At 46.3% G+C, this 144,179-nt stretch overlaps 3 protein-coding genes across 7 annotated transcripts; 1 reads left to right on the forward strand and 2 right to left on the reverse strand.

Moving 5' to 3' along the window:
• Positions 1-1,675: 1,675 nt before the first annotated feature.
• CGN (cingulin) lies at positions 1,676-61,743 on the reverse strand. Its single transcript, XM_074981202.1, has 21 exons — positions 61,730-61,743; positions 43,170-44,408; positions 42,232-42,335; positions 40,572-40,641; positions 38,038-38,136; positions 37,302-37,453; positions 36,739-36,880; positions 35,810-36,022; positions 34,174-34,322; positions 33,167-33,308; positions 31,884-32,096; positions 31,112-31,318; positions 29,758-30,015; positions 26,258-26,428; positions 24,219-24,380; positions 21,722-21,811; positions 18,081-18,164; positions 12,245-12,363; positions 9,088-9,196; positions 7,095-7,258; positions 1,676-6,340 (listed from the first exon to the last, which is right to left on the reverse strand). Exons 2-21 carry the CDS (start codon positions 44,379-44,381, stop codon positions 6,199-6,201), a joined length of 4,002 nt encoding a protein of 1,333 aa, XP_074837303.1. The 5' UTR covers positions 44,382-44,408; positions 61,730-61,743; the 3' UTR covers positions 1,676-6,198.
• Positions 61,744-75,233: 13,490 nt separating this feature from the next.
• PSMB4 (proteasome 20S subunit beta 4) lies at positions 75,234-81,365 on the forward strand. Its single transcript, XM_074980670.1, has 7 exons — positions 75,234-75,392; positions 76,365-76,571; positions 78,279-78,425; positions 79,412-79,493; positions 79,688-79,804; positions 80,587-80,675; positions 81,208-81,365. The coding sequence occupies exons 1-7, from the start codon at positions 75,247-75,249 to the stop codon at positions 81,218-81,220; spliced, it is 801 nt and encodes a 266-aa protein (XP_074836771.1). The 5' UTR covers positions 75,234-75,246; the 3' UTR covers positions 81,221-81,365.
• Positions 81,366-85,013: 3,648 nt separating this feature from the next.
• POGZ (pogo transposable element derived with ZNF domain) lies at positions 85,014-143,890 on the reverse strand. Of its 5 annotated transcripts, none has more exons than XM_074980832.1 (20): positions 143,694-143,890; positions 128,936-129,060; positions 127,034-127,192; positions 112,946-112,993; positions 109,826-110,001; positions 105,796-105,904; positions 105,143-105,322; positions 104,088-104,300; positions 102,662-102,771; positions 101,876-102,210; positions 99,785-99,939; positions 97,922-98,022; positions 96,816-96,962; positions 95,576-95,710; positions 95,092-95,264; positions 94,315-94,455; positions 93,265-93,324; positions 89,840-89,952; positions 88,885-88,909; positions 85,014-88,773 (listed from the first exon to the last, which is right to left on the reverse strand). In XM_074980832.1, exons 2-20 carry the CDS (start codon positions 129,057-129,059, stop codon positions 87,204-87,206), a joined length of 4,074 nt encoding a protein of 1,357 aa, XP_074836933.1. In that variant the 5' UTR covers position 129,060; positions 143,694-143,890; the 3' UTR covers positions 85,014-87,203. The 5 variants fall into 5 exon arrangements, with proteins under 5 accessions (XP_074836933.1, XP_074836931.1, XP_074836934.1 ...); XM_074980830.1 differs by having other exon boundaries at positions 105,029-105,322; XM_074980833.1 differs by lacking the exon at positions 127,034-127,192 and having other exon boundaries at positions 105,029-105,322.
• Positions 143,891-144,179: the final 289 nt, after the last annotated feature.

Genomic DNA, 144,179 nt, shown 5'->3' on the forward strand with positions numbered 1-144,179 from the left:
ACTTCAAGAGGTCATCAAGTCCAGCCCCTGCCCAAAGCAGGATCAACCCCTACTAAATCATCCCAGCCAGGGCTTTTTCAAGCTGTGGCTTAAAAACCTCTAGGGATGAAGATTCCACCACCTCTCTAAATAATGCATCCCAGTGCTTCACCTTCCTCCTAGGGACGTGTTTGGTTACTGATGGAATATAACAGCAAGGAATTTATCCATTACCTGTGTGCAGTTCAGATAAGTTTGTTTCCCCAGTTACAGGCCCCATTTAGCTTTGTAAGTGACAAGTCCCTGCTGTAAGTCCTCTAGCGTCAGGGCAGTTACACCAGGGACCACCTGGCCTGTGCATGTTTAATTGGAGCTCAATACTACACCACGACAAACACCTGCCACCCAGATCAGCTCAGTAAATTAGCACTTGGCAACCTCCATAATAAGCGCTAGCAACAAATCTCCAGCAGGGAGAGTGAAGTGGTACGCAAGTAGCCAGCTTCCCGACTAGTGCTGGACAAATAGCACAGGGAAAATAATTTTCCCTCTTGCTGGTTAGACACACCCGCAATTGCTCACACCAAGATATGGAGTGACTCTTCGTGCTGCTGCCACTCTACCTCCTGCAACCTTTCACTCTGGCATCAGCGGCTCAAGGGAAGAAAATGAGCCACCTGCATCAGTCATGTCTAAAGGGGGCACTCGTACATGGCCCCAACATTCTGCAGTGCTCTATGAACATCCCCTCCGAACAGTGAAAGAACACACAGAGGCCATCTCAAAGCATCCAAACCATCAATGCACGTCACGTTCTTGTGACCCCAATCCTATTGGGACATGTTAAGTGTTTGCAGAATCTGTCATAATAGGTAAGGGATAGGGGTCTGGGAAGGCAATACAGTGTGTGTGTGGGGGGTTCCTTGCTGATCTACAGATGTTTCTTCCCTTCCTTGCTTGAGGCCTGGAAAAAACAAGCAGTTGCACCAAGACTGCAATTCAAATGCATCTTTTGTTAATAGCTTCTGTCTGCATTTTCTTGCTTGAGTCTCACTCGCTCTGTAAGAATACTTTCAGGGTCACGTCCTCTGCAACCTGCTGATTCATCAAGTATGTAATGTAGAAAAGCGCTGATGTAACTGAAAATCCTGTAAACAGAAGTGGGTAAAATAATATTCATCACCTGCCTATTAATATTCATTGTATGGGAGCCAACATTCCTAAACAAGGGCTTCACAGAAGTAGAGACAGATGTGTGAATTTACATCCCAAGATGGATAAAGGTCTCACTGCTCATTTGAAACAGGGTGTTGGGAGTCCGAAGCAGAACAAGTATTGGGAATACTCCACTACCCCATCCTCAACCGAGTTTCCTGTCCTGTAACAGAATCCTGGTTCCTCGCCAGCAAGGTCTTGAGGGGGTCACAGCTTTACAGGAGAATTTTCACCTGGCTTCAGTACAAGACTTTTGAAAATGACTTCTCTTCAAGTCACTTTACATGAACTGTTTTCGTATTGATGCTGGAAGATGGGGGTCCTTGTGCTCCGTTGTTTGGTCAACTCAAGATTGTCAATTGTGTTTGGTCTATCTGTGCAGTGCCAAGTGCCCACTGCTCTCAGTCCACGACTGGGGTTGCCAGCACAATAACAAACAGAAATAAATAAATGATACAGAGGAAACTGCAATGCAATTAGCTTCAGTGTGGATAAACTTTTAATTTAAAAATAGAAATTCAAGAGCATATGCAAGAGAAACACAAAGAGTTACATAAGAATCATATCATCTCTCTCAGATGCTGCCAAACAAGCCATCAGACTTTGCAGGGGCACGCAATGGCACAAGAACTAATTCCAGAGTGGGGGTGCTGAGCTGCACCCCACTCCTTACCTCTGTCTGCACCTCTCGCCACCCCTTGAAGTGAGGACCTCGCAAGTGGGGCCAGCAGCCAGTCACCTGCATGTGGGACTTGGCAATGGGGCCTGCAGCTGAGGGGGGCCTGGGGCTGGCAGCCAATACCCTTTACATGGGAATGGCAGCTGAGCAGGATCCAGGGTTGGGAGTGGTGACAGCGGGTGGAGCACAGCAGGGCTGGCGGCTGGTCGCTGGGCAGCAGGGGCATGTGAGCTGGACGCCGAAAAATGTGGGCAGTACGACTACTTCCCAGGCCTATGGGGGCATGAAAGCCACTCTGCAGCCATTGCTATTAGTGTTGGACTTGAATCAAAACTTCCCCTCCCTCATTTCAAATTCCTAATGCATCCAGCAAGTTATCCATGCAGATCTCAGCCAGGATCTCTGCCCCAGTCCAGCCACTGGTGGAGAGTGCCCCTACAGTAGGCTGATCCCAGCATGTTTCTTCGGCGGACGTGCCAGCAGCCTGCATCGCCATTGCTGCTGCCAGAGGACAAAGCCTGCGGCCCAAAGGAAAATTCCTACAGCCTGGCAGCATATTAACCTCCATTTGTTGTCCACGGAGCTGGAGGGAACCTGGCCCCTCTCAGCCTTCACCATCCAGCCCAGAAGATGGGGAGACAATGCCGCAGGTGCTGGAGGTTCCCCATGCACCTGGCACATGACAGACTGTGTAATTCGGCTGTGCGTTTACAGCAGAGGGAGAAAGAAAATTCCAGCACGTGGAAGGTCCCAGCCTCAGGTCACCCACTCCAACCAACCACGCCTGCAGCTCAGGCGCTGTAGTAAATGTCGGTGGGTTCCCAAGGGGCTCACAGAAGGCCTGGCTCCCATTAGGCTCCTGCAGCAGGAGCCATGTTAGAGACCATTCCTCCCACACTGGGAAGACCCTCTTCATGCTCCATGAGCCTCATCAAGGTCTGTTTCCAGGGAGCCCCCTCACTTCCTTACTTTGATGGCTGGTGGGGGAAGGGAACTTTAAATTCCATCCCATTCTCCCACCCTGGCCACCTCCCTTCTGAAGATGCTGCTTCACTGATCCGCATGCCCATAACACGGCAGAGTTGGTTTCTGCGCCCAAACCCTGATGAGGCGTCTGTGGGGACTTCCCTTGGATTCAGACTGACAAGCCCTTGGGAAACATTGTTGGCTAGCTCCCTCTCTGCAGGCTGCTCTGGAGCAGGTGGGTTCAGAGAAGAAGCAAAGCCAGATGCAGGAGGCAGAGAAAACAGGACAGTCCTCAAAAAAGTGCTCTCTGGTTAGAGGAACTTTCACGCCAGCAAAGCCTTTGCAAGGCGTATGTTCCTACGGCCAGATCAGATTCAAGCCATCCTCAACACAGCCACCGCCACCCTCTTCTGGGGATAGTAGGATGGGCACTGTTGGGCGGTTGCGGGGGGCGGGGGGGGAATTTCTGCAGCAGGGTAATTATAAAAAAACCGCACAAGTGCCCAGTGAAGAGTTCCCAACTAAAACCCAAAGAGACTCAACCCATCATGATCCAATGTAAAAACCCAGCTGCTGGAAAGCAGAGGGGTGGGGAGGGTCCGTTGCTAGTGCAGACGTGCTCTGGTCTATCAACGGCAACAGCCTCCTTCACACCAGCCAAGGATCTGGCCTTCAAATCATAAGTCAACACCCTCAGCAGTGATGGTCTCTAAGAAAATCTTGGCCTTCCTGGGCAGATTCCTCCTCTCCCCAGCCTCCCAAGGCAGAGACAAAGCTGACTGGGATACATTGAGGAACTAAAGGGGTCTCTGAACCAGCGGTTGGGCTACAGCTGGCTTGCTGATGACCTGAGATGCATCCTGCAGAATTTTTCTTCTGGGTTTTTTTTGGGAGGGATCATTGCCAGGCTGGCCTGGAAATGCTGGCATCTAACACATTCTAGAACTAGACTGGCGGCTTTGGGAATTCCCAGTTAGAGGCAGCTACTTCCAACAGCTTATGAAAGACTCATGTTGGCTCCCTCAGGCATGACTAGCCCACTGCCATGGAGAAGACCTCAGAAGACTTGCTGCTCCCGTGGCATTTCACTAGCTACCTTGGCCATAGCTACAGCTGTTCAAACCAAGCACTAGGACCAATCCCAAAGCATGTCTTGTGTATTAGCCTCATCTGTGTGGCAAAGGGGAAGTGCCCTAGTACAGCAAGACAAGCAAAGCAGGGTGCAGACAAGGGCCTGGTGGGAGCAGAGGGGCAGGGAAGCTAAAATCATGCAAGGGACAATAATGGTTACATTTCAGCACTGAGGACTCAGACCAGGCTCCAGGCTGTATTCTTCCCCACTCCAGTTGTCTGAAGCAGGGAGGCGTGCGTGCGTGTACACGCAGCTAGATTATTTTAAAAAGCAGAGACATGGTTAAAATGGTCTCCCCAGCTAGAATTTCACTGGAGTAAGTTGTTGTCATCTTCCCCCTAGACAGATCATCCAGGCACATTAAGGCACAACGGTCAAGGACCAACTTACCAGTTGGTCCGAAACCCCCTGAGCTGGTAAAGTTTAAAAGGTAACAGAGGGAGACAGAGGTGTTAGCAGCTCAGCTTGCAACAGATGTAGTGGATTCCGCCCCTCCCCCTCCAAATAAATCAGCACTTTATGAACAGGTGCAAATTCTGCTGCAGATGAGGCTCAAAGCAGGTCCCCGTTCAAGGACACACAGGTCTCCTGTTTAACCACCCACAGTCAAGGCTATCCAAGCATTGTTCTTTCCCCTCTGACCAGCTCTGCTGCAACTCTGAGTGAAGCAGGAGCAGGTTTTAGGGCTACAAAGCTCAGAGGTGAACTTGGCTGCTTGTCCCATCAAAGCCGGTACAGCTCCTGCTTTTCCACTAACATCTGCTTCTTCCTTAAGCATGTGTGCTGCCCGCCACAGGGGGCTGCTTTCCTAGGCTGGTTCATGAGCAGAAGCCAGAAATTGCTGACAAGGAGTAAGATAAAAAGGAGGCTCCAGCTGGCAGATCCCAGCTGTTAACTCTATTGCAGACAGCCTTGAAGGCTGATGCCCCTTTATACAGGGCACGAAGGCCACAAGGCAGCTGAGCCCCAGATGGAGCCCTGGGGTTACACCTCGTGCTGTGACCAATTGCTTGGCTCAGACCGAGGTGGAGGCAAGCTCTCGGTCTCAAAGTGATCGTGTGGTTCAGCTATTCCAAAACCTATCACTTCTTTTGCTACAGGCCAGCTGTGATGGGCATTAGTGTAATGGCTGACAGCTGGGGACTGGATGGAGACCCACCACTTCCTCTCACAGAGGTCAGGAACCCCTGAGATCAGGATTAACCTGGGTGATCTCAAACCTTTCCTTTCCTCTCCTCTAACTCTGCAGGATTGTGGCTGTGTATCGCCCCAGACCCAACTGTGCCTTGGTCTCCACGCCCAGACCAGGGCCAAGGGAAGGGGCCCTGGAGTCTATTGCACAAGCACATAACGCTAGTCATTGGGCCAGGCTGAGGTTCCCCTTTCCCATCATTATGGGCTCAGAGACCCATCTTTCACAGCAGCAACGCGCTCACCGTGAATGAGGAGAGCAGCAGCACGCTGGGCACACGGATTGATAGGCTGGCCGAGAACAGCGTTCTTAAGTGGTGAGGAAATGGAAGGTGTCAACAAAAGTCCTGGAAAAAGCAGTTGCCGTTGTCCCAAGGACTCCGAGCGGGTTTCTAGAAATGTTAAGAAGGATTCTCAGAGCAGATCAAAGATTCCCCCCACACAAAAGCCATCTCCTCAGACGCTGGTGGCTGCCTGTAGCCTACTGCAGTTCCCCTGCTGGTGGAGAAAAGCCAACACCTGCTGAGGCCAAAGAGACAGGTTTGTCTCTGGTTTACGGCCCACAGAGCAGCATCCTGCCCTATTGCACATTTCCACACCCCTCCCATACACACCCAAACAATTGGTTAAGATATGAAACACCTGGAATTTAAGCAACATCCTGAGAATCACTGAGAGAAAGAACAGATTAAGTAGAATTTTCTGTGGTGCTTCACCCCACATTCCGCCCATCCAGTAACTGCAGCGGAAAACATTCCTTCACATTGTCGTCAATTCTTCCGCTGCCGGCTCCTCTCCAGTTCAGCTGTAATGGCTGCTTTTCCCAGATGGACACGCACCTCAGCAGAGTCCAATCCAAGGACTGCTGGGCACTGGGACATGGTTTTTCCTCTGAAAAGTGACTGGAGCGTCAGGAGTTGGGGGAGCTCCCCTGTGGAATGATGCCCTGCAGGGTCTCTCAGAGAACCTGCATGGGTCTGGCCGTGGTAGAGAGGACGGTTTCTGGGAGCCAGTTAATGTCTCACACAGACACCTGCTAGCACGAGCTGGTCTGCAGATTCCCTTCCGTCAGTAGCGAGGCGATGGAGGATGGGCCGTAGGTGCTGTCGAACTCCTCGTCTGAGCTCAAGTGGTCGTCGTTCAGGGAGGACTCTGCTGCCGAGCGAGTGGCCTTGCGCCTGGGGCAGGGAAAAGAACGAGTTCATACCTGTGCAGTGGAACAGCTGTGCTTATCCGACTTGGGATTCGGCCCCAGGCAGCTGTTTTCCTGCTTTAAAGCAGAGCCCCCCCCCGCCCCCCAACTGCCCAGAGCTGGGATCCTGAGGGTGCCTGCTGAGGCGGCTTTGACACCCTACACACTGTATTAGGAGCAGCAGCAGCAGCAGCAAGAAGAAAATGTGAAAGTCCCAACTACGAACAGTTACAAGCCTGCTGAGTGGAACTCTCCAGGAGCTTGGGACAGGTCCACGCCCAGCCTTGGTTTGGCCCTCAGCAGGACTGGGATGTTCCATTAGCCCTGCCCAACGCTGGGGCCTTGGCTGGAGCATGGCTTGGGTTGGGTTGCAGGCATGCTGCTGCTCTGTGCCCAGGAGGGTGCTTAGCCCAGATTTCTGGCAAATTTCCCTTGGTGTGTCCAGCATAGAAACATGCGTAGCTCCAGGGCTGGGCCGGGGAAGAGGCAGCCTGCCATGATCTCTCAAGGGGGAGTTTTCCACCACCACACCACCACTGGGAGGTGAGCTTGGGCTTCAGCTGGCAGCAGAGAGAGTCTGGCACAGAGCAAAGACACAGAGTGGAGGACAGAGACACAGTGCTCCAGGAGCCGTGGCTCTGGAAGGACCATTGGACACAGGGCTAAGGGGGTGGGGAGATTCTCCAGTGCACAGCTGGGAGACTATGACCAATACCTCCCCTCCCCCACACTCTGCCTACCAGGCCTCCTTCTCCAGGGTCTTGATGCGATTCTGCAGCTGCTCGTTGAGCTCGTGCTGCTCCTCCAGCTCCCTCTGAGCTTTCTTCCTGGCGCTCTCCAGGCGCTCGATCTCCTCCTCAGCCTCGTCCATCTGGCGCTTGAGCGCCTTGACGCGTAGGCTCAGCTGTGCGGGGCAGAGCAACGGGGACGGGGGAAGGGACAGGGCATGTTGGTTTACGGTGGTGGCAGGTGGTGCCAGACCTGGACACCCATGCGGTGCCGGAGGGACTCAAGGCTCCCTCCCATCTCTCTCTCCCCCTGCCCCAGGACAGCAAGAGCCATTCATTCAGTCACCACAGTGCCCTGGGGCTGAAAGAGCCCAGAGCAAACCAAGCAAGGACTGTGCTCAGCTCTGGCTTGACAGCCTGGATGGCAGCTCCAGGATGCTGCGGGGCTGGGACTGGCAAAAGAATCTAGAGATGCTACAACTCCCAGGGCACATTCCAGGGTTCCTAGCGCTGCAGTAAGCCAAGCCGCTCTTAGACTCCGCCGCAGTGAATTATGGGAGCACTTGTCTGGCTTTCTGAGCATGGGAGGGGAAGGTTGTGAAGGCACTGGAGAACTAGTCAGCACCATGAAGTACAGTCTGCATCAAGTGGAACCTGAGCCCTCACCCACAGCCCCAGCCAGGCCGGCCTGCCCGGGTGTAAGGAAATAAACTTGGGTAGATGTGGACTGGGGCAACTGGCCAAGAGCCCAGGCAAATCTCCTAGAGGGTTAAGAAGCAACAGGCCATGACAGGAGGGAAGGTTTTTTCTTAAGAGATTGGAGTAAGCAGTTGAGGTGAGACAAGGAGGAGGGGAAATAAAGATGCGCAGATAATGATCCAAGTTTACTAAATTTTTTGCTACACTACATAGAATCACAGAACACTAGACTTGGAAAGGACCTTGAAAAAATGTCATCAGATCCAGTCCCCTACCCTCACAGCAGGAGCAGATGATACCTCAGCACCATAGACAGAGATTATGTTATAATCCTGTGGGCTGTGGGAAGTCAGGTGCAATTAGGACTCTCTCTACCAGGAGTCCAAGTAGACAAGACAATCGATTCCCAAGAGGGACTGGACACAGGCTGGTGCCAGTACGTTATGTGCAGAGGCCTCGGGCTGTGGGATGCCACCTGAGATACTACAATTGGGCAGGTTAGTTAGGCAGCAAGAGGAATGTTTGCTCCCCCGGGGCTTTGTTTTCAGTGAATCACAGGGAGGTGGGGTGAATAGAACCCCACAGAGCTGCCTCAACACCAAGAGAGCAGTGCAAGAAGGTGAGAGGAGGGCAGAGAACAGAACAGGGGAGGGAGGGACAGTGACAGAGCGTAGTTAGGTGAGAGGGAGCACTGACAGAACAGGGAGCTGAAGGCTTGTGAGATGGACCTGGCGGATTCTAAAAAGGGACCATTTTGCAGGGGGTTTTCCATTCAAACCCTGGCCCCAATGCTCTCTTTAAGGACACAAGAGGCAAAGGCAGTGAAGTATGTGGGTGTAAATCAGGAGGGGGGAAGGTCTGAGGTGGCGGCAGCTGGAGCAGGGACAGCTCTTGCACCAAGAGGAGAAAAGAGCCAAGTGAAGGAGAGACCGGAGAGGTGTGGGAGAGGAGCGGAGACCAGATCCCTGGGTTGGCCCACTGGTACCCTGGTTGGACTGGTCTATAGGAGAGGTCTGGCCCCAACGAGAGCCAAATTCAAAGCCACTGCCTTAGCTGATGTTCTAGGGATTGAGTGATTCGTGAGCAGGCTAGGAGCAGCTGTGTGAAGGGAGAGAGCGAGTGATCTCGCTGGCTGCACAGAGCTGACTTGGCTGAGGTTTCCCCATTTCTCTGCCAAGCGGGTGCCAGCGGCTGCGGAAGACACTTAAACGTTTAAATGAATAATAATTGGGTAACAGACTGCAAGAACAGAGCAGAGGGCTGGGAGCGAAGCCCAGTCAGAGACAGCTGGCCTTCTGCTACACACCTGGTCCTTCTGGTCATTCACGTGCTGCCTTTCGTCGTCGATCTGGATGGTCAACTCCTTCACCTTCCGTTCCAGTTTGCGGTTCGAGGACACCAGGACGCTCTTCTCCCTGAAACCACATTGGAGGCAGAGCTCAGCGGCTGCTCCACTCAGACATGCATGCGATCTCCAGCTGGTTACCTTCTGCTGTACCTCAGACACCCCTACTGGAGTTCCCAGTCTAATAGGGACAGTGGGGTCAATAGCCACCACCACAGGCCCCGGGGCAAGATGGGAGGGGGGGCCCCCCACAAACATGGGGGGGCAGTCAGCCCTCAGCACCACTGGAATAGTGGAGTCCCACCCCCAGCCACACAGAGTGGCACAGCAGCAGCACTTCAAAAGGGGCCCAGAGCTCCAGACGCTGCCACTGCCAAGGCAGCATCAGCAGCCACAGCCCCAGGCCCCTTTGAAATGCCAGGCCCTGGGGCAACTACCTCCCTCTCCCAGCTTGAATATGGAAGAGAGACAGGCACAATCACCAGCAATGTTCCCTTAGTTTTTCCCATCCGTGTCATTCTGTTATGTGCACTGCCAGTAGAAACACAGGCTGCCAGCTGTGGGTGCTTTGCTAATCAGCTGGGCAGCACCTGAATCTCTCCTAGGGGGCCCACTGAGTGCACAGCTTACAGAGCACTGATCACCACCACTTTTCCCAGATAAAAGGCCCAGAGAGGCTACAGCTCACACTAGACATCAGAGGCAGAGGTGGGATTTGAACCCACAGCTTCCAGGCACCTGTGTGGCACCTTAGCCCCACGGGCTTCCCCGGATAAGCTGCCTCCCATAGGATTCTTCTCAAGAAAAATTACGACAGTGCACGAGGATTTAGTTGTGGTGCAAGGTGGCAGGTTGGCAGGCCTGGAAACAGACACCCTGTTTATTCACGGCACGGGGACAGCCCCAAGGCGGAGTGCGCCAGGCACACTTCCCCCAGCTGTTGCGAACAAGATTAGGCGGCAGGTGGCTTATGCAATGCAGCACGCTCGCGACTGGGCTATGTCAAGCCAGTTGAGCTCTCAAGGCTGAGGTGGTGATGCCCAGCTGGGCTGGGGGAAGCCGAGAGGCTTTTTGTGCTGTTTTGTACACCAGCCATCAGAGCCACTTTCTCTAGAGGAGGTGCTATCCACTCCTCCAGCATTTGACCCCGGAACGGGGTGACCAACCCGCAGCTCTTGAGCTGCATGCAGCTCTGTGCTCAATGAAATGCAGCTCTGAGCCAGGTGCCTGGACTGCACATGTGCCCCACTGCCTGGAGGGAGAAGCCCATGGCCATGGCATCTCCAGGGAGACCCAGGTAAGGGAGGGATGGGGGAAGAAAGTCTGGTCCTGGGGGAGGGGAAGCATTGAGCCATGCACGTTCTATCTATAGATATAAAACATATAACATGTGGCTCTTTGCACTCTATCTACAGATATTTTGGCTCTTAGCCTCTACCTAGTTGGCCACCCCTGCCCCAGACAGACAATGAGCCAGTCCAGCCCCATGAGCTTCACTGATGAGGAAAGCCTATTTCTAGTCTAGGATGGGTACTCTTCACCCCTCCTAAAGGCAGTGTCTATAGGCACATCTTCATTAAAGGTGCATTGTGGGGTTTATATTAAACCCAATTAAACTGGTACCAAGAGGACACTCAGATTTCAGTTAATTTACATTTAAAATAAAAATACAAACTTGGCTGCCGGGGGAGAGGCCCTCTAGCTGAAACCAGGGCGTACATATGAGGGCTGGAAACGTTTACCTCAAATACATTTAAAGAGCTGGCGTTAACTGAGCATGACACCCCAGCATAGCTGGTTTTCTTTTCGGGGTTCTTTTGAGCCTAACCACAGCTGCTCCTGGCTGCCAAGGGCCCTGTAACCAGGCTGTCTGTACAGCTGTTTATTCTGCCTTGTGCTGCCGGGTAGCTCAAACCCGGCCAGACACACAGCAGGTGAGATACGGCCCCTCTCCTGCCAGTGAGGAGAAAAGCTGTGGAGTCGACCTGGCAGACAGGTTCCCACTGTCAGTCAGTTCCAGCCCACCCCGCTTGGTCCCATAACCCCCTGCCAGTGAAAGGGTTAAATGCACACACTCTCCTGCCACTTCACAGAAGAATACACTCAACACTTGTGCAAAACCTGACCTCTACCGAAAGCAGCAGTGGTGAAATGAAGCCTCGGTATGTGCCAGGGAAGCAGCTCAGGAAGGAAGTCCATTCTGGACAGGAGCGTGGTGAGAGAAACAGGACTGAGCAGTGGAGGAGACAGAGGATTCTGGACATGAAGGTCTGGGGACCAGCACCAGGACTACTGAATGAATCCCCTTCCTTAGGCTGCATAACAAGATCATGGGCCAAAAGGGGCTTCCAGCTCATGAACTCCCTTGAGACCCCGGCTCGTGCAGAGAGCCTTGAGCTTTCCAGTTAGCACATAGGGTCGGGGGTAAACTTTCCTACACACCATTACCAGTGCTGCCACATGCAGCAGGCTTGTGTGTGCCTCAGTTTCCTTCATCCAAAGCTGCCCCGTCCATAGGAGGACTGCCCCGAACCATCCAGCTTCTTGGAGGGTACAAGGGCCAGCAGCAGCACCCCTAGCTTGGCTCTGTTCTGTGGGTTCCCAGTGTCACTCGGGAGAAGAGGAGTTGAGGGCATTGGGTAAGGAGCAGAGCAGGGATGGGAAGGGGCTGGGCACTGGGTCAGGAAGATGCGGCCTGGGGGATAAGGTGGAGGGGGTAGTGTCTCCCTCCCCCCGCCAGGATGGTGCTGCTCCCGTCTATGAATTGCAGGTAGTGACTTCCTCCATCTCTGCGCAGAGGGGCTGAGATGCTTATATTGGTTTAAAACACACACAACTTTCCAGTGTACACCAGGACAGTCGGGTACGAATTTTTATGGATGCGGCGATACTGATGCAACCCCCAGCACAGACAGACACAGCGATGCGAGTATAAGAGGTGCCATATACCAGCATAGTTTAGCTGCGATAGACGCAACTCCCACTGGGCCAGGGGGAGGGTGGGAGAGGTTGCTAGAGCAGCAGCCGGGGTGTTTAGACAAGGGCTCACCCTGGAGCCCTTTTTGTGATCTTCTGCCAGACTGGGCCAAGCCCAATTCCTGGTTTCCACATATTTTACCTCTCTTCTGCCTGCAGCTTGTCCTGCAGTTCCTGAATCTGCGACTCCAGCTGGGACAGACTGGCACTGGGTTTCTGCACGCCTTCTGAGCTGGCCAGTCGGCTTTTCAGGTCTTTATTCTGCGGGGAAAGTTACACCTGGTTAGTCACCCAACAGCCAGGAGCAGAGTGAGAAAATTGGCGTTGTAAACAGAGAAGGACCTGGAGTGTTATGTAAACATCAGCAGGGAGTCACGCTCTGCAAAATCCTTTTTGCAAATAGAAATCTTAACAGTTATATAAGGGCCATTATCAGAGAGGCAGCTGTGTTAGTCTGTAGCTTCGAGAACAACAAGAAGTTTTCCTGCATTAAAAGGCTGCCAATGAAGTGTCGTTTAAAATGGTGTGCAGAACTATGGTGCTAAAAAGCAGGGGCAGACAGTTCTCCTGCTCTGCAAAGCCGATGCTGTCAGAACATGCTGGCTGGGGATCACAGGGCTGTAGCTACACTGTGCCACCCAATGCTCCAAGACAACCAGCATGAAAAAAGAACCCCGTGCACCTCCCATGGAATGCAGCAGACAGGCCCACATTCCTGTATGGATACAGGGTTAACAGCAAGCCACAGATTACTGACAGGGGCACAAGCCCATGCAGAATTCAGATGTTCATGAACAGCAGTGTCCCCCTGCAAGCCGAGCACTTGGACAGCCACCCAGGAGAGATTCAGGTGCTGCCCAGCTGATTAGCAGGCACCCACCGGGGGTAGCACACGTTATTGGCGATGCACATCCACACATGCTTTGGTGGACATTAAATTTATTCTGCCCATAGATGGAAAAAATTAAGAGGGAACATTGATGACCAGAGTATTTAATAGCTTCCTTAGCCCAAGAGCCAAGATTGCCAGCTTCACCTCCTTCCCAAAGAGCTCCTCTACCCAGTTCCACATGAAGGGACAGCAGAGACAAACACCCACATTAAACATGCCTCTTAACTGGCAGAATACAGGAAACAGAAAGGGCTGAAAACTTTAGAAGAATGAAATCGATGGACCCTCGTGACTCTTTGCAACAACTTACATCAGCCGTTGAAGCCAAGTGTTGTTTTGTCCTTGTTAATTATATGCAGGGAACAAGAACAGCTTGAAGGATTTGTTTCTCTAAACCAGCACACACTTGTGTTACAGAATACTCTGCAACACAAGTCTAGGCATGCTGCTGCTACTACATGTTCACAGCAGCCCAGGCTGCAGTTTGGCCCATGTTTCCCCCCGGCTTTGGGAAGCTAGAGTTCCCCTACCAGTTAAGGAGCATCAAGGGGGGAAAAGACGACTGTCTAGGAGGCATGAGGAACCACCTGAAGTCATTACAGACCCATCTTAACTGGCAGGTTTGTCTGAAGCATTGGCCAAGGGCTGCCTTCTGGCTCAGATCTGAAGCTGAGCTAGTTTGGGTCCGCACAGAACAGCTACATTCAGACCCTGAAGATGTGGGCCTCAGGTCTGTTTCGCCCAGAACCACTGCTGATTGTACCACCAAGACAGGGGGAGACTCTGTGCCACAACCCCCAGCCCCAGGAGCGCAAGGAAGGAAGAACAGGGTGAGAGCAGAGATCTCTGCCATCCACCTAGCCTATGCTGGTACTTGGGATCCCCTTGTCGCCCAGGGTGCAGTTTTAACTCTGGAAGAGACAGTCACCAGCCCCTCCTGTCCCCCTCCACCCCCGCCCCAACTCTAGGGCTGTGGGAAGCTGTGTCCCGGCCTCCCCACACAGAGCTTCAAGAGTGTCCTGTGGGCTGCAGACAAACCCTCTTGCCCCAAGCCCTCCCTCTCCACCGTCAGGAACAGCTCTTGGCAGCAAGGTCAGCATTCTGGGACGGGCAAGACCTGCCTCTTGTCCTGCAGTAGCTTAGGCCCTTCCCTCTCCTGGGAGGGCAAAGGGCAGTCGTCTGCCCATGAAGTTCACTCCTTATATCCATGAACCAGCCAGGAGACATGAGCCTATTGCCTGCACTGCACCCTGCAACAAGCACTGGCTATGCCCTCAATCACCAGGCTAAGAACAAATCCAGAATGATTAAAGCTAGGGCCTTTTGCAAGGAGCTCTGGCTCCAAGCCAAGCTACCCAGATGCCCTGGGTCACAGCCACAGGGCAGGCAGGGGTTGTGGGGATGACAGTGCTGGACGCTGGCAGGTATTCTCAGAGGTAAGGGTTACAATAGTTGCTCCCCAGTAGCCTGGCACAGCACCAGCTGGTAATACCTCCATGCCACACAAAATTCTGCTTAGGGTACGCATGCTGCAGGTGGGAATCAAGTGTCCTAGGCTGGGCCGACAGACTCAAACCATCTCTGCTTGAGCTAGTCCCATACAAACCAGCGTGGACATTGCTGGTCTGGCTGACCCCTGGGCTCAGGCGCAGGTGGGCAGCACCTGGACTGCTGCAGCACCCAGGATGCTATTTGTAGCATGTTAGCTTAAGTAGAACAAGCAGGAGAAGTTTCCGTCAGTGCAGGGTGGAGCTTCCTGTCTGACTGGTGGCCTTTCTGGCAGCAAGGACATACCTAGCCTGGCTCTGCTCCAGCGTCCAGCTAGGGGCATTGGTTCTGAACATGGGCCCTCGAGAGTTCCATTCATTGGCTGTCTCAGATCTGTACCTCTGCTTTGCCATCTGCAACTTCTCACACTGCTCTCACCAACAGCCCTTCCCTGTCACCTAGCGATCCCTCTTTGCCTTGTAAAAGCCAGGTCGAGCCCAGGGTTCTCGGCCTCCCAAGGCATGCCGCTAACCTCTCTCCCCTGTGGGCAGAGGGAGGGTTACAGGAGTTCCATGGGATTAGGGAAAATAAATAAATAAAAATAAAATACACACCCATTAAGAGATCCCCGAACAAGGTGCAACAATGCCTGGGGTGTCGAGATGGGTGTGTGCAATAAACTGAAAATTAAGAGTGAGGATTAAAGTGAAGAGACACCCCTTATTATCCCAGCAACCGCTGGAAGGACTGCACAGCCAAGGGACAGGAGGCGGCATGATGCCACCAGAAGAGGCCTTGAGGATCTCTGCCTGTCCCTGCTCAGAGAGGAGGTTAAACACTTCAGCCATTGACAGCATTTTGCAATCCATATTTCAGAAGTCTCTCCACCCCCCTGAAACACCAAACAGGGCCCACTGGAGCAGAGGCTGTGCTGCATCTGGCAGAAATCTCACAGTCACACTCTGGGATGCAGATGAAGGAGGGGGATGACAGGGACACAGACTCTTCTGTGCATAGAGGGGCTGGGAACAAAGCCGTGCACAACAGGATTGTGACTGCAAGGCCAGAAGGGAGCAGCGTGATCACAGTCTGACCTCCTGGGTAATTCGGGCCAGAGAACTGCCCCAAAGCAATCTCAAGAGCAGATTCTGTCACAAGGACATCCAGTCCCGACTCAGTCACCAGCAGTGGAGAATCCACTGTCAGCAAAATTGTTCCCGTGGCAGATGACCCACCTGCTTAAAATGCACGTGTTATTTCAAGTCTGAATTTGTCTCATGTCAACTTCCAGCTATTGGATTGCGTTAGGTCTCTCTCTGCTGGACTGAAAGGCCAACTGTTAAACCTTGTTCCCCATGTGGGAATTTGGACCTGGTCTACACGAGGGATCAAAGTCGATCCCAGATACGCAGTTCTAACCACACCATCTGTGGAGCTAGATTCAACTTATCAGGATCGACTTTCTTCCCTGGTGCAGATCAAGCATCTTTTGGACTCACACCTACGTCCTTTACTGTATGCGTCAGCCTGAAGTACCAGGGTCAACAGCCAAGCACAGAGCGCATGACTTTGCCACGTCTTCACACACACGACAAAAATCAATCCATGGAAGCTGGATCACAGCATGCCAACACCCCCGTAAGTATAAACCTACCCTTCAGGCCAGAGCCGGCCCAGCAGGGCCCAGCCAGCGGGTGGGGCTCAAGGCAGCATGCTGATACAAGCCTGGCTGGTAAGCAAAGGCAGCTGCTGAAATTATTTGGGGCCTGGAGCCCTGAAGGCACAGACCCCAAGGCACCCACCTTCCCCCTCTTGCCCAAAGGCCACACCTGACTTAAACTACACTAGTCACTCTTTAACCCTCCCTTCGGTAAGTTTCATATATTGAAATCTGTGTCTGTTGCTGCCAGACAGGTGTTCTAATCCTTTGTTTGCACAACTCTTTGCTGAGCCCTCTCCAATTTATCAGTTTTTCCCCCCCAACTGCAGGCACCAGAACAAGACCAAGGATTTCAGCAAGAGTTGGACCAGTTCTGAATACTAAACAGTCAATAATTTCCCTGCTCCTACCAGAGATTCCCCTGTTTACACAGCCTAGCAGCACATTACCCCCTCAGCAACAGCTTCCCACAGGGAGCTCACATTCACCATGACCCTTAAATTTGTTTCAGCATCATAGAATCCTAGGGATGGGAGAGATCTCAGAAGGTCATCAAGTCCAACCCCTGCCCAAAGCAGGATCACCCCCAACTACACCATCCCAGCCAGAACTTTGTCAAGCCAGGTCTTAAAAACCTCTAGGGATGGAGATTCAATGACCTCTGTAGGAAACACATGCCAGTGCTTCACCACCCTCCTGGTGCAATAACTTTTCCCTAATCTCCAACCTACATCTCCCCCTTTGTATCTCAAGACCATTGCTCCTTGTTCTGCCATCCGTCGCTACTGAGACCAGCCTCTCTCCATCCTCTTTAGAGCCTCCTATCAGGAACTTGAAGTCTGCTGTCAAATCACCCCTCATTAGTGCTTCCCAGGCAGATGACATGGAGGGCAGAGAAGGATGAAACAGAACAAGCAGCATTTAGCAGGAGTCCTGGCTAGCGCCAGATGGGCACTCTTTGGGAGGCGTCACTGCAGCGGCAGGTTTGGAGGAGGTGACGACTTTATGAAGGGCAAGAAGAGGAGAGGGTGGCATGGCTGAAAGCACAATGGGGTATAATATTCACGTTGCTTTTCCATGCAAGTGTGGAATAATTTCATGTGCACTGAGGCATGTGTGGATGTGCAGCACAAGTAGGAAAAAAAGGCACCCGGCTGCGTGTGCTCTGCTAATCTGTTGGGCAGCATTTGAATCCCTCCCAAGTGGCTGCACAAGCGTGCGGCTTATAGAGGGCACTGGGTGGGGGGCAGACATTTGTCGATAAAGACAAAACAAGCAGGACCAGTAGAGTCCCTCTTGTGTAAACTAACTAGGATTGTGGTGAGCTCAGACAGACACTCAGGTTGTGGGAAGTAGCAACGGGACACACCCACTGGACCAGGTGACCCTGTTTTGGGTGGGCGACAGGCTGTAGCACCGTCTCTCCAGATTAGCTTTAAAACTCCCAAGCAAAGGAGGCCTTTCACCCCTCTCCTTAGGGACCCTTCTACTGTCAGAAAAGTCTTGCGGTTTGGAAGAGCAATGAGAAGCCCTGTGGCATTTTACAGACTAACAGATTTACTGGAGGATAAGCTTTCATGGGCAAAGACCCACTGTCATCTGATGAAGTGAGTCTCTCTTTGCCCATGAAAGTTTATGTTCCCACAAATTGGTTAGTCTATAATGGGCCCCAGGACTTCTCACTGTTTTTCCGAATACAGACTAACATGGCTACCCCTCTGATACAGTTAAGAAGATTTTCCAGGGTCAGAGCAAGATGATCAACCAAGTCACCAGGGCATGCTGGTTTAAACGCATTTTCTAGGCTAAACACTTGGGCAAACGGGCAGACCTGCCACCCTTTGATGTCTCTGCAAGAAGCCACAAGAGCACCCATCAGCTTCCCTCGCCCGCAGTAGCAGGGCCCCAGCCAAATCCCGCATCTGGTCACAGCCGTACCTGCCTCTCCAGGGAGATCTTGTCACACTCCAGGTCCTGCCGGCTGGAGCGTTCCTGCAGCAGTTCTGCACGCAGCTGGTCAATCTGGAGGAAGAAAGGTTGGTGTTGTTTAGACTTATTTCTGGCCAGACAGGCGCGTCTGCTTTCACAGAGGGGCGGTTCTCTCCCTGGTTGATGGCTGATTCCTGAGGCCCTTCATGGCTACAGCCAGAGGGAGAGCAGGCATGCTTGCGTTCCAGTCTTGGCTATTATACGTGCCCCGAGCCCCTTCCCCATTATGCCCGATTTCCCCCTCTGTGGCCTGCCTTTCCTGCAGAGGGCTGTAAGATTCAAGGCAGCACTGCATTTCAAGAGGGCGCATACATGCCCAAAGTCAAACAGATGCTGGGCACAATGACCATTTTTGGGGATATCAAAGTCTTCGGGGCCTAACTCTCAGCTGAGCACACCTCGCTGGTGACTGATGGAGTTGCACCAGTGGCATTCAGGAGCGCAACACTCTGGCCCATAAAATGTGGCTCATGTGACAGGCAGGCACTGGTTTTCCATTACATTAACGGGAGTTCAGCGGGAGCTGAAAAAAACCAAACATTGTGCCAAAAGATTCCAGTTCTCCGTATAACAGCCTGGGGGGGTGCCCTTACCCAGGACCAGGGTCTCTCGTTCAGCACCCAGCACAGGGTTCAGTCTAAACAGGTGGGCTGAACAGCTGTCAGGCCTGTCACACCTGCTCTAGATCAGCCAGTAGGCCATGACCTGAGACACACCAAACCCCTATCCAAAGGCCAACCCTACTAGGTCTCTATCCGAGATTTGCCGATAACTTGGGAGGCAAGATAAGACCATCCCGGCTCATGCGCTCTTATGGGACCAAGCGCTCCAGGGCTGGCAGCAGGGCAAGAAATCTTTCGCAGCTTCCAGCAGGGACGGAACAAAGGAGCACTAAGAGGGGAAACAGTTCTCAGCTGCAGTTCACTGTCTGCAGCTGGTGGGAGCAGACACCTGCACATGTTGCTCCTCTGCTGCAACAGCTGGGTTCAGTGAATCAGACAACGCCATACCCAGGGACCAGGAAGAAACACTTGGACAGCCGGGCACAGCCCAGCTTGAGATCATGGCTTAGCAAAGTCCCCGATTCTGGTTAATTGCGTATGCAACACTGTGCAGAGGCAGCAGCCCTGGGCAAGATTAGATCATTGTTTACTCAGCAGCCAGATTGTTTCTATTTTGTGAACATCAGCCAAGGTCAGGGGCTAGGAATGCTGTCAGCCTCCTGCCAGAACCACCCTTCCCTTTGCCAGGCAGGGCTGGGTGCAGATCGGTCTGGAGAGCAGACCCAAGGGACATTTCAAGTAGCGCGAGTCAAGACCAGGGCAGGATGTCCACACTCCAGCTGGGAGGTTCTGATTCCATTGGCACTCTACAAGCTATTGTATGGATGCTGCGGGCACCCTAGCCTCTGGCTCTGAGCGTGGGCAGCTGACCTGAACCTCTGCCGAGTGCCTCGTGCGGCGGCTGCTAGTTTAAATGCAATGGCCATGCTCCGCTAGCTGTCCTTACTGTAGCGCTAAGGCCCCCGAAAAGTCTGTCCGGAGAAGTTACACTCTTACTACTACTGGGCACGCAGAGATTTTTTTCTGAAGACAGTGACCTTTGAGGCATTAGCTGTGCACTTCTCGCATCTTTTGCTTATACATCTGCCTGCGCCTACTAATTGATGTGGCCACACCCACCTCATTGCTTCAGCTTTAACTGAGGTTGGCCTTTGGATCAATTTGCTGGATTGGGGCCCTCTGCGGGAGACAGAATTCCCATGCAGCCATAGGACTCACTTATTATTTGAGCTACAGTTGTGCCTAGGACTCCTAATCAGGGGCCAGAGATCCTATGGTGCTAGGCACTGTATGAATACAGAAGAAAGGAGTCCCTGCCCCGAAGAGTTTATAATCCAGGTATAGTCATTTCTGTACCTCACTTTCCCAGTTCTGAAAGAATAAGCCACCCAGAGGAGCAGATTTTAAAGCCAGAAGGGATTGTTATGATCTAGTCCAACATTGCACATGAACGGCAGCCAGAAAAGCGAATTTCTGCGCCCTGTGGACAACTAGTGTCTGAGCGAGAGCAGATCTTTGAGAAGGAGACGGCCAGTTTTGGTGTAAATTGCACATGAGGGAGAATTTAGGGCCATTGAACAACAGCTACTACATCTGAATAAACTTTGGCTGCCTAGAGAGTACACACTTAGCCCAGTCTCCAAGAAGTACCCAGTTTAACTCAAGAGCAGACAGTTCCCAAATGCCTTTTTTTTTTTGCAGTCTCTCCATAGACGGCTGATGGCTTAGCAGGACGGAATAGCTGGACTGGAATTGACAACTGGCATTCAGATGGCATGTGCCGGCAACTTGGGAACAGACAAAATAATAATGGACTATCAACAAATATGGATCCTTCAAAGCACTTCCAGGTCTGGCTCTAGTAAGTTAATACAGGCTGAACCTCTCTTATCTGGCACCCTTGAGACCGGACCTGAGCAGATAAGAGACTATTCAGGACAGTTTAGATGTAAATACAGACATATTCCCCACCTGCTACCAGTTTTGCAGATCAAGGAAAGGTAAAACAGGCAGGGGAAGGGATTTGCTCAAGGTTGCCCGGTAGATTCAGTCACAGAACTAGGAAATAAGATCCAGGATTCCAGATACCTGGCTAACAGATCATGGTGTCCGAACAGAAACACAGTGCAAACCTAATGGCACCTGTTGGCTACAGAGATCACTCCTGTACATGAGGGAAGTTCTGCTTTTACTGTCCCTCAAGGAAGCAATGGACACTACAGAGCATCAACTTCATTCACTCCCCCACATGATGCAGGGCGACAGATTGGAGGAGAGAACCAAGACCCAGAGAGCCACTGGCAAGTCTGTCAACAGCAAAGTGCATCTGGGATGCGGTCATGCTAGCATCAGCAAGGCTAAGGCTGCCCTCTACCCCCAGCAGGATCCATGCTGCATTAAATGCTAGCTTGGAAAGAAATGCTGAGTGATTAGAAACGAGGCTCAGCACCACAGGGTTCTGTTGAGTTGCAGAAACACCAGTGCTCTTGGCTAAGACCCCACTTTTGGGCCTCAGTTTCCCCACTTGTAAAGGGAGGGGTTTAAGTATTGTTTCATAATTGTGGCAGCAGTGAGATGCTGCAGGCACATCCCAGGACCAATGTTCCCTCGAATTTTCTCCACTGATGGGCGGAATAAATTTTTTTACATGCACCAAGGCATGTGTGGATGGGCATGACCAACGGTAACACATGCTGCCAGATGCAGGCACTCTGCTAATCAGCTTGGCTGCTGCCCAAGTGCTCAGCTTACAGGGAACACTGTCCAGGAGCCCATTATTACAGGTGATGTACAGACACAGAACAAGGTAGATGTCCCCAGTCCATAGAGCTTGCAATGCAGGACACAGATTCGCAGGGTCCATATTCCCCCCTGCACCCCCAACTCCCTTTCTGCTCTCCTTTCCTAGCACCTGGGGACCTCAGTCTTTCCCCCCATAGCAGGGATTCTGTGCATCCCCATATCACAGATTTCCATTAACCCACTGGATGAAGCTGGGCCATGGTTTGGTTTTCAAGTCCTCCTTACCTGGTCTCTGCTACGGTTAACCCGATCCGCGAGCATCTCCACTGTGTTCCTCTCCTCATCCAGTTCCACCTCGAGGCGCCTGGATTTCTCCTGTGAGCAGAGCCCATGTTAGTCCAGCTTTGGATTCTCTCTGTGTGTGGGTGGGGGGGTGGGGGAGGACCACTCCAAGCCCCATCCTTGGAACAGGCACAGGGCTATTCACATTGAGCTTTGTGGCATTCCCGGGCCCTATGGGCTGCTGCACACTAAGGGCTTGTCTACACCACAGATTTATTCCAGAATAGTTTATTCTGCAGTTGTTATTCCAAAATAAGATATTCTGGAATGCATCCACACTACAGGGAAACCCCAAAATAAGCAACACTTATGACAAAAGAGTGCAACCCCCCCCCCCACACTAGAGCTTATTTTGGATTAGAGCCCCTGCAAGCACATAAATAGACACTACCAACCAATGTTTTAGGTCTACACAGCAGTGTTATTTTGGAATATCTTTTTGAAATACCCCAATTTCCGTTCTATAGAGCCCCTATTCTGAAGTATTTACTTTGGAATAGGTGCTATTTTTCATGGGGAAAAAAAATACATGCTATTTTGAAATAGCAATTTTTCTGTGTAGATGCTTGCAAAGTTATTTTTGGAACAGCAGCTGTTATTCCAAAAATAACTTTGCTCCACTGGCTTAGAAAGCCACGATCACTAGCTGCCCCAAGTCTGAGGATGCTGGTCTCTGCTGTGTTCCATACAGCAAAACGCCATTTGATTTTTCTAAGACCGCTTTGGGTTGGATGTGCCAGGGGAGCTCCTTACTGGCAAGTGAGACTCAGATTTGATCCAAAGGATTTAAATTTTACTGTGAGGTTAGTTGCGGGTCACTACAGACCTGCATGAAGAGTCCCAAGCTTGCTGTTGGCGTTCAGATCAAAACAGCTGCTTTATAAATCCACAAGTAAAGAACCCTGGAAACCAAACAAGTCTCCGCCATGAACTATTATATGGCAATGCTGGGAAGAGCTGAAACCGAAATTGGTTACTTGGCAATTAAAAACAAGAAGTCCTGTGGTACCATATAGACTAACATATTTTGGTGCACAAGCTTTTGTGGGCAAAAGACTCCTGCATCAGATAAAGTGGGTTTTTGCCCATGAAAGCTTATGCTCCAAAATATCTGTTAGTCTATAAGGTACCGCAGGACTTTGTTTCTGAAGGTCCAGACTCACTCAGCTCCCCCTGATACTTGGCAAATAAAAGGGCAGGTTTACAAAAAGTCAGGTTTCCAAGTGAAGGAGAGACCGAGGGCAACTCTGCCCTCTGCCGGTTGAGGCAGGCTTTGGAGCTAGCAGCAGCAGATGCTCTCCTGGATCGCGGGCATGTTTAACTGCAAGACATGGGTGAAACACTGGGGAGAATTCCTCTCACCTCTTCCTCAAAAACAGAGTCATCCTCCTCCTCCTCGTTTCTAGCCTAGCATCTCCCAGTGTCTGGCTTCATGCCAACTTGTCTTGTCCTGATAGAGATGGACCAGCTGGCCACCCTTAAAACACTTACTGGTCATGTTTAATCTAACTTAGAGTGTTAGGTTCGCTTATTAAGCAACTGCCTTCAACAGCATGAAGCCTGGGGCTGCTGCATGGAAGTTTGAGTATTGTTCTTCAGTACCTATCCTGAGCCTCACAGCTGAGGGTGTGGAGCTGAAAAAGAGTCCTTCTTAAAAACAGGGTAACACGTGGGCTCTATTGCCTCTTCCCATAGCAGTCATGAAAACATGAGAGCAGGCTCATGTCACAAAAGGCACCCCCCCCCCCCAACATGCAGTTAGTTTGGGCTAAGAAAAGGCCATGATAATTAGGTTTGAATGCCAAGGCTCTTTCCACCCTATTGCCCGAGAAGCTCAGCAGTCTGATAAGGGAACTGCTATGTGCATGTGTTGGAGGACAGCAGGCCGTGAGCTTACAGGTACTCTTTGGGAGAACGATTTTTTCCAGCACCTGCACAGCTGTAGCACCATAGCAGGCCAGTCCAGAGGCCTGTACTCAGAGGGACGCTGTCAGACCCCACCCACTGCATACTCATGGATGAGACTATGGGTCTATGTTGTCATTCAGCCCCACCCTCCAAATCCACCATTACCAGGGCTGCAAACATGAGAGGCCACAGTAGTGCCAAGGTATCAGGGCAGTCTAGACACACTGTTGAAGGAGCTAGTTGCTGGTTTGCTGTCATGCCTGTTTAGCAGCAGAACAGAGACCACCACTAGGGCCCGTGTGCAGGGATTCAGTGCCACTAGATGTTCTGGAGGAAGACAGCATGGACAGGATCACTGCAAAGCCAGCAGAGATGGGGACTTGGTCATAGACTCTTCACTAAAGAACAAGGATGAGCTCCCTCACGACCACTGACTGCTACTGTCTCCCTGGTGGGACCCTCACCCTGCCTGCAGTTCAGTAAGAGTGCCAGCAACTTCAAAGCAGCCCCAGGTCACAGAGAGCAAACGAACCTCCAGCGCTTTGACCTGCCGAGAGCGATCGTCCTGAGAGCGTTTCTTGGATTCCATCTCCTGTTCCACGTTCTGTAGGCGCTGAGCCAGCACCTCCTTATCCAACAGGGCGCTGTCCCGCTCCGCCTGGCTGTCCTGCAGGGATTGCTTCAGGCGCGTGATCTGCGGAGAGGGAGGGCAGAGGAGCTACAGTACTACCCCAGGGTCATTCCCCCCTCGCCAGCATGCAGAAAGCTGCAGGTCTCCCCAGCGACTACACAGGCTGGTTCATTGGTGCAGCAGCAGAGGATCATGGGACATAGACGCTGGGCCAGACAGGACTAGTGTAGGTCAGAAATGGAACGTGCTCAGGGCTGCCACAGAGGAGGAGGAAGCAGCCACCCCAGGCCCCAGTGATTTAGAAGAGCCTGTATGCCAGGCCACCACTGTGGCATCAGCAGTGGCCAGAGCTACAGGCCCTTTACAATTACACCCAAAGCCCCGTGCGTCATGGAGGGCTGGGTGTGGGAGGCTAACTCCCCAGGCCCACCCCTTCTGATGGCTCAGAGCTAAGCCCCACCCCCTACATCTTGCCTAGGGCACAGAGAAGCCTGGTACATGCTGGACTGGTACCAACGCTGAAATGACCCACCCAGCAACCTCTGGGCGATACCATCCAGATGATGCTTGCAGAGCTAGCTGGCCCTGCAAACAGCCATGGACAACCTGCTTTGGTTGGAGGAATGGGAGAAGGATGGACAGCTGCCTCCTTTTCTGCATCACGTGGTGAGTGCTCCCTCCTTTCCCTCCCCAGCCCAGCAGGTGCTGGTCTAAGAACACATTGGTCTCCCAGGCATAGTACCATCCATGTGCTCTCTGCAATACTAGGGAGCCCTAGTGGAGAATGCCCAGCTCCATCCCCAGGGTGAGAGATTTGGGAGGGGCCAGGCATGACCAAGCTGCAGAGTTCAGAGTGTAAGAGGGTCTCCTCACAGCAGCCAGCCTGCAGGAGGGGATGGGAATGGCTCCAGGCTCAGAACACCCACCTCCCCAAAGGAAATGCACCTCACCCAGCACTGCTGCCTGCCAGTGCCCTAGGCCTGGCCCACAGCAGCCGACACTGCCGCACAGCTTAGCCACAACAGAGCTTCCCTATTTGCACAGAGGGTTCCCAGCAGCTGGATTTGGAGTAGCTGGGCAGAGGTCTGCAGTCCTGCAAGCTCTCCGTCTCACTCCACCCACGCATGCTGGGGCCCAGCACCAGTCTCGCTGAGTCCACAGGCAGTCCAGGTTTTTGGCCTCTGGCAGGTTGGGATGCTGCAGTTTTACTTGGAAGCTGAAAGTTACTCCAGCTTTGATCTGTCCAGTCTGTGCTCCAAGAGGGGAGCAGCTAACCACCAAGCTATGCAGAGATGCTAGTACCTGTCACTCCACCTAGCCCAGGAGGGCCAACCCAGCTCCAGGGGGGGACAGTCTCCACTTCACTCTCCTGTCCAGTGATGCAGGGACGGATTAACAAAGAGGCAGAAGATTCTTTCTGGGCTCACACAAAAGAATCACTAAGTTCTGCCTGCAAGATCTTTATCGCTGGCCACGTGACAGCCGGAGAGCACCCAGCCCGACTCTAGCACTTGCTGTTACAGGCACTCAACCCTTTAGCAGTCTGCGGAGCAGATCTGAACTGCGGCTGCTAGCCCAGATCTGAACTGGGCTCGGATGCCTGTGAACCGAGCTGACTGCTATGACAACACAGCCTGTCTCAGGTAGATGTACTAGCACAGCCACTTCTGCTGGAATTAGGAACAAGGGGGATCTTGTGTCTAGAGCTCTGCTGGCTGCTGCTCTTACGTCCTAAGGGGGCTACACTTGCTTCTGATCAGGGCCTGGGCTGAGCAGGCCCTTTTCCCGAGGCAGAGAAGCGACAGGACCTGGCAACACAGGGAATTTAGAAGTGGATGAGGGATGTCTGTCTCTTCCCAGCTCTGCTGATTCCCAGCCAACACATTGTAGGCACCCCTCCCTGAGGCGAGCCCGGCAAACCATTGAGAGCGGCAGCCTACCTCGTCCTGCAGCCGGCCCACGGTGACCTGCATCTTCTCCACCTCCCCACTGCAGTCTTTGGCCCGCTTCTGGGAATCGGCGAGCTCCTTCCGCGACTTTTCCTTGTATTCCTCCAGCTGCGACTGCAGCACAGCCAGGGAACGGTGCGACTCCTGGGCCATCTGGTCCAGCTAAGGCAGAGGGGATGGAGTACTTAGGAACCCAGTTAGTGTCCATAGCCAAGCATCCCACCCCCAGGTCACACACAGGGATTAATGATGCTATTGAAGACAAATGGGGACTCCACCTAAATTCAATGGGAGCGAGGGAAGGGAACTCCACTAGGTTTCAAACCACCCTGAAGAGGAAGAGAAGGGCGGGGGGGCGGGGGGAAAAAAAAGGGTGTCCCTGCATTCCTGGGTGGCGGGCTTGAATTTCCCCTTCTTCTCCCAGCTGTTTGGCTTGCAGGACAGCGCTCAGGCTGCTAGGAACGGCATTGATGTCCAATGACAATATGCAAAGCTGAGGCTTAGTGCACAGAAATGTCCATTAAATGCAGCTGGCTAAGCCAGCAAGGGCAGCATTAAAGCCCTTGCAGGACACTCAACAGGGCAGCTTTGATTTAAACTGTACCTATCACTGGGCTCTTTCATGCACCGGAGCTCATCTCCAGGGAGTTTCATTGGCAAGTCTGGTAAGAGCCAGATCACTGCAGGATGAGTCACCCTAGATACCAGAGGTCACCCTACAACTCCCACATCTTCTAGTGCCTGGGATCATAGACACTGACTCTGTGGGTTCTCCAGGGCTGGAGCACCCTGCGGGGGCGGGGGGAAGAAGGTGCTCAGCACCCACTGCGGGGCTCTGCCCACCAGCTCCTCCCACCCCCTCAGTGCTCCACCAATAAATCAGCTGCAGTGCTGGGTGAGGGAGAGAGGGTGAAACTGGAGCAGGGGGTCAAGCACCGGGGAGGGGGGGAGATATCAGCAAGTCGGTGCCTGTGCCATCCCAGGACATTGCACACCCTGGGGTCTCTTGTGAGCCTGGCAGACAGTGGGTTTTCTGGGAAGAGATGTTTTAAAAAGAGGGTAAGAGAAAAGCTTATCTGTGCCACTACCCTCCCTGGCTGAGTGGCTCAGCGCCTTCTGGAGAGTTGTATTTCAGAGACAGTTCTTCAGGGCAGCTCCAGTTACTCCTCCAGGCAAGCTCAAAATGCCAACCCACCACAGCAGAACCCTCATGCCCTCCAGCCAGTTGGCCAGCAGATTGCAGGGGAACATTTTTAAGAGCGGGAGTGCTGAAACTTCCCCTTACCCTTTCCTTGCCCCGCCAGCTGACACTGTCAGCCAGGTCCCCCAGTATGGGACACTAGCAGCAGCACTCACAGGAGGCAGCTAGGATCCTGGGTGCTTGGCTGGAAGTCCAGAGTGGCTGCAGCACCCTTCTTCCCCACACATATGATTGGACCTGCAGAATCCCAGCCAAGCAAGCCTTGGTAACAGGCAGAGCAGGCAGTCACCAGACACTGCCATGATCTGCTGGTCTCTGGCAGTCCAGCACTGGGCTACTAATAACCTTGCTGGAAGAGCTGGCTGGTCACTGGTACAGCAACAGAGATGGTTTCACTACTACACAAGCATCTCTCCTAAGAGGGATCACCTGCTTTTCAGCTGGCTCCCCACAGTTATTGCACCTCACTGTGCTATCTAGAACACACACACTAGAAACTCTTACAAGGGACCAAGGGCAGCTGGGTTATAGGAATTTCTGTGGTGCCCAGAACACCCAGAGCCCACGCCCCTAAGGCTCTGGAGGGAGTTTGGGTGGGGGAGAGGGTCTGGGGAGCAGGCTCAGGGATGGAGTGAGAGGCGCAGGGTTTGGGCTGCGGAAGGGAGCCAGGGTGCAGGGGAGGGCAGGGGTTGTGGTGCTTACCTGGCCCCCTCCCCCTCTGACAGCTGCTCCTAGGCTGGTGGGTGGTGAGGGGTTTGGGGTGTCTCCACACACTGCTACCCACAGGCACCATCCACAAAGCTGCCTACTGGCCACAGGGACACTCAGGGCAGTGACAGCATGTGGAGACACCCAGGCAACCAAGGGCTTCAGGGACATGTGGCAGCCGCATGGAGGAAGCAGCAGGAAGCTCCCCTAGCCCCACCACCCTGCCAGTGACGGTGCCAGGATCCCCTGGCCCCTTTTAAAAAAAATATCACTTGGAGGGGCAGCAGGCAGGGTTAGTGGAGAGGCCTGGCCCTGAACTTTGCTGGATTATTCCTGGGGCTTGGGCACCATGGGGCCTTAGGACTCCCCACCCCTGCAAGGGAGGCTTGATGGCCTAGTGGACAGAGTACTGGACTGGGCCAGGCCTCAGAAAACCTAATTCCATTCCTCACTTTGCCCCAGCCCAGTTAATTCCCTGCTGTGTGCCTCTCTCTGTCTCTGGTGAAGGGACAGCGGTACCAACCTCCTAGTGATCAGCGAGTCGCAAAGATAAAAGCCAGGGACTGGTCAGTGCTAAAAAAACCTTTTCCATCTCTGAAAGCTCTTTGCAGTCACTGGGCTCCTACTGGCTCTGATCAGGGCCCAGCTGGGGCAGGCACATGCCACCATTGGAGGAGCTGAGGAAACAGTGGCTCACAAGAGATGGAGAAGAACGCCTCAGAAGTGAACAGCAGAGCGTGTAGCACTGCTGCCTGGCAATGCCTCCGCGCTGCCGTGTATCAGTAGTGCCGAAGCTAAGTGTTTCCTTCTGAGACCCGTCTCATCCTATAGCTAAAGAAACCCCCTTGAGGCAGGAGTTTGCATTCCCACCAAGGGACGGGTGGGCTTCTGCTAGCACCCAAAATTAAAAAGAAAAGCTAAATCCTGCCCTAGCCAGAGGCGGCAGAAGAGGATGCAGAAAAAGGATTCCCATGTGGGTGCTTTGATAAAGGGCTCCCAGACAGAGCAGGAGAAAAAATAAAAAAATTAAAAAAAAACAAAATTAAGCTGCTTGCTGCACTAGCTAGAATGGGGTCAGAGGGAGTTTGCAGGACAGGTCCTTTGCCTTGGAGGGAGAAGTGAGGCTTCTCCTAAGCCACCTCCCAGCTTGTCAGTACAGCCCAGCTAGGACACAGCCCCCTAATCAGTTGGCAACACCAGCTGACAGCCAGCGAATCAAGCCCAATGTGTGCTTACGGGCCTCTTCCCCTGCCAGCCAGCAGGACGCATGCTGGGGTGGAATGGAACAGCTTACAAATCTGAAATTCTAATGCTGATGCTACACAGCCATGGCCCATTTCCAAGCAGGTTGCTGGACAGGTCAGAATCCCAATGCTGTGTAACAAGACACATGGGTATCTCCTCTGGTTGGCCACAAATTCCACCCACCTGTGTGAGCTTCTCAGGACTCAGTCTCTGTGGCATGTGAGCATTTATGTCCCAGCATGCAGTGCAGTAACTCAATCCAAGCAGCCCTGGGACATCACAGGCTGCATCTTCCCCTCCCCGCCCCCTTTAAGAGAGTGACAGGAGCCTCACAAACCTCTCTGGTCAGCTTCTCTGTGGTCTTATCCAGCAGTCGCTTTTGCTCCTCCAGCTCGCTCTTCGTCTTCCTCAGCTGCTCCTTTTGCTTCATCTCCTCCTGGCGAGAGGTGGTCAGCTCCTGGTGCTCCTGAGACAGCCGACTGAGACTCCGCTGGGCCTCTTCCAGGCGGCTCTCCAGAGACCTCTTGGCCATCAGCAGTTCCTGCTCCTGCTCTGCAGCCTCCTCCAAGGATTCCTCTTTCTGTCTGCGATCAGCCTGGAAGGGGAGGAGCTCTCAGGAACACAAAGCAACCAGGGAATCTAGGAGTGAGGCGATCTGAACAGGGCACAGAGAGTACTGGGCTGGGATTCAGGAGATGGGACCTCAGGATGACCTTAGAAGAGCCCCATTTCCCCCATCCACGTGGGCTGTCAGCTCACCACAGCCTGGTCTACTGCATCAGGTTGACAAGCTGCCTTAGGTCAGTGGGCACAACAGTCTTCCTCCCACGGACGCAAGTGCTCTACTACACCGATAGAGTCACTCCACCTCCACAAACGGTGCAGGGCTTACGCTGGTGGAACCTGCAGGACACTGCTGCCCTCAGTACGTTCCTTACATCAACTGACCGTCATTCTTGTCAACTTCATGACTCAGAGCTGCTTACCAGCCAGGCTGCTGTCTGGTCTCCCCTCTGGGCCCAGGCTGCACTCCCCAACTCCCTACACCCTGCCAGGAACAGGGCTGCTGGCTGGACACCAGCTGCAGCTCTCCCTGCTGGGAGCCTGGCTGCCAGCCCCACCATGACTCTCCACTCCTTGCCAGGAACAGAGCAGCTGACAGGACACTCAGCCCCTCATGTTGCCCCCTAATGTTGGTCAAAGAGCCCCTGGTGAGGGCAGGCTCCTCTGACAGAGGAAGGGCACTGTGGACACAAACCATGCCAGCAATTGCTGAATCAGAGGAGTAGCTTGTTAGTCAGTATCCACAAAAACAAGGAGTCCTGTGGCACCTTACAGGCTAAACAGATTTTTCTGGACCATAAGCTTTCGTGAGCAAAGACCCACTTCGTCAGATGCACGAGGCACGTGTGATGCATGCGACATGCATCTGACAAAGTGGGTCTTTGCTCACGAAAGCTTATGCTCCAAAAAACTGGTTTAGTCTATAAGGTGCCACAGTAATTGCTGTGAAGACCATAACAGGACCTAATGTAGGCTGACAACCTATAGCTTAGACATGCCCAGGCCACTGACTGTCTATGTCTATGCAGCACCTGGCACTAACGTGGCCTACAAGAGGGAAATGCTAGGCAGGAAGCTGGGGAAGGAGCCAGGTCTGTGTGCAGGGCAGTGCTACAGCCCTTCCGTACCTCTAGCTTGGCGATCTTCTCCCGGAGCCTAGCCTCAGAGCCCTCCCAGTTCTCTGAGAAGTGCCTGTACTCCTTGATCTGCATCTCCAGGCCCAGGATTTTCCTCCTCAAGTCATCATTCTCCTCCTGTGTTTCCCACAGAGTGGACTCCACGGCCTTCCTCATCTGCTCCGTGGCCTCCTTCTCGTTCTCCACAGCCACTTTCACCTGTGCTCCAGGCAAGAGACATGCACTGGTGAGCCCAGTGCCAGATGGCAAGCCCGGGACCACATCCACTGGAGTTTAGGAGGCCGGCTCTCACAGGAGCTAGTCTCCAAAGTCTTCTGCCCAGTGGAGGGCAGATGGACTCCCATGTGTAGCTCCTTGAACAGAGGGTGCTCCTTCCACTGGGGCATCCCCAGAAGTGGCTCATGCACAGCAAGCAGCCGTCTCAGAGGGTCAGTGGGCGGTGGCTGGGAAATGGAGCTGCGAGGGGATGGAGGCAGCTGGATGTGCCAAGGGCGGGGTGGTGCAAGGGGCACAGGGGGCTCAGAGGTTTGCTGCTGTAATGGTGGTAAAGGGCAGGTTTCATGGGAGGGTGCAGCAATGAAAGCTGTGCAGAAGGCGCCCCCAGATCAGTGGCCTGGGTACAGGCCTATGCCCCACCTCCTGAGCTGCTCACTGGGGCCCGTAACCCAGGTTTGCAGTCTTTAGCACACCCAGCTTGAGAGCAGGCAGGGATGGGCATGCCTCTGGGGTCCTATGCTTTAGAGGGTCTGAGCTGGGCTCTTGCCTTGGTAGCTTCGTCGCAGTCCTTTCTAAGCTGCTGCAGGTTCTTCTGGAACTGCTGCTTCAGCTGCTCTACCTCCGCCTCATGGCTGGCCACTTCCTGCTGGAGTGCCCCCTTCAGGGCAGCCAGCTCCCGCTCCCTCTGGCGGACCAGCTCCTCCTGGGTCTGCTTCTCTGAAGCCAGCTCCCTCAGCTCCTCTTGGGCCTGGTGCAGCTCCTGCGGGGAGGAGGAGGAGGAGGAGGAGGAAGAAGAGAGTCACTGGCAGGCTTCAAAGAGCACCAAGCACACAAGCCAAGCTCTGAGAGCCCAGGCTGTGCTCACAAGACAGCCAGTGAGATAAACAAAGTGAACTGGACTCCCAGAGAGGCTGAGGCACTGAGCATGGCGGTGGTCCTGGTAGAGCCAGTGGGTTGTTGTAACCAGGCCTGGGCAGGAAGTGGCCTGGTTAAAAAAAAGCCACTATTCCCATTTGGGACAGGAAGTCAAAGCCAAGAATTCTCACAAAGGGAAGAAGAGCGATTTGACAAAACAAAGCAGCACAAAATGTAGCACTTTAAAAGCTAACAGTGATTTATTTGGTGGTGAGCTTTCCTGGGACAGGCCCACTAACATGGCTACCTCTGTTACTGTTCAAGAGTGATCTGAGCTCAGGTCAGGGAATATTTCATTCCAGTCGTGACCTCTCTCTAAGGTTGTTTAGAATCAGCGAGGTGACCGTTCAGAACAAAGCTGCCTCAGGAGGTCCTGCTTCAATATTTCTCAGATCAAGAATTTGGTTGTCTAGAAAAGTAGCCAAACAACAAGGGGTGCAGAAGGAGAATTAAAAAACCACCAGCCTTGACTCTGTTCTCCAGGAGTCAGGAAAGTTGTTGTGGGGGTGTTTTGATAAAAACCATCGATCTACAGAGATCCATCTTGAGAGGTCAAGTCCAGGTCCTACTGTGAGGGACTTTTAAAAAGAAGTCTAACCTGCCCCTGACAGGCCCCTTCAAGGGCTGAGCTCACAACCCTGGGTTTACAAGGCCAGCGTGCTAACCACTGAGGTATCTCCTCCTGCCACAGGGAGTTACATTAGGTTCATTGAAAAGTTTCCCAACCTTCTCTAACCATAACCCCTGGGTCCTGGGAAGCAGAGAGTGGTGGGACAAGTTCTAGACACATGCTTGCCCTGCACTCTGTCAGGGGTTGCACCTTGGGCCCCCCCCGTGCCAGTGGGGATCAAGAGTTCCAGCCCCCAACTTTCCAGTGGTTCCCACTTCCTCCTGACCACACCCAGCTCATCGCACCTTCTTCAGGGCCTCCACCTGGCCAGCATCCACCGCACTGTTCCGGACCTGGTCCACTTCTGCCCGCATGGCCGAGAACCGCTCCTGCAGCTCCCGCAACTCCTCCTCGAACTCCTCCCGCTCCAGTTTCACCTGCAGGAGCCTGCATGCAGGAAGAGAAGTGCCCAGTGGGCTCCCCATTGCTCCATGGGAAAAGCATGGGGAGTCTGACCCTGGGGGAGGCTGGGCTGAGTGGGAAGCAAGACTACAAAGGTTCCAGGCCCCGCTCCTGGTAGATGCAGGTGGCTAGCAGCCCACCCCCTGCACACCACCCAAGTTGGGGCTAGGGGGCCTCCTCACCCATGCCACCCCCATCCCTTCTCGGGTAATGCTGTGACATGACACCATGCGCCTTCTTGCGGGGCTCTACACCAGCAGTATCATCAAGTCCAGGCCTGGCCACCACCTGCACTTTGGCTTAGAATCATAGGGTTGGAAGAAACCTCAGGCAGTCATCAGGTCCAACCCCTTGCCCAAAGCGGGGCCAATCGCAGCCAGGACTTAATCTTCGGGATGGAGATTTCACCACCTCTCTCGGTAACCCATTCCAGCACTCCCCCTCCCTCCTAGTGAAATAGTATTTCCTAATCCTACCCCTCTCCCTTTGCAATTTGAGACCATCGTGCCTTGTTCCGTCACCAGAGAACAGCCTCACTGGGCCGCCTCTCTGCACAGCCATCCCCGCCCCCGGAACCGCCTTTCAGATAGTTGCAGGCTGCTATCAAATCCCCCCTCAACTCTTCTTTGCTGCCTTGATTCTCCTTGGAAGGACACCTCACAGTCACGTCGAGGGACATATCCCACCAATTATCTAAGATTTACAGGAAAAACATTGGGATAAAATCAAAGCAGCCAAACCCTTTAGTGCCACTCTAGCCAGGGGCCGGGGGTGGGGGGGGAGGGTGTGGGAGAGGAAGTCAGCTTTAACTAATAGCACACAGGTCACAGCTGCAGCAGGGAGAACTCACTCCTGCTTGGTGCTGCGCAGTTCCTCCTTGTTTTTCTGGAACATCTCCCTCCAGTGGCTTGTCTCTTCATTACTTTCTTCCAGCTCCTTCTGGAGGCTCCTCACTATGGAGTTGATTTTCTGCCTCTCAGTCTCTAGACTGGCTTGGTCCTAGAGACAGGAACAAAAGCAGTTGATCATTTGCCATTGGGTTGATCCATTTACTGCTAGCAGGCGGGGGAAAGTTATGCCTTGGTAGAAACCTCCGCAAAATTTACATGGGGCTCCCTCCTGCTTTGTGAGCAACAAGGAGTCTTGTGGCACCTTATAGACTAACATATTGTGGAGCATAAGCTTTCATGGGCAAAGACCCACTTCCTCAGATACATGAGTAGGGGGGTGGCTTTAGAAGGGTATTTAAAGAGTGGGGTCCCAGTAAGAGGGAGGGCCAGAGCTGACAAGGTCTATTCAACAAGGTCGAAGTGGCCCAGTATCAAGAGTCCTGAAACCAAAAAAGTCCAATGGGAGAGAAATCTGAGCTGCAAATTATTTGCAAAATTTGACTCCATTAACCATGGATTAAAACAGAGACTGGGAATGGCTCGCAGCTTACCAAAGGCAGTTTCTCTGCTCTGGGTGCAAATATCTCCCCATTAGACTCTGACAAAGGCTCACATCCCCTGGCTGATCTGACTTGTTTTTTCCTCTTTTGATAAGTACTGTTGATACCGGGCCATTTCCACCTTGCTAGCTCTGGCCCTCCCTCTTACTGGGACCCCACTCTTTAAATACCCTTCTGAAACCACCCCACAACTCATGCATCTGATAAAGCAGGTCTTTGCCCACGAAAGCTTATGCTCCAAAATACCTGTTTGTCTTTAAGGTGCCACAAGACTTCTTGTTCTTGAAGGTACAGACTAACACTGCTACCTCTCTGATACTTCCCGCTTTGTGCGTTCTCAGTGGATGTTTCCAATGCACACCCTGCCCAGAGTCTGTCTTTGGTTACACAAGGGTCTTCTCTGAAGTCTAGGGAGCCCCTCCCATGTGATACAGCAAAATTCAGCACCACAGAGACACAGCTGAGCCATCGCTTAAGTGATTAGAACACCCACATGTAGTGCTTAGTCAACTGATTCAGAAGTTCTGTGCTGGGGGAGAAGGTGCCCCTTTAACCTGGGGTCTCACAGCGCTTCAGAACACCAACCAAGGCATTGGCTGAGACGTTGCACTAGTTTACAGGTAGGTTGTGATCTCCTATAGACCAATTTTTGTTAAATCGGTGTGGAAGACTGGGGAGGACACTTGTTTTGGTTAGCTGTGGAAAGGACAAGTAAACCAGGTTCTGGCCACAGCGAGCAGCCACACATCTCTTTTGATTGGTTAGAAAGAGCTTTAAGAGAGACCACCTGAAGTTAGAACCAGTGCGTCCTTCTGGTCTATCCCAAGGCCTCACTATCACTGAAGAGGGACCTGCCCACACCACCTCTCCATGACAGCTTAGGACAGGAAGTGAAGGTTATAACCCACGGAAAGATTTGGAGGGAGGGAATTTAAGGTGGCAGGCTACTGTTATGGTTTTCTAAGTGCAGCCTGGCATCTCCTACCACATGCCAGCATTGCCACATCACCCTTCCACTTCACATGCCCGTGACTACCTGAGACACGTCCTCCATGTTTCGCCTCAGCTGGTCCATGTTGTGCTGGTACTGCTGCGTCACCCTCTCCAGCTCCTTGTCGTGATTTGCCACCTCCTCCTTCAGGGCTCCTTTCAGTGCCGTCAGCTCCCGCTCCCGCAGCCGCAGATGTTCTTCTTGCTTCTGCTTGGCACTCAGGACCTCCTCCAGCTCCTCTCGGATTTCCAGAAGCTCCTGAAAAAAAAAGAGCGGAACAGACACTCACTGCCTGAAGCTACGTTATTCACTTCTAGAAGCACTGGAGGGGGCAGCCTTGGCCAGTGGCTAGAGCACTGGACTAGGAATCCATACACACCACCACCAGCGGCCTACTGTGTGCCTCAGTTTCCCCTTCTGTACAGCAGGGATAATGAGACTGACTTCCAGTAGGGAAGACCGCTAAGATTGGAGGTTGGTCCTCTAAGTTGGACATCTCTCCTCTGCAACATCTGTGGTCTTGCATACCCATTGGTGCTCCGGGGCTGGAGCACTTGCATGGAAAAGCTAGGGCCCCACCCCCCAAGCTCAGCAGCTACCACCGCAGTTTCTGGGGTGTCACAAACTGTGGTGTTAAGGGGAAGAGGCAGGGTGTCCAGAGTGTGGGGCTGTCCTCCAGCTTCCCCCTCCAAGTGCCTCCCCACTCACTCAATGATGGTCTCTCTGCTGCTACTGCTACTGGAGTCGAGCTCCCCTAACAGGCACTGACCTTCCCTGGTCCAGGACTGGTCAGGCTTGGAGGGTGCTGGACTAGGGAGGTACAGCCTTGTAGTTTGAATGCTGACTCAGGCCAGCTTCCCACATGCCGTAATTGAGTGCAGTGCTGATGGCTGCAATCATTTACCCTGGCAAGAACCAGGCCCATGGTGCAGTCAGCAGCCAAGATGCGAGATCAGGTGGCACAAGTTACTTACCTTCAGGAGTTCCTCTCTGTCTGTAGAGTCCCCTGAGGCTTTCCGCAGCCTGTCCAGCTCCTCCTGCATCCCCATGAGCTGCTCCTCCACATCCTCCAGTTTGTCCTCCGTCTGTTCTCTGGCGGCTTTCACTTCTGTCAGCCTAGAGGAGACAGTACGAGCCTCTTCAAAGCCAGCCTCAGAGCAGCCAGGTACAATTCTAGCCCAGAACGTGTCTTACTGGTAGCCCTCCCTGGAAGTCCAGGTGGCCTAGTGGGTAAGGTTGTGAATTCGAAGTCACCCACCAGACTACAAATTCCAGCTTTGGCCTGTGGGACCATGGCAAGTCACTCCATCTTTGCTGAGCCCCAGTTTGCCAGTGGTACAATCAGGATTATACCTCAAGCAGGGGCTGAGAGCCCTCAAGGCAGTTAGGACATGTCTGTGCCTCAGTTTCTTTATCTATAAAATGGGGGTGCCCACAGCCTTACTCAGGGGGTGCAAGGATTCTTTAAGGACAGGGCACATGGGGATGGTTTTCTGCCAGACCCTCATAGCCCACATCTGCCAGAAACGGTTCCTACTCTTGCAAGCGGCTTTGCAGCTCCTGGGTCTTCTTCTCCAAGGTTCCCTTGAGGAGCCTGCACTCATTCTGTGCCTCCTCCAGCCGGCTCTCCAGGCTCCGAGTGGCACCACTCCTGGGATGCTCCCGTGCCTGCTCTGCTTTCTGGCGAAGCTGGGAGAGGGGAAGAAGAGACCGTCATTGGCCGAGGAAGAGGCTAGGACGTAGAGATACAGCCTCCTGCTAGCAACGCAGAATGCTGGTTCTTGAGGCATCCCACAGACAGACCCCGTCAGCCTGTTCACCAGAAGTGGGTCAGCCAATTGGCCGAGGGGCTGGCCCTAAAGCGATTAAACATCTTGCCCCTAATGCGGGGAGCGATGGGGGTACAAAGGGAATGAGTTTGGGCAGAGAACTGCCTAGCGGTAAGCAAGCAAGGACAGAATTCTCCCCCCACAACCCACAAGCAGCCCTACAGCTGATGTTCTAGTCTAGGTGTAGGAGGTGACCCCGACACAGTACCACTGCCAGGGGACCAATGTAATTGCAGAGTCACTAGCCAAGTCCCAGCCTCGCCCTCAAGCCTCTCCATCCCCCATGCTAGGACGGATGGAGACAGCAGAGAGCGCAGGCCCCCCTGCAGCCCAACCCTGCCGAAGGATGGCAGCTCTGCAGGGCTGGCAGCCTTCTACCACCATCTTGGCACAAGGCAGGAGGTTACTGGCCAATACCCAGTTGGTCAGAATCACTGGTGTCACCTTTGTCTCTTCATCTAGTTTCTGCTGCAGTTCCTCCACCCTCCTCTTCAGTTCACTGTTCTGGGACACAGCTGCCCTTGCGTCGTCAGGAGACACTGCCTGTCAAACAAACAGAGCCCCATCTTCAAACACATGCACCCTGGAGACGCTGCCCCAAGGCAATTATTGGAGAGGAAGGGCAGTCTTGGGGTTAAGATGCTGACTGGGCCAGGTTCAAGTTCGAATCCCAGCTCCACCCAAGTCAGGTCCCCAAAAGGGAGTTGAAAGCCGTGTTCTCTGTAAGCTGCATGCATGTGCGGCCACTCAGGAGAGGTCCAAATGCTGTCCGGCTGATTAGCAAACTGCTCACAGCCAGGTTGTGTTTCACCTGGTGGCGCACATCTGCATATGCTTCAGTGTACAAAAAGTTATTTTGCACTCGGATGGAAAAAGTTAGAGGGAACATGGGTAAGGATCCTTCCTTTTGCCAATACGCGTTTCCCTTCAAGGACCATGTGTCTATAGAGCACCTAGCAGAACAGGGACTGCAGTAATACTGACTGAGCCCCCTTGCCTTATATCTACGTACTTTTGCAGTGCTCCATCATTGCAGAAAGCAGGCTCCTCACAATCTTAATGTATTGATCCTCACAAATTCTCCTGTAAGACAGGCCAGGGCCATGATCCCCACTGTACATGGGGGGAAACTGAGGCACAGAGCAACAAAAGGACTTGCCCAAGGGTATGTTCACAGAATATAACAGAGCCAGGTATGGAACCCAGATTCTCTGAGTGCTAATCCTGCGTTTGCCATCCTCCTCCTTCAACACTCAAGTGGTACAGGGCACCTATTGTAAAACTTCCTTTAAAGGTAAGGCAGAAAAGTGGATGTCACAGTCTCAGCGGCAATTCTGTTTTAACCTGACACCGGCGAGTTGCCTTGTAATGCCAACATCAAAAGAGAATCACTCCTGCCAGGCGTATGCTGGGCCTCAAGCAGGGGGCTCTGAAATGCCAGATTTAACAAAGAACGCTGTCATTTCAGGCAAGTGCTGAGCACAGCAGGCAGCAGCCAGTGCCAGACAAGTCAGGGATAATGGTGGAGTTGGCAAAATGTGTTCTTAAAGTCTGACTGAACACCCCTCTTCCCCCACGAAGTTAATGTCTCCAACAACATCAGAGGAGATTCCTGAAAGGAAGCTCTGTGGCTTTCATATCCAGATCATTCTAGGCGTTTGAAGAGTCTTTTCTATCTGCTGCCCTGGAAAAAAAATGACCTTTACAAAATGAAAAAAACCCCACAATTTCAGGCCCAGAGGAGCATCCACAGGAGAGAGATTGGGATAATCTAATCTAAAGCATACACATTGCAGAACCCAAGCCCCAAAACTAACTCTCTTTCTTGCTTTAAAGTGCACAAGGCTGGAGTCCAGGAAGGATAAAAGCATTGAGCCCTACAGTGGCAAAGTGCATGTCAGATCACTGACTTGTCAAAGCTGGAATCCAACCTCAACTAGGACCAGCCGCTGATGGCTTAAGGGAAAGTGAAAAGCCCATAATGCATGTGACCACACTGCCTACAACAGAAGGAAAACATCCTTCCTGTGGGCTGCACGAAGGTATCCTTAGACTGCAATTTCACCAGGTCTGCTCGGAAATGGGCGTTCCGTCAGCAGGATGTGCTGATCTATGAGAAGGGCTAAAAGACAACCAGCTGCCCCCTGTGGAAGGCCCTTTCCTGCCACAGATGTGCACCACTGTGATGAAGGAGCTTAACAGACACCCAGTAATGCTGGTGTGGGGTCAGGAGAAGAGAGCAACTGGGAGGCAGCCAGAACGTGCACACTGCAGATGCGAGTTTGCAGCTCAGGGCTGAATGCCTAGGCTAGCTTTGCCAAGAGCAGGTCTACATTAGGCCCGAAAGTAGAGCCTAGATACGCAATTCCCACTATGGCAATTGAGGAGCTGGACTCGACCCCTCTACGATCAACTTATCTGGCCATCCTCGCTGAGGGGAGGTCAATAGGAGAAACTCTCCCACCTTACTCCTTTACTCCTCAGGAGAATGAGGAGTACAGGGGTTGACTGTCGACCCCCAGTAATTTGCCTTCTTGCCTTCCAGTAGGGACACAAAACTGAAACCCCGGAGTATTGACCCTGACCAGGTCGGTCTGCCAACAAGTTCAGATGTACCCCGAGTTAGTGCACAGAAAAGAGCCCCAGCAATACAAGCGACCCTGAGAACTGCCCACTGTGAAACACTAGCCTCTCGGTGCCCACGCTGGCTTGGCATGCTGCCTTTGTGGTGTCCCAACTTGATCTGAGCTAGTGGGTGCACGTCACCCTGAGCCGAGAATTCCACTCGGAGATGGAACCCAGACGTAGCCTGCGAGGGCAGTCATCCTGGCCTCTCAATACCATCCTGGCTTGATAATGCAGGGTGAAAAATTCACCCTTCTGCCAAGAACCAGGTGCCACTGAAGCATTGGAGGGCTTTGGAACTGGACTCTTGGCAAATTAAGGGGAGGCCAGTACAGAAACGTCCTGGAACTTACAGCGAGAGCTTGGAGTTTCTCAACCACCAGGTTGGTTTTTCTCTTCAGAGAGCTTTCACTTTCTTTGCTCCTGAAACATTAAAACAAGGAAGTCTGTCAGGTGAAGAGGGTAATGGCCATGGCTTGGGAGGTCTGTGTGAGTGGGTGGGGGGAAAGGAAAAAAAAAAAAAAAAGCGAAGCAATACGAAATGGCATTCACCTATGACTCTGGAGACTTAGGGATGAGTCCCTGCTCTGCTGCAGGCTTCCTATGTGACCTTGGGCAAGTCACTTAACATTTCAGTTTCCCCAGCAGTACGAGGGGGATACCTGTACCGCATTGCCTCAAGGGAAGAAGAGGGATGAAATATGTTAAAGATCACCAAGTGCTCAGAAGCTTTGGTATTGGGGCCAGGTAATTACTCAGATACACACTTCTGTCTGGATTTTATTAAACCTATCTGAGGCAAGTTAGAAGAAAGTTATATGCAGCTCTCTCTGCAGTTTGAGGCCCATAAGGTATCAGTGGAAAGTAAAAGGGATAAGTCCCTCTTTACAAGAGGCCACTGGAGTAAAATTCTGAAAGTGTCTCAGTCAAGCATCCCCAGGTCAGGGAAGCAGGAAGGAGAGAAGTCGTCTTTAACCAACAGCTTTTGAATCCCTTTAGCAATTAAATACAGCGGATCACTTGCCTATTTACCCTGGAGCCCACCCTGCTGAGGGCTTCCCAGAAAACAGATGCCACTCATCTCCAACAGCCTGTTTAAATCAGAAGACAGCTACACTAGGAATTAATTCCCTTTGCCGGCTCCAAGGCTGGCATGCACACAACTGGCACCTTTCTTAAGTCACTATCTCATAGCCAAGAGGCTTACAATAGTTAATTTATGGGCTGATCTGTAGTTCGGGGATTCTCCTGCATACGCTCCTGTGAAATGCTGGATTTAAAGGAACGGAGTTTTGTTTTACTTAAAAAGGAACAAGTTTTCCTGCCCGTTCGGGGCCAGGTTTTCTAGTCAAATTGCAAGGCCAAAAGGAGGCACTGTGATGAGGTAGTCTGAGCTCCTGTGCAACAGACTCAACTGCTAGGCTCCTGCTGAGGATCGATTCACCTGCTGTTCCCTAGCAAGAGCTATGGGCAGAGCTCCTTTGAGGAGCAGCCCCCTCCCCCCATTGAGAAACATGGGGACTCCGATACATCACATTTGTTGGTGCCCCACCCCTTCCCATTTCACTTTATGTACACAGATGTTACAGATGTTTGGAGGAAGGGCCCCCACTGCAGTTCTGCCCCCTTGCCCACCATCTGCTCAGCCCTGATTCCAGCCCCAAGAGGGTGCAGCACTTTTTTGCATGGTTTCAGGAGTGTCTTTCCTAGACGGGAGACCTGCTGTTCATGCAGCTTTGTCGCAGGGTTGCTCCCAGAACATGACAGGCAACGTGGGGGAGGGAATAGGGAATCTCTTTTATTGGAGCACCACCTGTTGGTGAAACACCAAAGCCATCTCTCAATAACCACCAACACAAGTTGGTCCAATAAAAGATCATCCCTTTCCCCCACCCAACGTCTGCAGCAGAAAGTGCTCCATGCCTCCAGTCCCCAGTGCTCCCATGGAGCAAGCTGCACAACAGCTGCTGCTCTCCTAACACTGGACCCAAGAGCGTTCAACCCAACACTCACCCATCCTTCAGGATACTGTAGATAAGCTCCTTGGTGTACTCGCTGCTCCCAGGCGGAGAGATCTCCTGCTGGTCTTTCAGAAGGTCTGGAGTGGACTTCAACTGCTAATGAGACAAGTGTCACCAGATGCTCCTTGCACAGGAGTGGGAAGTGCCAAATAGGCCCATTGGTCTGATCCTATCTAGCCTGGTCTGTCTGACAGCATCGCTGATTCAGAGAGAGGCACAAGATAACCCCACCGCTCCTATTACGGAATAACCTACCCACACAGTAAAATTTCATCTGTGAGGAGTGCTCAGCTTATGCCCTGAAGCAAGAACATCAGCATTCCCTTATGACACCGTTACTCTAGTCCCCATAAGAGGTATGCAAGCAAACAGGACTGGGATTGGATGCAAGCAGGTGCCTGTGGTAATTAAGTGCAGCCTTTAAAAGTCTAGTGAATTGCAGTGTCAAATGCACCCCTGGACCTTTGCTCCTTGCATCCAACTTGGAAACAAGCCAGCTGGAAAGGACATTCCTTAATGAGAAGCAGCTTCCTCCCCCCCAGGGTAGGAAGGAGCAGAAGATTTCAGGCCGTATAACCACTGTACTAAAACCACCACCCATACCTGCCACTGCAACTGCAGCACAAAGCTAGCTGAAACCGCAGCAGCAGCAGCAGCAGCAGCTGCTTGGCTATTCCCAGTGTGCCATGCAGGGCTCGCCTGTGCAGCTGCAGTTTCACGGCTTTCCTTGCCATCACACCTGTCAATAGCAGAGGAGGCAAGCCCCAGCAATTGGGGCCAATGGCATCACCCAGGCAGTGAACCTGGGGCCCAGAGAGCTAATTAAGGCTCCATCCCAAGCGCAAACTGCATGCAATTGCTCATGTGCTGACACGGCCAGAGTGATAAGCCTCCTGTGGGACTTTCCCCCCACCTGCCCCCAACAGTTACCTGCAATTCTGACTGTACTTTACTTTGCTGCTGCTCCACTAGAGGCTCCTTCAAGCTTTGGTTGATCCAGTCCCGAGGCAGCTGGGCCTTGTTGACAGAGTTTTCCCTCACATCGTCTCGGAGAGCTCGGTTCAGGCTGCCCACGCGAGAGGCATTGGCCACGGCCGGCTGTTCGGTGGCTAGGCCCTTTGACCTTTCCTTGAAGCGATCCTGGTACTGGGCAGAGCCCAGCTCTCTAGACTCCACTGTGTCACGATAGGACACCCTCCCATCCAGACTCTGCGACCTCTTCCTCTCCTGGGAAATCTGGCTTCTCCTGGCAGCTCGGCCTCTCTGTTGAGCCTTCCCGTCAAACTTGGTGATCAGCGAATCCACCGAGGACAGCGGCTTCGTGTCTATGTCACTTTGGGCCTCAGCAGCTGGCTGACCAGAGGACTCTGGGGCTGGTGATGGTGGCTTCCCTCCAAACCTTTGTCCAGAAGCTGCATGCAATTCCTGGCTGGGGTTTGCCCTTTTCCTGCCCGCAGCGTCCAGCGTGCTGCTGCTCTTGGAGCTGGCTGAAGCCTGGGATCGGTGGATGCCGCTGGTCTGCATGCTGAGAGGGCTCAAGCCATAGGCCTCCTCTGAACTGGGGCTTAACAGAGAACTGTGAGACTGAGTCCTCCTCAGCTCCTCTCCAAAGGGCCTTGGGGCTGGCAGCCCTTTGTAGCTGCTCTGAGAGGCTGAGGAGCCATCGCTGCGGTAGGCAGGAGCTGCCTGTGTACTGACAGAGGTCTTTTCCTTCCGGTAGCACCTGGAGCTCTGCTCCTCATCAGAGGTGCTGTACTGGGAGTTATACTGGGACTGTCTGGCCGCAGACCGGCCTTCCGGCAGCTCTGAATCAGAGCTGGTAGAGCCCAGGCCTTCCCTCAGGAAGCTAGGGGGCAGCTTCTCAGGCCACTGGCCGTAAGCTGTGCTCCCGTATTTACTCTCGCTTTTGATCTGCACGCCAAAGGATTCCTCTCTTTTCTCCCCGCTGTTGAGGACCACAAAGGGCTGCCCATCAATGCCCTGGACCCTCACCGCAACCCCGTAGGAGCCCAGCTTGGAGTGCTTCAACCTCTGCTTCTGAGCCTTCTTCGTTTCCTTCAGGTCATCTATGAACCGGATCTGAACCCCATAGTCCACAGGATTTGACTTCTCAGAGGTCGCTCCATTCACTTGCCGCTCCATCCCAGGGGTTAAAGACACTCCGGCCTCCTGCAGGATGAAGCGAACACTCAAGCCATCGGCATGGCTAGGTTTAAGTAGGGAGCTGGGGGGCAGCTGCTAGCAGACCTGCCGTGGGGAGGGGGAATAGGCAAAGGGGGCAGTTGTCCTGAAGCTTGGCCTTTCAAGGGAGCCCTACTTCAGCTGCAGCAGCAGCCAGTGCTCGCAGCTCCTTGGAAATGCCAGTAGCACTGCTCCACCACTCCACACAACTGTGGGGGCCTGGCACCACGGTCCTGGCTGTGCCACAGGTGACTGCTCTAGGCCTTGCCCCTTCTGGGGACACAGAGCCAGACTCCCCTTCCACTTTGCCCTAGAGCCCAGGGCTGTTGTCCTACTGGCTGATGGCAAGGGTGCCCTTGCGGAAACTGGACTTACAAATTCTTGACTTTAAAACTGCCTCTAAACTGTTCCAGTGGTTTCTAACCCTCACTGTTTAAAACACACACACACACACACACACACACACACACACACGTATTTCCTGCCCAAGGTGGTCTCCTTTCAGCTTCCAGAGAGATAGTTGAAGAGCCAGATATTTTGTTCCCCACACAGGTATTTGGAGGCTAACCAAAGTCACCCTTAAACTTCCTCTTTGCCAAGATAAAGAGCTCACTTTGCTCTAAAAGCATGTGAGTCACTGGGTGAAAGCGGAGTACAATGCACAAGCATTCAGGAGTGCCCTCTCTCTCCGCTGGCTATTAAAATCTGGAATGCTTTATCAATCCAGAGTTTATTTACACTGGAGATAAGGAGCCAGGTTTAGGAGATTAAAGTTCATCACTCCTAATCTGTGTTTCCATTTATTACTGGGGAAAAAAATCCACCACATACAAGCAGAAGGCACCCTGGGCAGAGACCTTTAAAGGCAGGATCACAGAAATGCACAGTGCTCAACACACAAAGGTGACCCCTTGCCAAATGAGGGGCTAAGCAACCCCCTAAAGGAAGCAGGACTCCACACACATTCTCGATAACAAGTAAATATTGTCACCCATGCTGATGTCTTCCCAGGATCAGAGCCTATGTGGTTTGCCCAAGGACACAGCAGGTCAGCAACAGAGCTAGGACTAGAACCCAGGAGTCCCAAAACATTCCTGAAGCGGAATATTTTATATTGGCTACCGTTCCCAATATCTGCATTTCACTGCAGAACCTTAAAACACACTGAAGATTCCTTTTTACTTGTCATACAAGCAACGCATCTCATGCGAGGATTTAGTCATGCAAGACTTTAATCTCTTTCTGAAGTTTGTAAGCAGCATTCTTCCTTCCAAAAATCTTCCCCACACCAAAAAGCAGACAAACACAACTTGTTAACTGTTATGAGATGCTAACCCAACAAGCGTATGCCAGACAAGCAGCAGCATGCTAGCGCTGCTGGACCTAGCTGCATTTCTAGGACAGAACGGTTTCACAACACAAGGAGAGACTGTTACCCTCTCACTGAGTATACACTGTCTTCTGGGCCACTGGAATTCCAGACACCACCCACTCTATTTTTCCCTGATCAGACTCCTGATTGGCTGGATAGTTCAAGAGCCTACCGTTCTGCATTCCTCTTAAAAATACACCGTCTCAGCAATGGCAACATACACATGCTCATGTGGGAAAGCAGAGGAGAAAAGCAGGCTATGATCTTACAGAAATGATGTGCATGCTGCAAACTCTGAAGCCGAGTCTGCCCACCTCTTTGCTGCACACTCACTGCAGTTGAAGGTTAGCACCTCAGTTGGGTCCAAGGGCAGAAGCCCAACATGCGTAAGAGAGCAGAATAAGAATACCACTGCACCTAGTCACCCGCAATCGATCTGAGCTAACGGCTCTGGAACTTCAGGAGCTGTGACTCCCACTTGGTGGGAACAGACATTAGCAGTGACATATTGAGCACAAAGAGTGATGTAATACTCATCTGTCCCCGAGGCAGCCTGCATGGAGAGCTGTTTGCATCTCATTGGATGTGGCGAGTATCACTGCATCAGTTCCCTTTGAAAGATGTTAGAGGAGCAATTACCATAAGCTACACAGGCTGCTTTACCATAGGCACAGACAAGCGGCCTGCAACACATAATGGGAATGACAGCCTGCCTGCATCCCCTCCAGCATGTAACTGGCCAGCAGCCAGAGCATCTGCAGGCATGTTTGATTCGCCTCTGCTCTAGCTGTCTGAGAGCCAGGCAGGTTACCTGCCTGAGCTCCCAGGGCTCCTTCTACTCATCTGAAGAGCAGCTTGCAGGCGTGCTTTTCTTCCAATTGAAAAGGCAAATTCTGCTCAAGGGGGATGAAAGGAGACATGAACCAGAGCCTCACTGCCTTTAAGAAGTCTTGCAGTTTGTACCTGGCTGAGGACTGACCCTGCTGTTTCACCTAATGCTCAACCCACAGCCACAGAGGCATACACCAGATAGAGGGACAGAATCGACATTGGAAGCCTATGAACACAGAAGCTCTACTGGTTTTCCTTTGAAGCAACCCCCGAGGTTCCCAGAAAGTTTTGGGTATGTGACAGACCCAGGGCGTGACCCTGTAGGGAATCCACCACCCCCATGGGAGAATCTCTCCACGTCCTCGAGAAGTAGTCACTAAGTTGACAGAAGATTTTGGCTTACGTCAGCTTAACGATGTACAGGTTGAACTTCTTGTCCAGGACCTGACAAGTGCCAGGCAAGAGGATTTGCTGGATGACAACAGTAGGCCAGTATTTTCTAGCACGTACCACCACTTCCACGGCTTAATGGGTTCTTCAACATTTAGGAGTAAATTACAGCTAAAAAAACAGCACAGAACACTGAGCGCCAGGGACTCCTCTCTCAAAAGGAATTTTCAATCAAGACTTGTTCAGAGTCCTTGGTGACAAGACTAATTAGCTGGCATCAATGTTTAGCAACGTTAGACCTAAAGTGGGGGCGGGGGGGGGGGGGGGAGAAGAGTGTGTGTTGAAAGAGATTTGGCTATAGAGGAACTGGTAAAAATGGAATCAGCTGCTCATTTGTGTAAAACCGCTAGCCAGATAAAGTGACACAGGTAGAGACACTTTTGGTCTTATTTCAGCACCCCATAAACACACAGTTAAGTGGCTGCTATCAGCAACAGCTGGATTAATGAAGAAGAGATTTAATTAAGGCTACACTACACCATTCCCAGCTAAGACTAAGCCAGACTTCATAGCACTGGTCCGTTTTCAGAACGTATATGAAGATGCGGGGAGTGGGATAAGCTATTTGTTTCAAAGACCGCAAAGAAGTCACTTACTCTCAGTTTACTGTGCTTGCAAGGCAGCCTAGCAATGGTTACTTCTATCACCCACTGCCAAGGAAAGAGAGAGACCCGATTTTGGGAAGTACCCAGCACTTGGCATGATGGGCCCAGACTAGCCTCTGAATTCTCCATGTGCAAAATCAGTTCAGAGGAAGAGAGAGATGGAGATGCACAAAACAACCCCCACACCCACTCTCAGGGAAAGGCCCTGCTCTGTAAGTGGAAGACTCAGGCTACTCTCAGCTGAAGATTTGAAGTCTAATTACTGGGAAGATTTAGCAGCTCCTGGCCAGTGAGGTCACTTAAAGACTTGCCCTCTTGTAGGGAAAGCTGGCTAAGAGAGTCACGAGGCTGCTACAGATTCCAACACTGAGCCTTCATGTTGGCAAGCTATGGTACTAGCATAGAGTGAGCATCATTAGTGAGAAACTGTGCGGAGACATATCCCAGGAGCAGGAACTAGGGAAACCTCACACAACACAAATGCAATCAGGAATAAACCAGGGGGACAGAGAGACATGCACAGAGACACTTTACCCTAGTGTACAGAACAGAGACCAGAAGCAACAGACATCTCTTTGGTCTGATGGGGGCCTTTCAGGACAAGCAGGGAGGAAAATACGGACAAGATAACAGGATTTCTGTCATACAGCAGCCTGCTAGTTGATCATCCCAGTTCCAAACAGTACAAAAAAGGTAAAAGCCTAAAACATGTTGCAAAACCTTATTCCTGAGCAACTGCTCTGGTAGATACTGAAAAAGGTCTCATTTTTGGTGTAGTGAGGTCATGGTAATAAAGTATTTAAGCAAATTCCAGTACAGGAGACCAGTGGTTTGGGACAACCTCTATGTTCCTGGAGCCATCGCTCTGATTAGAGCGGAAGACAGAGTAGCAAAAGGAGCAAGAGCTGCTGTTCTGTTCCCCACCCTACACTAAGATGAAGACTGCCACAAGCAAGAGAAACCCCCAACAGCAGACAATAGCTCTCCAGGCCATACAGAGAATTAGCAGGGACAAATTCTCTGGTGAAAGCTGCTCCCTTGACGGTTAGCTCCACTTTAAGACATGGTATAAAGGGGTAGGGGGAGTATTCCCCCTAATTATTTCCATCCATGGGTGGAATAAGTTTTGTCATGTGCACCAAGGCATGTAGAGATGTATGCCACCAGTAGAAACACATGCTACTGGCTGTAGGTGTGTTTCTAACCAGCTGGTTGGAACCTGAATCTCTCCTGGATAGCTGCCCAAGTGCTCAGCTCACAGGGAACAAAGGCACTTCCTGTATTAGTGACTGTCAGCTTTAGTATCCACACAGGGTATAGCAGGACCCAACAGACTTGTTGGGAAAACACCAAGGTCTTTGGCCTCTCACATCCACAGCTATGGCCAGTGGCACTCAAGCCACCATGGCTTTGGATGAAAAGCCAAATGACATTAGAACAGCAGGAGCGAGGCAAGAAAAACAACAATCACAGGAGCAAAAGAGAAGTCCCAGAGCAGTGATTCTAAAAGTTCTTGGTTTGCTGGGACAGCAGACGTAGAGACTAGCTTGATCAGCTGCTACTGGTAACACTTTGGTGAACAAGGCTCCTTCAGCAAGCCAGGAGCTTAACTCTGTCACCCTAGGCAAGTACCTGGGCACAGGGAATAGCTAATTAAGTATCTGGAGCCCATGCAAAGCTGTCATGATGCAGGAGTCCAGCCTGGCATCTGGGGTGGACTGAGGTGTCTTCCAGGAGTTTCTGTAATTAGGAAGAGCCTCAGATACAGCCAACATGAGCTTGTTTATGTCTACATAAGCTCCCTCCTTTCAACAGGAGGATGCGAATGAGACAATGAATATGCAGCACCTCATTAGCATAACAGCAGCTGCAGCACTTCAAAAGTGCCACTTTCCATCATGTGCAGCTCATCTACACTGGGTCCTTTTCCAAAGGACCCCACAAGCATCGAAATCCCCTTATTTCTATTTGGTTATAGGACAGTTATATGCCATGGTTCCCAGTCCACATCTGGAGTGGAAGTGGAGAGTTGTATCCCCTTAAGTAGTTCATGAGCTTCCAGCGGCACCCACTGTGTGCTATACTCTAGAAGCTGCAGAAACCAGTCAAAGCAGGAGGATGCAAGTAGCCACGTCAAGTACATTTGCACCTGTTCAGTAAGCAGTTATTTGGTGGGCCAGTCATGCCCAGGTGTGTTCTGCAGCTCCAAACATAGAACATTATGGGCACCACTAAGGGGCTCAGTGATGCGAAATGATACTTAATACACAAGCCTAGAAGTCCTAGTTCACAAACTCCACTAACTATTAGGACTGGATTCTTGTTTGTATGTGTATGGGCAGAAAGGGGCAGAAAACTTTCTGCCAGTTACAGCACCAACCTCTGGTTCAGACTTCTGGCAAAAATTCAGAATTAAGATTTACAATCCACCCTTAAAGAAGGAAAAGAGCACAGTCTCGTTAAACTAAACGCCTGGAGCGAGGAGAAAGCTTGTAGAATGGGGATTATTCCCTGTCTAACAAGTGTGTCAACTCCATCATATGACTGTTTCACATGGATTTGTTTCAGAGTGCTGAATCCAGTGTGAGGTCTTCAGTATGACATATACTGGACATTGACCATCACCAACAACTAGCCTTCTGCAACATTCAAAGACTGTGAAGATACTAGGTTCCCCCAACATGCCATGTCCTGAGCTTCTTATCCAAAACAGCGTGTAGAGCATTGAGATAATGAGATTGATCTTATCTAGGAGAGTTTATCCCTAGTAGCTGTAAATACACCCAGATCACATGCAGAGAGTAAATGCCCTTAATCAATCCTATTATTTTCATATTTCCATCAGAAGAGGCAGGACAGGCTAAATGATGAAGAGCATTAAAAAGCAGAACCCTACACAAATACAAAATTAGTATCCACATTTGTAAAAAGGAGTCATGGATATCTGCAAATTTGCAGGGTTCTGGATATCTCCACATCTGTGAATGCAGGTGCCTGTGGATATCTGTGGATTTTCAGGACTCTATTAAGATGTTGAAGTATCTCTCCAGCTGGTCTAGAGCTTCCTGCCATGCATGCAGAGAGAGAAGGCCGGCAAAAACAACGGGTACAAGAGAAGAGTGTGGCTGTCGCAGCCAGTTGGAAGTGGCGGGTGGGTTTTATAACAGAAAAAGAGCAGATGCTGCAGCACCTGAAGCAGGAAATGGACACAGTTAAGTCAGGTCAGAGATTACCTGCCTTGTCATTGCAGCCCCTAGCCTCAGATACAGGTCAGAGAGCATGATGTGCTGCTGCAGGAAGGAAATGGCTACTGAGAGGTTGAGTTGCAACAGCAGTGCTTACCTATAAACAGCCACTATAGAAGAACATGCCATAAATTTGACAAGGGCAAGAGGGAAAGGGAAATAAGAACATAAATAGTTATCTAGGAAGCAGAAAGGTGATGAAGGTGGAGGATACTAGATTCTTGAAACTAGTGCCAAGGGTAGCAAAGGTAACATCACTACTGGAGTAGCAACAGAGAGGTAACTGTGTTAGTCCGTACTACAACAGAAACAGAGCAGTAGAAGTGTTGCACTTTAAAAGACTAAACAAAATAATTTATTCAGTGATGAGCTATCGTGAGACAGACCCACTTCTTCAGATCAATTTCATTTCCAATACAGACTGGCATATATAAATACAGAGGACCAAAAAGGGGGGGGAAAAAAAAAACACCCCACCAGAAAAACTGACAAATTAGATAGGATAGAAGGAAGAGGGTGAGAAGTGGGGGATGTTAATTGTCCTGTCTGAGATAATTATGAGCATCAAAGAAAGGGAAGCAGTCCTTGTAACTCGTGAGGTAGTTGATGTCTCTGTTCATACCACAAGTTAATGTGTTGAATTTGAACTCTAACTCAGAAATCTCTCAGTCTGCTGTTAAATTGACAAGCCTTTTCCACTCTTCATGAAGCATAGGCCTTTGACAACCATTCGCCTGCATCCCCTGTCCTGGATGTTTTTTCCCCCCAGTTCTGACCAGGTGTATCCTCTTTTTTTAGTGTCTGCCTTCAGGTTTCCATGCCCAGAGAAAGCCCCAAAAAGAAAGCGAGCAAGTAACACACATCTGGAATGTTAACGCTGTCTCTGGCTCACAACCCCTGAACTCCCTACCTTGCTCCTTGTAACTCCCTTATGTTTGTTACATACAAATGCATTTGGACAGATGCAGGGACTATGGGGTAACTTAGGCCACAAGCAATTTGGCGCACGGGCTTTCTTTGTGCCTAGTCTAGCTAGCACAGTGGAGGCCTGATCCATGACTGAGGCTCCCTGAACAGAGTTAACTCAGGGCAGGAGTACACTGCATCTTAATCACAGGGAAGGTAGGCGAGTCATCATGGTAAATGTTTAATCTCTCAGGAATTCTTACAGTCCAGCTCAGCTGATAAGGGGCTAGCAAAACATTGCAACTGGGCTCCACTCCCACAGGAAAAAAGGGAAGAGAAGTACTGAGTGAGTCCCAGGTACAAATGCAATCCTAAAGGACAAATTTCACTGCCTACCCAACAGGGCACATCAAAACCGAGGACTGGATGTAAAAAAATAGCCTGGGGCAGTGAAGGAGGAGAAGAATGTTGTGCCCAGGCACACCAAACCAAGCACTTTGCTGTAGGACACAAATGCACCTTAAAAAAGTTTGCCCTGAATTAGCTTCCCCCACTGCTTGCTGGGTTAGTGCAAGCACTGGGAAATTCTGCAAGGAGGCAACAATGTGCAGCTCGTCTCCCAAGGCACATCTATGCAGCAGCTGGCAGGTGCTCTTTCCTCCCTCAGGCAGATGTGCATGCACTAGCTCTGCTTCATCTAGTGCTCTAAAATAGCAACCTGGTGGCTCAGACTAGCTGCCTGATCACTGTGTGACCCAGCCCGGGATAGGGACTCAGGCAGCTAACCCAAGCCGGTGGCCATACAACTATGCTTAGTGAGTTGGGAACCACACCGAATAGCTGCTGTACAGACAAACCTACAGCTGGGAGACGCTGGACTTCGTGCAAGCCATTTCACTGTTATGCCTCACAAATTACTTTAGCCCACAGAGTTAAGATAAGGAGGCATGGACATCTCAACTGTAAGCTGCTAATGGGTTCACCCCACACAACACCACCAATCTTGGGCTACTGAATTACTAATGGAAAGAAGCCAACTTCTGCTCATGCTGATAGCAGCACAATTGTGCTTTTAGGAACTGGCTAACCCAAGTTTTGCAACTGGTGGGGGGGGGGAAAAAAAAAAAAAGGTGGAAAACTGCATATAAATCCTCTTAATTCACAAAGGAAATCTAGAATCTGAACACTTGAGAGACAAGAGAAAATGCATCTAGAGGATGACAGCTCAAAAGTAATTCATTTAGACTTTACAGCTCCCGAAGAACAGTTGTATCATATATAGGTGGGACTCTGACAGATTCACAGATGTGAAAGTGCATTGTGGCCCATGAAATCTGGTCTCTTCTGTGGAAGCTGGCTATTGTCAGGAGGAAGCAGTATAGCCATCATTGGTGGCAGCACTACACCTTTTGGGCCGAGTGCCTGGACAGCAGCCGCTACTCACCAGCTGCCCAGCTCTGAAGGCAGTGTAGAAGTAAGGGCAGCAGTAAGGGTGCCTTTCCCTCCCCCCAACCCCAACACACACACAGAATGGCCTTGCAACCCCCACCCTGACCCTCTTTTGGATCAGGACTCCCACAAACATTAAGATTTAAATATTAGAGACAGATGTTCAGGACTTTTAAAATACTACACCTGTGAAACTTACCAGACTGGACCATGAATTCGATGGGACCCTTCATACAGGGAATATTGTTTGTTTAAGACAAGTCTTGGAACAGTCTTAATGAATTGGCCAAAAAGACCACATCCAGATGCCCTTACTACTATTTTAAATTAGCACAGTGGAAAGACATGGTTAATATTTCCTCCTGGTACTATACACAAAGTTCTAAGATATTTCTTCTGTGGACCCCTAAGAACTACCATCCATGAAATATTGCTACATGTATCTGAGACTTGGCCGGATTTCATGCAGCCTTCTGGCAGCATAGCACCTGCCCAGAGTAACTGGGGTGTCAGAAGAGTAATCACCCTTCATTCCACAGGTATGATTGATATTAGGACCAAAAACACTGCATCACATGCAGCATTAAAGCATATAAGGTGGAAGACACCACAGAGTCAGAACCCATGGTGACAAGATCTTGCCCTTGATTGCTATTCCTTGATGTTTGTGCTGACCAGGTAATCAGCACACAAACAGTTTTAACACAAGTACTCTAAATCAGTATTTTAAAACTATGTTCCACAAGTATTTCATGAACAACTCACAGGTGTGCTGTGACCATTTGGGGGAGAAAAAGATGGTCTCGGTATTTTCTGTTTATTATTAAACCAGATACAGTGTTAGTTATTCACTGATATGATCCCTAATTAAGTCATTCTTTTTATTTTTTCCTGTATACTTTACTGGTTTGGTTTATTTGATCTGACAATTTTTTCTGAAGAAAATGTTCACAGATGTTCTGCATAAAAAAAATTGTTATTGTTTGGTGTTCCATGGTGTCAAAGACAGTTTAAGAAACTCTGCTCTAAATGATTCAGCACTATGCAGGAGTAGAGAAACCTGAAACTTCCATACCTCCACTGACGTCACACAAGTTTTACAGATGGAATGGGATCTCAGATAGTCAACCTACTTCACAGCCATTGCACAACTTTCAGCAGTACAATGTAAATAATGATTAAGAGGCAAGACACGTATTCCACAGGAATAAAAATACAACTATTTTCCTTCTTGCCAATAGAGAACATTTGCTGCTTAACCACTGGTTATTAGTAGAGTTTTAGAGGCTCTTTATGCCTTTTCTTTGTTGAGGGAAGAAAAGCGATAGCCTGTTCTGGAAGAAGCTAGAACTACAGTGTTCTGTATTTCACGTTGGGTGACTATACACGGGACAAGAGAAATTCTGCATGGCAGTTCCTTCCTGCTGCATCCACTGTCACAAGAGATTAGCAGACTTTGGGCGAGTCTCTTCCTTTCTGCATCTCCAGGTAAATACTCAGCAGTAAGACACCTCCTTGGCCTGGTTCAGCTCAGCTGACTTGCTGAGCAGACACTGGGGCTCAGACTGAAGCGCAGGCTCTGGGACCCTTTTCATAGGCTCCCAAAGGCAGGGGGCTCCAGTCTATGCTGTCACTGTATAGTCCTGCAGACCAAACCACAATCAGCAGATATGGGCGAGGCACAGGTATTTAAAATTACAGAGTAAACACCGTCAGTTCGTGCTCACCTAAACTCTGATCTGAGAAGGACGGTAAAACTAACATTAGGAAAAAAAAAGATAATAATAATTATAACAACGTATTTGAGACCTGCACATGAGATTCAATGGAATCTCAAAATATGTGCCTGCATTTACCAAAGCAGCTCTCTCAGCCACAGGCAAGGAAGAAAGAGTCCATAGTTAATCATCAACCACCAAGATAATGGAAAGCACCATTTCTTCTAACCTCTATTTCAACCGTGTTCCCTACAAGCTAACTCACTGAATATTTGTATTTCTATTGATAATGAATCAGACAAGCAGCCACATAGGCAAGACCAATTCCTACCACTCCAGCAAACTCAGGAAATGGAGAAACAGCTACACAACATTTTTTGCAATCCAGAAAACATCCTTCTACAGTTGCATTTTCTCCCCTATCCAGAAGCCAAGTTAAGACATTTTTGTTGCAAATTGTTTCGTGTCTATGCATAACTTACTAAGCTGATGGAGCGGGGAGGAAAAAAAACCCTCGTATTTTAACCAAAAGAGGTTAAGAAGCTTACTGAAATGCTAACACTTCCAAGAGGAGGCAGGCACACAAAAGCCTCTACCAAAGAAAGCCATAACAGGTATGCTCTATTATGGACAAAAGATTCCAATTAAGTGTGGGGGTGGGATATACTAATATTTTAGAATGATTTTTAAAAGGGTATAGGTGACTTTGAGAACTCAGTGGGACTTGGTTTTCACTTTAGGCTTGTCTACCCAGGAGTTTTACCGGTAGAATCCATAGGGTTGCCAATTTTCAGTGCAGAAAACTGAACACCAAAAACAGCCCACCCCTTCAAGATCTCTCCCTTACCCCACCTCAGGAGCTTTGCTACCTCTCCTGCCGCACCCCCTCCAGTCACCCTCTCCCAAACTTGGCTGAGGCCAGAAATGAGGGGTTCAGTGAGAACTCCAGGCTGAGGCAGTGGGTGTGAAAGAGCCAGGCTACAGCCAGAAATAAGGGTTCAAGATGCAAGAGGGGGACTCAGGGCTGAGGCAGGGCAATGGGCTGCAGGAAAGGGTGAATTGGAAAGTCCCCCCCACACACCCCAAAGAGAACAGTGACTAAGACACTTGCAAATCACTTATCAATTGTAAAAAGGAGGTGCCAAGAAAGTACCACCTTTTCAGAAATATTAACCCATCATCTAAAGGGCATACGTGATTTAGAAGCCAGTGTACATCTGTTACAACGGCACAGCTATGCCACCCTAACACAGATGCTTCCTATACCACTGGAAGGTGTTTATCCTGTCTGCAAAGTTAATCCTCCTCTCCGAAGAGCAGGAGCCTAGATTGATGGAAGATCTCTTCCATTGATACCTGATGTCTACACCAGGAATTAGAACAACTTAACTACAGTCCTCCAGGTGCGAAATTTTTCAGAGCCCTGAGTGATATAGTTAGCTCAATCTAACTTTTAAGCATAGACCAGGCCTAAGTTCCACTGACCATCAGTGATGCAACATGTTACGGGCCCAAGTCACTTAAAATGCTTCAAGAAATTTCAACTTACACTAGTAAAATGACACAGACCATGACAGCAGCTCAAATGTTTTATTGGTACATTGTTTGCCTATTGAGGGTCAAAGGCCATGTCTACACTAGCCCCAAACTTCGAAACGGCCATGTAAATGGCCATTTCGAAGTTTACTAATGAAGCGCTGAAATACATATTCAGCGCCTCATTAGCATGCAGGCGGCCACAGCACTTTGAAATTGACGCAGCTCGTCCCGACGGGGCTCCTTTTCGAAAGGACCCCACGTACTTCGAAGTCCCCTTATTCCTGTGAGCAGATGGGAATAAGGGGACTTCGAAGTAGGCAGGGTCCTTTCGAAAAGGAGCCCCGTCGGGACAAGCCGCGTCAATTTCGAAATGCTGCGGCTGCCCACATGCTAATGAGGCGCTGAATATGTATTTCAGTGCTTCATTAGTAAACTTCGAAATGGCCATTTACATGGCCGTTTCAAAGTTTGGGGCTAGTGTAGACATAGCCAAAGTGAGCTGCACGGATGGCCCTCCTGTGGTCAATGGGCTACTCAACCAAAGAACAGCAGCAGTGGATCAGACCCATGGTTCATCTAACCCAACATGCTCTCTTCTAACAGTGACAATTATTAGCTGCTTCAGAGGAAATGAACAGAACAAAGCAATTATAAAGTGATCCATCCCTTAGCATCCCAGTCCCAGCATCTGTCCAGCGTATGAGGTTGCAACCCTGACCATCTTGGCTAATAGCCATGAATTTTTTTTAAACCCAGTTATATTTTGGCCACTGCTACATCCTCCGGCAATGAGTGCTGCAGGCTGACCATGCAATGACTGAAGTGCTTTGTTATGTTATGCTACCTGTTTACTTTATCGACTAACCTCTTGTTCTTGAGTTACGTGAAGGGGTAACTAGCACTTCCATATATCTTTTCCCCACATCAGTTATGATTTTATATACTTCTGTTGTAGCCCTACAGAGTCAGCTCAACTGTCCTGCTCATAGTGGTTTTTTTTTTGCCCTCTTCTGTACTTCCCCTTCCCCACCCTCCACAGGGAAATCCTGCAAGTAACACCTAACCCCATAACTACGTGTCCTCTTAAGTGAGATAAGGAATCGTCCACAGGAATAGCCACACAAATAGCTCTTTAATCTATTCAAACTCTCAACAAAGAAAACAGTCAAGTAGCACTTTAAAGACTAGCAAAATAGTTTATTAGGTGAGCTTTCGTGGGACAGACCCACTTCTTCAGACCGAGCTGGCTTTTATATTCAAATTCAGCACATTAACACATGGTTTAAATCGTGATGGGAACTTTCTGAGTCACTATAGGGGCTCCTCTGCATACTTGGTTCAATCTAATACTTGACCTTCCCCCCCACCCCTCCACTCTCAGATTTGCTCACCTTGATTATCTTTTTCTGATTTGTCCTCCTTGCTTACTGGTTTTGGTTCTCTGTGTCTTAAATATTGAGTCTGTTCTGGTCTGAGGAAGTGGGTCTGTCCCACGGAAGCTCATCACCTAATAAATTATTTTGCTAGTCTTTATAGTTCTACTCGACCGCTTGTGTGTTTCGATAGTGTGTAGACTAGCACAGCTTCCTCTCTGTTACTACTTAACACAGAAAGAGGGCCCGTTCCAAACCAGACCAACTGGTTAGAGTGGTGAAGGGGGGAGGGGGAACAGGTCCCCACGAATGATGTCTTCATGTCTCTTACAACAAAGGCTGCTACAGTGGCTAAAGACCAAGAGTTATTTCTGAAGACAGATACTGCGGGCCAGTTTTAAGAGCGTTCTGGAGAAAAAGCAGCAGCAAAGGCAGATGCCAGCTTTGGAACAGCTCCGAAAGTATGAAGCACAACTTCCAACACCACACCTTACAGTCTGATGTCTGATTTTAGTAGCCAAACTGTTGGAACAAACTCGGTCAGTGATTAGGGAATGATAGACACAACAAAACCACCTCAGAGTTCGGGGAAGAAACCCAAAGGCACCCTCCTCAAAGAGGAGTATAAAATACACACCTGGCTTTGGTAAAATTAGAAGCATTTTGCAGGATTGGATCCCATGCAAGTTTATGAAGCAAAACGAGGCTGGGATTGTGTATTAAGGGTTCCCCAGACAGAAAATAATATTATGGTATTTTATTATGACAGTTCCTCCTCTTATACAGCTCTTCTAGTCAGTAGTTAATGTGCCGAATGGTTTAAACCGGGATGGGAACTTTCTGAGTCACTATAGGGGCTCCTCTGCATACTCGGCTCAATCTAATTCTTGACCTTCCCCCCCCCACCCCTCCACTCTGATTTGCTCACCTTGATCATTTTTTTCTGGATTTGTCCTCCTTGATTACTGTTTTTGGTTCTCTGCGCCTTAAATATTGAGTCTGTTCTGGTCTGGCTATGGTCTGAAGAAGTGGGTCTGTCCCACGAAAGCTCACCAATAAACTATTTTGCTAGTCTTTAAAATGCTACTTGACTGCTTTTTGTTTTGATAGTGTATAGACTAGCACAGCTCCCTCTCTGTTCCTTGAAAGGAAGGCTGCTTTATTACATAAGCAAGAGCACTGTCTTTCTAATTATTATGTATGAACAGATACACCATGCTGAAGGCCACAGTCTCATTAGACAGAACAGGAGTATATGATGGGCTATTTCATCTGTCAGCAGTTTCCAGCCTTGAGTACGGTTTCTTAACTTAATGTCTTTGAGACACATTCAATGCAATAAAATAAAGAGTACAAGATTTTCAGCCTAAGCAATCCATAGATCACAAACTATAAAAGACACATTTTTGGAAGCTAATAGGCATCTTTTGTTTCAGGTAGATTGGTATCTGTTTTGTTTTGCGAATGGATTGTATTTTTAAAGTGCCTTGTCAGGACACCTTTTAAGAGAGCTACAATGGAAAATGCCCCAATACAGGCATGGAAATGATTGCTGAACTTAATGTATTAACAGTTTGGGAAGGACTTTTTTTTTGAAAGCCTGAAACCTATAAAAGATTGAGAGTCACAGCGTAGTATTCACATTGCAACCAGCTACTGAGCTTAAAAATTAAATCTAGAGCTCAGACTTTTCTTCTGATTGAAGAGCTACTGCTAAAAATACCATCCTTGTGAACAAATGTTAAAGGAGGGCAGGTCAGATGAGTCCAAGAAGCTGCACATTAAAATTTAAATATGCTGCATTACAGAAATGCTGCAACAGAAGGTGAAAGAGTTTAAACCCATGTTACAGTATTTTAAGGCTGTCGATTTGCCTTAACATCAAAATTCACAAAATCTGCTGAGTACAAGACACTTTTTCAAATAAAGGCTTCCATTTCAGAAGACAAAAATATGAAGGCAAATTGAGATTATCCCAGCACTTAATACAGTCCCGGGTTTGTTTTGGTTTTGGGGGTGGGGGAGGGAGAGAGACAGGACCCATTCATTCTTAGAAATGGAAAGATGAAACCAGGCATCTACAATCTATTCACTTGTCATACAGTTACACTCAGCTTCAATATCTAGGCCAATGGCATTTGGCTTTTATTAGCGGAAAACTCACTTTGGGAGAGCTGAGCCAGTGAACCGAAACATATACAATAACTAGTGCAAAAAGTTCATTGCCAACTCCTAATTACCATCCCCTCCATTACAACAGCTAAGACCGAAGTGCTCATTTGCTTTACATGGCAACTGCTGTAAATTCGGCATTCTACTGTCAAAGGAGGTCTATCACACTGAGATATTTTGGGTTTGCTTACACAATAGTTTTTCAAAGCTTAATCTTTATTCATCTTCAGTGAAAACAGTTTGTTTGGAGTGAAGTATTTCCAACACACACACACAGCGCCCCCCCCCCCGCAACTGGAGAAGGGCACTCAGAAACAGCAGCATTGTTCTTACTGCATGGGAACCAGAGAGCGAAACTGAGGACTGAGTTAAGTGTTAGCTCCAGTTTCGATCATCTTGGGAAGGTTGTGGGGTGGCCTCGGGGTGTGCAGCCTGAACTAGCAAATCACACCTGTAGTTTTAAGAACCCTGTGGGATTTTAATCATTTCAGGTGTGGTCAGCAACACAGGGAAAGGGTTCTTGTGTGTTCTGTGTCCCTTTAGAAAGTGAACACAATAGTGTTCAGCTCAATGTCACAGCAAACCATATTTAAGCATTAGGAAAATACACCCAGGGCTTTCAAGAGAGCCACAAAACATTCCCTCCTCACTGTCTGGAGAGCAGTGCTACCCTCAGTAAAACTGGAAACTGAACACAGCCACCAGTAACTGATTAGATGAGGTTTCCTACAAGACATGGGGCTATTTGTTTGCTTCAAAACATGGTGACATATTAATCTTTGTCTTCTTCCATCATGAAGAACCTCAGGGACCCAGTCCCTCCCCTGCCCCCAGTTAAGTCACGGATCAGGACCAGGCTGTAAGAAGCAGCTGAGGTTAGTGCCAGAATCCCTGCTCACAGGGTCCTCAGCTCAGTCTCCACGTGTCATGCAGCCTTTGGTTGGAGGCCTGCTGTGGCCATCCAGGACTGAAACATTGCTAAGCACCTGACCCCTAGGAACTGACGGGAAAGTCCATCACAGGCGTGCACACACACACGCGCACACACACCTTTGGGAATGGCTTTCAGTCATGGCTAGAGAGACTGGTAATATGTGGGGCGGGGGGCACATCAGAGGTGTCCTATGGAGCAGGGGAAGGTATGTGGGTGGAAGTAGAGGCATACAGGGGAAGCGGGGGGAGGGGGGTAGCTCCCATAGAGAGAACTACCAAGGAAAGAAGCAGCTGCCCCATAACAGTCCCATGGGGAAGGAGGTCCCCAGAGGGGGAAGCCCCTACAGAGGAAGCCTGAGTCCCCAGGGGCGGCGTCCTTCCACGGACAGCTATTAGAGGAAGGCAGCTCCCTACAGGGACAGCCACACTCCCCGCAAAAGGGAATCCCCATACAGGGCAGCATCGCCCTAGGGAGCCAGCAGGTCCCTAGGAGACAGGGAGGCTCCCAGAACGGTGAAGCCCCGAGAGAAGCCACAGTTACGAGAGAGATTCCACAGGGGCCATGGGGGGGGAAGGTCCCGTCAGCAGCGCCCCACAGGCGCCAGTTATGGGGGGAAAACGCAACCTATGGGGCAAGGCAGGAGCCGGAACTCCGACAGGAGTCCGAGCTAGGGGGGAAAGGCAGCGCCCCATAGGGGCAGGGCGCTCGCACTCACCGTGCCCAGACCGCTCCCTGCCGCCAGAGCTCCTCACCTCCGCGCCCCACTGCAACCTGTTACCTTCGCCCAAGCCCCGCCCCCGGGCCCTGCCATTGGCCCGGGCTCCGGACAGTCCCGCCCCTTCCCCCCCCACCGCGGTCAGAAAGCCCCGCCCCCTTGGCCCGCGGCCAGCCGAGTGGGCGGGAGCGGGCTGGAGAGGTCAGGTGACTCTCGGCGGCAGGAGGGGCTCGCCGCCATGTTGGCGGGGGTGGCGCTCCACGGAGCTATTTGCAACAAGCCCCGCCCCCTCCCCCCACTTCCTGGTTCTTCTCCCGAGCTAGAGCCCCTCGGGCCTGGGCGGTCCCCACCCTGTGTGACCCCCTCGTGTTCCCTCCTGACCTGGGCAGCCCCCCCCCTTGTGGTGCCCTATTGTTCCCTGCTGGCCTGTCCCCCCCCCCACCCCGTGTGCCCCCCTAGAGCCCCGCTAGCCTGAGCAGCAGCTTCCAACCTGTTCTGTTCCCCTGCAGCCTGGACAGCTCCCCTCTGCCTCCCCCGCCCAACGTCCCTCACAGCCTGATCAGCCCCCTGCAGTGTGGCTGTCCCATCCCCGCCGTTTTCCCTTCCCCAGTGCCCCTCCTGGCCTGGGCAGCTCCTCCCACCCCTCTGCACTCCCTTCCCCAGTGCCCTCTCCAGGTCCAGGGCTGGCTGCACACCCGAGGGCCCCCCGCCTCAGGGGAGCACAAAGTGGGGGCCAGCCCACTTTTTTTTCAGCGGGGAGCTCGAAATGTTGCAAGGGGAATGCAGCAGGATGGGCTCATGGGTCTCAGGTTCATCCCTCTTACTAAAAGTGCTGAAAGCAGTTACTGTTTCGATGTCTGTGCATTCGCATTTCTGTGCCAGTGAATAAAGTTTTTGCATTCTACAGACTTACTTTCTTACACACATTGAAAGTTCCCGCCCCCCATGAACATAACCAAGATTTGTTTGGATTCCATCAGGCTGGGGGTGGAAGGGCCTGCTAATGGCAGGGATAAAAAGTGGGACCTGACATACATTTGCTCACTCCTGCTCTACATTAGAGACCTAGGGAGGGTGGTGCCCCCTCTCTTCCTTCACTTCAGATCTAGGTCAAGGCATTTCCCTTCATCGCTCGCTCTGGTGTTCCATGTGGAGGCCTGGCCAGTTTTCCCCTGTTTCTCTTCTGTTCCTTGGTATGGAAAATTCCTCCCACCTTCCTGAAACACTCTCCCTGGTGTCTCCCAGACAGGCTGGGAGGAAGAGCAGCTCTCCCAGTGCCCTTCCTACATACTCCACCCCCAACATTTTTTAACACAGGCCCTGGGTGTTCCCACATCTCTTCCCATATCTGTCTCTTGCCTCCTCTCTCTTTCCCTTTCTGTCTCCCTTCTCCAGCTGCCCGTCTCTTTCCACAGCTCAGGTGATCTCTTTGTGGGTATTTCCATTTCCTAAGGTGCCCAATGCACTTTTGGTGCTGTGCAAAATATAATGCCCCTTCCCCTCCCCCTGCCTCCTCCCCACTAGTTCTCACTGTGACTGAAAGCAGCTGGGCTAAATGAATCTCTCTGCCCTGATTTCCTAGCTTAGTGTACAGACTTCCAGCTCCTCAAGCTTTTGAAAGAGTGCGTTCACACACAAAAAAGTGCATCAGAAAAGAGATCTGCTCTTTCGAAAAAGAGCATCAACACAGACCCTGCTCTTTCAAAAGAACAGGCTAGGGATTGAAAAATCTGGCCCCAGGAAGACTGCTCTTTTGAAAAAAAGGGCCTGTGGTGCGTCTACTCACATTTTCTTTCCAAAGAAACTTTCGAAAGGGGGCGCTTTTCTTGGAACAGGAAAGGAAGAGTGATTTCGGAAGGAGCACCGCAGTCTTTTGACTTACTTTTGAAAGAACGCTTTTTGGGTGTAGACACTCCACGAGATCTTTCAAAAGAGCCCCCTTCTTCTGAAAGAACTTGAGAGTGTAGATGCAGACACAGGGTGCAAGTATGAACATAACATACAAATACTGAAAATCAGGGATAACACTGAAAGCTTCCAGCCTGTGTTATACAGGAGGCCAGATGAGTTTGAATGGACCTTTCTGGCCTCAGAATCTAGGGGTAAGGTCTACAATGTACAACAAATTTACAGCTGTGCTGCTGTGAGATCACTGGTGTAGCTGTGTTATCTGGACAGGAGAAAATTCTCCTATCAACACAAGGTAATACCGAGAGGCACTGAGACCTCATCTGGGGTGAGTGAAGTCTCTGCTCTACAGCCTCGGCTGAGAGCAGAGACTTCACTCACCCCAGATGAGGTCTCAGTGCCTCTGGGTACTACAATAATAAAACCAGGTCAATGAATTGTGCACGTGAGCACTCATGTTGGCAAAAATTATGTTGCTTAGAGGGTGTTTTTCCCTCACACCCCTGAGCTACAAAAGTTTTGAAGAAAGTGACCAGAAGGGTCTGCTGTTTAGTCTGGTTTTGTACCTATACGCAGTACTTGGAACTCTTGTGATTTTTGTTTAATCACAAGTAACACTGTATTTGGAGTAAAACATAAAAGCAGTCTTTAAAGTGATCCAGGACTATCAAAATAATGTATTAAGTGATGAGCTTCGGTGGGGTAGACCCACTTCTTCAGATCTGGAATAATGCTAAAAATGAACAGACATGATAAATATATAACACAGCCAGCCAGTTCATTTTCAGCACTATTCCAGTTCTAAAGAAGTGGGTCTGCCCCACAAAAGCTCATCACCTGATAAATTATTTTGTTAGTCTTTAAAGTGATACAGGATTGTGATTTTTGTTTTTAGCGCCTGATTCATAATTTTAGACATTTGGCCATGCTGAATCAAAGCAGCGTCAAGGACACTTGTGCAGTATTTACTGCTTCCTGCGCTGACCATTCTCCCACCAAAGTGCTGAGGCATTCGCCTGGCCCCATTCAAGGTAAGAAATAATATAATAGATCTGAAGATTTCCAACTGCTTTGCACATATTCATTTACAACAGTGCTAACACAGTAATGATCATCCCTAGCTCTCACTGAGTGTTTTTTTGTCAGGAGATCTCAAGGCATTTTAATCAGCTCTTATACAGATCTTGAATCATTTATTGTCACATTAAGTTAGGTGAAGGAAACAGGGGCTTCTTGCCCTAAGTCTTGGAATGAGACTATAGAATCCAGATTTCCTGACTCCAACTATCTAAGCTAAGTTCTACACCACATACTTTGAAGACTGGTAAATAATATTCCTTTGCCACTTAAAACACAGTTTTTGTAAGCTGTCAGTCATGAAGGAACCAAGTAATAGTGCATAGCCCCTGTGAGAAGGCTAAAATTCCTAATTATGGAAAAGGTGCGTCTGTATCAAAACACGGTAAATTCAGGTATCTAGGGTTACCATATGTGAACATTCAGAAGAGAGGACACCTGGAGAGGGAGTGTATCTGTATCAGTGTCTACCAACTCACGTTATATTAATGTGTAATAGTATATATTATACATTAATACAACATGAGTTGGTAGATACTGATACAGATACATTCCCTTTCAGGGATGTATTCTTTTCTGAAAGGTTAAATATAGTAACCTTAGGTATCACCGAGACAGAACATTAGTCATGTTTCTCGGAGATTAGTCATGTTGCTCCTGCTGTGATGACTATGTTGTAAGAACAATACAGAATAGATCAGTTGTTGGCACAAAGGGTTAGGAGCAGGTCTGTGAAGTTTACCAGGAGGAAACATTATCCCTGGCAATTCACAGGGATAGCAAAACTTCAGATGAATGAGAATGGAAACAAATCCTTGGAGAATGTGCTGAGGGCACAGCTAACAGTGCTTTCAGTTCACAGATGAGTGCTAAGGGAGCTCAGCATCCTCACAGCATCAGGCCAAAGAGGACTTTGCCTTTCTCCCAAGCACTTCTATTCATCTTAGTGAATTGTTTCTAAAGCCATGTCTACGCTGCAACTTTCTCACTCGGGGGTATGAACCCCTCTTCTCTGCCAGCACAACAAATTAAAGAGTTGTAAAGCACCGTGTAAACAGACTCCCTCCCAGTGCTGTTAGCTACTCCCCTCGCTTAGCTGGTTTACATAGAGCACTGTGGGAGGAGGGGAAGGTATGCAGTGGAGGAAGGGGATGAGGGGGAATGTCAAATGGACATGAGCAAGCACTCAAAGGAGGAGGTCCGACTGTGGACATTAAAATATGAGTTGTGTGCTTGTATTTGTAGAACAAAAAAACATTAATTATAATATAGTGCTTTTATCCAAAATGCTGTACAATAGTTAGTGAATGGTACAAATAACATTTGGAAAGATCAGTAAACGGTCTGCCAAGACACTCTGCTATTTTCCAGTGATCTCCTCCCCATTCCACCCCTTACCAGAGAAGTTTGAGAACCACAGCCTTAGAAACATAGCTGGTGTCTTTGTACCTGAAGCAACCAACTGTGAAGGGATTAAAATAACAACAGGTGACTTTGAAACTTAGCTGAAGTCTATAGAGAGTCAGAGAGCGACAGAGATCTGGAAGCAGAAGGGTGAGGTTTTAATTGGATGCTTGGCTACAGTATCGCATGGTAAGTAAGCTGCAAACAAAAGGCAGATAAACAAATGCAAATTGGTAGAGAAGGTACAGCAGACAGAATGCATCTGCCAGTACAGATGACTTTAGGTGCCACACCCTTCCCCCAAAAACACAGCTTCCTGTTCCAAAGGTTGTCTCTCTGCCCAGCAGAAGCTGGTCCAATAAACACTGTAAGCTCACAGTGCACACCTTGTCTAATATAATGGGACTAATACGGCTACAACCACACTTGCCAAGAAGTTCATTCGGGCAGAGGGCAGGTAGTTCTGTGTTGTTATCATCATGAACGTACCATGTAATTAAAATCACTCTTTGCTGGTTTGCTGAAGATTTTCTTTGGAAAGATTTGTTTCTAAGAAGGGTGTTTTTTTTCAAAAATCAAAAGCAATATTAGAAATCCCACATCGGGAGGAGAGTGAATCTGTCATAATAATAAAGTGATCAGTGCCTACAAAGGGGTTATTGGTTTATGGGGATATCAGTTAGGCCTTGTCAACACTAAAAAATTAAATCAACTTCACTGTTACTCTGGGGGGTTAAAAATCCTCACTGAGCGGTGTACTTAATCTGACCCTTGTGTAGACAGCACTCTGTTGACCTAGCTGCTGTCTCAAAGTGACATGAATAACCAATGCTAAAGGGAGCACTCCTTTAGGTACAAGTATTGCTTATGGTTCTGTGCTACAGCTGCAGCTTTGCCACTGTAGCTTTTCAAGCATAGATAAATGACAAGCCCTTAATGAAAGAACCTCTTTAAGTGACTTGCACTCACCTGGGGATTTTGGACTTTCATCTGGACCCCTGTCATGCTTCAAACGCTATTGCTGATAAACAGAGTCAATATTATTATCATGTGATATATGAATATTTTGAAATGTTTCCTTAACAATGCACTGCTCCATTTCTTTTATGTGCTAAAGTCAACATGTGCAGGTATTTTACAACTATTTTAATTGATGAAAAAAGTAACTGTTCCACTCATTTAAAATATAGGTCTTTTACCTATGGCACAGGGGTACCACATGTACAATTAGAACAGTTTACTAGAGAGTGACCAAAAAGTCCGTCATCTCCCAACATGGTTATATTTTGCTACTCAATCAGTTACAAAAAGAGTTTTACCACTTTTTATTATTTTGAGAAGGAAAAAATCCCCTTGATTGACCAGTCCATCGGTTCTCACAGAGCGCTGATCATCACAACACGTCATAGATGTTGTTCTAGCCAGTCTCTCAGCCACCTGTTGCCCAGCTGTCAATGGCAGGGAAGAAATCCATAGGTTTTGCAACTACCGCAATGCTGCATGGAAGTTCACATAGAGTGAATATAGAACTCTGATGTATTGCTCCTGAGATAGGATAATAATATCTAGTTCTTATTCAGATATACATAACAACAACAACAGACCTGGGTTGTCAGTAGAAGGGATTAAACCTGGGACCAGTGGGATTAAAGCCATTTGCTCTACCATATGAGCTAATGGCCAGCTTGTTCCCTGCTAAGGCCGTAGAACAGAGACTTCACTCTGCCTAGTACATAGTCTCGGTACCTCTAGGACTACATATCTATTTTAGGAAGTACATCTGTCTTTCTGTCTGTCTGTGCTGCGTTTCTTCAAGAACTCCTCTTAAACCATAAGAGCTACAACCATGAAATTTGGTATGCAGCTTCCTCTTACCCTAACTTAAACCAAGGTCAGGGTTCAGATGTGCCTGGACAGGGGGGACGTGCCTGAAATCCCCTGGTTTTCCAGACTATGGAAAGGGAGGGGCACTGAGAGGAGGGATGGCATATTTCAACCTCACCACTGGGGGCAGTGAGCACAGGGAACAGCGAGTCTGCAGAGTGGCCACTGGGGGCAGCCACAGCAAGAAAACAGTGGCCATGTGGAGAGTCTGCCTACCTCCCCAGCACCCCACTGGGGAGCCCTGCTGCTCCCCCCACAGCTCCTCCCCCCAATTGCTGGGGCCAGGAAACCCAGCCCTGCCCCACCCAGCTGACAGTGGGGCTGGGGACAGTGGTGCAGCCTGTCTCCCCCTGAGCACACACCTGGCTGCTCTGGCCATGGTCTTGGCCTACTCCCCTGCCCACAGCTCACGGAGGAGCCAGGCTCAGTTTTGCAGCCCAGTCCCAGCGCCTGTGCACCCCATCCTTGGAACTGGCGCTGGGAGCCACAGCCCAAACTACCTCCCTTCTAGGACAAGTGGAGGTGGTCGAGCGCCGCAGCCGGAACTGACTGACTGTTACCAGCTTAGTGCATGCTGAGAAGATGCAGTGCTAGGCCAATGCATCTCCCTTTGGCTCAGTTACAAATGAGGGAAACACTAAGTCCCGGCCCATGCAACCACTTAGGTCAGCAAATCTTCTGTCACTGGGTGTAAAAACACTCCCTTGAACAGCACACCGTCAACACCTCCATGTAAGACAAATGTCACGTGAATTGGGCAGGGGAGCTGGGAAGATCCCTGGAATTCCCCTGGCTGGGGGAAGCAGGCAGCTGGAGGGTGTACTCCAGGTTCCCCTGTGGGCAGGCAGGGGCTGGGTTAGGGGCAAGGCACCTCCTGCCCCAGCCGTTGGCCATGCAGAGCAGCCATGGCAAACCTGCTGCCCCCACAGCCACAGCACAGTGTGGCCCTGGGCAGCTCCAGCCATGCCCGCCCCTTGTCACTCCCAGAATTGCAGTGCCAGGCAGTCGCAAGGCAGGAGTTGCCTCCTAAGGAGCCCCTGAGCCGGCCAGCAGCGTGGGGCTAGGCGGCGAGGCAGGGTACAAGAAAGTAGAGTCCCCCCGAGCTTGACTCGCGTTAATATAATATAGTACACGCAAAGCGGGAGTCTATTGTACATTTGGCTCCCGTATGTCGCAGCGTGCACAGCGCCTTGTTGGCAGGAGAGCTTCCCCAGCCAACAGTGCTGCCTGTGCTTGTGGAGGAGGTGTTCTCATAGCGGCAGGAAAGCTCTCTCTTGTTTAGCAGCTACACAAGCAATGTTACCGGGGCCAAGCTGTACCCATGCAGCTATGCCGCTGTAAGCTCTCTGGCAGTGGCACAATTTGAGAGGTCCCGCTGCAGGGCAGACAAGGAGAGGTGGAAAAGAAGAAAAGAGCAGCAAATCTACCCCACAACCTTCCCACAGCTACCAGTGCCTGCCCCTTCTGTGATAAGAGCTGCAGCTCCAGAACTGGGCTCAAGGGACTCACAAATAAGAGGGTGACAGGAAGACGTCCGACTCGTTATCAAGTGACCGCCGAGAGAGTGTAGAAATGGCCTAAATCAATAGCGATGTTGTCCCAGATATTAAGGCACCGGGGAGTAACGAACTGAGGAGGGCCTACAATTCCTATTCTTTGACTCTCAGCACAGACTCCTGTTACAGGGAGTGGAAGCAGGATTGGGCCCAGAGTGACGACATGGAATGTCGGTGGCGGAACCCAGTATCGAGAGTCAGGTCTCAAGACTTCTAGGCTTCATCTGCCAATCTGCCCTCCCTCCTGACAGCTCCTTTGTAGAACACGCAGCCGGGTGCACAGTTTGCCATGCATTTCTTCCACCCACCATTGTACTGCCGTGGCAGCCCATCGTGAACAGGAATGAGTTGTAAGTTGGCACTGGGGTCATTCAAGGGAGCTGAGTCTTTTTGTCAGCCAGGGAAATTATTTTCACTGTGTGATTTCAGGCAGACTTGTCATTCACTGAACGCACTGTCGCCAAAATTGTTTTCTCGCTGAGTAATCAGCAGCTCGTTAGCTTTAATCATATCACTCTGCTGTCACTTCCTTTTCTGTTTGTGTAGATGGCAGAACAAAGCCTCACAGTGAGGAGTGGATGGGGCACCCAAGAAGAGGATGTCATTCTGAATTGCTGGCTGTTTGTACATTGCACTGACTAACCTTTAATTGGCTGTTGAGTGGTTTAAAAAAGAAGTCCCAAAAGGGGAGGCAGAAAGACAGCAGGGTTTGAGTTGCATTGTCAAAAGTCAAGAGGAGAAGGTGGTGCAGTGTGCTGTGTCTCAGATGAATTGGGACTAAGGCCTTGAATGCCTATGAGATTTCTGTCATCATGGCCATTCAACAGTGTAACTTTTCTAGTGCAAATTCCTAGTGTACATAGGGGCCAACAGGGGTAACTTAAACTTACTTAGTGACACTGCCCTGGGTCCCGGCCAGCTCTTTAGATAGCTCAGCCAGCTCTTGCCAGAACTGCATACCAGGGCGCACCCACTTATGTTCACTTCGGAGTACAAAACCAGAAGGGCAGAGACAACTCAACTCCAGGGGCCACTGGTATCATTACAATTTATCTGTGCCAGAAACCCAGGTGAATTGCACCAGTGTGAAGATCAGCTATGCCTGTCTAGTGTCTACATAAAATTTAGACCCATGCAGCTCTAAGAGTGGCTGTACCTAGGACACTAAGATTTAAATACAGCTCTCAACTCACTAGTCTGATCTAAGATTTTTAATAGAATTAGATTGGCCAGGAAGGATACTGCACTGAGATACAGTGACATGATGGATGGCCTGGGGTTTTCACTCCAGGCTGTCACACCAGCATGCACTCATAAGTGGGGAACTGGTTCTGCTATTGAGGGGGATTTTCCTGGCTTCCACACTACCCTGGTGAAATGGGCTAGTGCAGGGGTCTGCGACCAAAATAGCAAGAAAAGCCATGTTTTCAAATTCAATTACAAAATCAGTACGTCAAGAGCTGCAATGCACATGAATATGACAGTCCTTAATAAATAACGTCAGACTGTACTTTTTGTAACCCCTATTTTAAGAAGAGCGCACACAGTGATCTGTACCAGTTAGAAAGTTTAAGCTACTTTCAACCCTGCATTGGAGAGCAAACGGGGACAAGTAAAATGCTGAGCCTGGGAATAGGCTCTTAAGCAGGAAGGAGCAACGTTCACTTCATCGCCTCCACACTGCCCCCCCTTCCCAGACTCTACTCCCTTTGGCCCCCAGACCCACCCCCATCTCCTGGCTTTACCCGCCTCAGCCCCCAAATCCACCCCCTGCACCCAAGCTTTACCCCCATCCTGCAAACTCACCCCCACATCCGCAGGCTCAACCCCTCTCAGCCTCAACCGCCCCCATCCCAAAGCTTAACCTCTCTGAGCCTCAAACCTGCTCCCGAACTAACCCATGACTGCCACTAGCTTTATTTACTGTCAGCACGTCAGATGTAGTGGCACGGCCAGACAGCAGGCAGAACATGGCAGGGAGTGAAAGCCTCTAACCCCAGGTCCTGCTGCAGCCAGCAAGGTGGGGGAACCCTCTCTGAGTAGGAAAGGGTCACAGTGCACGGGGGAGGGGGGGTGTAGCTGGTTCCCTGGGGCTGTGTAGAGGGAACCCGTGCAGAGTACAAGGCAGAGGGAACCCGTGAAGCCAGCTTGAAAACAGCCCCGTGCCTGAGTTACAGCTGGGAAGGGGCACAATGAAGCTGGCTCCAGCCCTTCCAGCACAGCCAAGAGGGACAGGAGTGCTCGGATGGCGAGGAGCCTACATCAGGTGGCCATGTGTGCCCAGCAGATGGAAGGCTGGTGGAGGTGTTCTGTTAGCAGGGGTGAGTCGAGCCACGTCCACCAGAGGGTTGTGGATGCTTGGGTCGCAGGGTGAGCGAGGTGCTCTCTGTGGCTCCCTGCCCTGCAGCCGCTGAAATAATGCAACTAAATTCAGTTGGTTTAACCGTGGGATCCCTCCCACTGCCCTGCTGGATGTTAAACCAATTCAATTTACTTCTGTTTCAGCGGCAGCAGGGCAGGCAGTTGCAAGAGGAGTCAGCAGCAGCAGTGTCCAGAGCTGCAAATTACTCCTTAAAGAGCCACATGCGGCTTCGGAGCCACAGGTTGCCAACTCTTGGACTAGCAAAAGGATCTGAATCCCTGCTCTCCCTTCTCTTACCCAGAGGCCTCCCTGACCCTGAGGGTTCCCCTTGCACTCTCCTGTGTGTCAGAATCTGTGAAACTCCAACAAGGCTGGGACCAGAATTCCTGGGGTCTCAAACCCCAACCTTGTTATGGTCACCTAAGGCAGAGGCTATGGCATCCCCACTCCAGGGGCCTCTCTTCCCATGGAACACTTCCCTGGCCCACTGATGATTACATAGAGTTCAGTGCAAATGCAATTTATTAAACAAGATCATTTAAAAAAAAGGATAGGGAAAAATGGAAAAAGTTAAAAGAGAAAACACATTGCTCAGCTGTATGATGCAGTGACTCCACAGCATCTCCAGAATATCAAGACAGGTCAGTCTGTTCCTTGCAGGTCCCAGGCCTCCTTCTCAGGTCCCAGCTGTGCTGCATGGATGCTCTCCCCAGCATCAGCCCCTTCCCAGTCTGGCCTGCAAGGCCTCTTGGCTGGTGTAGTCCCTCTGCACTGGGCTTGTACCCAGGGTCTTACCTGCTGCTCACTGCACCCAGCTCCAGCATGGTACAGCCCCAGCTCCACTCTCAGCTGATCTGTCTCCAGCTCCTGGGCTGCTTTGCTGGCCCCTCTCTCTCTGTGGGTACAAGCTCAGTCCCAGCATGGCTCTGCTGCAGGGCTGTGCCTCTCTGTCTCTCTCTGTCTGGATTAGCTCTGCTCTCAGCTCAGCTCAGCTCAGCTCAGACACACGTTCTCTCCTTAGTTCGGCCCCACTCTGATCCAGACAGATCCAGCTCACATAAAGGACAGGACACCCCTGGCTTCCTGACTCCCTCATTAACCTTTCTGCCGGGTCAATCAGGCTGTCCTGGAGCCTTAGTCTCTTCCTATTGCTCCTGGGCATTGTCAATCACAGGGCACTGATTTCTCATAGACCCTCCCACAAGCTAAATATGAGTCAACAGTGTGATGCACTTGCAAAAAAAGCGAACGTGATTCTGGGATGCATTAACAGGAGTGTTGAGAGCAAGACACAAGAAATCGTTCTTCTGCTCTAGTCTGTGCTGATTAGGCCTCAATTGGAATATTGTGTCCTGTTCCGGGCACCTCATTTCAAGAAAGATTTGGAGAAATTGGAGAAAGTCCAGAGAAGAGCAACAAGAATGATTAAAGGTCTAGAGACCATAAGGTGTAAGGGAAGACTGAAAGAACTGGGCTTGTTTAGTTTAGAAAAGAGAAGACTTAGAGGGGACATGGTCGTGGTTTTCAAGTACCTAAAAGAGGGTTACAAGGAGAAGGGAGAAAAATTGTTCTCTTGGCCTCTGCGGATAGGAGAAGGAGCAATGGGCTTGAACTGCAGCAAGGGAGATTCAGGTTGGACATTAGGAAAAACTTCCTGTCAGGGTGGTTAAACATTGGAATAAATTGCCTAGGTAGATTGTGGAATCTCCATCACTGGAGATATATAAGAACAGGTTAGACAGACATCTATCGGGGATGATCTAGACCGTGCTTGGTTTTGCTGTGAGGGCAGGAAACTGGACTCGGCGACCTTTCAAGGTCCCTTCCCGTCTAGTGTTCTATGATTCTTTTTCTTTTATGCTGGGGCTGGCCAATAAAAATAAATACATAAATAAATAAAAACACTAAATTTTAGAAGGGAGCTAACTGTCCCCTGACACACTGATTTATAATATATAATAGCCTCCTAAAACTAGAAGGGACATTGGCAGGTCATCTAGTCAAGTCCCCTGCCCTCTTGGCAGGACCAAGCACCATCCCTGACATCTATTTGCCCCAATCTCTAAATGGCCTCCTCAAAGATTGAGCTCATAACCTCAGGTTGAGCAGACCAATGCTCAAACTGCAGGAGCCTCATAATATTCTGCCTGGTAGAAGCAAGCCTTGCAATGCACCATGTTGAGATTGTGCTGAGAAGGTTTGAAACCCTGAATGTGCAATGGCCAATTCTTCAAATAACACAGTACCCTACTTATGATGTGGGCACTGGGAGCGAGACTTGGACCCTGTATGCCCGCCAGGAAAAGAGGCTGAACGTCTTCCACTTGCGCTGCCTCAGGCGCATCCTTGGAATATCATGGAAGGACAGAATGACCAACACCGCCATCTTTGAGCAAGCTGGAATCCCAACCATGCACACCCTCCTCAGGCAGCGTCGGCTCCGCTGGCTTGGCCACATCCACAGGATGAATGATGGAAGGATTCCTAAAGACATCCTGTATGGTGAGCTAGGCTCTGGCAAAAGACCTCCCGGATGCCCCCAGTTGCGCTACAAAGATGTCTGCAAGAGAGACCTCAGAGAGGTAGACATCGAGCTGGACAACTGGGAAGAACTAGCAGACGACCGCAGCAGATGGAGGCAGCGGTTACACAAGAGCCTTCAGAAGGGCGAGATGAGGATCAGACAGCTAGCAGAGGAGAAGCGAGTGCACAGAAAGCACACTAAGGACTTGCCAGACAACCACATCTGCAAGAGATGCACCAAGGACTGTCACTCTCGTGTGGTTCTTCACAGTCACAGTAGACGCTGTAAATGAAGCCCTCAACTGAAACTATAAAGGGCGCGATCCCTAGTCTATGCAGACTGAAGGATGCCTACCTATTGGGATCCTATTCAGAGACAGGGAACTTTGTGCAGGGGAGGTCTGGGCTGCTAACTATCCACAGGGCCAGTCCCAGGACGGGCAAATGTTCCCACTATGAGGGCCAACGAGGGAATAGCTAATAGCCTTTCCCCTCTTGGGGTGCTGTCAGTAGGCTTCAGAGTTAACAGCCCATGGCAGTCAATGAGGGCAGGGCCCAGAACTAAGAGCCACCTCCTCAGGGCCGCTTTACTCTTATCAGCGCTTCCCTACAGCTACAGGAGCATCTGGGAACGAGGCTTCTCCCCCACGCCACACCCAAAATGACGCCTCATGGGCCTCGCCCTCCGCCCGCGGAGCCACGCTCAAGATGGCGGCACCATGCGTACGGCGCCTGGGAGGGGCCAGTGACTGCTGCGCCTGCGTAGCGCGCAGACGCCGTTAGCCTGCGCCTGAGTGACTAAGATGGAAGCCGGGGGGATGCGGGTGCCGCTGCCGTTTTGGGCCGGGGGCCCGGCGCCGGGGGAACTGTACAGGCCGCCCTGCCCCAGCGCGGCCGGGCCGGGTCCGGAGCTCCAGGCCGGGGGCGGGGGCCCCATGACGCGCACACTGTGAGCGACCGGTGGCTGCTTTCGGTTTGGGCCTCGGCCTCATGGGGGGCGGGACTTGGAGAGGCTGCGGAGGGAAGCCGGGGGGCAGCAGGGGCGGGGCTTGGGGTGGGGGAGAGGGGAGTCGGGAGCAGCAGGGGCGGGGCTTGGGTGGGGGAGGGGAGTCGGGGGGGGTAGCAGGGGCGGGGCTTGGGGTGAAGGGGGAAGGAAAGCCGGGGGGCAGCAGGGGCGGGGCTTGGGTTCGGGGAGGGGAGTCGGGGGGTAGCGGGGGTGGGGCTTTGGTGGGGCTGGGAGTGGCAGAGGAAGGGGGCTGGTGAGGGGAGTGTAGGAGCTCTGAATTCAGCAGGGGAGAGGGTCTCAGAGTGGGGTGCACATGGGGTGGTGTAGGGAAGGGTGTAGTAGAGGTTGGGGAGAACAAGGGATGGGAAGCTAGGTTGGGTGGGTGGACAGGCTGTGGACTGGGTTGTGGGGAAGGAGAGAACAAGGGCTTGGGAACAGACTGGAGTGGGCAGACTTGGACATTTTATGGGGCGGGAGGTTGCGGAGCCTGATGGTGGCTGGGTGAACCCATAGGGTCACATGGGTGGGGGAAGAGGGAGTGCTTGGGGCAGGGATGGCTGGAAGCCTGGAGGGTCCTGTTGAATTGCTTTTTTGCTGCTCAGGAAGGGAAAGTTGTGGGTGTTCTAGGGTTAGGACCGGCTCCCTTGGGGTCACTGGAGCCTGGTGCTGCTGTAGTTGCTATTGTAGGTGTTTGTGTTGCCCATTGTGCTTTATGACCCATTGGTCTGCAGGTAATCAGCAAGGCCTGCCAAGGAAAGGTGCTGCTGTTGGGTTCGTTTGGAGTAGAATCATAGTCTGTAGCTGAGAGTCAGGCTCAGGAGAGGATTAAGAGCTACTGTAAGGTGGATAACACTGGAGATGAGTAAAGCTGCTGTTGGTTGTCCAACCCAAAGATGGTTCTGCTTGTGTCTCCAGGAATCCCATGGTGACGGGCACCTCTGTGCTGGGTGTGAAGTTTGATGGCGGTGTGGTCATTGCTGCAGACATGCTGGGCTCCTATGGCTCTCTGGCCCGGTTTCGTAACATTTCCAGGATCATGAAAGTGAATGATAACACTGTGCTTGGGGCATCTGGGGACTATGCTGATTTCCAGTACCTTAAGCAGGTCATTGACCAGATGGTGTAAGTATTTCTTCTCTGTTAACCCACTGGTGTATACCTTTCCCCTATCAATTAGAGGGAGCCCCATTTCCCAGGCAGGCAGGCTTGCATCCTTGTGACTATGTTGTGGATTTAGACTCTGCTCTTCTCAACTTTATTGTAGCAAAGAACAGAATGATATGACACGGAGATGAATGTAGCATACTGGGGAATAATCAACACAGATTTTGTAAAGGGAAATGAAGCCTCTTACGGCTCTTGGGCCTGGCTTTGTAATGTTTCCAGGATCATGAAAGTGAATGATAACACTGTGTGCTTGGGGCCCCTCAGAAAAGTAGATGATGGGTCAGCAAAAAGGCAAATAAAATTCAGTGTTGATAATGCAAAGTAATGCACATTTTAAAACAATATCAAGTATACCTACCCAATGATGAGGTCTAAATGAACTGTTACCAATCAAGAAAGAGATCTTGCTGTCCTTCCAGATAGTCCTTTCAGTGTGCCGCAGCCAGGACCCTCCTTAGGGAGACGCAGGGTCCAGGACACACTGCTCTGCCACAGGCCCTTCTGCTATATCCCCACCTTGCCTCTTTGTGTCCCACCCCCGGTTATCCCTTGGCTGTGCTGGGCCCCTTGAGGCCCCCACAAAGCATGGAGCCTGTCGCCATTGCCCTGAACCATCATATGGATGGGATGGCTCTGGCAGCAGCAGTTGAACTAACACTGTTGGCAGTTGTTAGGAATGGGATTGATAAGACAGGAAATATCAAAATGCCACAGTATAAAATGTTCAACCCGCCGGTACACTCAAACCTTGAGTACTGGGTGCAGCTCTGGTCATCCTGTCTCAAAAAAAAAAATAGACTTGGCAAAAGTACAGAGAAGGGCAACAAAAATAATGAGGTGTATAAACAACAAGAAGCCCTGTGGCACCTTATAGACTAACATTTTTTAGCATAAGCTGTCATGAGCAAAGACACACTTTGTCACATTAGGTGTGTGGAATAGCTTGCATAGGAAGAGATATTAGAAAGACTGGGACTGTTCACCTTTAGAAATAGATGACTTGCCAGGGGAGTAGGGTAAAGGAAATGAATAGGGAAGTGTAGTTTTCACCTTCACATAAAACAAGAACCATGCATCTTGATGAAATTAATAGGTAGTTAGGTTGAAAAACAAAAGGAAGTACCTCTTCCCACAATATATGGTTAACCTGTGAATGATCTCAGGAATTGTGAAGACTAAAAGTATAACTGAATTCAAAACAAAACTTGATGAGTTCCTGTAGGATAGGTCCATTGATGGCTATTAACCACTGTGATCAGAGATGCAGCCCCCATTCTGGTTGCACCTACATCTGACTGCCAGAAACTGGGATAGTCAAGGGGGAAAGAATCACTGTTTATTCCTGCTGAAGGATCTGTTGCAAGACCAAATACTGGGCTAGATGAAACATTGGTCTGATCCATCCCTTTTAGGCCCTATGTTGGAGATACACTGGGCCAGTCGAGAGATCTCTCCCGTTGTCTTTCATTTAGTTTAGATCTTTGATGGGCTGTAAGAATGCGGAGTAGATGCATCATGCTTTTAACAGCCTGTGAGGATTTAGTGCATGGGACATACTGTCTTCTTGCTAGCCTGGCTGGCCAGGGCAGGGGCTGTGGTGAAATCCAAACAACATCAAATGGTTGGTTTTACTAAGGTGTGTACAACTCTTTTCTAAACTAGCATTGATGAGGAACTGCTTGGAGATGGTCACAGTTACAGTCCAAAAGCCATTCACTCCTGGCTGACCCGAGCCATGTACAGCCGGAGATCCAAGATGAATCCACTCTGGAATACTGTTGTTATTGGAGGCTTTTACAATGGAGAGAGGTAAGTGCAAGCCATGTGAAATGTGTAGTGTAATTTCTTTGCATGTCTGCCTTAGGGCCCTGATCCACATACCTCATGTTACAAATAGGTCTTGTTTATAGTCCCTGGTAGAATAAAGCTCAGGAAGGCTTAAGGAAAGACAAACAGTAAATCGGAAAGATCTAAAAATGTTTGTAAAGCACAGGAAAAGGATTCTCAATATGGTTATATCTCATCAAACTTTTGTTATTAGCTAATATGAGGTTGTAGGGCATCAGTTTTCTGCCTTGTATGGGTCCGTCTTTTATCCTTGTGCATAGCTCTGTTTCCTTCCACTGCATGGGCCAGACAACTGGGACACACAACTGCTTGTATAATTTGCATATGCAGTGGTTGCAACTGAACATGTAATTGTTTCCATTTGTGTGCAGGTGAGGCCTGCCTCTTACAGACACAATTGTGTGTGGGTGCTCCTGCCATTTTGGCACTTGGTATCCAAGATCAAATGCACTTCTCCCCCTCAGCCCCCCATGGGCACTCAGACCGTTTTGGTTAGGGGAAAGACTTCCCATTCCACGCTTCCATTTACTGAAGAGTTGTGTCCTAAATCACTTCATAGGGTAGGTTCGATGCAGTCTGGTAGTGTGTGGAATACCATTAGACAGTATTTTACAAAGCACTCCCATGGAGAAGTGTTAGCAGTGGACTTGAAGGCCAGAAAATACCCTAGCTCCAAACAATTCTTTTGAGCAATAGATTTGGAGATTTCCTCACCTTCAAAAGGATTATCTGATAGAACACAACTGAGTGACCATTCCTTCCTTTCGTTGCCTCTGTGCCGGGAGCATCGGCTCAACTGTGCCTTTTTTCTTCGCTAGCCTGAGGGTTGTTTTTTTTTTTTTTGGCTTGGCGTTTCATTTGTATCCCGGTTATACTAGGAATTGACCCACATATTGATATACATTCCTGGTTGTGCAGAGGGAACATCTCCATCATTCTGTATTCAGTTTTCTAGGTTACGTTGACATGCTGGGTGTTGCCTATGAAGACCCTACGCTTGCTACTGGCTATGGAGCTTATCTTGCTCAGGTAAGTGCTTCTACAACAGTGACTGCAACCTGGAGAGAAGCAGCAGCAGCAGCAGCAGAGGCAGTGAACTGGAAGTCAGTGGCCTGAGTTCTCTGCTAATGATGTGCTGTGTCTAGTGCATGCTGCTCTATTTTAGCTACAACTTCAATCTCGTGAAACTTAGTTGTTACTAAAGTTTGTTTTTTAAAATGCAGCCTTTAATGAGAGAAGTCTTAGAGAAGAAACCCATCCTGACCAAGGATGAGGCCCGGGACCTGATTGAGCGCTGCATGAAAATCCTGTATTACAGAGATGCCCGGTCATTTAACAGAGTAAGTGTCCTGCCTGGGTATTCCTTAGTCATGTAAGAACTGCAGTGCCTGATATACAGCCTGAACTGGCAGGAAGACTCCAGCTTCGAAACATTGGAGGTGTTCACTTCATCATGATAGTCTGCTATATTATAGCAACTTCCTTCCCCCTGATTTCAGCGTGGTTTATGGTTCCTAAGCCTTACAGCACCTCTGTGACTGTCAAACGGGGATATCATCTGAGGTGTAGTGACTTGCCCAGGGATATTGCAAGTTGGTAAAGCTGGAAATAGAGCTCAGTTGTTCCTTGATCTAATCTTGGAAACCCAGCTCTTCAAGCCCTAAGCAGGCTGAAGCAGCCAAACTTCCCTTGCCCACTACCACACAACGGGCAAGGAAACTCAGTCTCAGGTTTCTGTAGGGATATTGAAGTACGCAAAATATACCAGATTAGCTGGTATTCTTCTGAATATTGTGGATCTGGGCATTGACATCTCTTAGAGTGAGTTGCTCTTGCTACTTGACTTCAGATAAGGGGCAGCGTGGCTCAGGCTTCTAACCCTTCAGTTCATTGCATATGACCTCCATTTTTGCTGGAGAAAATGTAACATACTTGGTAATGGAATGTGAAGTTAACTTGAGTAGCTATGTTAAAGCAGATTGCTTCAGTGAAAGGTGAACTCCTGATAGTTTGGGATCCAATACAATGACTATAATTTACTGTGTCAAAACACTAGCAGTCTTAGTTTCATTTGCATTCATCAGGCTTTACTGAAAATTCTAATTTTTTATTTGTTCCCTAGTATGAACTTGCCATAGTAACTGAGAAAGGAGTTGAAGTGGAAGGACCTTTGTCCCTGGAAACCAACTGGGACATAGCACATCTTATCCGGTAACTTACGGCCACATTCTTCCCTCTGGCTTTTAGCTGCTGTGGGGGGCCTGAATCTGGCCCACATGTGGTGGGCTTTTTTTTGTAGCTTAACTTTTAAAAGAATGGCAGTTAGTTGTGCTGTTAGAGCAATATTTCTGCTTGGTGGAAGGGCTTGAAAGAACATGGTGGCATGACCATAGTTCTGCCCAGACCGGGGAAAGCATTTATTCTCTTTCCTATACCAAGGGACAACTTCCAAGATATTTAAAGTTGGCTAAATCTTGGAACTGGTTGCTTTATTTCTGTGGCCAGGGTTTCAAGACATATTAGACAAATGTCCATAGGGATGAGGGAAAGGATCTGCTGCTGACTTATCTGTTCTCTAGTTTTCCACTTGTCTGGGGCAACAGCCTTTATCAAGCACTGTGGATAACAGCTAAAATATCAATCTTATTTTCAGGCTTGGTGGTGGTGATTCTGTGCTTTGAGTGTTCTGCATGTGTAAGTGTATTGTTCACAAGCAACCTGACCTTTTAACATCTCCTTACAGCGGCTTTGAATGAAACCTGAAGAATTGCTCAAGCCTGCTGGTGTCTCTATCTCCCTTCACCTGTACGGTGTAAATCAGTCACTTTTATCAGAGCTTAAATCTGAGTGTCCTATTATACAGGTATTGTAAATGTAAATGAAATAAACATGTTGAAGTAAGTTGGCACGTTTGTTTCAGCTTGAAAATGTATTCGTCATGGGACATCTGACACTGATACACCAGAAGTTCTTATTTTAGCTTTACTGAACAAGTAAGAAAGCATCAGAAAATTTGAGGTTCACAAGGAGTCTGATGTTCCTGTGTTGAAAGACTTATTACTTCAATGATTGGCAGTAAGAGCATCCACATGAGCCTCTTTGGGAAGAGGCCAAGATGTAATGGAGCGTCTAGTTTGTGCTAACCAACTTACCATTCGCAACTGTCAGGCCTGGCAGTGACTCCACCCTTCTTTGATGGAAGGCTGCATTTGTTTCATTGCATAGTAGCATACCTGTATAAGAGTCTCTAGTTATAGGTGCTATATTGACCCTCTAATGTAGAAACAGATGAGGAATGGACAGCAGTGGAGTCTCCTACTCTCCACCCCCTTAATAGCCTTTTTTAGCAGTTTGAAATTCTCTCACTGGTCCTGATTCTGTCTGAACACGACACACTGTCTTTTAGGCTTAAGGTGCTCTAATCTAATGCTCTAAATGCATCCAGACTAACTTAAAATAGCTCAAACACTTCCAAAAACAGGTCATTGAATGTACCAGCTCACAGGAGACTACGGGGATGTTACATAAACTTAAGTGTAGTGCCCAGTAATAAACTAGAAGTCCGTACCGATGGGGGGCATGTTTACAGTGTTACCTGAAGTGAGTATGGTAAACAGGTAACTATTTTGCATCCATTTAAATTCCTAGTAGATGATATTGCACTACTCCACTGAGAGAAATCTTTCCGTGTCATTACTATGTTTGGAATATCCAGAGGAGTAGAAGACTGGAGTTGCAAACTTGAATTGTGGTAGGCAGACCAGCCGTTGCCATTTCAGTGACTGAGTGGGGTTCACAGTGGGTGACAGTTTGCTTGGTAGGCTCCTGTGCTAGTGAGGCAGGACACTTCAATCATAAATGGTTTGTGCCTTAAATGGTGACGTGCTGAAGGTAATGGCTTCAGATTATTTTAAAACATGAAAATATTACTTTCCTATGAAGTTCATCTGCCTTTGCAATAGGAATTATCCTGCGCCAGCATTTCAGATAGATATTAACACTGTTACCATCTGTTTTGCTTTGATGCTGCTGATTGCCAGGATTTCCTGTTTTATTTACTATGGAACTAGATTTGATGATGTCCAATTTCAATACATGGCTGCACCTGTTTACAAACATGAGGCAACAAATGCTACACAGCAAAACCTCACTCTTGGGTAGCTTATCCCCAAGCCTAATCTTTCGCACCCCGTGGTGTCCAACCCGCTCTGAAGCAGTAGCCACTATTGTAAGCTTACTGCTATAGCAGACTACACCCATAATTCTGAAAATATTGTTTGAGCCAACCAGCCAAATACCTGCACGTGGTTAGTGGCTAGCGTGTTGGACATCACAATTGTTACTCTGCAGTGCAGTGTTCTCCCTGTCTGGATACCATTCTCCACAAGAGTTCAGAAGCCATAAGGAAATCCTGTTCTTAAGCCAGCATTGCAGTTATACAAACGGTTGTATGCTAATAGCTGAAAGATTAATAAAATGGTTACTTCCAAAAATAACACTTTATACGGTGTAGTCTCTTTGCTTTCTCTGTGCCCAGTCTTGTAGAGTAGCACTGGAAGGCTGTAGCAAGAAGCAGTTCAGGATGACTTGGCATGGCTCTTGAGAAAATGAAGGCCCAAACAGTCTCCCTTTTGCCTTGAAGCTGAACTGAAATGCATTTCAGAAAAAATTCAGCAATTTTACACTTAACAGAGGTGCATATGCAAGAGTTGTGACCATGTCTCAAACAGAAGCAGCCCATAGCGCCTGGAATATCAACAACTGCAGGAGAAACAAAGCTATGAATTTGTATCATGGTAAGTAAAAGCCTTCAGCTCACCTTTTAATCCAATTCCAGCTGCCATGAAAACATTTTTAATACCACCATAGGTAGCAAATTGCTTATCACCAGCTAGGTAACAAGGCAGAGGTATCATCTATCAAGTGATTCTAGAGAGAAGAAAAGAGAAATGAAACTGTCAGTAACATCAGGGCTAGTCAATAGATGGACTGTGGGACAAATCCAGGCCAGCACATGCTTCTGAATGGACCCCACATTATTTGCTTACTAGTCTAGTGTTGGGGTTTTAATCCTTTCTTAGGAGACTGGACCTTAATTATACCTTTGAAGAAATTTAGACCCAGACAAAAATTACTTCTTATTTAAATGTTGACTATCATCATTATCGCCCCCATGTTTAAGCACAATCCAGGAAAATTAAGAGTTACAGACTACTTACAAGGGAGTGTTATGAGCTGGCTTCTACTTTGAGCATATCAAGAGATCCAGTGCCCTGTGAGACAGGTAATTTGGTATATTCAGACTGGAAAAACCTGATACTGAAAGATAAAGGATTTCAAGTTTAGGTGCCTAAAACTGAACAGGGATTTGGGTGCTTAACTTTAGACCCCACTATGAAGGCAGAGCCAGGATTAGAACTTTTAAATTGCTAGCTCCCTAATCCCATGCTTAGGTCAAAGGACTACTAGTGCTTTACTGACCTTGTGAATAGTTTAAAAAAGAAAAAGTAAACTAACTTACTAACAGCTTATAGGTGCCTTTCACAAACAAAACAAAAAATTACCTTGAGTGTTTAATACCAGTTTGTTCAATTAAAGAAATGGTCTGACACATTTACACTTTCACAAATAATTCCATATAGAGCTAGTCTTCTACCTGCTATCATTCACTGGTCTACAGGAGGTTCTGCTAACATCAAATTTTAAAAGGACTTGGATGAAGCCTTTGAAAGAGAACCTCATCTTAATGGTGATTACTGTAATAAAATGAGGGTATGAAGCACCAGTCCCTGCAATACAGGCCTGGTGCAAGGCCCCTGGCCTACTTGACAATGGTCAAGACTAAAAAGCAATGCTAAGCTGTGAGCGAGTGGCAAACCCCTGCTCGCCCACCCTGGTATTAACAGCTGGTAATGCAAAGCACTAGCTGGTAATAGGGCCAGCTCTAAAACAGTAATTAGGAGTGGTCAAGTTGAGGGCTCATTTGAGAGGGATAGTAACAATAGCTCTTTAAAAAGGACCTTGGTACCCACAACTCCTCACAGATACTGACCCAAGTTCAGGAAAAGGTCTAAAATGACAGCATGATGGACACAGTGATGGTATCTAAGTGATGTCAGAGGATAGTACCTTGAATACAGCAGGAGTGATGCGTAACTTGTTTGTACCTGTATATAAGGTGGTGTCTTGCGGGGGGTGTGTGGTCTCTGGCTGACATAGTGAGCAGTGGGGGCATCTCCCACTGATTGAATGAGTCCATTGCAGGGAGTATGTATGCATAGGGGTTCCATAGGGTCTACTGACAACTATTACTAGACTTCATCTGACAGTAAACCTGGCCTGACGCCTTTGATCCTTATCTGATTCTGTAAGCTTTGGGGGCTCTTTCGAAGTCTGCTGTTACCTACTTCCACAAGTCAACAGAGCACACAAGACTGAGCCACACACAGCCAAAAGGTTAGCGCTGCTGCCAGAGAACGAGACCTTCAAGGACAGCACTGCACTGAATTCTGACGACAATTACAATGAAGGAACTAAAACCATTTGAAATGATGATGATGAATTTTAAAAAGTTCTGTATTCAATGATCTCATCATGGTAGTACGAGACACAGTAGGATGAAACTTGATATCATCGTTATACAAAAAACCATCCATAGCATACATGGTCTTAAGACACATCATACGACCAATTAGAGAGAAGATGCCTCCACTTTTTTGGGATCCCAGCTTGTGTGTCTACCCAGCTAATACATTAGGATAGTAAAGAAAACAGCTACATGTAGCTAAAATACTGAACGATCTGTTTAAAACATGCCATCGCTTTGCAATTGATTTAGCCTTGTAATTACCATTCAAGACTGCTGCTTAAGTTTCATTTAAATAAAGGTGCCATTTTACCAACATCTGAGAGAAATAAATTTAAAACTTTAAGCTGTATTTTAAGAATGCAGAGATTCCCATATCCAGATGAAATGTAGCGAATATATTTATACAGTAGAATATAAATACACATTACATTATGTTTTTCAGACTTAAAAAACTCTCAAAAGTCAGGACAAGAGGCTGCCCCACTTAACCCATTGTAGTTAATATATGGCAGTTGGGGGCCAAACTCTGCTGAAGTCGCATTGATTTTGTGGAGGGTTGTGCAGGTACAAGAGAGGGTAGAAAGAGACTCTACATGTTAATTACATGTAAACCCATTTCATTTAGTATCCCATATCTGGCTTTTTTTAAAGACACGCTGAGCTTCTGAGTCCCTTCCCAAGCAGGGGACTGGTGTACAAGTTTGAATCAAACAGGAATTGGTCATGCCAAACAAAAAAACTTCCTCATCGGCTTCACGTTTTTTCAGCGTTCTGAGCAGTGAATTAATTTAGAATAATCTGTACTTTTCTATTAAATTCACAAGAGTTAAATACTTATTCATAATAAAAACACATGTTTATAAATCCATTTCCCTGGTTTTATTAAATGTTCCACTTATGTACATTTTAAAGATGAACCATTTACAGGTCTGCACATGCTGCCCCCTGCTTTCCTTGGGTCATAGGGAAGGTTCTCAAAAACCTCTATGGAAACAGAAAGGTGCAGGTGCTTCTGATTTTTGTATGTCAAAATGCGTTCAGTTTATACCTTAATACGTACAATTAAAAAACCCTCAAACATGCAAATTGTAGAAAAATTTAAGCTGGCAGTGAAAAATAAAAACAAACGTCTTCCTTTTGTGCACATCACAGTTTGTTTCATTAAATCAGATTTTCTAATTCTAAGGAACGTAGTGTCTGATGCCACTGGTTAAAGCAGGTTTATCAACTACTCGTAGTTTAAAAAGGTCAACGTTTAATGGTCCATACAGTTTTAGCTCCCATCTATTGTACAGGAAGATCAAGCCAGGCTTCGCTTGTCTCTTCCATCATGTACCCTCTGTCCATCATGTACCCTCTGTCAGTAATTCTTTGGAGCAAGGTGGGTGGGTGTCAGATGGTTTCCTGGATGGAGGAATGAAACCGTCACACACAGTGTCCTCCAGCTGTCATGAAGTCTACTCAAAAATGAGAGGCTAGCATTAACACTGCACCTAACTCCCTAACTGTGGATCTCATCTCAACCCCAGTTCAAATACTAATGGCTACTAAGAACCTTGCTGGCATTGAACAGGCAAAATTTTATCGCTTGTGTTTTACCCCATGTCAAGATTCACAAGCGAAGTAATTATTCCTTTTTTTTTCTTTTTTAAAAAAGAAACAAAAACCCAAATCTTAATGGCCAATAATAGGTTTCACACATTAAAGCAATAATTCATATCTAAAGTAACCACAGAAACCTAAATCTCTGGGTCAAGTGTTAAAAAAAAAAAATCTGTGTTAAGACAACCAAAAGATTTATATACTGGTTCATTAGCTACATATCCTTTTCCTTTCTTTAGAAATGGTCACATTGACGATGTAGTATAATTCAAAACATTTTTGCACAATAAAACAGAAAACTATGATACAGTGAGGTAAAGAAAATGCAAAAATATTCACCCACAATATATCTTCAGAAAATACCAAACACAGTGATTTCTTTTCCTTTAAAAAAAAAAAAGCACAAAACTTATAAATGAACAGCATAAATGGCTATTAATCTGAGTGATCACCTACAAATTTCCTAATCCCACAAATCCACAGGGAAGTGTAATGGTCTCATCCAACATTTATTTAAAAATTCTGGATCATGATTCTCAGATTAGTGCTTAGATTTCCATCAGATCCAAATCAGCATCTTCAAAGCCATAGAAGGATTCAGTCTCACTTTCCCCTTCAAAGAGCTGGTGGAGGATTTCTGGGTCTGTAGATTCTTCAGCATGGATCCTATCCTGGAATCCAACCTCTTCATCCTGCAGGTCATCGCTCAGCTTCAGCTGTTCTTCCAGAGAGGCGATCAGCTCCTCCTGCATGTCAGCGTTGCGTGTGGGTGAATTGGCCGTGCCATCGGGGCCAGGCAACACGCTAGCCACCAGGAAGGACTGCTGCACCAGTTCAGGACAGTCGCCAATGACTTCGAGAACCTCCGCCAGCCAGCATAAAACCAGCTGAAGGAGAATGTCCGAGTCACATGTGGAGTCTGCCATTTCCTTGGCTTGCTCTTTCCACTTTTTATGTAAGAAGTTTTTCACAGTCCTTTTTATGCACACGTCCAGAGGCTGGATTTTGGAGCTGCAGCCAGAAGGGACTACGGCTGGCAATGTGCTGGACGCATTCAGTAAGGAAAGTACTTCTTCGGACAGATGTGTTCGGTGGCAATCAAGCACCAGCATGCCCTTGCTGTTCTGGCACTCTGTGTGCTTCTGCCACACTCTAGAAGACCACAGCTCCATGATTTCATCATCACTGTACCCATTCTCCTTTGCTTCCAATATAATAGACTCTGGCACGTTGGCAGGCTGCTCTACATGACCTCTGTAGAACACTAGCGTTGGTAGAATGCTGCCATCAGCTAAGATAGTGAGGACAACGTCGCACCATGGCTCCCCAGTTCCCACTGTCTGCAATGCATTCTCTTTCCTGTCATCACTGCTCAGTACCTCCATATCAAGAAAAAGAGAGATCTCGTCAATGGCTGCAATCATGGACAGTGGAAGGTCCTGGGTGTGAATTTGCCGCTGCACAAACTCAATGAAGCAGCTGGCATTTTCATCTACATCTTTGGGGAGAGGGTGAGCCACTGCACGGCGGGTGTGCATGCTGAGGTTGTGCCTGAGCATGAACCTCACTGCCCACTCATAGGAGATCTTGAAGCCTCCCTCGAGGGACCGGCCAATCTTGGTTGCCTTCTGGAAGAGAGTCTCCTCATTTACGGGCAGCTGCTGCTCTCTTTGTGTGAGGACCCACTCTGCTAGCTTCTCTTCAGCCTCTAAGCTAAGGTACTTGCCCTCTGACAAAGATGCTAAGTTCTCTTCTTGAAAAGCTTGAAACCTCCGCAGCCAGCGCCTGATACGCCTCTGAGGATTCCTGAAATGCTCTGCTGCCTGTTCAGTGTTGCAGCACAAAGCAAAAAGTACAACACGAAGCTTTTTCACAGACAGTTGTTCCTTTCTGCTCACAGGTTCAGGCTCTTTCTCTGGGTGTTCCTCTTCTTGAGCATCAACATCTAAGCACTCTTTCTCCTGACTAACTGCAGGTCTCTTATGGGCTTCTGGCTCTGCTTCAGGCTCCACCTCATTCATCTCAGGTAATGGAGACTTCGTTTTCACAGTAACAGCTTTAGTTGGGGAATAGGTGGAGTATATATCCTTCATGTTTCCGTCATGAGGCTGGCTGTGCCTTGAAGGGAGAGGAGAACACAAAGAATCAGCTTAAATCAAGAAAAACATGCACAAGGAACAAAATAAACCAGAAGATAATTTGGCAGATGAGAGAGTGCAAACAGTTTACCTTGAATGTGAAATCCAAGTGGGCCCTGAAAAAGGAAATATCTGGAGGTTAGTATGCAAACAGAAAGTGGAATGTCAAGACATACAACAAAAAAGTTACTTTTAGAACAATGATCTTGTACCTCTACAGTAACTGTCATCCTGAAGGATCTCAACACAGTTTGCAAACACTTTGTATGTATAATTTCACACCCACAGAGTAACTGCTATACAATGCTGAAATATTGCCACCTTGGATTAATTCACAGCAGCTAATCATGTGCAGTAACACTAGCCTATGACTGTTACAACCAGCAGAGAAATACTTCATTCATTTGAAGTCACAGGAAAAATATAGTTAGGCCAGTGATATACCAGTAACTGGAATTTGTCCAGCTCACTGAATGTAACACCCTCCCTCAGCAAAATTTAATAAGGACATTTAATGATAAGCATCTGACATTCAATTTTTACATTACAAAATTGTAACTTCATCAGCAACACAATGGGTCTTAGCCTTACACTGGTTCAATCATGTATCAGACGTAAGTAATTTACTAACACCATTCATGCAGTCCCTGGATGACTCCCACAGCCTATGGGAACATAGCTGTAACCATACACAGAAAAAGGAGACAATAAACAAACTCCTCACACCTTCAGAACAGACAAGACATTTTCATTCCGTTATGAAGAGTCCACAACACATCAACCTACAAGTCCTATGGCCTGGGTTATACAGGGTGTCTGACTAGATGATCACAGAGGTGCCTTCTGACTTTGTAATCTATATGTAAAACATTTATTATAAATTCATAAATGCCATGGAAGACCAGAGAATTAATAGTCAAATTAATCCCGCATAGATACAATCAGGGATGTACTTGACCCATGGTCTACAAATAATTGCATTATGTCCAAAGTTAATATTACACTAACGTGTAATGTCACATTTCTGTTTCGCCTCAAAATCTTACCTCGGAAAATAATGTTACTGAATTCATGTGATGGGTTGAAGACCAGGTGCTTGGCCATTGTATCACCTTCAGATGTTACAAAAAGACAGGAGGAACAGGCCAACTTTACCCGGCTAGGAGGGGAAAGAGAAAAGTGTGTAATACCACCACCATCACATATGTGTATTTCATATAAAGCAGCAACCATTAACAAAATAGGTAAAGGAAGTGCTGACGGAGACTAAAGAGGCTACAAAAATACAAAACCTAATAATGTAGGATTTCAACTTATCTCCATATTGACTGAGTACCACATGTCACCCTGGGATGAAATCCAGAGATAAAATTTTTAGACACGTATTACTGTCTGCTTCTTGGAGCAGCTAGTCCTGGAACCCAAAAGGTAGAGGTGATTCTTGATTTAGTACTAGAGCACAGGCTCTGGTCCACAAGGTGAATACAGCTCACCTGATTGGCAACTGCAACCACAATGTAATTAAATTTAACATCCTTGTAGGGGAAAAGTATCTAAGAAACCCACCACAGCTCCATTAAACTTCAAAAAGGGGACCTACACAAAAACGAGGAGACTAGTTAAATAGAAATTAAAAGGAACAGTCACATGAGTGAACTGTGCAAGCTCTGTGGAATTTTTTTAAAAGCATTGCAATAATAGCTCAAACTAAATATATCCCCCACCCTCAAAAGACAGTAGAACGACTAGAAAAAAGCAACCATGGTAAAACAGAGTAAACGAGCTATAAAGACAAAAACGTCATTTAAAATCTGGAAGTCAAATGCTAGTGAAGAAAATAGAAAGGAACATACATTCTGGTAAGTATAATATAAATAGGCAGGTCAAAAAAGAATTTGAAGAATAACTAGCAAAAGACACTTAGGCTGCGTCTACACTACCACTTTCCTTCAAAGGAAGGTGGTAGTGTAGACAAGCCCAAAAAAGTAACAGTAACAAAAATTATATTACATGTATCAGAAGCACGAAACTGGCCAGATAATCAGCAAGCCACTGGACAACTGAGCCACTAATGGACTGCTCAAGGAAGACAAGATCATTGAGGAAAAGCTACATGAACTCTCTGTACCAGTCTTCACTGCAGAGAAAGTGAGAGAGATACCCATTCCATTTTTGTAGATGACAAATCTGAGGAACTGTCCCAGATGGAGGTGTGAGGAGAGATACTGGAGAAAACTGATAACTTCAACATAAATAGGTCATCAGGACCACATAGTATTTACCCAAGAGTCCTGAGAGAACTCAACGATGAAATTTCTGAACTACTAATGGTGACAGTAATCTCTTGTTTAAAACCAGCCTCTATTCCAGATGAGTGGCGAACAGTTCATATTATGCTGATTTTTTAAAAAGGCTCCAGAGGTGATCCTGGGGATTATAGGCTATTAACACTGACTTCAGCACCAGAAGAACAGTTTAAATTATAGTAAAGAATAGAATTATCAGAAACGTAGATGAATATGGTACGCTGGGGAAGAGCCAGCACTGTTGTTGTAAAGAGAAATCATGCCTCACTAATTCATTAGCATTCTGTGAGGGGATCAACAAATATATGGATGAGGGTGAGCTTGTACATATAGGCCATGTTTACATGGGTAGCTTCTGTTGACAGAAGTCACTGTCATCAGAAAAATCTCAACAGAATCTCTGTCAATAGACTATATCTACACACAACTTGCTCTGTCGACAGAAATGCCAGACTGCACAGTCCACTGATGACAGAACAGCGGAACAGCAGCTCTGCAAACAGGGCTCTCCAGCAACCAGAAGCCCTCTCTCTCCACAGAGACTTTATTCCTGAACGGGAGAGATATAACTCTGCCAATTAAAGAGCTCACTTCTGTTGACAGACTCTTGATAGAGCGCTTTACCCATGTAGACACTCTGCGAGTTTTGTCAACAGAAGCCCTATTCTGTCAACAGAAGATGCCCATGTAGATGTGGCGCCAGTGTACTTGGACTTTCAGAAAGCCTTTAAAAAAGTCCTTTATTCAAGGTTCCTACGCAAAGTAAACTGTCATGGAAAAAGAGGGGAGGTTCTTTCCTGGATCGGCAAACTGGTTAAAAGACAGGAAACAAAGAGTAGGAATAAATTATAGTTTTCATAGTGGATAAAGGTAAACAAGAGAGTCTCCCAAAGAGCTGTATTGGGAGTCATGCATAGTTATAAATGATTAGGAAATGAGGTACAACTGTGAGATGATAAAGTTTGCAAATGATACAAAATTACTCAAGACAGTTAAGACCAAAGCAAGATATCAAATGATCCCAAAAAATGGGTAACTGGGCAACAAAATGACAGAGAATATTCAACATTGATAAACACAAAGTAATGCACTTTAGACGATACGAATCCAGGCATATACACAAAAGGATGGGGTTTAAATTAGCTTTTACCATAAAATAAAGCAATCATGGAGTTAATGTGGATAGTTCTGTGGAAACATGCAGTCAATGTGTGCTTGTCAAAAAAGCTAACAATGTTGGGAACTATCAGGAAAGGGACAGATAATAAGGTGGAAAATATCATAATCCCATGATATAAATACATGGTACACCCATACTATGAATACTGAGTGTAATTCTGGTCATCCCATCTCAAGATAGATTAGTTACAGAAAATATACAGAAGGGCATCAAAAATTACTAAGGGGATGGAACAGCTTTCATATGAGATTAAAAAGATTGGACTCTTCAGTCTGGAAAAGAGATAACAGAGGAGATATGAGGGAAGTTTAGAAAATCATGAATAGTGTGGAAAAAGCAAATAAGCAAATTCATTACTTCACATAACACGAGTGCCAAGGTCACCTGATGAAAGTAATAGGCAGTAGGTTTAAAAACAAGTATAATGAAGTACTTCTCCACACAACACAAAAATCAACCTAGTGAAGTCGTAAAGGTTGAAAATGTAAGTGGATTTAAAAAAAAAAAGAATTAGCTATCTAAGAATTAGATATCTAAGAATTAGATAACTAAGAGGGTCAGGGTCCAGGGTCTCTATCTGTAGCGTCCTAAAAAAGCTGGGACTGGATAACTGGGTGTGGATCACTCAAAGTGCCCAGTTCTGTTCACTTCCTTTGAAGCTTCTAGCATTGGTAACTGCTGGAAGACAGGATACTGTTCTGGGATGGACCATTTGTCTGACATAGCATAGCCATTCTTACAACCAAATGTTGCCTTCAGCTGCACATTAGCTCACATTACAAAGTAACTGGGAATTGCAGGTTATGGATGGTAGAATATGACAGTATCTAGTGCTCTGTTTAAACACTTTTTGTTATTTCAGAAAAAATGGATCTTCTTGAGAAAGCGTCTAATGACAAAAGATGACAAAGTTAGAAGATCTTCTGATTAAAGTATTTGACATGGTTAGGATATTGAAATAAGATGTAATTAAGTTTTGCATTACCAGGCAGTATAGTTTTTAAACAAAGCCAAGTATTTTGGACTCTTCCGAGGAACGTGGTTGCTGCAAGATAAAAAACAAATAAATATATTTAATGAAGGCCCAGAATTATTCCGCTTATTAAATCCAGACAAAACAAATAAACAAACAAACAAAAACCAACCAGAAACCAGCACACTTATTCAAAGATATCTGACCGTATCTCAGAACCATTATGTTGTAAGTTTCTTTATCTTTTAAATGAAGTTTCAGGGGAATGGAATTCCTATACCGGATAAAACTGCTTGACTCTGGCTTTGGGGGACAAATGTGCTCATCCATTCATTGCTTTCTAGGGGCTGCAGGTTTGTGTGAATGTAGCATGACTCCTTTTTAATCGTATATTAACAGCTTAGCTTCACCTTTACAATTAGCAAACATTTCTTAGAAGCAAGGCATCAATATCCCTGTTCTGAAACCCACATCTCTCAGTGATTTCCACCACAGGATAGTAACACATTACTTGGTGAGAACTACCATTTGCCACAGTCACTGATGATTGTCCTTTGTACCTATTTGTCAGTTTTCATTTCAATGTTTTTTTGTTTATCTCTCTCTGTTATATAATTGTCATGCCAATTCACTTTCAGCACTATCTCCAGATCTCAAGAGGGCCTGCCCCACAAAAATCATCACTTAATAAATTATTTTGGTAGTCTTTAAAGTGCTACATGACTGCTTTTTTGTTTTGTTAAGATACAGACTAACTGTTACAGACTCTCTGTTACTAAAGCTGCAAAAGTTAGAGCGGAAGTGGAAGCCAGTGAAATTAATTCTCATCCAACATCTGCCTTCTGTTGTTCTCTCCTTAATTTAGACTGGTGTACAAAGAAACCCATTATCAGCCTCTACTTTGAGGTGTACCACATGTACAGTGCGCTATTACCCAGTTCCAGTGAACTGGAATGTACTGATACCCCAGTGAAGGAAAATGACAATCTAAGCAACAAGAGGGTTCCAGTGTATTAGAGTCCTTTCATACTTTGCTCTGCTAGCAAGTCCTTTTATACCTACTTGATCATATGATTAGCATATGCTCTGGAGCAGCAAGTGCTATAACGACACAGCGAACAATGCACATAGGTGGGAAAGTGGTTTGGGAAATCTGGAATTTCGAAGCTGCACTCCAAGCATGTCTGCCTCCCCAGGACACTCCTGCAGAGGAAAAGGAACATTTTCATCAGTGGCTGTACAGATATCTCAAGGAGTTACAATTCCTGTTACTACAAACCCTGTCAGACTGGCAGACACAAAAGACAAAGCCAGTCAGCAAACAGTGAAAACCACCATCAAGAGAGGTACACTTGCAGAAGAAATTGCAATTAAAATAATCTCCTCTGAGCCTATACCTGCAGCCCTAGCTATTTAGATGGTCTTAGTGTCAGGCTTTAGCATCGCCATTTGTGAAATCTTAATAAGGAATCACTCTCTTATACGAAGTACCCAAATGCAGTGAACTGCCCCAATCAGAAAAATTAAGACGGCAGTCTGGGACATCGAAGGAAAACAGGATGAGATGGGGGTGAGTGAAAAAAGGAGAACCCTCTGAGCTCTCTACAAGGAAAAGCTCACAAAAGAGGAAAATTTAAAAAAATAATGGTTTTAATAATTTGACTTAATGCTGATCTTGTGGAAAGCTGGCTTCTTCTGGCATGATAGTTCTTCCTGGCAGTAGCCAAGCCGAAACATCCCAGTGCCGAGAAGCAGGACTGCCATCAATGGTGGCATAACATGGCTGACTACATTTTCTTTAACAACATTTTAATTTGAAACTTAGCAAGAAGTTCTGACATTTTCTTGACTGCTCTCTTCTGGATGTTCCTCTGGACAGGTGGGTACAGGAAGATGGGCTGGGGGTCCGTAGAACTTGTCAGTGGAGTGGCATCCTGCAAGGTACCCTGGGATGCATCATTTGAAGACACTGGCACTGTCCGTGGCTGTCCTCTAGATGCCCTAATTGTAACCTGCAGCAAAGGACAGATACAGGCTATATCTCAGCTTGCAGATTTTAAGACATGTGCTGTCCCACTTCTGATCTCTGCCCCTTTGCAATGTTCTGCTCAAGTTAAGATGGAGTGGTAGAAGGAAGCGGTTTGTTCCAACAGGTATAGATTTAAAGTGATGCACATTCTATTAATACTTGTTTTATGACATCTAGTTTTATGACCTCTCCTGGAATTTTTAGGAGGCATGTACTGATATTGAAGTGGTTGATATACTTCTGAGAAAGTGCAGGAGGAGAACTGAGGGCTGCTGTGTAACTTAGATCCCATACCTTGGTTCCAGGTTTCAGTCCCTCTAATTGTTTGGGCTTTCGGAAAGTTTTGTGGTGCTGTAGCTTGTGTTCAATTTTATCCTTGGCGAACAGGAATTGCAGCCGACACTTGTTACAGTGATAAACACTCTTCTTCTAAAACAAAATAAAAATGAAATATAATTAATTTTGAAGAGTAGAGGCAAAGAAGGGAAGATTCTTGGCTAGTTTATTTATATAAAAAACCAAACCAATGGTTTCTCTTTCTTCTTGATTTTCTTGATCTCAAGTTTAGGTGGCAATTGAAAATGTTGTATTAAAAGTAGGTACTAGTGGTCTTTGTTAAATGTTCAGGGGATAAAGTGTCCACATAATAAAATCACCTTCACCTGGCAATTAATCCCTGATCACCAGACACACCGACAACTACAGGATCAAGAAAAATCACAACTGAGGCAAAATAGCAAAATAGCACATAGAAACTGCTTGCCTTTCCAGTGTCTACCCCATTCCTGTTTTGCAAATAAACTCTGGGGTTGCAGGGCTGTCAATCTACCACCAGCCACAGGCACTAACTTTCAATTGAAACTACTCATGCTTAGGGCATGTCTTCACTCCAGAGAAGATCGACCTTCTGGAGTTCAATTTAACGTACCTGGGAGGAAAGTGCTAAATCGAACTCACAGAGCATCCCCATCGGCACCAGTACTTCTGCTCCTCATGAGTAGTAAGGGAAGTTGATGAGGTAGTGGAAACGGTGCAAAAGCTCAAATTAAGGTGCACTGATGCCAGCTACATAATTAACTAATGTAATTAAGGTAGCTGGAGTTGCATATCTTAATTCAACCTTTCCCTTTAGTGTAGGTCTGGCCTTTAAAGAAATCACAATTCTAGGCAACAGATGTGGAAATAGAACTTCCTAATAACTGTTTAAAAAAAAAGTCATCTGTGGGATGCAATTTATTTCCTTGAGTCTGAATTTGAGAGCCAGAAGGATAAAAGAGCTGATAGCACCTACCACCAATCTTTGTTAATTACAACTTGGAACCAAAGCTAGTCAGAGGAAACACACAATTTTTCACATTAAGTATTTGTTTGTCCTACTTGGTCCTAACTCTGTCCAGTTGTCATGTGTGCATCTGTTAAGAAGTGAGTTGTTTCAGACCCTGATTCAGCTTTAAACGTGTGCCCTATACCTACAGACGTCTCTTTGAAATTAACCATTTTAACCAAATATTTGCAAAGACTGTACTTGGATTACCTGGTGCCTCATGAAATGCTGCTGAAATGCATTGCCATTTTTAAAGACTTTCAGGCAATAAGGACAAAGCAGGTGCCGTGTGTCCTCATGGATCATTCGGAAATGGCTATCCACTTCAGAGTAAAGCGACGAACGATATTGACAGACCTGGTGAAGAACAAATGGAAACAATTAAAATGTAAGTAATCCAGGAATTTATATTACACTTGTCACTATAGTATATGGTACTTTCACTGAAGCATCTAAATACTTGCTAACCTAGACACCTTTTAATCTATTGACTCAACTCAGCCTTATCTGAAATAAGGGAAAGGAGATGTAACTATGTGTGATCACTCTTATTTAAATATGGGGCTAGTAAATCTAGGTAAATTATCATATGGCAACCATACCCACGGTTTCTCAGCACATGAAGAGTACTGCACTCTGAAAGGAAGTAAATCTTATGGAGCCTTCTCAAGACTATACAAGGAGAGAGGCTTCAGGAGGGGGAACATCATGGGTTACTGGAGAATATCCATAAAAGAATACAAATACCCATTTTGGTTCTCAAAGAGACTACATACACTTAAAATTGCTAGTTCTCAGAACAGGCCTCTTCTAAGAATTCTATTCTTTTCAATGGTTGTAAAATTCGCAGTAAATGACAACGGATCTATAGAGAAGAGGAGTTGTAACAGTATAATCAGGAATAATAAAGTTACTGAAAAGCAAGTCATAGTATGTCAGAACAATTCACTCAGGCCCTACGTCACAATGCAAGAGGTTACAATTTAGAAGTTTCTTTCATCTCTCCTCCCATTGGATAGGCAGCAGTGAGGCCCAAGTGGCACCTTGAGAGTGAATACAAGCACTGATTTCACACTTTAAAAGCAACTAGGGCACAGTAAGTGACAGAGTCTTAGCTTCTCCTCTAGGGTGACAGCTTCTTTCCTCAAAAGGCACTCACCTCCACGTTCTCAGAGCAAACTACTCAATGTCTGCTCCCTCAGCACTGATTCCAATGGGATTACTCACCTATTTAAATATTGTGCCGGAAAGTTCCAGACCTCCTCCTAGACTTCATATAATCAACTAGAGTACAGAATTTAAAATGTGTGTAATACCTGACAAACATAGGGCATTTCTCCAGGCTTGTGGGTATCCTTCATGTGCTGCAAGAACATTGGCTCACTCTCAAATGCCCATTCACAAATCTTGCATTTTGCTGTAATAGGAAGGAAAAACAAAGTAGCAGTTAAACCTCTCACAGCACAAAGACTGCAGTGAATGATTCTGACATCAGATAATATAATCCCTTTTAAGGAAGCAAGGTATTACTAGCTGTCTCCTCTTGCATCTGGAGCACGTGATTTAAATAGATCTATTTATATCTGTTCTCAGCATCTTATGGACGATACCATCAATACCAACACAGCAGGGAGTAAAACTCTGTCACTGAAGAGCACGGAAAAATCTCCATTTCCTCCATCTGGTCCAGGCCAATACTGCACTGCTTCCAACCGTACATTTTTGATCAGATTAGTTTAAATGTCAAATAAAGTCTATTTGGTAACCCCATGTGACCTCCAAATTAATTTCACAACCAATTTTCTAATGAACAAGTGTTCTGTTGACATTTACAACAAGCCAAAGAAAGAACCTAAGGCTTGTGTAGAATCAACAATCCCATCATGCTTTTCAAATAAAATAATACGAACTTTAAGGAGTGGAATTTAAGTAAGCATAATATTTTGCAAGTATTGAAATTTGCTTTGACAGATATTTTACCAATATACTAACCACAAAATGCATGCAAGATGTGTAACAACCACTACTGTACAGAGAAAAATATAAACAATGACTAGTCACCAAGTTTTAGAACAGCTGAAAAGTTACAAGAGAACCCACAATTTAGGAATAAAACCTAAGATGCAGAGACGTATGGGAGTATGTACTAAAAGGAGGCAATAGATAAGCACTGGAATAATAAACAATGAATATTAACAACGTATAATAGTCCTAAAAATCATATAAGGAAGTAAGACCATCAGCAGACTGTCAGTAACAACTAGTATCAGAGGGGTAGCTGTGTTAGTCTGGATCTGTAACAGCAACAAAGGGTCCTGTGGCACCTTATAGACTAACAGAAAAGTTTTGAGCATGATCTCTCGTGAGCACAGACTCACTTCATCAGATGCTGATGAATCTGATGAAGTGAGTCTGTGCTCATGAAAGCTCATGCTCAAAACTTTTCTGTTAGTCTATAAGGTGCCACAGGACCCTTTGTTGCAGAAACAACTAGGAGGGTCTTCCACAGCTGTGGGGAACTGTATGCCTCTCCTATATCTTATCTTTACTCTTTGATTAATAAATCCATTTAAAGCCAACTTATCTGAGGCATGCAACGCTGGATATGAGTCAACATTGTATCTGAGTTTTATTTTTATTGAACTAATCCAGACTTGAAAGAACACCTCTCAAACACAGAACAGATTAAAATGTATGTCAATTACTGGTTAATAATCAGTTAGAATAATTAATAATAATATTAACAATCCACATTATACAAACCACCACATATTGGTGTGAATTCAATTCTCATTAACAATCCCATCACGGAAGCCAAGGATAAAGTAAAACGTAATACCTGAACTCTGTAATCCCACAAGTTGACATGGTGGGCATGGTGACATGGGAAGCACGTCTTATGTATTTAAACTGAGGACTCCTGTCTGCTTTCATCTCCACTAGATTTATTTTATTATTTAACAGAAGAATGAGCCCCAATAAAAAGTCTGTGGAGCTACCTTAGCCCAGAATTTCATTGTCTTAAGAGGTTCATATCAGAAACTGAACATTATCTGATGATCATTCTGGTTCTTTAAAATAGATGGCATGGTCCCAGGATCAACAGGCTCATTTCTCCAGAGACTTACAATGAAATCCTGAAATAAACTAATCAATCAACCCACACCACTACCACTTACTAGTTGATTCATACGGACTATGAACGTTCTCTAGGTGGCATTGTAGTTGGAAGGGAGTGGAGAACTGTCTGTAACAGTGCTGGCAGATAGTATGGACATCTACTTCTCCGTTCTGCTGATCTAGTTCAACATGGTGCTTCATATGATTCATAAACCTGTAGGAGAGCAGAGAGTATGTGAACATACAAGCACATTCAAATGGTGTGTACCAGACACTTATGTTGATTATTTTGTTTTTATTCTCATTAATAGCAAAAAACACCCTTTTTTTCCCAAATGGCTAACTAAAATAACTACACATTTGACAGTGCATTAAAATACTCCTTTCCTACTTTCCCTAATAAAACCAGTCCTGACATGATGGCTATTCTCCCTCTGCCAAAAAAAACAAACATGACATGCTCTTGATGCTGCTCCTTCAATGGACAGTGAGGCTACGTCTACACTACAGAGTTATTTTCACATAACAGCTGTTATTTTGGAATAACTTTGCTATTGTATAGACTATGAACATGCTATTGTGAAATGAATTCAAAATAGCAGGTGAGTTATTTCAAAATCCATAACCCTCACTGAAGGAGGATTAACACCTACTTCAAAATACATATTTCAAAACAGGTACTACTTAAGACACAAAATAGTGGTATTTCAAAATATGCTATAATGGTACATAATGGCACTATTTTCAAAACTATCACTAAGTGCTATTTCTAAATGCATTTTGTGCGTAGCTGTGCTATTTTGAAATTAGATACTTTGGAACAGCTGTTTTGAACTATTTTATTTTTAAATACCTCTGTACTATGTAGCCAAAGAATTTCTGGGCCATAGAGTGAGAGACAACTACAATTCTCCATCTGTCATGGCAAAGCATATTAGCTCAAAGCCAAACTTTAATACTATCTACTGTTGCAGTAAGACACTGGAGAGGGTTCTTGTGAACTGTACAATCTATTCCATAAATGAAAAATTACCTCTTCTCCTCAGCTCTCATGTTCAAACTCAACTGGATAAAGTAGCGAAGAACACTCCATAATGGTTTCTAAGGGCTGGACTACTGGTGAGTTAACAGAACTTTTAACATCGTAATTTCTGATTAAGACTCAGGATTCTATTATTTTAGCCCAGAGATTTCCAAACTGAGGACTGCTGCTCTCCAGACAGTCTCAGATGGTCCACCGGCAGGAGCCATTGGCAGAGTTTGGAGGAGACACTGGAGTTTTTCATTGGAGGCTCCAAAGCAGACTGTGAAATGGCGGCCAGTGATGGCCCCTGCTTAGTGCCCAGAGTCCAACACCCCCAGTAGGTGGCACAGAGTGAAGTGGAACCATTTTATGAGGTGGCAGCTCTCATAGTGGGTGGAGGGTTTGCATTTATTCCAAGTCTGAAGTGCCACACCCTATAATTGCCATTCTCTTCTTCCCTAGCAAGGGGTACCTGAGAGGTGCACAAAGGTGCTTCGTGAGTGACTGGGTCAGGGATGCCAGGTGACAAGCTTACAGCACTCAGCAGACTGCTGAGGCAGAGGTGGCTGGCTGTGACACGTACCTGACATTTTTGCTGGCCCTGGCCCTACCCCTGCTGAAGCAAGTAGCCATGCATGCATGCTCCACAGTGCCTTCTTCTTGACAGATGCACTGACAGACAGGTGTGAGTGCTAGAAAGCTCCTTGCCTGATTTACCTTCTGATCACCCATGTCTCAAACTGCCTGGGAAGGAGAAGCATTATCAAACTCTGTATGATGATAACAGGGAGGACCCAATTTGAAGATTTGGCTGCACCATGAACAGCACAAGTCATGCCCCTCTGGAAAGTTGTGAGGAGTAGTAATAATGGGCCACAGTGTCTATTGTGGCTGCAGGTGGGCCTCAAGGGAAAAAGCTTGGGAACCCTGTTCTAGCCAAGAATTCAGGGTTTGGTTCCTAGCTCTTTACCACTAACTCATTTTATGACTATGGGCAAATCACTCCAAGCCTGTTTCTGACCTATCTACCCAATAAAGGGGGCTTTGGGACTCAAGTGAGGGACACAGTAATTCATTTTCAAGAACTAAGAGACGTTGTTATTGAGGCATGTGGCATTCCACTTACCGTATGTTGTTCTTTAGCCTCTTCGTGCAATGTGGACACCGGAAGGATGTTGGAACCTTGGGGAAGTTCAAAAGCTGAGTCACTTTGCCGCCATCCCTGCCATAGTAGAAATCATCTACCAACATGATGAGTTTGCTCTGCGATGAGTCACCTGCATTTTCACTTTGCTCTGGAGCTTTAGCAGGTGGAGACAATGCAGGAATAGGTGTGGAGGAGGGCGGTGAAGCAACAGCTGTAGTTTTTTCTGGAGATGGGGGCTTTGTAGGCTGAATATTTGGTTCGGGTTCTAAGGATTTTCCTTTCTTGAGGAATTCGACCATTTCAGGGCAGCAATACTTAAAAAAAAAAAAGGAAACAAAAACCACTCTAATGATTAGATGGTACAGAACAGTAACTATCACTACACATACAACGTAGGCTGTAGCCTCATTGGATTGCACAAGATAACCAGGCTAAGCCTCATGAGAGCAGACATAAACGTCCACTAAGCAGCCCTCAGGAAAAGATCATATGAATGCTCTTCCCTCCCAGTCAGCACAGCTGGACGAGACTGGAGCTAGGAGGTGCAGTGCTACTGCAGGAACAGGCCCTTCTAACAAGATAAAAAATAAGATCCTGCTATTTGGAGTTATTAAAGATCCTGGGATAGAATTTTACATACCCCTACCCCAGAAGAGTCTCCTACCCAAGCCCCTTCTGTGGCGGGAGAACACTGTTCTTCAGTATTGCCCTGTACAAACAACAGTAGTGACTCATGAATTGTTCATCTCAGGAGTAGTTACTTACACACATGTGTCCTCTTAAAGCCTCAGTCACTCGAAACTGGGCATTGCATCTTGGGCAGACTTTCCGGCCACCATCTTGTAAATCAAAAGTGGGAACAGGAGAAGAGCTGACTGTAATAACAATAATAATAAACTGGATAAGCCAGAACTGGACTCTGATACTAGCCCAACATTCCAATAAATACTTTAACCTGACTTTTGACCCTCCTGAAAATCATTTATTTCAAAAATACTAATGTGAACTGCTAACAGGACTTGAGAGCAGAGGTACAAAAATGTGCAGATTTATGGAAAGTGGTGACAACTCATATAAGATGAGATCCACTGAACATTCAACATTCCCCAGAACAGTCATTGGCCTAAAAACTTCCTGATTAACATCTTTCAGTTAATATCTTTTCCACTACTCCAATCACATTCCACTCTACTTATATCCTTTCATTGACTTCTTGTCCCATCAACGAGTTCAAACTCCTTGTCCTCACCTCTAAATGCAAACAGAAGCCCAGAAACTGGCTGGAACAAAAGGTGGCTTAAAGCTATCTTTTGCCTCCCTCCCACCTGGCTGTGCCTTCTGTGCAGAAGTAGCACAGAAGCAGCCCTTTTACATTGTCTGTAAAGAGCTTTGTATGCCCATGGTGATATGTAAATAATAATTCTAACAATTGTAGTATATGCATCAATAACACTGAATGCACAGTAACAAACACAAGAAGTGATCAGGAACTCACATGATAAAACAGTCACTGTGGAAAACTTCAAGGCAATGACAACAAGAAATCCACCTCTATAGCTCTTTAACATGTCTGTTTCACCTTTTATATACAAGCTAGATAACTTGCTTAATTTTCTGCTTTCAGAAACTGAGTGTTAGGAAAATATTTAAACATCTACTTAAACCTATAGGGGTACACTTTAACCTCACTGGATAGTCAATAAAGAATTTGAAAGCTGCCAGTCTTCTATAAAAAGATTTTACAAGATTACAGAGGGAGACATCTAAATTGGATTTCATTTTCAAATTTGACACTTTTAAATTAGGCCTTAATAGGGATCTCCATTATTGTATGCATTACAAGGGCAATTTCCACACCTTTGACATTGACAGGAATGGCACATATCCTACTTAACTTAATTTGCTTCTTCTACTGGTCTTATTAGTGACAGCTAATGCCCCTTTTCCCCACCTTTCTTTCCCTCTCCTCCCCGCCCCACTATATAAACCCTGGATTCTAACTGTCTACTCCAAATCTGAAGAAGTGGGTCCTATCCACGAAAGCTCATTACCTAATAAATAAATTGGTTAGTCTTTAAGGACACACAGGACTGCTTGTTATTTGTGAAACTACACACTAACACAGCTACCCCTATGAGTCTTTAAACATCTAGGTTCTGCTGAAAGCACAGAAGGCTGCTGCAGACCATACCTTTCAGTGATGATGATGATGATGATGACGACGATTCTGAAACAGTGGATCTCTGGGAACTATGTGCAGGGCTGCTATTAGAAACAACAACTGGACCAGGGCTCTGGCCTAATGAAGGTGTGGTATTCAATGTATTCACCAGCTTAGCAACCTCATTATTATTCTCTCCAGTTATTCCAGGTCTCTTCACAGTCACAAAGCTTGCAATGCTCACTGCCAACAGAAGGGACACAGGAGAAAAAAAAAACAAAACAAAAACATAGGATCTGATGTATCAGGCAAGACTCCCTCATCTATAATGTCCTACACCCTGACCGCCCCCGGTTATCAGCTTACACCACGAAACATGAAATGTCATATGAATAACTATGCATGTTATTGATGACCATAAATATTATCGACTCCTTTTCTGAATACAGCTATACTATTTGACTCTAACTTCCTAAATGTAATTACATTAACGGAACCTCTTGCTGCATGAAGTGTTATTTTTATTTGTTCTAAAGGTTTGTTTGCCATTATTTTTGAACTATCCATCACTCTTCTATGATTGGACATCATAAAAATTATTAGTTTCCATTTCTATTGTGCCCTTAATCTTAAAAACAGGTCAATATATTACCCTTCAAAACACACAAAAAACCAACATTCTACATATCTTAAGGTCGTTCATCTAAGTACGTCAAAACATTTTATAAACACAAATTAGTTAATTCCCATACCCAGCTGGGACAGATGGAAGGATAAATCCCCATTTTACAGACAGGTAAAACTGAGACACAGAGCAGTTAAGTGACTTGCTCACAGTCATGCAGTATGTCAGTGACAGAGTCAGGAACAGAACCCAGGACTCCCACTACCATACTCTAGCACTAGGCCACATATTTGAAGATCAAATTATAAGTACTTGAGTCCCACTGCTTTCCCATGGGAGGTCTTACCTAATTTGGGGTTAGTAGCTTGACTGGATTGCCCTGGCTGCTGCACAGTTAACTGTCCAAGTGTTGTTGGCTGCGTTGAAGTAGGAGTTGTGGAGGTGCTGGGAGTGGACTTACTTTGCTGTTGTGCCTGGGACTGTGGTACAGTGCTCCTGATGGTAAGCGTGGCCGGAATGACCGTAGTGAAAGTGTTGGTAGTGGGTCGGACCGGCATGGTAGTACCTGGTCTCACCTGGGCCATTTGAGAGAAAACCTGAGGAACGCCAACTGCTGGTTTAACAAACTGGGTACCTGGGGCTTCAAAAAGAACAGAAAACCTGGTTAGAGCCGATGCTCCCACTTGATGTGTCAGATATCTTCCTGTTTACTCCCCAGCAGCATTGAGCTCCCACAATTCCCACTACATTCAGTGAAGGTTATGAATGTCTAGTACATTTGGAAATAGCTTCACTTTCTAAGATGAGTGAAATGTGAAAGGAAACATCAGACAATGAAAATTACATTTTCAAATTCTTCTTTTTTAATAATTTTGGGTAGGATTTTTCAAAGAACTACAGTTTTTAAATGGGACTCGTACACCTAGTCATACAGACCCTGACCCTGCAAACTCATATGCATGTGCTTAGCTTTACAGGTGCAAGCAAGACTGCTCACAGCAGGAAATTGCTTACGAAAATCACACTTCTTCAAGGGCCACTAGTAACAAACTTCAAGATACATTATTAGATTACGTTCCTTTAATTGGATAAACGCTAAACAACACTGCTTACCTGGAACTAGGGTAATGGGTCTAACTGTTTGGCCTTGCTGTACATTCAGAACAATTCCAACCTGATTCATTGTGTTTTGTACAGGCCGGACATTCCTTACTGGAAATCCCTGTATTTAAGAGGCAAAATTATCTTTTAACGTATTTATCCCAACAAATCAAAACCAGAGATAATCAGTGTACAGTTTACCAACGGCAATGTGGTGTTAGTTTCTGAATGGTCTGCCTAAATTACTTCTTTGAGGTTCACTAGATACATTTAGGAATGGATAAGATAAATTCACAACCACATCAGAACCAATATTTAGTCAACATGAACTCTTTTCATAGATTTCAGTTGGCAGTACTGCAGATTAGGTCCTATTTCTGCACAGTCAAAAATCCTATTACTCATTTGGTAGCAATCTGCTCAGAAAAATCCTCTGACCACAACCCCCTCCCTCCTATCCTAAAAGGTAAAGGTTCATGAAGAACTTTCACACTGACGGCACCAGTTACAGCCAGTCAAATGACAAAGTTAGAGTGACAAACTGATATAAGTATTAGTCAAGGCAGGTAAGTCTTCTAAGCATTTTTATTCTCTGTTTTTCACAGGGTTTGTTTGTTATTTAAGTAAAACTAACACAGAACTGACTGATCCAAGCACCTAGGCTCTTCTGTGCCAGCTAACAGACCAGCACCATCCCTTTGTATTGTTGTGCTTGCTGAGAAAAACCTTCAATATAAGTGACAAATATATCATTACAGATATATATTGTGAAAACACTTAGACATTTAGAGCTTAAAAAACTACAACTGCAAGTACTTTCAACACTAGTTTTCCCTATAATTGTCTGACCTATTTATGGAGAACTACTCAAATATAAGCACACAGTAGAGGAGAAAGAAGAAGAGCAGTGATTATATTTTATTTATATACACAAATAAGAATGGAACAATGAAAAAAAGTCACTTCAATTGTAAATACATTTCCTTTCCATTATTAATATTTATATGTTTTGTACAAATGCAGCACGTTCCATAAATGGACATTTTCTTCAAAAACAGCAGAATCTCCAACGTAGCATCCTGAAGACAGTTCTTTCCTGGCAAAGAATGTGTCCAGTGCTAGCGAACAATCTTGTGACTGTAGCATGATTGGCAGGATAGTATTAAATTTGATAAAAACTTTAACAACTACTGGCTATTTTCTCAGTTGATCAAATTCACAAGACGGATTATTGAGGAGTTGCATATCAAAAATCTTAAGTTGAAGTCAGATGCCCGTAAACAAAGCAGTAGACATTAATGGCATTTTTGGATGTTGTTGCTTGGTCTGTAGGCTTTGGTAGATTGTCACAACACATCAGATGATGTAAAAAGAACTTCCTCTGATATTTTTCTCTTAATGTGATTCAGCAGTCAAAGCAACTTAAAAAAATTGGTGTGGCACAGAAACAATGACAAATGGCTTTGCACTTATGTTACTTACAGTTGCATCAAACGTCAAAATATGTCTAAACTTTTTCTATGGTCTTCTTTTACATTATCTATCTTTTTTTGGGGAAAAAAAAAGAGTCAAGTCTAGATGTTAGCAAAAGTGGGGTAGGCAGCAAGATTATACTTCTCCTCCCCTTTCATTTGTCGAGTGCAGTGGCAACTGGGGACACCACCTCACTTAAAAATTCCAGCTCTGTGTTAGAAGAATTTTGTCACCTAGACACACTAACCCTACCAAGCATGTTGTAAATGCAGGGAAAGCTACTGAACTCTGAATTCCATCATATATTGGCAGATTTGGGATTGTTTTTCCAAGTGTGTCATTCACAATCTCATCACTCTTTGAAGTCCAGTGTGCAGTATTGCTGAAGACATAAGCACTTACCCACTACAACTTCTGAAGCAATGATTATATTAAGAGTTCTTGGCCGGAGTCCTAGATGCATCAATAGTTTCTACCCAGTTCAGAGTGTATGAAAAATGGGTAACGTGGCAGTAAAATATATATGAACAGTCAGTAGTATCGCTTGTCAAAACTTCATCAATACTCACATGGCTACACCTATCACAATGTAGGGTTTTCACTTGTTTGCTAGCACCCTCCTCCACCTTCTTATCCACATTATCTTCCAACACTCCAGGTCGTGAAAAGAGCTCAATGGCTTTAACAAAATTGCTAGCACTATCTTTGCTAAGCGTTATTTTTATCGAGTCCAGGTCAAACTGAGTGGATCTAAGTCAAAAGAGAAGTGCTCGTATTGTATGAATGTGTTCCAACAAGTGATGGAAGCCTAAGACTATAAACTGTTGTTCGATTAGTAGAGTCAATCCAGTGACAAGTAATACTCATGTAGTGTCTCACTTGACGCATCCACACATCTCCAGTTATACAAAGATACAGATGCCTATTTGTTTTTTATTCCTCCAGGAGCCAAGTTATATTGTCCCATTAATTTATCCTTTATTTTTACAGTTCACAGGACAGTAACCTCAGGAATAATTTCAGTAAACAAAGTATGAAAGCCACACATGCCAATAGTTGACAGAGTCAGCATATCACTCATAGCTTATCTATTTTTTTCCTTTGGACACTGGTCCATCATGGAGTCATTGCTGCACAAAAGTATCAATACAGGGGAGCCTTTTACTTTGCTGTTTCCCCAGATGCTGTGGTTCAATCGTCAACAGTTTGCTTGCATCCAAAATCCTTTTCTCCATGACTTCTCTAAAAAACAAATCAAAATAAACTGAATTAGAGTAAAGATGTTATTAATGGCAATTTCAGACTTACTAAGTCAGTGTTTCTAAAACTATGTTCTGCTGAACACTGGCGTTCCATGAACAACTCACACGGGTGCTGTGAGCATCTGATACTTCTTTTGATGTCATACACTAATGGTATATATTTTCTGTTATTAAAATCAGATACAATGTTACTTCTTCATTGTTATGCTATCTGATTAAATTACTTTATTTTGTTTTTGCTGTATATGTTTCTGTTTGTTTTTTTAGTCTGACAATTTTTTTTTTTTTAAGAAAATTCTGAAAGGTATTCCACATGAAAATATTATTGTTTGTTGTTCTGTGGTCTCAAAAAGTTTAAGAAACACTATAGTAATCACAATTTCAGGAAACATAAAGAAAGCAGATGAAGAAATAATAAATATGTCCAGCTGAAGGAAAAATATAGTGAACAAAAATGGAATGAACCATATTAAATAATCATTATTTACCTGCACGTTTGGTGAAATCTGAGCTTGCCTTATCTTGTCTGTGAATTGTCTTCCCTTTTGGTTTGCACAAACTACAAACTCCTTCGCTAAAGTTCCAATCATCTTCAACAACATCTGAGAAGTAAGTTCTCACTACAAATCCGCAACACTTTATTTTCAGACTCCATTACTGACTGAAGAGATATTTCCAGATTAAAGAAGACCAAGAATATTTACAAGAATAAGAAATGAAACAGGAAGTATAATCAATGATATAAAGACTGGCAGTGGAGGCACTAGGTAGAAGCTGACAAAACAATTGCTTAGCCCCCAATTTTTCAATGCTCCTTCAGCACTGGAGCACGCTCAGTGCCTAGTAAGCATTTCTTATCCTACCCTGCAGGACATGCAGCTACTGGATTTGTTTTCTCAATGTTGAACACTGAGAGGTATGTGTCTGCCTGCTTCGTCCCCTCTCCCATACTGACTCTGACCTCCAATAGTTTGCCCCGTCATAGTGAACAATCAGAAATGAAGAAAGTAGAGTGACCACCCTCTCTTGCTGGTGGAAAAGCAGAATTAAATAACAAAAAAGGGCCCACGGCAGTTGGAACAGAGGGTTTTAAAAAGTGACCAACCCAGGACACAGTGGTTTCTAGGGAGAAACCAGAAACCAGAACATTTTGAAAAAATATTTGCAGATTTCTTTTTTGTAGGAAAAAAACATTAGTTATGTACCTTCAAACAGCACTTAAATACAGACACTAAGAACAGAATACATAAAGGTATTTAAGTACAGTTATGTAGAGTGCTTTACGTACATGGGAACGGAAAACTCACCTGTGTTGTTATGAAGATAGGTTGGCTGCTCACTGGTGAATTAGTAACATGGTTGGCATTCTGCATGACTTGAACAGGCCGTAACACTGGCTGTGTTACCATTGTGCCTAACCCTGAGGTAGGGTTCTGGGTAAGGATTAGTGGCTGTCCACCTTGCTGAACAAGAGGGTTACCAGCTGTAAAAACAAAAAACAAGAAGTATTTGTCAAATCAGATCTGCTTATTTTATAAACTTTAATTGTTTCAGACTCCTCAGTGCCTAGTTTTAGCCTCCATAATTTGAACTAGTTACACTACACACATTTTAATATATATATTATGAAAAAAGACCCACCCCTTCCATGTATCATTTAACTAGTTTATAAATCTGAGATTTTTAAAACTGTCCATGGAATTGAGCAACCAAATCCCACATGCAGTTTGGAAAAATACATCTCAAAGATGGATTTCTCTTGCCTGTAGCATAGTTGTTGAATGCTGTTCTGGCAGCGTAAAGAGAATACAGAAGTCTCGTAGCTGACCAGAAGCAGTCAGGCACTGCTTCAGGGTGAAGCAAACTGACACAGCACCTCTCACAAGCCACAAGAAAAGGGGTCTACCAGAAAAACCACAATGAATAGCACCACAGAAATAATGGGTAGCACTGTCAACCATAGGCAGTCAGATATGTGAGCTGCAATCATGTTGAGGGCTGCACTTTCCCTTGCACAACCCAGTACCAGAAGGGCACAAAGGTGACCATCTACCTTAGCCCCTCTTCCTACACTTCGAAAGTGCCTGCATGTGCTACGTAGCCAAGAGACACACTACACTTTCAGCCTTAATATAAAAAAAAAATTGAGCTTATTTGAATCACATCAGAGTCAAGAGAATATCCTACAATACTTTGGATTAATACCTTTGTCCCTTCAGTTCAGAAGCTCTTCTTTCTTTTTGTTATTAAAGGATAGTAACTCTTTTTGGCCAAAGCCTACATACTGGGCTTACAGCTATGAAAAAGATTAGACCTTGTGTCCTTAGAATTAAATATCCTGATATTACATGGTATGCAAAATATTCCCTCACAGTGCTTTTGGTTTCAAAGAGTTACTGGGCACTTATTGGGTCTTCTTGAGGGAATACCATTCCCTGTTACTATTATATGCAGTGTTGTTTTTTTTTAAAGCTACAGTTATAGTTACCTAACACTTTACCCTATAAAATGCCATTGCAGTTAATTTTGCAAGCTTTTGACTGTCTGGGCTAACCTATTTGATGACAGGTATCTGCCTTAGGTTGAATTTTCTTAGGAAAGTTTTCAAGGAAATATGCTGTTCTACTTATGTTAGAAATATTCTTGGTGTTTTATTGACCTGTTCTAGCACTTCTAGGGTATGCAGCAGGATCTTTATATTTGCACTGCCCTGGTGTTGAGGATGTATCTTTTGCTACACCCATGAAAACACTCCCATATTTGATTAAAATATCAGCACCTGAAAATATTTATCAGCACATGTCCTGCAGAGGTTTGTTACGTTGGTTCCATTATTCTCCAAAGATTCTGTCTGCACTATCCCCATACAGCTCCTCTATGTCAACCACAGTGACCATGCACTATCCCCAAAGTGCAATTAAGCCTGCTCTATCTTAGGGGTGCAGGGGACATAGGGGCTTAGCAGGACTGTCCCTGCAACTGCTCCTCCTGGCACTCAAAGGGCTGCTATGGAATCAGAACTGAGACCCGAGTGATAAGTCTCCTCCGTGCTCAATACTTCTTCAGTAGGTGCCCAGGCTGGATGAAGAAGAAATAGAAGGAAACCTGACTGCACATAAGAAACAGGACAGGAGGAACAAGAAAGCAAAGTGAAGACAGGGCATGCTAGAGGGATAGATGCCAAAGAGAATTAGACCACAATGGGAGAGGAATAGGACAGGAAATGGGAAGACTGTGAGGAAAGGTGTCTACCCACTGAAACATACTCTGCTATAAAACCTGGATTCTAGAGTCGTATCATCCTTCTGTTGCTACTAAATAGCAGTGAAATTTGCTATCAAAATGTGCATTTCATTTTTACTCTACGTAAGTCAGCCACCCAGAGAAAATTAGTTCTGTTAACCAAAGTCTATGCTGTGGACCTAAAGGTGCCAGTCTTGCTGATGACCCATGTGGAAAATCAATAACATTCCATGTGATGAAATTTACATTTTTCAGTTTACTTGCTTTGTTTTAAATTTAGGAAGTTCTATGAGCAAGGGTCAACAGAACATTGTGGTTGCAGACTTCAAAATATAAAAGTTACTAATGACCAATTAAGGTTGCAGTAGCAACTTTAATTTTCTCCCCTTGTGCATATACTTTATGATGTAGACTTTAATTACATGATCATCTATTTGCCACAGAATCTTTGTCTCATTCAGTGCACAGACTAAAAGATGCTCTGGGAATGAATCAAGGTTATGTAGCAAATGTGTTGTCTGTAGGAGTCAGTCTCATTTGCGAAAAGAATTTGGAATGTGTATAGTGAATGAAGCAAGAGACTGAAAGAAGAGGAAGGGGGTCTTGTCCTTATAGCTGATGAATGTCTCCCTAGAGAACTGGAGTCTACCCCTATCTCTCCCACTTAATTCCTGTCTAATACTGGCTAAGTTACTAATCCCAACATTTTTTCACAGGTGGATCTGTCCTCATTTTCTGGGTGTTCATTTCAAAAAATTTGAGACCTGATCTGAAGAAGTGCTGAGAGTTCATAACTTCAACTGAAGTCTGTATGTTCAAAGCACAGCTCCATTAATTGCTTTAAAAACACAAAGTACTCTGAATAAAAATCAATCCATCTGTAGCATCAAAGATTGGGCCCCCAAAATCAGTGAGGCATTTGACAATTTTGGCTTCAACCTCTGTCTCATATCTTCCATTGTAAAATGGGGAATGGGGTAAATAATATCTTACCTGACAGGAATACTGCAAAGATGAAATTTATTCACTAATGTTTATGAACCGATGTGATATCACAGTGACACATGTCAAATAAAAGACCATGAGGAAATTTATAGTACTGTATTCAGAATATTTGTGTGAAGTAAAAAAGGCATGGGGACACACATTAAATGAAAGGATAAAAAGAAGTATTGCATAGCTACCCATTCGATCAGCAGCATTGTTCCTGTGCACTGACTGAGGCAGGGGTCCTGCAGAAAAAAACAGTATGTGATCATGTAATTAAAGACTGTACCAAATTGCCAAATTAAGATTGCACAGATGAGAACTATTCAACAAGAGGCCATGCCTACAGAAACAAACGAATTTTGCTGCAATCTCCTTTTAAAGAGTACTTCATATAGTGCTGCTGACAATTAACTAAGAAGTATTATTCTTCAAATTAGTACTGAACTAATATTACCAGATATGTGCTCAAGGATCTATTATCTTTCAGAACAATTATAAAACCAAGGTCCTAGATACTCAAGGTCATTAAAGATCCCCCAGCAACATTTGTACGAGAAGAGATAAGAGCAGTATCTTGACCAAAATCTAACTAGAATAAAATGTTATGTACGCTGCAGTCACTGTGGTTCTTCAAGAAGCTCTGTCCACAAAGATTCTGCTGTTAGTATGTGTGCTCCCAAACCGTACAAGATAGGATTATTTTTGTCACCAGTGTTAGTTGGGGCTATGCCTCTGCTCCAGTTGCTCCTGTGAGCGGGCGCGTGCACGTATGCACGCATGCACACACATGGGCATAAAGGGTAAAGTGAAACCAATTATCCCTCAGTGCTTTCACCAATAGAGAATCATGCAGAAGTAAGGCTTCATATATAAGAGGTCGAGAAAGGTACATCATGGAATCCGTGTGGACAATGACATCTTGAAGAACCTTTTAATATAGGGGAATTAACTGTTCCCTCTTCAAGTGATGACCCTGACAGATTTTTACTCCTGGTGACTAAAAAAAGCTGTGTAGATGTCCTGTTGCTTGAAGAGGCTTATCAAGAGTTCTGTTTAAATAAACAACTGCAGACCAGCCCTACTAAACCAGCAGCTGATATGGCATCTTCTACTGGGGAACAGTGTCATTTAAGTGTATGGACTGAACACTGTGTAGCTGCTACAAATTTCAGATATGGAGCTGAGACTGCCTGAGCTCTAATGGAATAAGCTCTCTCACCTTACTAAATCTTAACATATCCTTAGGCAGTTGCAAAACATACTTAGGTGATCTCTAAGAAGATACAAATTGTCCTTTATCTCTATCAGAAGGAACCACAAATAGTTTGGGTGTGAACTGAACAATTTAGTTGTAAAGTACGACAGCACTCTTTACTACATCAATTGTATGAAGTTTAATTTCCCCGGAGTGAGGTTTGGAATCAAAAACTGGGAAGTGAATGGATTAGTATTCATGGAACCGAAAACAAATTTGGACAGAAACTAGGGTAAGATCTAAGAGTAAAAATGCCCTTGGCTACGTCTACACTAGCCCCAAACTTCGAAATGGCCATGCAAATGGCCATTTCGAAGTTTACTAATGAAGCGCTGAAATTCATATTCAGCGCTTCATTAGCATGCGGGCAGCCGCGGCACTTCGAAATTGACGTGCCTCGCGGCTCGTCCCAACGGGGCTCCTTTTCGAAAGGACCCCGCCTACTTCAAAGTCCCCTTATTCCCATCAGCTCATGGGAATAAGGGGACTTCAAGTAGGCGGGGTCCTTTTGAAAAGGAGCCCTGTTGGGACGAGCCGCGCGGCAGCGAGGCGCGTCAATTTCAAAGTGCCGCGGCCGCCCACATCCTAATGAAGCGCTGAATATGCATTTCAGCGCTTCATTAGTAAACTTCGAAATGGCCATTTCGAAGTCTGGGGCTAGTGTAGACACGGCCCTTATGACTCAACAAATAATGCGGACCAGACATGAATACCTGAGTTGCCTCTTCTCTTTGAGCTGATGTAATGGCTACCAAAAATGCAGTCCTCACTGAGGAGCGGTGGAGTTGCACAGGGCTCATATTTGGGACCATCAATCCTGCTAATATTTTACAGTAAATTCTCACTATAAAGCCCTTCAGAATAATGAAAATTCAGCTATAAAGAAACCAGCCCCTGAATCCCACCTCAAGTCCCACAGCTGCAGTGGAAGCTGAAGGCTCCTCCAGTCCTGCTGCAGTTGCAAGGCTGAAGGAGTGGTCAGTCCGTCAGAGCTGTGAGGCTGAAGGAGCTGACAGCACCCCCCACCTCCATGTCACTGCAAGGCAGCAGCACTCTTTAACTATAGTGATTCCCTGACCAGTGTTCCCTTTAAGCTGAATGCTTGGCTGACCACCCAAGAAAGATTCAAGTGCCACCCAGCTGATTAGCAGAGTGCCCACAGCTGGCAGCATGTGTTTCTACTGATAGTGCACATCTACAGGTGCCTTAGTGGCCATAACAAAATATATTCCACAAATGTATGGGAAAAATTAGAGGAAACATTACCCCAAGCTATAACAAATACATGGGTTGGATCCTAATGGGCTCATTTTAGCAAAGGTGTATTGTTTTGATGTCCTAGGAAGTTGGGGATGCTCAGATGGAAAGCTCCAATTGTTTCAGGCTTAGCAAGTAGCACAGTATTGCTGAAATTGGCAATTTAAAATGGAAGATGCTGGTGGTGTTGCTCAAATAGAAACCTTTCCATTTAGCTTTGCAATTAACTCTAGATAAATATTTCCTGCTCTGTGGCAGAACATTCTGAACTTAACCTGAATAGCTTCTTCTGGTGGATGTCACTGAGCCAGCACTCAGGATGTCAGATGTAAGAAAACTGTATCCAGGTATGAATGCTGATGTTCCAGACCATGCCAGGCACCGTGTAGCTGAGGTCTAGCATGTTGCACGATGTAAGAGCCTAAGGCTGTGTGTTCTGAAAAACTGAGACATGTTCTCATTGGTGTTCCTGCAGGGCTGTGGCCACAAGGAGGGGCCATGGTAATATGGCACTTTGGAACATGCTAATGAGACGCTGCCATAAATATGCAGCATCTCATTAGCATAATAGTGGCAGTGCACGCTTCAGAACTGCCAGTTTCAAAACGTACGCCGCCCGTGTAGCCAGGGGCCTTTCAAAATGACCCGCTGATTTTGAAGTCTCTTCTTCCCAAAACCAAATGGAAAGAAGAGGTCTTCAAAATCAGGGGGCCATTTCGAAAGGGCCCTGGCTACACAGACAGTGTGTTTCAAAACCGTCAGTTTCGGAGCATGTGCAGCCATCATTACGCTAATGAGGTGCTGCACATTCATGACAGTGCCTCATTAGCATATTCCGAAGTGCCACATTACAATAGCCCTTCCGAAAGGAGGACAAGTATGGCAACAGCCCAAGAGTTTGACTTACATTTGGTCATCTCACTTGCAGAAGGAATCTCTTGCTCAGTTGCAGCCTAACAGTGCTCCTGTGATTCTATGCTCCAAATCAATGTGGATTTTTGTCTCTCACACAGATATAGTTTTGCAAATATCACAATTTCTCATGTTCTTCCTGAAATTGAATGTCTGGCTATGTTCCTCAGACCAATTAGCAGCCTACCTATCAAAGTAAGACTAGACCTTGATTCCCTGCCTCCTTTCATATGCTGTAACAAACTTGGTAAGCATCCTTGAACATAAGAAGGATCAGACTATACCATCTATTCTCTTTTGGGCTACATCCACACTTACCAAAAACTTTGAAATGGCCAAGCTAATGGCCAGATCGAAGAATACTAATGAGGCGCTGAAATTGCCATGTTTTGATCCCACGTGGCTCGTCTCCATGGGGGTCCTTTTTGAAGGGACCCCACCAACATCAATATCTCCTTATTCCTACAGACTCCTATTCCTGTAGAGGACTCCTTATTTCTGTACAACATGCTGGACTCATGTAAAAATAAGGAGATTTTGATGTTGGTGGGGTTCTTTCGAAAAGGACCCCCCGTGTAGACGAGCCGCACGGGAGAGAAACGCAGCAATTTCAAAGTGCCGCTGCTGGGGGCATGCTAATGAGGCGCTGAATATGCATTTCAGTGCCTCATTAGTATTTTTCGATCTGGCCAGTAGCATGGCATTTCAAAGTTTTTGGTAAGTGTAGACAAAGGCCTGGAATAGCTCATTTCAAAATAAGACTGCTGCATAAGCATATCCAGAGTGACCAGTGAAGCTGGAGTACTGAGTTGGAGAGCCTAAGGCAAGGGGAGGCAGGTACCAGACAGGGTGATCCTGTGAACCCTGACTTCTATTATTCTTCATGAACTCCTCCCTCGAATCTATCCAAATGTGCTATCCAGGGAGAAGAAGATGGGAGATACCATAAAAAGATCAGATATGCTCCTCAAAGGAAGAGGGAAAAGAGTATATCTCCTCTAACAGATGGATTATTCCATTCAGTGTGTTCATTGTGTGTGGCCTGAGGTAAGTACAAGTTACACTTTTAAGTCTGAAATTCCAGTGACTCTAAAGCAGTGGTTCAGATACACTGACAAAAGTGGCAGGGTAGACATGGCCTATTAGAGTCTTGTACATTTTAATACTGAAAAGTACAACATGCCTATAAGGGAATTCCTGCACAGGGATTGTTATTGTAAGGTCTCAGGCACAGAAGCTGGCTTTTTATCAAAATGGCAGACATTGTTTTAGAGATTCAATTTTAGATCTGCTAACCTGCATGCAGCATTGCCTAAGAAACACCACAATATTTGCTAGGAAAAGATGGATGAGACTTAATAGGTTCTTGCAATTCTTATTTGAAAGCCTTTTTTACGAATCTTTAAAATGCAACAAGACAGCTACTGAAAACCAGAAAGGCTCCAGACATGGCTCCTTTCTTGAAGCCTTCAGTGTAGTCTGCAGTTTAAAACCAGATTTTGACCCTCAGTTACTGGGCCATCAGATATTGCAGAGATTGTAGAGGTGACAGATGTCCCTATGGCACTTTGCCACTTCAGTCCCTGCTGGCAGCAAGCTGGAAGGGATTCCCTTGTGAGTCAAAGTCACGTAGTAGGAGATGGCACCAGCTCAAATAACATCACTCCTCCAGAATGAGAAGTCCACATTCACAGTCAAAGAGTTTTATTCTTATTGGTCTTAAAAGTGCACCAAATTTTTCCTTACTGTACCAGTGTAATCCAACTGATATTAATGGAAAAATATCACAGAAACCAAAGGAAAATGTAACCTAACGTACATAAGATAATGGGCTCTAAAGAGATATAGAGAATATTCAAGTTTCTGTAGATCTGTTCATCTCAAGGGATTGCAAAGCATTTTGCAAATTTAAACTGATATTAGTAAGAACAAAAAGCCCCCCAAAACACATCACCATCATGGTCAAAAAATTAAGTTTAGTAGCAATTAAGACTGTAGCAGGACATAGTCCATCCATTCAAAATCTTAAAAGAAGTATGAAGGTAAGACTTGTGCATTTCTTTCCACTTTCATGTTACCTACAGCTCCCAATAATGTTCTCTACTACTCCACAAGACTTTTACTTCCATCTCAAAAAGATTCCAAAAAGCAAAAAATGGTTACTCACCTTTTGTAATTGTTCAAGATGTGGTGTTTGAGTCCACTCCAAATCAAGTAAGCGTACATGACTCCCCTAGCAGCTAGCCATATGGTTAGCCTTGGCGTTCCCTGGAGTGGTGCCAATATGGCACTCAAAAGAGGGTTCTGCTGACCCGCCCCGCCACACCTCAGTTACTTCATTCTGGCTACTCCAACAGAGGGGAAGGACTGGTGAGTATTCAAATGGACATGAACCAATACATCTTGAACAACAAGTTATGAAAGATGAATGACCATTTCTGATTCTTTGAGTTCTTGTTCATGTGTATTCCAATCGGTTGATTCACAAGCACAAGTCTAGGAGATTGCGTTGGAGTTCTTCACTGATTAGAGGACTGCCTGACCAAAGGTTTTGCCATCTCTAGGTTACTGTGTAATTGCATAGTGCACAACAAAGGTATTTATCAAGGACCAGTGTGTAGCCTTACAAACCTGCTGAGTGGGGATCGCACAAGGAATGCTGTGGAGAAAATCTAGGCCCTTGCGACATTAGTAGGAGCAAAGCTATACCTGGGAGGCCTAACATTCTTGGCTCCAGGAACGATTGATGAAGAGATGCACTGAGATAACACAGACTGGCCCTTCATTATTTCTGCCACTGACACAAATAAGTGAAGTGACTTCCGGAACAGTCTTGTTCTATCAATGTAAAAGGCCAGCACTCACTCTACACACATCAAGGGAATGAAGACTCTGTTCTCTAGCACTACAGTGTGCTTTCAGGTAAAACACCGGCAGAAAGATATCTTGAGTCATATGGAAACTTGAGACCACCTTTGACAAGAAGGCCAGATGCAGACATAGCTGCCTGCACCTTGTCCTTATACAAGGCTGGCCACTATTGGAAGATGGAATACTGGACTAGATGGACCTTTGGTCTGACTCAGTATGGCTAATTTTATGTTCTAAGATTGTAAAGGGAGCTATGACATGAGGGCCCTAGCAGAGGCATTGAAACCAGAAAAACCACCTTAAAAAGAACAATAGAGCAGCAAGCAGCCAATGGTTTAAACAGGAGCCCCAGGAGCTTGCACAGAACTAAGGTAAGGTCCCAGGAAGGGTCTGGTTGGTAGACCTTGGGGTAGAGTCTGTCCAGGCCTTTTAGAAATCACCTAACCATCAGGTTCGTGAACACCAAATGAACATGTGTCCCCAGGTGGAATGCTGATATGGACACTAAGTGGCATTTACAGAGGACACAGACAGCCTTTGCTGCTGAAGTTTGAGAAGGCAGTTCAAGATGAAAGGCTTAGAAGACCATATCAGAGAGATACCATATTACACTGACAAGACAGAGAATCTCTTCCACTTTGTGAGATACTCAGCCCTCGTGGAAGGCTTCCTACTACCAAGGAGGACTTGTCTGACCTGGTCTGAGCAAGACAGCTCTGCTAGATTCAGCCATGGAGCTTCCAAGCCATAAAGTGCAGTGACTCCTGGTCTGGATGGCAAAGATGCCGATGGTCTTGCATTAGAAGGTCTGGGTAGAGTTTTAAGGTGAGTGGTGTCCATACCAATATGTCCAGAAGAGATGTAAACCCAAGCTGGTGAGATTAAATGACATGAGCTCATTCCCCCAGTTGTGAGGAGGAATTTGTGAATGACTGGTATAGGGAGGAAGGCATAAAGTAGCTGGTCTGCCCACAAGAGGAGGAACACATCCGCAGCTGATCCAGGGCTGTGGTTCTGCAAGGAGCAGAACTGCTGGCACTTCTTGCTGTGCCTCATGGTGAATACGTTCATCTGAGGAAGGCCTACCACTGGAAGATTTGTGTTCCCAACATTTGGATAAAGAGACCATTGGTGACCCTGAAAGGACCTGCTAAGATGGTCCACCAGCTCCTTCTGCACCCCTGAAAGGTATGAAGGTTGCAGAAGAATCAAATATTCCACAGAGAAGTCCAAGAGCAGGTACCTCCTGGCACAGAGGAGAGGACTGTGCATTCCCCGTTTGTTCTCATACAACATTGCCATCATGCTGTCCCTCATCACTGACATGCAATATTCTGACAGATATAACTGAAAAGCCTGACAAGTTAGTTGTACTGTCCTTAGTTCCCTGGCACTGAGGGGGAAGCATCAGATATCTGGAGATCAAAAGCCCTGAGTTTTTAGATCCCCCAGACGGATGCCCCATCGTAAGTTTGAAGTGTCTCTGACCACTGATGCTGAAGTTTGTGGTGTTCCAAAGGGAACCCCAGAGCTCACCTCCTGTAGCTCCAACCACCAGGTCAAGGAATTAAGGACTGGGTAAGGCACTATCAGCTCTAAAGTATCCCTGGTTGAGCAAAAGACTAACATCAGCCTTGAACAGAATAGTCTAAATCTGAGCCTGACATGTTGCACTATGTACATCCAGGCAGACACGTGGCAGTTCCTCGATGTAGTAGTGGGCCTTGATTGGCCAGTCATCTAGTTCTGAGAACACTTGTATGTGATGTCTATGAAGGAAAGCTGCTACTGCTGCCATGCATACGGTGAACACATGGGAAGCTGCTGACAGGCTGAACTGAAGTATTGTGAACTGGGAATGGGCTGACATGGCCTTCTTTTGCCACTGCAATTTCTCTTCCTTGAACTATCTTGATGGCTCTGTTGCAAGAAGTGTTACTGCGTTGAGGGTGGAAGGAATGTAAAGGTCTAATACCTAAGGTTAGTCCTGGAGTCCTTCAGACTGTTGAGCCTCTTATCAGTTTTCTCAGAGAGCACTGAGACCCCTTCAAAAGGCATATTCTGTACAATCTGTTGCACTTTTTCAGGGAGGCCTGAGACTTGTAACTAGGACCCATTATACATAGCAGTCTTCTGGCCGTCATCCTGGTAGCAGCATGTGCTGCATCTAATGCTGCCTGCGGGGATACTCTGGAGAGGAGTCTCCCCTTTTTGACAATGCTGAAAACTCAGTCCTAGAGTCTGAGGTGAGACATTCAGTGAATTTAGTGAGTGCCAAGCAAGTGTTGTAGCAGTACCTACTGACAAATGCCTGCTGATTTGCAATACGCAACTGTAGACTTCCCCCCGCATACCTTAGAATAGATTTTTCATTTGAAGAGGCCTAGGTGTCTAGCCTCTCTGTTCTTAGGGAAGGGCCCTTGAAACCCATTTCTCCCTTTGACTGACTGCATCAACTACAAGGGAGTTCCAATTGTAGGTGAGAGTAAAGATATTCATACCCTTTAGAAGGGACAAAGTACCATCTCTCATTCTTTTGGCTGTAGACTGCAACAAACCTGGAGCTGGTCACAAGTTCTTTGCAAAACCCGTGACCATCTTAATGAGTGGCAATGCTCTTCTAGGCCGTTTCTACACAGGCCACTTCCTTTGGAAGTGGCATGCTAATACACAGAGTGAAATATGCTAATGAGGCACGGACGCAAATTCAACATGCCTCATTAGCATAACATCACGTGATTTCGAGTCCGGAAGACCGTTCTTCCGGACTCCAAAATGCCGTGTAGAAGCGCGGCCCCGGGGGGGCTTCCAGAAGGACGTGCTTCTTCCGGAGGCCCCTTCTTCCCAAGAATTTTCAGGAAGAAGGGGCCTCTGGAAGAAAGACCTCCTTCTGGAAGCCCCCCTGGGGCTGCACTTCTACATGGCATTTTGGAGTCCAGAAGAACCTATCGCATTAGTCCGGGAGCTGTCCTTGTCTGTGAAGACAGAGGGAAAGAAAGCATTGAGCACTTCAGCTTTCCCCACATCATCTGTCACTGGGTTACCTCCCTTAGCCAGCAGGGGGCCCACGCCGTCTCTGATCACCTTCTTCTTGCTAACATGCCTGTAGAAACTTTTCTTGTTATCCTTCACATTCCTCGCCAGTCGCAATTCCAGTCGCATTTTCGCCTGCCTGATAACTGCCCTACATTCTCGAGCTATACCTTTATATCCCTTCCTAGACATTTGTCCAAGTTTCCACTTTTTGTAAGCTCCCTTTTTGTGCCTAAGTTTTCCAAGGATTTCCCCAGTAAGCCAGTCTGGTCTCCTACCATATTTACTTCTCTTGCTGTGCATCGGGATAGTTTCTTTCCGCACCTTCAATAGCGCTTCCTTAAAATACTGCCAGTTTTCCTGGACTCCTTTTCCCTTCATGGCAGCATCCCAGGGGATTCTGCCCATCCCATTGTGAAGGATTCTGACACTGGAGTGGCCACTGAAAAGGATGGGGCCTCCTTTGGTGTCCTGCACCTACTATACGCAGATCTGTAGGAATAAGACTCCAACTTAGTATATGAAGACCAAGGGGGGGGGGCACACATCTCAACACTAATTTAACCATAGCAGGGAGAGGGGGTTCCAGATGCCTTCCCTTTAGATTGCACTGGTGAGCTCAGCAGCATCAAGGGTGCTGGTGCGGAGTCCTGCCCAGGTGGCAAAAATGGTACCAAAAAGCATGTTAAGTCTCATGGCACATGAAATATCTCCGACTGGAGGGCATGGGCACTGGCAAATTATTTTGGATGGGGCCTGACTGCCTTGGCTTGGCAGGAGTGGATGTGGCCTTGGCATGGGCCTTAGCATCACAGCCTGACTGAGATGCCAGTGTTAGCTGGTCTGTGGTGCCTGGAGAATGACCTGATCCCCCTCCTTTTTCTGACCTGGAGACTGGGAAAAGTGCTCACGCCCTGCATGGCTCCAAGATGTGGCATGTCATTGCCAGTCCTTGCCAGAGTCCTTCCTTGGTGCTATGTATTTTAACACCAGTGTCAAAGCACTCCAAAAAGATTAAGAGGCACTAAGGCACTAGGCACCATCTCCATGGTGTCCAACCGTGGACACAGAGCTGTCTCTGTAAGTAAAATGTGAAGTCGCTACTCCTTCTCTCTTATAGTTCTACCTTGGTACTTCCAATCAATTTTACAGCAGTCTTTTTGGTGACCCTCCCCCAAGCACTTTAAGGAGCATGAGCGAAGATCGCCCTTTGGCATGTGCTTGGTGCACTACTAGCAAGCCTTGAAATTCAGGGAACAGCTTTTAACAAGACCGGTGGTAGGGACTCCGCAATAAACTATCTAAAAGAGAAATAATACAACAATGAACTACAACTGACTATATACAAATATTAGAAAGAGAAAGGATTATCTCTTTGCAAGGCAAGAAATTAGCAAGGGGATGTTCCAGCTACTGTCATTAGCAGTAAGAAGGAACTGTGGGGGGGGCAAGTCAACAGGAACCTATCCTTGGTGCCATACTTGTGCCACTCCAGAAGGTACCCAAGCCAACTCTATGGCTAGATATTTGGCGAAAAATCTCCTAGCTACTGTGCATGTGTGCATGCACAAACCTGACTGGAATGGACATCATCAAAATTCATCTAGCACAAAATCACGATAGTGATCTCATACACTTTTATATCAGCACATCTGGCAGTTATACAATCCACCCCTTTAGGAAGTTATTCTGATTCAGTACCGCTGTGGTCATTGTTAAGATTCCCGCTCTGCTTTTCCAGAGTATTTACCTCTGATGCACATCTATTTAGTTAAAAGGCATTGCATCAGAATTATGTCATGACCATAGTGTTACTTTTTAAGTCAAATGTTGTCCAAGATATTTTTTGAGCCCTCTGACTCAATCTATTTTAGTGCACCCAGTGATGACCATAGGTCCCAATATTCAATATTCCATCATAAATAAGATCCCACCAAATTAACTGCTCTTTTCTAGTCAATTTCACAGTCTTACAATTTTAAAAATAGTATGTTTCATTATTTCAGATATATAAAATTGAAATTTCACTGTCTTGTAATTGTAAGTGTCCTGACTTCAAAAGGAGTTTGGGGGCAGACAGGAGAGATTGAGAATTCCAATGTCACTGTTGGAGAAGTTGTGGTACTATTACTATTTCTGAGCTGCTGCAGATGGAGGTGCTGCCTTCAGAGCTAAGCAGCTGGAGTGTGGTGCAGGATGCTGGCTGGGATTCCCAGCCGTGAAGGCAGAGCCCCTGCCAACGGTAGGGTAAAAGTAAGCATGGTATGGTGTATTATTGCCACCAAGGGCAGAACGTCACTTAGGATGGGGGAAGCTCTGCCTTCTCAAACAGCCCAGTGCCAAATCTCCTCCCTGAAGCTCTCACGTACCTCTCCTTCCTTCTTGGCCCTTAGCCCAGGCATGATTGTAGCCCTTACTTCTGAGCAGTTGCCTGCAGAACTGGGACCCTCAGTCAACAGCCACTTATCTCCAGTCACCCAGCTTTGAAGGCAATGGCACAGAAATAATCATGGCATGGTATTGCTGCTTGCGGGGGGCGGGGTGCTTGAGGCCAAGCTCTGAAGGCAAACAGCCACCACTTTCCAGCCGCCCAGCTCTGAAGGCAACATCAAAGTAAAGGTTACAATAACACCATCCCCGCAAAAAAAAACAAAACAACCTTTGAAAACCCCATGCAACTCCCTTTTGTGTCAAGATCCCCAATTTGAGAAACTCCAGTCTCCCCTGTGAAACCAGTACAGGGAAAAAAATCACATAACAGACTAGATTTCATTGGCGGAGCAGGGGTTAACCCAGATTTCACAGTCTGTGGTTTGTTTTTCATGGCTGTAAATTTGGTAAGACCCTATTCATGGTCTAAAAAGTATACAAAAAATATTAGACACACAGTTCCTAAGCTCCTGAAAGTTGCCACTGTCATCTAGAATCAGGCAAAGTTTTGGCAACGTATGCAATACTGATCATTACAATTCTTCATTCATTTTTATGTCAGGCTGTGACTGGAAGACAATCTAACTCAAACAAGAAAATAACTGTGGAGAATGATAGGGGCCCTCATTTAGCTTGGTTCAGTCTATGTGACTGAAGTTTTTAATCTCTTCTTTAAGGATTAAAAGAAACATAAGGCAGTGACATTTGCACACTGCCAAGTGCTAACACATTTCTGAAAGCCAATCCTTCCCTCCCCACCAAAAAAAGGTCACAGTTAACTGTGACCATGCCTCTTCCTTTTAATAAGAAAGACACACAGAAATGTAATATTTGCTGTTCGTGGATAGGACTTTACCAGTACAGCAAACGTAATCATTAGGCAGACAATTTTATATACGTCTCTGATTTGCAGAACGCATATTGAAATGTTCTAACTAGACAAAAGCATTATGTTAGTGATCTTGCTAAGCCTCCAATGTTCCACATACCCAAAAGGTTATGTCTACACTAGACAGTTCTACAGACAAAAATGGGTTTTTGTCAACAAAACTCCAGGAGCATCTGCACATAAAATACATTTTGTGGACAGAAAACTGTTGACAAAAAAGCTGTGTAGATGCTCCAGGGTGCCCTTTTGTCAACAGAGTGGATAAAAGATTGATCTGCTTTTGTGTAGATGTGATCTGTCAACAAACGTTTTGTCGGAATATATCTCCCAACAGGAGCTTCTGTAGACAGATGCTTCCAGTGTAGATGCAGCAAAAAAGGTTTGCTTGGCACATTTAGACTCTATGAAGAAAGGACTGAGAAAAGAAGAGAAAGCAGTCAGCTTTTGTTTTCAATCTCCAGCCCTCCTTCCTATATTTTCAGATGAGACTCTGGAGCTTTGAATTACATGACAACAGTTTACTAAGACAGTCAAAAACCAAAAGAAGACATAACAGATTTGTCAGACTTTGCCAAGACTATCAGAGAATGGCAGTAGAATTTCTGTGACACCAACCTTTTAGAAGATATTTGGAATCACTTGGACAGCAATCACTGAGTTAAAAGTACAAATTTTGGATATTTTTCCAGCAAGCTCACATCTACCGATTTATGTGTATTTCTAAGACACTTTTTAAATATGGGATATTATCAATCAGTAACCCTTAAGTTTTAGCTTTCTAACCTCTAATGAGCATCCAATGCCACAGGGATTTGTATGAATTTTTTATGATTAATTTAAGGCACCTAACTTCCCCTTATCATTAAAACTACTAAATTTTTTGTCACAAACATGGTATACAGTAATTCTTAAATAGATAGGTTTTTTTCAATAAACCAATTACTACTTCAAACAAAGAATGGCACATGTCCTCTTACTAGCAGAAATGATCAATTTTTCTATTAAAAATTGGCATCTGATTATTTTTAAGTAGATTTGTTGAACACTGATTTAAGCTAATACTCTCACATTTACACAGCCCCACAGGATCCTAACACTCTTTATTAATGTAATGCATTGAAATACAAACTATACAGAGAAATCCCTTTAGTCACTTCTGAAATTAAATATGGCAACTACTTAAGAGAACACTGAATGACAAATTTCAGGACAGGTACTGAAGAAGAATACCATTATCCATCTGAAACAGCAGGAAAAGCTCAAGGAAACAATATTATTCAAACTGAAATTTGGCTAATGCACCAGTTTAATATCTCTACTCCTGTAAAATGCAACACTGGTGACCACAAGAGGTCAAGACCTTTGTTTTACACTGCATTTGGAAGACTATGCCACTAGCAACAGCAGTTTACCTTACCAGGCGGGGGCACTGGATTCAATGTTGTATTAGAGAAAAGAGAAGCATCTAGTTCACTTCATGCATAATATATAGTTTTTAAAAAGATGTCTTCCATCCAAGTACTAACCTGACCCATTCCTACTTACACTGCAAAATCTCAATCCATCACAAGCACAAAAGTACATCGCTACCCTGAACATCTACAATCATAATATATTGAAAGCATTTCTGCTTACCATTGTTGTTTGCAAACAGCGTCACTAGTGTCTTCTTAGCACTGTCACTATTTTGAGCCCCACTGCTACTGACCGATGTAGCTGTAGAGAGATTACCTCCTATGGATGCATGCGCAACAATCGGCAAAGGGGCAGAAACAGGCTGCAGACTCACTGACACTGCCAGGAAGGAATTTCATAGTCACTTTTACAAAAATAACACTCAGACATTACAATGTTTGCAGAGGTGCCATAACAGCATGCTGCTTGGGCATACTGCAATTGCATTACATTAAGTAAAACTTGTAGTTTCAGGTATCCTATTTCCTTACCCCCCAGTATCTTCTATCAAAGCAACACAAGCAAGAAAAGGGATTTGACTAGTTCAAAGACATTGTTTCTTATTTGCTAACACAGATTCCTGTCCATATCCACCTGGATCATTTCTCTTCGCTGATGCCTCTCTATCTGCCCCAGAAATCTCCTAGCCAGAGCAGAGCAAGATGAAGAAAGAGTGTGAAGAGGCAGGTAGCACCAAAGAGCAGCAGAACTGCACCCTCCCTGTAGGAGGCACAGCATTGTTCTCCAGCTCCCTACCAACAAACAGAACATCTATTAACTTGAGATTTCTTGTTAAAGTGTATGGTGTTGAATTCTTCTTCAAATATCCCAAGCTAACAAGATGCAACAAGCAGCTAGTCCAAACAAGTTAAAAAATTAGCTGCCAAGAACACCTCAAGAACATACAAAAGGAATAGAACCTAGATTCACAGAAGTTAAAGATGCAAGAGACTGACGATACCTAAACTAGAGTATGGAGATAGTTCCCTAAAAGTACCAGATATTAAACTGATGCTGTTTTTGATCTTAGCCAAAAGGCCAAGAAAAAGAAATTCGAATAGCCACACAAAAGACTAATGTATTAAATATGCCAGTGTATTCCACCCACACCTAGGAAAGGATTTGCAGGGGGATCGAGGGGAGAAGCACCCCACAACCCACACCAGATTGAAGAATCTGGGATGAATCAGAAGGATAGCAAGTAAATACTTCTATTAGGACCCTTTAATTTACTCTTATCATCTCTCAAAGAAAAATATAATGAAAAGATATTTTAATTACCAAATTTACTTATAAACATTAAGGACCTGAGATCCCTCATGCAGGCATGTTTGGAAGTCAATTAGTCTAGTCAGGTGCTTAAAGCTCAGCAAACAGGAACTTGCACAATCGAGGCCAAAATCAGTTAAAATAGCGAAATAAAGTGACTCTTAAAAGTAATCAACTACTGAACAGGTTGCCATCTTGACAGTCTTGACAATATAGGTTAGGACATGGGAAATGCAGCCTGATGCTGAAACTAGTGGAAGAGTCAGCTTTTCAAAGCTATTGGAACAAGCATACTACTTAATAACCTTTGCAAAAGTTCTTTGTAAGACATAAAGCACTATATATACCAATATATTGTTATTTAATCTGTTATTGTTACATAAACTATGAAGTGAGTGCCTTGAAAACAATTACAGTGGTTGATTTAACAACAGATGAAATTTCCTCCCCCCCGCGGAAATAAAATAAAGTAAAATAAAATAAAAAATAAGTCACACATTCAAATAACTCTAATTCCTCATTAATTCCACTGTTAAACTGCATTTCCTGCCTCGTAATAACCAGGAAGTCCAGTCTGCTGAAGTATCACCAATATGCCAGCTCCTGCAGAGCCATACAAAAGCTCTGTTCACAATTACATATCAGCAATTTCTAACCCTTCAGAAAATTGAAGTTTTAATATATCTATTATTTGACAACTCAATATCTACTGAACAGCACCTAACTAATCACTGCAGTTTCCATTTAAGCATAAATAATGTGCTATGTAACAGCCATATATTGCATAACTCTATACTAAAAATAGTTTATTACCAGTAGCAGTTTTATCAACTGAATTATAATCTTCAACAACAGAATCTTCAATGACATCACTGATTTTCTGCCATGGCTCCAGCTCCTCCTCCTCACATTCCATAAAAAGGTCTGTGTCTGCCATTCTGCAAGAGAAGAGAAGAGAAGAAAAGAAGGACCTTTATTGGGTGTTAAGAAAGCTAGCTTTCATCAGACAGCAAAAGACTCATAAGACAAAGAATCCAAATTGCAGAACCAGTAGTAATGCCCATTATTTCTTCACTAGGGTGGGAGGAAAATACGAAACTCAGAACTGCAAAAATATTTTTTTCTTTCTTGTGTTTTAGAATTTAAATTCACATACTACTTTGTTCCCAATTTAAAAAAATACCTTAAATCAGGATATCAAATTTATTTTTCTATTAGCCACAAGCACTGACCTTTTCAGTTCTCAAGGAGTGCTCAACCATTGCTCCACCCCATGCCCTGACCCTACACCACCCTTTCCCCTAAGCCTTTATCCCCACCCCCACCAAATCTCCTTTCTCCCCCCCATTCCCCACCCCCCCATGCCTCCTGCACAGTGCTGAACAGCTAATCACACCAGACTGAAGATGCTGGCAAGAAAGGGGAGGACCTCAGCAGCAGCACTGCCTGCAGGTGCTGAGCACTACCTATTTTTTTTCCCCCACATAGGTGCTCCAACCCTGGAAGACCATGGAGTCAACACCTATGCTGCCATTCCCGAAGGTTCACGAATCAAGACCCAGAATCCCTCAGTTTATCATTTTTTTCTTTTTAAATCAAGAGCTTTAAGAATTATTATTGGTCTACTCTTCTTTGCATTCCCTATCCTCAGTACGAGTATGACAACTGCAGACTAAAAATTTCAATCTTAAACATATATGAGATAAGCACACAAAAAATACAAGCCTCTAATCCCTCTGCCACCTTCTCCTGCCCACAATGTTCCCCAGCTCTCCACTAACAGACTTTCACATCCATTTCCCCCAGTAGGCTCCGACTCTACACCCATCTCTGTTCCCATTAGGCTGCCTTGTAACAAAGAGTCCCATGTGTTGATTACCAGCTAAGTTTATAAAGTGGATTTCCTGTTATCAGTCTAATAATAACTGCCTTTACAATTCACTGAACAATTTTGTTCTATGAGACACATAAACAGAAATGCGTAGTGCATCTTCGAAATGCATCATTTCTCTGGCATCATATCTCTGGCACATCCCCGCTCACCTATATTTTGTCTGAAGTAAAACAATCCCAACCATTTTAATCTCCACTCATGTGGAACTTTCTCCTTTCTGCTAATTGTTCTGTCACTCTTCTCTGAGCTCCAATTTCTTCTTCACCTTTTTGAGATATGGTGACCAAAACTGACCAGAGCAATACAGCCGAAGGTGTACCATGGATTTATCTAGTAGTATTTTATTTTTCAATTTTATCTACTCCATTTTTTTTTTACACTTCTCAATATTTTGTTTGCATTTTTAACCACCACTGCCCATCAGAAACAAGTTCACACAGAGCTATCCTACGTCATCTTTTTCCTGTGTGGATGTATTTAATGTAGAACTCAGTAACATGGAGGAGTGCAATACTAACAAACACTTACCCCTCTGAGATTTATTGCTTAGTTTAACTTAAAAATGTACAATCAGATTATCAAAACAGTATTAAAACAAGATGGAAACTCTTTAACAGTTTTTGCTGCGTCTCTAAGATTACAAAGAATGCCTCTTTCCCAAAACAGGGGTCATCAACCTTTCTGAAGCAGCACACTGAAATTTGACCTTTTGACCTCTATGTACCATCCAAACATCGGTGACACTTTTTAAAGTCACAAAGAGTCCTACTTACAACAGTTTCATTGATAATAAATTAAGATGCACAGCTTTACCATTTAGTTCAGGGGTCGGCAAACCCCAGCACAAGTGCCAAGAGTGACACACAAGCGGATTTTCATTGGCACTCAGGGCAGGAGCTCAGCCACATCCCTCCTCCCCCATGCATGTATCCCTCTGTTAATCCTAAATGCACACCGCTCTCTCTTCCATGTTCTCCCCATAAAAGTAACCCACAGATGCCAAATAATTTATTCAGAGACTGTTTACAAGATGCTTTTCCATCCCAAACACACCTGGACCTGTTTAAAAACGAAAAAAAATCAAGATCCAATGTGCACCAGTGCCTCCAAAGCAACCCACCTCCGAAATTATTTTCTCAGCAGATTACACATCTTGTTCTAACACCTGATGCAGCACCAGCAACATGACAGGTGTACCACCAGGAAGGGCATGCGCCGCAGAGATAAGGGACAGAAGGAAACCCTTCCCGCCCCCATGCCAACACTCCCCACCCCAGCCTCCAACTTCTCACGGCTGCTCTGTGGCTAGTCAGATGGTACGTCACAACCCCTCCCCCATTGCAGACTCCCTCCACACTCCTCCCACCCAGCCTGAGCTCAGGCCCATCCTTCCAACTATCCCAGAAACCCAGGCTGCCCCCTCCCTCTGGCCCACCAAGTGACTCCACTCTGCATCCCACCCCAAGAGACCCAGACTGGGCAACCCTAACTGCTATGCACCACTTCAGGGACCCCACCCCAGACATGCTTCCCCCACCCAGCTCCCCGGGATGCTCCCAGGCTGGGCAGGAGTGGCCGGGGCTGGAAAGCGACTTACTGTCTTGTGCCCATTGCACTTACCAGTGCTGGGTCTTGGGTTTGTCTCTCAGATGCTGCTGGATGGGGAGGAGAGGGAGAGGGGGTGGGGGAGCGAGGCTCCTTCCCTTCAGTACGTATGCCACATCTCCCCCTCCTTCCATTGGCTCTACCATCTCCAATCTACCTCTTGGACGGGGAAGTATGGAAGAAAGAGCAGTGCACATTTAGGATTAGCAGAGAGAGACATGCACTCTGGAAGGAGGTACAGGGCTCAGCTTCCACCTCACATGCCAATGAAAATCTGCTCGTGTGCCACTCTTGGCACGCATGCCAGGGGTTGCCAACTCGTGTCGCAGAGCATAGGACAAGTGTCAGAATTAGTCCCCCAGAAAGCTGGGTTTCGTTGTTATTGTGCAGTTCTACAGATAGGTCTCCAATGAGACTTTCTAACCTGATAACCCTCAGGCCTTTGAGCCAAACAAAATTAAATCATCCTTTTCGTAGAACAAGGGTTTCACTGAGTAGAAATTAGCAGCTTCTGAGCTCCTTCTTGACATGTGAGTCACCCAAAAATTCAGTTCAATTGAATGACATATTTAGGGCATGCCTACAGTGGCAATGCTATACTGACACAGCTGTGCAGCTATAAGATCGCTCATGGAGCTGTTCTGTGCAGATGGGAGAGAGCTCCCTGTCGACATAAGACCAGCTCAACTTGCAGAATGAACAGGAGAAGCACTCCCACTGCTATATCACTGAGCACAGATGCTGGTCAAATTCATGTTGCTTGAGTGGGGCTCATGTTTACATCCCTGAGCAACATTATTTTTGTAGATATAAGTGGTAGTATAGAAATGGCCTTAGAAATCTTTGACACAGACTACTAATTAAAACACACACACACACACACACACACACACACACACACACACACAATTTGTTAAAAAAGAAACAAGAGATGTTACAGGTTACCATGCAAACTCATTTCCTGATCTTCAAGACTGCTTGATTGATGTAACCTACCAAGTGGTAGTTCTGTAGCACAGCTAAATGAGATTTCGCACTTCAAAAAAGAATTGTTTTCCTTCTGGTTATGTTTTGGTGGAAGATTGTTGTGACTGCATTTTGTCATCTCTACTACCATTTGACAGCACTAAATCTGATGAGAAACATTCCGAGACAGATTGGTCATAGTAAACAGCTGACAAGCAAGAAAGTAATCTAGCTTATTTACAGAAAATCTGTGTTATCAATAGCCACAGAAACAGCTGACCAGAATGCTTAAATATAGATCATGGTTTTCATGAGTTTGGTATAAAACAATTTCAATTTTATACAGTTATTCCACGGACTAAGTAATTACACTGGGACTACACTATAAATGTGAGTTAGATCAGTGAGCAGCAATCATTTTATTCCAAGGACAATCAATGTTCTAGCCAAACAAGAGTTGTATCTCTTACCAGCTTCAGGATTTAGGATAGTCTAAAGCAATTATTCAAAAGAGAATTGTTTTTAATGCATCCAAGTACTCAGCCATGATTGCTTAAGTATATCTGTTTGCTGGATGGTACTGATGAATCACAGACCTAGTTGGGGGTCAATGGGCATACTGAACACCTTCCACTTCAGCTAAATGATCCTCTGTTTACTGATCACGTGGTTCAGGTGTCTGATCAGCGCCTCCCAAAACAGATTCTGTTTTCCGAACTGAAGGAAGGACAGAGCACTAGAGGCCAGTGGAAGCAATATAAGGACATGGTGAAGGCACACATGAAAAAGTGCAGCATCGGTGTTGACACTCGGGAGAGCCTTGCCCAAGACTGTATCAAGTGGAGAATGGTAATCTGTGAGGGGCTAGTGCACTTTGAGAGATCCCATCACAGTGCAGAAGAGGAGAGGTGGAGAAGAAGAAACAAACATCCAAAAAATGCCCTGCACCCCTCCAACAGCTACCAATACCTGCCTCTTCTGTGATATGATCTGTGGCTCCAGAATTGGGCTGTTCAGCCATCAACAGACTCACGAATAGGAGGGTGACATGAAGACATCCTACTAGCTGAGTAACCTCCAAGAAGAAGACTGTTGACTGAAACAATGGAAGCCATCACCTGCGAACTGGAGCAGTATGGAAAGCCTGGACAGTGACTGGACCATGCTGGCTAAGGGGTCTTCCTGAAAGCTGATAACGAATGAAGGACTGAGCTTTGTGGTAGCTTCTGAGAGAGTCTGAGGGAGACAGGCAGACAGACAGGCAGAAACACCAGAACAGGCTAACTCTGAAGTGGCAAAGGATATAGTCATAACCAGCATGGCCCTGAGAAAAGCCTAGGAAAAGAGCTTTTGGGTTAACTGCTGATTGGAAAGGGGCTTGAAACTGTGAACAAAAGAAACAATTTCCTGTTGCTTGGCTCCTTCTTCCTCAGGGAAGAACTTTGTACTTTCTTTATAAACGCTCAGGATTGCACCAAAGGTACCTGATTTATTATAGAATACTAGACTAGAAAGAACCTCAAGAGATCATCCAGTCCAGATTCTTCCTAAAAGAAACAGCCCTAAAAAATTTGGCTACCACTTGAGTTAAAAAAGGGGTACCTTGATTGTGATTTTTTTTTTTGAAAGACTGGGTAGTAAGCACATGAACCAACTCCACAGAAGCCAGGTGAGTGATGTTACACACTAGTACTCGGAGGACTGAAGCCTAAATAGACTATATATAAGATATCTCTAGATCTGAGGACGTGGTTCTGCCCCACAAAAGCTCATCACCTAATAAATTATTTTATTAGTCTTTAAAGTGCTACATTATTGCTGGTCTATTTGTTACGCTTAAGAAAACAATGAGTTATGGGATACAACAAATCCTGTTAATTACATTAAAATACAAGCAACTAAGGGTCCTGTGGCACCTTATAGACTAACAGAAAAGTTTTGAGCATGAGCTTTCGTGAGCACAGACTCACTTCATCAGATGCTGGTCTTGGTTTTATACCTGGCCCTTCAGATTTCCAAGACCAGCATCTGATGAAGTGAGTCTGTGCTCACGAAAGCTCATGCTCAAAACTTTTCTGTTAGTCTATAAGGTGCCACAGGACCCTTCGTTGCTGTTACAGATCCAGACTAAAACAGCTACCCCTCCGATAATTAAAATACAAAGGAGTTTAAGAGGTTTAGGTTGTTAGGGCAACATGCTGATGTGGTTAAGCATGAAAATCAACTTGGGTAAAGTTCTGAACCATTTTATCTTTTAATATTAGCTTACAGACTTGATTAGAAGCTTAACTAGGTCACATACAGTTTCATTCAGAATAATAGCAGTGTCCCCTGCCCTGCTTTTCCCCCTCTTCTATTTGTTTGAGAGCAGGGTACTGAAGAAAACACACTATTGTACAGCACTAGGGATATAGGCAGCCTCATCTAACGATAATTAACTTTCTTTTATCATTCTTAAAACATATTTACATGTATATAAAAATACAACTGGAACTGACAACTTTTTGTAAAATTAATAGAGTGATACAAAATAGGCATAAACGTCACACAAATATGTTAGCTGAAAAACAGACTGTCATTACAGATTGAGATTGTATACATGGCATACGGTGTGAGCATTTTATTATTTTAAAAAGTGCAAAATGTGGCACTTGGTGTAAAAAGTTGTGTCCATATGCCACTGGGCAGGAGCAGACCTAAAGAACCAGAGACGGTTTCAGAATTGTAATTTTTCATTATCAAGAACATAGATGCCAAGTTGTGCACAGCTCCATGCATGATGTTTTATTCAAAATATTTCAACAGATAATTTGCATGTCAGTAGACATCAGTTTTGAAAACACTGAGTAAATTTAGTGTTCATGAAAAGTGCTGCACTGGAACTAGATTTCCTTTACAAGGTTTTCCAAGGAAAGAAACAGGTGTGGGGAGCAATATGGTTCCCGGGTAGCAGAGGAGGTGTGATGGTTGCTATAACCTGCCTTGTCGGACAAGGATCATTCAAATAACTAAAGGCTTCCCAGACTGGGCCTTTATTCATCACATCTCTTTATGATATTTTGAGGTTCTTTGTTTATCTCTCTTTTAAGCAAAGAATGAGTTATAAAATACTAGGTGCTCTAGACAAGTAAGTTAAATTACATGACAAAAACAGATCATAACTCCATTGGAAGTAAGAAAAAGAAAAAAAGAAGAGAATGAAGATTTGAAATTGTATCATTCATCAACAAAATGGCTACTGCTGCTTTTCTTGCATATCTAGCAAATAACAAGCAAGTGCATTTATGTAGCTGTTGCCATGAGATTCCATATTAAGGAAATGGATCAATTCATCGTAATTGTATACTCTTTTTCTCCTGCCAGAATGCTCAACAAAGAGTTCATAAATTTAACATACTGTTTCAACCGAGTTAGTCCTATATATAACAACCCAACTCCTTTACATCTGTTTAAGCATGTCCATTCAGTAACTCCATTATTCCATATGTCCCTGAACTCATACAAATATTTGCTTAAAAGAAGCTCATTCAGTGAATAAAAAAACCGGATAACCAGTGGGAAAATACAACAAATATAATTCATTGGTAAAAATAAGACTCTTAATTGTCAAATAAAATAATAGAAAAAAATTCCATAACTCATGATCATGCACCTGGCTATGTTCGAGTTCAGCATTCCATTAAAATTAATTAGATCAGCAATTTTTCTAAAGCTTACCATTTCTTTCAATACAGAACCCACTCCAGTATCATTTTCTTAAGTAAATTATTCTGTTGAATTATATAATCTCTTATATTCCTATTATTTAAGCATCACTTCTGTGCTCACATCAACCATATTTGAGCGTTTCAAAAACATTACTAATGTATTTTTCTCAATAGCCCCAGGAAATATTCTTTTCAATTTAAAGATGCTAAGACTCAGAAGGACTTGCCCCATATTCCACAAATCGTCTTTGACACATTCATAAAACCCAAGACTCCGAACCCTTGTCCTGTGCATTAACTACAAAACCAAACTTGCCCTTATTCATGGTAATAATCATTTGTGGACAAGGAAACATCCTGAAAAATAAAACAAAGAAGGCTCTGCAGCATCAATCTACCTTTAAGCTCTGCATAGCAGAAAAAAATAGGCTCCATACTTCCTAAACACCATTTTCTTTCTTATTTGACACAAATTTATAACCATTACATTTAAAGTTATTTTTTTAAAAATCCAAAAACATGAGAGAGGTTTATACATGTTTCTAATAGGTCAGTGTCTCAATTAACCAATGCCTGCATATTTGTGATTTTAAATATTCATCCTCATAGAAACATCTAGAAAAGAATTCTATGCAATACTTTTTGGATACAGCTCCTCTTAGATGTTAAAAGAATGGCGACACATAAAACAGTAACCATTTGTCTGGAGTCATCTTACCCTGTATTAAATGAGCAACAGTGCCCAGACATTATAGTGATGGACACTTTATAAATATTTAAGACAGACAGACGGATCTGTAAACTAAAACATGCATGGCATGTCTATCCAGAACCGTAAAAGCTATGCAGTTTAAAATTACATCGAGGAAATCTTTCCACACATTATTAAAAATACATAATTCAACACCTCATAATTATTCAAAAGACACTAAGACAAAACACTGAAGAGAATGTAGCTACACGCTTCCTTTGACACTAACTTGCATTAAGTGCATGATATTTCATCTGTTCATATCAACTCAACTAAGAAAATGTCTTCTCTCTTCTACAATGTAGCAGCTTTGTTTTTCATAACTTTGATCTTGAATATTTTTGTAAGTAAGAAGTCTTGCTCAATAAAATGATTAATCCCAGTGATAAATACTCTACTTTTAGCTTTTCAGCTCATAGCTGGCAGATTTCTTGCTTGCAAATATGGATGCCAAAAAAAAATCACTACATGTGCTAAATATACTACAAGAAATAAAACATTTTAGATGCATTTCCCCCTGCTGTCAGCTGAAACACTGAAAAAACCCTTATGGTGTCGAAAGCCATTGTGTATTAATTATATATAATTAATTGGCACTGTTACATAATATGGACCCTTTGGTTTATGTGGACTAACATGGTTTATATTCATTTTTAACACAAGGAAAAAGCCTCATTAAGCCAATGGTCATTATGTTCTTGTATTAAAAAGGTTAAAACAGCTACCTTCCCTGGTGGAGAGCCAGCAATAAAAATATGAATCTGCATCCAAGTAGACAGATTACCCTACATTTCAGAAGTCTTTTTTTTAATTCTCACCCTTCAGCAAAAAGCTGCTTGTCTCTTTTCTAATTTCAACTGAAATTTTACATCTGATCCAGGTTCCAATTATATTTATTAATGAACTGCCATCTTGCACAATTAGACAGATACAAAATGTAACAGTTAAGAACTGCCATTTTTCTCCAGAAAGCTTGACAAAACAGCTAGAAAGAGGATGAGGTTTTCATTTTGATTTAAAAATTTTGTGACACTTTAAAACCTTCATAGAGCATATCACCAAACAAAATTCAGCTAATTCAAACCCTATCACCAGGTCACAAATTAAGGACCTGATTCTCAATGAATAAAAGTTTTATCCCAGTGTAACTCCATTAATTTCAATTATAGTTAGTAATGAATTATACAGATGTGAGTAAATGAAGAGAATCAGGTCCCAAATGTGTTCCATTATCAGAAGCACCTGTGGTTACTGGCAGCTATATGATAACTATACAATAAGACAGCTGTGGCTCTCTGACATAACATTTAAATTAGGAGATTATATATTTACTGTTTCCTTCTCAAGTCTGTATTACTTTACACAAAATAAAATACACTCCTTCCCAACATTCCACAAACTTTTTAAGAGCTGCATATCAAGATCCTCTCTACAGTGTTTCTCGAAAGCTTGAACTTCTTAGCAGAATATGAAAGCACCAGCGAACTTCTTTCCTACCATATGGGTGGTTAAAAATAAAACTTTGTTTTAAGATCAAATATTTTATTTTTAGATAGTGTCACTTAATTAATTATTGTAATTTCTAGAATAATATTCACAACACCCATATGAAGTAAGGAAAAATTTTTATAACCATTTTATAGATGGGGAAAGTGAGGCAAGGAAATGTGAACTGACTTGCCCAGGGTCAAATATAGCAACTTATATAACAGCATTCAAGAGAATCAAAGTGCTTGAATTTCTTGCCCCTTGCTCCAGCCACTAGTTAATACTGCCTCTCTCAACATAAAGCCCTCTTCATTACTGAAACTAGAATGAAAGCAAAATGGAAACAGATTTCCAGCCTCTGGCCTTTCAGCTCCCCCAAATTATTAAGATTGCAAATTATGTCATTTTAAAGAACACTGACCAACACTAATGCTCACAAATTTGGATATTCACTAAAAAAAACTTTATTCAGAAACACAACCAACACTCAGAAGTACATGACTTCATGTAAACTTAAAGGATATAAAAGGATGGCAGATATCTTTGAAAACAAGTGCAGATACTGGACCATATAAGAACAGCTCTTATGAACATAAAACGTGTTATCTGCCTCTGAACACTTACAATCAATCATACTGGCTGAGACCATAGGCCCATCAAGCCCAGTATCCTATCTTCCGACAGTGGCCAATGCCATTTTGTTGCCCAATCACCAAATTTATTTAGATTGTTTTGTAGCTCATCCTCCAGAGGGCACCACTGTGGCATGTGGTGATGGCCACTCTGGCTGCAGGCCTACCCTGGTGCAGCGGTAGGGCTGGCTCACCCTGGTGGTGAGGTACAGATGGTCCATCCTGGCAGTGAGGTTGGGCTGGCCTGACCCTCTGACCATAACATGTTAATTTATTTTTTAGACAAAATGTGTTGATTCCAATGGGATCTTATACACATGGCTCATTTTTTGCAATTTAAGACTGAATGTCCATTATGGAAATAAAACTAAAACAGGAATATAATTTATCTGAACACAACATAGCAAATCTAGGAACCCGGATTTTAAAAGTCCTCATTCCTCCCCAGAAAACTAGCAGGACAATTTTATTGTGAATACCAGAGACCGAATTCTGCAAGTCTTAGACAAAATATCCACTGAAGGCAATCAGCTCTGGTTCACAGCTTTATGCCAACTAAGGTAATCTGGTGCAAAGAAGCCACAGAAAAGGAGATCTCTACAAGGGCTTCAGGTCTTAGGCAGGTGGATGGAGAACAGGAGAGAAGGCGTGTCAAGGAGCAGGAGGGCATAACCAGCACACACCTGTGGCTTATGCTGAACAAAATGCCCATAAGGTCACTGAAGCTGATGCACAATTTAGGCTGTCCTGGTGGAAAATAGGGCTGTATTAGTGGATGCACAAACTGCCTTCTTTTTGTCTCTTCACCATAACTTACTTCAATGAGTTTTGACTAAGAGCACCAAGGTTTACCCCAAGTTTATCATCAATATCTCAGAAGAAGATAACATTTTAACACTAAATTATATAAGTTTTGTGCACCTTCCTTGCCAAACAAGTTCATCGCCTTTTTTTATACCAGTCTGGTTTTGCTACAAAATATTTAATTTGAGAGCACTTATAATATATCCCAGTTAACATTTCAAACTCATCCCGACACTGTTTTTCTCTCAGCATGAAAAAATATCACCTGCTTTAATATGAAATTGCCACTTAACATTCTCACTCATTTACTAACAAACAAGACTAGGCTAGGTGTGAAAACAAAAAAGTTTAAAAAGACCACCCCCCCAACTTCAAAAGCAAAACTAAAACCCTAATGATGGCTTATTTGGTTCTTTATCAAGGAGAATTCTAGACATAAACAGAATATATGAATCCATCAAGTCAACTGTTCTTCCTCATCTAAGCCCACCCTCTTCTCTCTATTGCATCTTCTTGTCTGCACACATTCCCTTCACCTAAACTGTCATCTTGTTTTTTGTCTTTTGTATGTCATCCCCCTATTTTGATTGTAAGTGTTCAGAGGCAGATAACACGTTTTATGTTCATAAGAGCTATGATTACTGATGGCACTGTTAATGTTTTTAATAATATATAATAAATTAATCCCATGATTAGGGAAGAATATATTCCTCTGCTATTCAGCTATCTCTGGCAATTCTTAATCTGACAAAATGCCCACTGACTTCAAGTATTTTGCCAACACAGCATACAGTATATAAAAAGTAATACCAGACCGGATATTAGTTGAAAAGCAAAGAATCAATAAGGAGTTTTATATGATGTTTTATTGTTGTTATGACTATTTTTACCCTTTTTACAGCATGGCAGATAAATGGTAAAGTGGGGGGAAAGAACTGTCTGATACATCGAAGTCTGACCATTACCACCTCTAGGGCAAAGTAAATTTATTTTTCATTGGCTGATGTGGTTCATTTTAGTTCATTAGCTACCAGGATTACTTTAAAGAGCATATTAAGATGTCTACAGATGTTTTCACTTTGGTTTGTTGTATGTTTTATTAAAGACTTTGAGCACATAATGCCTATTAATTAAAATGTATTATTATATATTAAATAACCATCTGCTCTTACATTATGAGCTGCAAATGAAAATAATATATTTCACTTGCTTTCTGACATACTTCTGCATCTAGACTAGCCTAATAATTTTGGGATCTCATAGACAAGACTGATGGTATGGGAGAGAATTTCTAGGAGATTGGAGACTGGCCATGAGCTGCAAGTCTGTTCAGTCCAAGTTCTCATAACATGTTCATCACCTTTGTCACTGATCTTGCACATGGCTCTGTGCAGGAGCAGCTGCCTTCCATAGGGATCTTTATGGATTCAGGGGTCTGGCCACATGGGCCCAGTTGAAAGATAAAGGGAAGTACTTGGAGCCTGAGCATTTGTCATGCTCATATTTACTAACAATTTATCCACATAAGCAGAAAAAAAGCATTAGTAGAACCCCAATCCAGACTGGGGCTCCAGACAGCTAGGGGCTGGAGGCTGTCTGGCATGATGTGGTGGGCACATAAGCCAAGCAGTCTTTTGTGCAATTCACAGTTGTGTGTGATTTAGAAATGTGAACTGAGATATACCTCATGAGGCAGACAATATTTGGGACCTCCAGATTGCTGGCCAGGAGGGAGGGGGGAAACAGGATGAGGACTGGAGCAAAACCATTAGTCTCAAACACCTGCAAGATGTCCCCCAAAAGGAGCAGTAGCCCCACAAGAATAAGTCACTTGATGTGTCTTGGTGACGGCAACTGCTCCCAAGTTCATAAGATAGAGACCTCGTTGGTGTACGTGAGATGTTCATGTCTGTACCACATCCCACGCCACATCCTGGCATAAGAGGGTAAGCACAGGGCATGTAATAGATATCCTAGTCTACACCTAGATTAGCATAATTTGTCAACAGAAGTTTTTGTTGGAAGACAAATTACCAAGCAGATCACACAACTGCCAAGCCGCTCTCTGCACAAAACAGCCAACCAGAAGTACAGGAGACAGGGCTGCCCAGTGTCCTGAAGTCCTGTTGATGGAACATCCATACTGGCTTTTTGGCAACTGCCTCTTTTGACAGATATCATTCTGCCTCATGGGGGAACAGCAGAATGCTGTTAACAAAAGTGCTGAGTTGGAAATCTGGATGTTCCCTGGGTTTTGCTGACAAAACCTTCTAGGGTAGACATAGCCATTATGTCATGAATCCAAGGTTTCTTGGACATCCACTCTGAAGGAGTAAAAGGGGACACCACTCCCTCCAAGAAGTGGGGAAGCTAAACCTCTCCCTCCTTCTGAGAGGAATGGCAAGCATGTTAGTGGGACTCCAAGGTCACTGACACAGTCAGGCAGAAGACAGCCACACTCACCTCATGGAAGGAAGCAACTGGCATGCTAAGGAAACCTCCCTTCACTCTGGGGAGCATGCCAAGGACAACCTCTCATTGAATCACTCATGTCAAAAGTTACACAGAGTGATGGCAATAGTAAAGTTTACAAATATATATATACACCACACGTCTGTCACAGAACTGGAAGGGACCTTGAGAGATCACCAAGCCCAGTCCCCTACACTCACAGCAGGACCTATCACCACCCCTGACAAGAGTTTTCTTAAAATATTTGCCCCAGATCCCTAAATGGCCCACTGAAGGACTGAACTCAAATCCCTGGGTTTAGCAGGCCAATGCTCAAACCAATGAGCGACCCTCACCTTCCTCTGAAAGGAGGAGTAGACAGGCAAAGGAAATTTCATCATTGGGGTGACCAGACCAGGGAGTCACTCTGTAGGTCAGGGGGAGCAATGGGATGGTCCAAAGCCCCCCACCTCATCCCCACCAGCAGCAGGAAGGGTCAACCCCCCAGAAAGCAAAAGACAGATCCCCCCCAACTACATTTCCATTAAAAAGGATGAGGATGGCACCTTCCCCACTGGCTCGTTTCCAGTTATTGTGGCTGCTTCAGAAGAAAGGTAACAAAAATAATCCCTGTGCCCAACATGGCCGCCCACCCAGCAACAGCCCTAGGAAAGGGATGGGAAGCAAGGAGGCTGCAATCCTTTTCCCCACAGAGCCCGGCGCCCAGCAGCCAGGGAGCGTGGGAAGCACTTTAGGACAGCTCAGGGGTTGCTCCGTGGCGTGTTTAACCCGTTACATTCAGCCCCAGGCAGGAGAAGGGGGTGACGCGGAGGGAGCAGTCAGGGCCGCGTCACGCCTTCCCCCCTCAGAAGGAGGAGGGGGTGTGCGGATCACTCCGCCTCCCCAGTCAGTGAAGGCGAGAGAGCGAAGAGATATTCCGCCGCCCAGCGGGAACAGCTCCTCCCCCTCCTCTCAGAAACCCCGATCCCTCCCTCCCACACCGGGGCTCGCGCTCCCTCCTCTCTCAGCGCGTCTGGTGGCCGCTTTGTGTACGGCGCGCGCTGCCCACCCCACCCCACCCCCTTTCCCCGCTCGCTCCCAGACCCGGGCGGTTCGAACCGGTTCCAACGGTCACCGCCACCCGCATTCTTGTCGCGCGCGCGCGCCGTGAACCTCTTCCCCCCCCCCCCGCGCTTTCGGATTGCCCCCCCTCTCCAGTTGATTCTGCTGCGTCCGCCTCCCCCCTCCATATAACGGACTCGCGCCAACTCACCTTTCTCTCCGTCTCCCGCCGCCGCCGCCTCCTCAGTCGAGCTTGGCTCGCTCGCACACACTCTTAAAGTGATACGCACCCCACACAACCTCTTACAGGGTGAAGTAGCCCGGAGGGGAGGGCAGGTTGCATGAGCTTCCCCCCCAGTATTTCTGCCCCTCCTTCTGCCAAAAAAAGAAGCTGCGGGTTGATACACACAGAAAGGACCAACAGACACACACAAAAAAAGGGGACCGGGCCGGCGGAGGGATACGGTGACGTCATTTCCTCCACGGCTCCAACGCCGTTCTCTGATTGGCTGGCTGGGGTGACATCACTGGGAGCCAAGCGCACCCTACCTTGTCATGGAGAAGTTTGTCTGAGACACAATTTGGGGGGAAATTCTCTGGGAGTGAGGTTGGCCAAAAAAAAGGGACTTGTGCATAGGTTGACCTTACTCCTACATGTCCAGATATGGCTGGGAAGGTGGAGATTTGAAGGAAGAGG

Source organism: Carettochelys insculpta, chromosome 30 (assembly GCF_033958435.1).
Source record: "Carettochelys insculpta isolate YL-2023 chromosome 30, ASM3395843v1, whole genome shotgun sequence".
Taxonomy (NCBI): Eukaryota; Metazoa; Chordata; order Testudines; family Carettochelyidae; genus Carettochelys; species Carettochelys insculpta.

Excerpts from the sequence above, each read along its gene's own strand:
- CGN (XM_074981202.1), bottom strand. The coding sequence starts at position 44,381 with ATGGAGCGGCAAGTGAATGGAGCGACCTCTGAGAAGTCAAATCCTGTG. Across the intron at positions 26,429-29,757 it reads CAGAGAAGCTGACCAGAGAG|CTGGACCAGATGGCCCAGGA; the intron begins GTTTGTGAGGCT and ends CCTCTGCCTTAG. Across the intron at positions 18,165-21,721 it reads TTAACCGTAGCAGAGACCAG|ATTGACCAGCTGCGTGCAGA; the intron begins GTAAGGAGGACT and ends TTCTTCCTCCAG.
- PSMB4 (XM_074980670.1), top strand. The coding sequence starts at position 75,247 with ATGGAAGCCGGGGGGATGCGGGTGCCGCTGCCGTTTTGGGCCGGGGGC. Across the intron at positions 75,393-76,364 it reads GGCCCCATGACGCGCACACT|GAATCCCATGGTGACGGGCA; the intron begins GTGAGCGACCGG and ends TTGTGTCTCCAG. Across the intron at positions 79,494-79,687 it reads ATGGAGCTTATCTTGCTCAG|CCTTTAATGAGAGAAGTCTT; the intron begins GTAAGTGCTTCT and ends TTTAAAATGCAG.
- POGZ (XM_074980830.1), bottom strand. The coding sequence starts at position 129,059 with ATGGCAGACACAGACCTTTTTATGGAATGTGAGGAGGAGGAGCTGGAG. Across the intron at positions 105,323-105,795 it reads ACCCATTACCCTAGTTCCAG|CCCCAGGTACCCAGTTTGTT; the intron begins GTAAGCAGTGTT and ends TTCTTTTTGAAG. Across the intron at positions 96,963-97,921 it reads AAATGCCCTATGTTTGTCAG|GTCTGTCAATATCGTTCGTC; the intron begins GTATTACACACA and ends GTTCTTCACCAG.